We start from the raw sequence: 144,179 nt of genomic DNA on the forward strand, positions 1-144,179 counted from the left end.
ACGGCGTTCTCGAATGCAGTGTGTCAGGATCTAGAATCTTGTGTTGCGGGTTCTGAGCACAACGGCCTCCTGAGATAAGTGGTTTCCTAGGATACGGTTTCCAAGGATACGGTTGCCTTGGATACTGCATTCTAGAATGCGGTGTGTCAGGATCTAGAATCTTGTGGTGCAGGTTCTGAGCACAATGGCCTCCTGAGATAAGCGGTTTCCTAGGATACTGTTTCCAAGGATATGGTTGCCTTGGATACTGCATTCTAGAATGCGGTGTGTCAGGATCTAGAATCTTGTGTTGCGGGTTCTGAGCACAATGGCCTCCAGGGTAAGCCGTTTCCTAGGATACGGTTTCCAAGGATACGGTGCCTTGGTTACTGCATTCTAGAATGCGGTGTGTCAGGATCTAGAATCTTGTGGTGCGGGTTCTGAGCACAATGGCCTCCTGAGATAAGCGGTTCCCTGGATACGGTTTCCAAGGATACGGTTGCCTTGGATACTGCATTCTAGAATGCGGGGTGTCAGGATCTAGAATCTTGTGGTGCGGGTTCTGAGCACAATGGCCTCCTGAGATAATTGGTTTCCTAGGATACGGTTTCCAAGTATACGGTTGCCTTGGTTACTGCATTCTAGAATGCGGTGTGTCAGGATCTGGAATCTTGTGGTGCGGGTTCTGAGCACAACGGCCTCCTGAGATAAGCGGTTTCCTAGGATACGGTTTCCAAGGATACGGTGCCTTGGTTACTGCATTCTAGAATGCGGTGTGTCAGGATCTAGAATCTTGTGGTGCGGGTTCTGAGCACAACGGCCTCCTGAGATAAGCGGTTTCCTAGGATACGGTTTCCAAGGATACGGTTGCCTTGGTTACTGCATTCTAGAATGCGGTGTGTCAGGATCTAGAATCTTGTGGTGCGGGTTCTGAGCATAATGGCCTCCTGAGATAAGCGGTTTCCTAGGATACGGTTTCCAAGGATACGGTTGCCTTGGTTACTGCATTCTAGAATGCTTGTGTCAGGATCTAGAATCTTGTGGTGCGGGTTCTGAGCACAACGGCCTCCTGAGATAAGCGGTTTCCTAGGATACGGTTTCCAAGGATACGGTTGCCTTGGATACTGCATTCTAGAATGCGGTGTGTGAGGATCTAGAATCTTGTGTTGCGGGTTCTGAGCACAATGGCCTCCAGAGTAAGCCGCTTCCTAGGATACGGTTTCCAAGGATATGGTGCCTTGGTTACTGCATTCTAGAATGTGGTGTGTCAGGATCTAGAATCTTGTGGTGCGGGTTCTGAGCACAATGGCCTCCTGAGAAAATCGGTTTCCTAGGAAACGGTTTCCAAGGATACGGTTGCCTTGGATACTGCATTCTAGAATGTGGTGTGTCAGGATCTAGAATCTTGTGGTGCGGGTTCTGAGCACAATGGCCTCCTGAGATAAGCGGTTTCCTAGGATACTGTTTCCAAGGATACGGTTGCCTTGGATACTGCATTCTAGAATGCGGTGTCAGGATCTAGAATCTTGTGGTGCGGTTTCTGAGCACAATGGCCTCCTGAGATAAGCGGTTTCCTAGGATACGGTTTCCAAGGATACGGTTGCCTTGGTTACTGCATTCTAGAATGCGGTGTGGCAGGATCTAGAATCTTGTGGTGCGGGTTCTGAGCACAATGGCCTCCTGAGATAAGCGGTTTCCTAGGATACGGTTTCCAAGGATACGGTTGCCTTGGATACTGCATTCTAGAATGCAGTGTGTCAGGATCTAGAATCTTGTGGTGCGGGTTCTGAGCACAATGGCCTCCTGAGATAAGCGGTTTCCTAGGATACGGTTTCCAAGGATACGGTTGCCTTGGATACTGCAATCTAGAATGCGGTGTCAGGATCTAGAATCTTGTGGTGCGGGTTCTGAGCACAATGGCCTCCTGAGATAAGCGGTTTCCTAGGATACGGTTTCCAAGGATGCGGTTGCCATGGATACTGCATTCTAGAATGCGGTGTGTCAGGATCTGGAATCTTGTGGTTCGGGTTCTGAGCACAATGGCCTCCTGAGATAAGCGGTTTCCTAGGATAAGGTTTCCAAGGATACCGTTGCCTTGGTTACTGCATTCTAGAATGCGGTGTGTCAGGATCTGGAATCTTGTGGTTCGGGTTCTGAGCACAATGGCCTCCTGAGATAAGAGGTTTCCTAGGATAAGGTTTCCAAGGATACGGTGGCCTTGTTTACTGCATTCTAGAATGCGGTGTGTCAGGATCTGTAATCTTGTGGTTCGGGTTCTGAGCACAATGGCCTCCTGAGATAAGCGGTTTCCTAGGATACGGTTTCCAAGGATACGGTTGCCTTGGATACTGCATTCTAGAATGCGGTGTGTCAGGATCTGGAATCTTGTGGTTCCGGTTCTGAGCACAATGGCCTCCTGTGATAAGCGGTTTCCTAGGATACGGTTTCCAAGGATACGGTTGCCTTGGTTACTTCATTCTAGAATGCGGTGTGTCTGGATCTAGAATCTTGTGGTGCGGGTTCTGAGCACAATGGCCTCCTGAGATAAGCGGTTTCCTAGGATACGGTTTCCAAGGATACGGTGGCCTTGGATACTGCATTCTAGAATGCGGTGTCAGGATCTAGAATCTTGTGGTGCGGGTTCTGAGCACAATGGCCTCCTGAGATAAGCGGTTTCCTAGGATACCGTTTCCAAGGATACGGTTTCCTTGGATACTGCATTCCAGAATGCGGTGTGTCAGGATCTGGAATCTTGTGGTGCGGGTTCTGAGTCAATGGCCTCCTGAGATAAGCGGTTTCCTAGGATACGGTTTCCAAGGATACGGTTGCCATGGATACTGCATTCTAGAATTCGGTGTGTCAGGATCTAGAATCTTGTGGTGCGGGTTCTGAGCACAATGGCCTCCAGGGTAAGCCGTTTCCTAGGATACGGTTTCCAAGGATACGGTGCCTTGGTTACTGCATTCTAGAATGCGGTGTGTCAGGATCTAGAATCTTGTGGTGCGGGTTCTGAGCACAATGGCCTCCTGAGATAAGCGGTTTCCTAGGATACGGTTTCCAAGGATACGGTTGCCTTGGATACTGCATTCTAGAATGCGGTGTGTCAGGATCTAGAATCTTGTGGTGCGTGTTCTGAGCACAACGGCCTCCTGAGATATGGGGTTTCCTAGGATACGGTTTCCAAGGATACGGTTGCCTTGGTTACTGCATTCTAGAATGCGGTGTGTCAGGATCTAGAATCTTGTGGTGCGGGTTCTGAGCACAACGGCCTCCTGAGATAAGCGGTTTCCTAGGATACGGTTTCCAAGGATACGGTGGCCTTGGATACTGCATTCTAGAATGCGGTGTGTCAGGATCTTGCATCTTGTGGGACGGGTTCTGAGCTCTATGGTCTCTAGTGTAAGCGGTTTCCTAGGATAGGGTTTCCAGGATACAGTTGCCGTGGACACGGTGTTCTAGAATGTGGTGTGTCAGGATCTAGAATATTGTTGGTCGGGTTGAGAGAATAATAGTCTACAGGAATACGCGGTTTCCTAGGATACGGACTCCAAGAATACGGTTGCCTTGCATACGGCGTTCTAGAATGTGGTGTGTCAGGATCTAGAATCTTGGGAACACATTCTGAATATAATGGTCTCCAGAGATAAGTGGTTTCCTAGGATACGGTTTCCAAGGATACGGTTGCCTTGGATACGGTGTTCTAGAATATGGTGTAACAGGATCTAGAATCTTGTGGGATGGGTTCTGAGCACAATCGTCTCCAGAGTAAGCGGTTTCCTAGGATACGGTTTCCAAGGATACGGTTGCCTTCGATACTGCGTTCTAGAATGCGGTGTGTCAGGATCTAGAATCTTGTGGTGCCGGTTTTGAGCACAATGTCCTCTTGAGATAAGCGGTTTCCTAGGATACGGTTTCCAAGGATACGGTTGCCTTGGATACGGCGTTCTCGAATGCAGTGTGTCAGGATCTAGAATCTTGTGTTGCGGGTTCTGAGCACAACGGCCTCCTGAGATAAGTGGTTTCCTAGGATACGGTTTCCAAGGATACGGTTGCCTTGGATACTGCATTCTAGAATGCGGTGTGTCAGGATCTAGAATCTTGTGGTGCAGGTTCTGAGCACAATGGCCTCCTGAGATAAGCGGTTTCCTAGGATACTGTTTCCAAGGATATGGTTGCCTTGGATACTGCATTCTAGAATGCGGTGTGTCAGGATCTAGAATCTTGTGTTGCGGGTTCTGAGCACAATGGCCTCCAGGGTAAGCCGTTTCCTAGGATACGGTTTCCAAGGATACGGTGCCTTGGTTACTGCATTCTAGAACGCGGTGTGTCAGGATCTAGAATCTTGTGGTGCGGGTTCTGAGCACAATGGCCTCCTGAGATAAGCGGTTCCCTGGATACGGTTTCCAAGGATACGGTTGCCTTGGATACTGCATTCTAGAATGCGGTGTGTCAGGATCTAGAATCTTGTGGTGCGGGTTCTGAGCACAATGGCCTCCTGAGATAATTGGTTTCCTAGGATACGGTTTCCAAGGATACGGTTGCCTTGGTTACTGCATTCTAGAATGCGGTGTGTCAGGATCTGGAATCTTGTGGTGCGGGTTCTGAGCACAACGGCCTCCTGAGATAAGCGGTTTCCTAGGATACGGTTTCCAAGGATACGGTGCCTTGGTTACTGCATTCTAGAATGCGGTGTGTCAGGATCTAGAATCTTGTGGTGCGGGTTCTGAGCACAACGGCCTCCTGAGATAAGCGGTTTCCTAGGATACGGTTTCCAAGGATACGGTTGCCTTGGTTACTGCATTCTAGAATGCGGTGTGTCAGGATCTAGAATCTTGTGGTGCGGGTTCTGAGCACAATGGCCTCCTGAGATAAGCGGTTTCCTAGGATACGGTTTCCAAGGATACGGTTGCCTTGTATACGGCATTCTAAAATGCGGTGTGTCAGCATCTAGAATCTTATGGGACGGGTTCTGAGCACAATGGATTCCTGAGATAAGCGGTTACCTAGGATATTGTTTCCAAGGTAACGGTTCCCTTGGATACTGCATTCTAGAATGCGGTGTGTCAGGATCTACAATCTTGTGGTGCGGGTTCTGAGCACAATGGCCTCCTAAGATAAGCGGGTTCCTAGGATAAGATTTCCAAGGACACGGGTGCCTTGGATTGGTGCTCTAGAATGTGGTGTGTCAGTATCTAGAATCTTGTGGTGCGGGTTCTGAACACAATGGCCTCCTGAGATAATTGGTTTCCTAGGATACGTTTTCAAGATCCGGTTGCCTTTGATACGGCGTTCTGGAATGTGGTGAGTCAGGATCTAGAATCTTGTGGTGTGGGTTCTGAGCACAATGGCCTCCTGACGTAAGCGGGTTCCTAGGAAAAGGTTTCCAAGGATATGGTTGCCTTGGATACGGCGTTCTAGAATGCGGTGTGTCAGGATCTAGAATCATGGAGTGCGGGTTCTGAGAACTATGGTCTCCAGAGTAAGCGGTTTCCTAGGATACCGTTTCCAATGATACGGTTGCCTTGGATACAGCGTTCTAGAATGGGGTGTGTCAGGATCTGTAATCTTGTGGTGCGGGATGTGAGCACAAAGACTTCCGGAGTAAGCGGTTTCCTAGGATACGGTCTCCAAGGATACGGTTCCCTTGGATACTGCATTCTAGAATGCGGTGTGTCAGGATCTAGAATCTTGTGGTGCGGGTTCTGAGCACAATGGCCTCCTGAGATAATCGGTTTCCTAGGATACGGTTTCCAAGGATACGGTTGCCTTGTATACGGCATTCTAAAATGCGGTGTATCAGGATCTAGAATCGTTGGGGACGGGTTCTGAGCACAATGGCCTCCTGAGATAAGCGGTTTCCTAGGATACTGTTTCCAAGGATACGGTTCCCTTGGATACTGCATTCTAGAATGCGGTGTGTCAGGATCTACAATATTGTGGTGCGGGTTCTGAGCACAATGGCCTCCTGAGATAAGCGGTTTCCTAGGATACTGTTTCCAAGGATACGGTTCCCTTGGATACTGCATTCTAGAATGCGGTGTGTCAGGATCTACAATATTGTGGTGCGGGTTCTGAGCACAATGGCCTCCTGAGATAAGCGGTTTCCTAGGATACTGTTTCCAAGGATACGGTTCCCTTGGATACTGCATTCTAGAATGCGGTGTGTCAGGATCTACAATATTGTGGCACGGGTTCTGAGCACAATGGTCTCCAGGGATTCGCGGTTTACTAGGATTCTGTCTCCAAGTATACGGTTGCCTTGGATAGTGCGTTTTACAATGTGGTATGTCAGTATCTAGAAATTTGTGGTGCGGGTTCTGAGCACTATGGTCTCCAGAGTAAGCGGTTTCCTAGGATACGGTTTCCAAGGATACGGTTGCCTTGGATAATGCATTCTAGAATGCGGTGTGTCAGGATCTAGAATCTTGTGGTGCGGGTTCTGAGCACAATGGCCTCCTGAGATAAGCGGTTTCCTAGAATACGGTTTCCAAGGATACGGTTGACTTGGATACGGGGTTCTAGAATGTGGTGTGTCAGGATCTTGAATCTTGTGGGACGGGTTCTGAGCACTATGGTCTCCAGAGATAAGTGGTTTCCTAGGATACGGTTGGCTTGGAACTGCATTCTAGAATGTGGTGTGTCAGTATCTAGAATCTTGTGGGGCACGTTCTGAGCACAAAGGCCTCCTGAGATAAGCGGTTTCCTAGGATACGGTTTCCAAGTATACCGTTGTCTTGGTTACTGCGTTTTACAATGTGGTTTGTCAGGTTTTAGAATCTTGTGGTGCGGGTTCTGAGCACTATGGTCTCCAGAGATAAGTGGTTTCCTAGGATACGGTTTCCAAGGATACAGTTGCCTTGAATACTGAATTCTAGAAAGCGGTGTATCAGGATCTAGAGTCTTGTGGGGCGAGTTCTGAGCACAATGGCCTCCTCAGATAAGCGGTTTCCTAGGATACGGTTTCCAAGAGTAGAGATGCCTGGATACGGCGTTCTAGAATGTGGTGTGTCAGGATCTAGAATCTTGTGGTGCGGGTTCTGAGCACTATGGTCTCAAAGAGTAAGCAGTTCCCTAGGATACGGTTTCCAAGAATACGGTTGCCTTGGATACTGCATTCTAGAATGAGGTGTGTCAGGAGCTAGAATCTTGTGGTGCGGGTTCTGAGCACTATGGTCTCCAGAGTAAGCTGTTTCCTAGAATACGGTTTCCAAGGATACGGTAGCCTTGGATACTGCATTCTTAAATGCGGTGTGTAAGGATCTAGAATCTTGTGGTGCGAGTTCTGAGCACAATGGCCTCCTGAAATAAGCGGTTTCCTAGGATACGGTTTATAAGGATACGGTTTCCTTAGATACAGCATTCTAGAATGCGGTTTGTCAGGATCTAGAATCTTGTGGTGCGGGTTCTGAGCACAATGGCCTCCAGAGATAGGTGGTTTCCTAGGATAAGTTTTGCAAGTATATGGTTGCCTTGTATACTGCGTTCTAGAATGTGGTGTGTCAGTATCTAGAATCTTTTGGTTCTGGTTCTGAGCACAATGGCCTCCTGAAATAAGCGGTTTCCTAGGATACGGTTTCCAAGGATACAGTTGCCTTGGATACTGCATTCTAAAATGCGGTGTGTAAGGATCTAGAATCTTCTGGTGCGAGTTCTGAGCACAAGGCCTCCTGAGATAAGCGGTTTCCTATGATACGGTTTCCAAGGATATGGTAGCCTTGGATACGGCGTTCTAGAATGTGGTGTGTCAGTATCTAGAATCTTTTGGTTCTGGTTCTGAGCACAATGGCCTCCTGAAATAAGCGGTTTCCTAGGATACGGTTTACAAGGATACGGTTGCCTTAGATACAGCATTCTAGAATGCGGTTTGTCAGGATCTAGAATCTTGTGGTGCGGGTTCTGAGCACAATGGCCTCCAGAGATAGGTGGTTTCCTAGGATAAGGTTTGCAAGTATATGGTTGCCTTGTATACTGCGTTCTAGAATGTGGTGTGTCAGTATCTAGAGTCTTGTGGTGCGGGTTCTGAGCACAATGGCCTCCTGAGATAAGCGGTTTCCTAGTATACGGTTTCCAAGAATATGGTTGCCCTGTGTACGGCGTTCTACAATGTGGAGTGTCAGGATCTAGATTCTTGAGGTGCGGGTTCTGAGCAATATGGCCTCCTGAGATAAGCCGTTTCCTAGAATACGTTTTCCAAGGATACGGTTGCATTCGATACAGCATTCTAGAATGCGGTGTGTCAGGATCTAGAATCTAGTGGGGCGGGTTTGAGCACAATGGCCTCCAGAGATAGGCCGTTTCCTAGGATACGGTTTGTAAGTATACGGTTGCCTTGGATACTACGTTTTAGAATGTGGTGTGTCAGGATCTAGAATCTTCTGGGGCGGGTCTGAGCACATTGGCCTCCATATATAGGCGGTTTCCTAGGATACGGTTTCCAAGGATACGGTTGGCTTGCATATGGGGTTCCAGAATGTTGTGTGTCAGGATCTAGAATCTTGTGGGGCGGGTTCGAAGCACAATGGCCTCAATATATAAGCGGTATCCTAGGATACGGTTTCCAAGGATACGGTGGCCTTGGCTACGGCGTTCTAGAATGCGGTGTGTCAGGATCTAGAATCTTGTTGGACGGGTTCTGAGCACAATGGCCTCCGTATAAAAGTGGTTTCCAAGGATACTGTTTCCAAGGATACGGTTGCCTTGGATACTGCGTTTTACAATGTTCATTGTCAGAATCTAGAATCTTGTGGGGCAGGTTCTGAGCACAATGGTCTCCAGAGATAAGAGGTTTCCTAGGATACGGTTTCCAGGATACGGTTGCCGTGGACACGGCGTTCTAGAATGTGGTGTGTCAGGATCTAGAATATTGTTGGTCAGGTTCAGAGAACAATAATCTACAGGAATACGCGGTTTCCTATGATACGGACTCCAAGAATACGGTTGCCTTGCATACGGCGTTCTAGAATGTGGTGTAACAGGATCTAGAATCTTGTGGGACGGGTTCTGAGCACAATGGTCTCCAGGGATTCGCGGTTTACTAGGATTCCGTCTCCAAGTATACGGTTGCCTTGGATAGTGCGTTTTACAATGTGGTATGTCAGGATCTAGAATCTTGTGGTGCGGGTTCTGAGCACTATGGTCTCCAGAGTAAGCGGTTTCCTAGGATACGGTTTCCAAGGATACGGTTGCCTTGGATAATGCATTCTAGAATGCGGTGTGTCAGGATCTAGAATCTTGTGGTGCGTGTTCTGAGCTCAATGGCCTCCTGAGATAAGCGGTTTCCTAGGATACGGTCTACAAGGATACGGTTGCCTTGGTACGGCGTTCTAGAATGTGGTGTGTCAGGATCTAGAATCTTGTGGTTCTGTTTCTGAGCACTATGGTATCCAGAGTAAGCGGTTTCCTAGGATACGGTTTCCAAGGATACGGTTGCCTTGGATACGGCGTTCTAGAATGTGGTGTGTCAGGATCTCGAATCTTGTGGTGCGGGTTCTGAGCACAATGGTCTCCAGGGATTCGCGGTTTACTAGGATTCCGTCTCCAAGTATACGGTTGCCTTGGATAGTGCGTTTTACAATGTGGTATGTCAGGATCTAGAATCTTGTGGTGCAGGTTCTGAGCACTATGGTCTCCAGAGTAAGCGGTTTCCTAGGATACGGTTTCCAAGGATACGGTTGCCTTGGATAATGCATTCTAGAATGCGGTGTGTCAGGATCTAGAATCTTGTGGTGCGGGTTCTGAGCTCAATGGCCTCCTGAGATAAGCGGTTTCCTAGGATACGGTCTACAAGGATACGGTTGCCTTGGTACGGCGTTCTAGAATGTGGTGTGTCAGGATCTAGAATCTTGTGGTTCTGTTTCTGAGCACTATGGTCTACAGAGTAAGCGGTTTCCTAGGATACGGTTTCCAAGGGTACGGTTGCCTTGGATACTGCGTTCTAGAATGCGGTGTGTCAGGATCTAGAATCTTGTGGTGCGGGTTCTGTGCACAATGGCCTCCTGAGATAAGCGGTTTCCTAGGATACGTTTTCAAAGTATACGGTTGCATTGGATACGGCGTTCTAGAATGTGGTGTGTCAGGATCTAGAATCTTTGGTTCAGGTTCTGAGCACTATGGACTCCAGAGTAAGCGGTTTCCTAAGATACGGTTTCCAAGGGTACAGTTGCCTTGGATACTGCGTTCTAGAATGCGGTGTGTCAGGATCTAGAATCTTGTGGTGCGGGTTCTGAGCACAATGGACTCCTGAGATAAGCGGTTTCCTAGGATACGGTTTCCACGGATACGGTTGCCTTCTATACGGCATTCTAAAATGCGGTGTGTCAGGATCTAGAATCTTATGGGACGGGTTCTGAGCACAATGGATTCCTGAGATAAGCGGTTTCCTAGGATACGGTTTCCAAGGTAACGGTTCCCTTGGATACTGCATTCTAGAATGCGGTGTGTCAGGATCTACAATCTTGTGGTGCGGGTTCTGAGCACAATGGCCTCCTGAGATAAGCGGGTTCCTAGGATAAGGTTTCCAAGTACACGGGTGCCTTGGATTGGTGTTCTAGAATGTCGTGTGTCAGTATCTAGAATCTTGTGGTGCGGGTTCTGAGCACAATGGCCTCCTGAGATAATTGGTTTCCTAGGATACGTTTTCAAGATCCGGTTGCCTTGGATACGGCGTTCTGGAATGTGGTGTGTCAGGATCTAGAATTTTGTGGTGTGGGTTCTGAGCACAATGGCCTCCTGACGTAAGCGGGTTCCTAGGAAAAGGTTTCCAAGGATATGGTTGCCTTGGATACGGCGTTCTAGAATGCGGTGTGTCAGGATCTAGAATCATGGAGTGCGGGTTCTGAGAACTATGGTCTCCAGAGTAAGCGGTTTCCTAGGATACCGTTTCCAATGATACGGTTGCCTTGGATACAGCGTTCTAGAATGGGGTGTGTCAGGATCTGGAATCTTGTGGTGCGGGATGTGAGCACAATGACTTCCGGAGTAAGCGGTTTCCTAGGATACGGTTTCCAAGGATACGGTTCCCTTGGATACTGCATTCTAGAATGCGGTGTGTCAGGATCTAGAATCTTGTGGTGCGGGTTCTGAGCACAATGGTCTCCAGGGATTCGCGGTTTACTAGGATTCCGTCTCCAAGTATACGGTTGCCTTGGATAGTGCGTTTTACAATGTGGTATGTCAGGATCTAGAATCTTGTGGTGCGGGTTCTGAGCACAATGGCCTCCTGAGATAAGCGGTTTCCTAGGATACGGTCTACAAGGATACGGTTGCCTTGGTACGGCGTTCTAGAATGTGGTGTGTCAGGATCTAGAATCTTGTGGTTCTGTTTCTGAGCACTATGGTTCCAGAGTAAGCGGTTTCCTAGGATACGGTTTCCAAGGATACGGTTGCCTTGGATACTGTATTCTAGAATGTGGTGTGTCAGGATCTGGAATCTTGTGGTGCGGGTTCTGAGCACAATGGCCTCCTGAGATTCGCGGTTTGCTAGGATACGGTTTCCAAGGATACGGTTGCCTTGGATACGGCGTTCTAGAATGTGGTGTGTCAGGATCTAGAATCTTGTGGTTCTGGTTCTGAGCACTATGGTATCCAGAGTAAACGGTTTCCTAGGATACGGTTTCCAAGGATACGGTTGCCTTGGATACGGCGTTTTACAATGTGGTGTGTCAGGATCTAGAATCTTGTGGTGCGGGTTCTGAGCACTATGGTCTCCAGAGTAAGCGGTTTCCTAGGATACGGTTTCCAAGGATACGGTTGCCTTGGATAATGCGTTCTAGAATGCGGTGTGTCAGGATCTAGAATCTTGTGGTGCGGGTTCTGAGCACAATGGCCGCCTGAGATAAGCGGTTTCCTAGGATACGGTTTCCAAGAATATGGTTGCCCTGTATACAGGGTTCTAGATGTGGTGTGTCAGGATCTTGAATCTTGTGGGACGGGTTCTGAGCACTATGGTCTCCAGAGATAAGCGGTTTCCTAGGATACGGTTGGCTTGGAACTGCATTCTAGAATGTGGTGTGTCAGTATCTAGAATCTTGTGGCACGGGTTCTGAGCACAATGGTCTCCAGGGATTCGCGGTTTACTAGGATTCTGTCTCCAAGTATACGGTTGCCTTGGATAGTGCGTTTTACAATGTGGTATGTCAGTATCTAGAAACTTGTGGTGCGGGTTCTGAGCACTATGGTCTCCAGAGATAAGCGGTTTCCTAGGATACGGTTTCCAAGGATACAGTTGCCTTGAATACTGAATTCTAGAAAGCGGTGTGTCAGGATCTAGAGTCTTGTGGGGCGAGTTCAGAGCACAATGGCCTCCTCAGATAAGCGGTTTCCTAGGATACGGTTTCCAAGAATAGAGATGCCTTGGATACGGCGTTCTAGAATGTGGTGTGTCAGGATCTAGAATCTTGTGGTGCGGGTTCTGAGCACTATGGTCTCAGAGAGTAAGCAGTTTCCTAGGATACGGTTTCCAAGAATACGGTTGCCTTGGATACTGCATTCTAAAATGCGGTGTGTAAGGATCTAGAATCTTGTGGTGCGGGTTCTGAGCACTATGGTCTCCAGAGTAAGCTGTTTCCTAGAATACGGTTTCCAAGGATACGGTAGCCTTGGATACTGCATTCTAAAATGCGGTGTGTAAGGATCTAGAATCTTGTGGTGCGAGTTCTGAGCACAATGGCCTCCTGAAATAAGCGGTTTCCTAGGATACGGTTTATAAGGATACGGTTGCCTTAGATACAGCATTCTAGAATGCGGTTTGTCAGGATCTAGAATCTTGTGGTGCGGGTTCTGAGCACAATGGCCTCCAGAGATAGGTGGTTTCCTAGGATAAGTTTTGCAAGTATATGGTTGCCTTGTATACTGCGTTCTAGAATGTGGTGTGTCAGTATCTAGAGTCTTGTGGTGCGGGTTCTGAGCAAAATGGCCTCCTGAGATAAGCGGTTTCCTAGGATACGGTTTCCAAGAATATGGTTGCCCTGTATACGGCGTTCTAGAATGTGGAGTGTCAGGATCTAGATTCTTGAGGTGCGGGTTCTGAGCACTATGGCCTCCTGAGATAAGCAGTTTCCTAGAATACGTTTTCCAAGGATACGGTTGCATTCGATACAGCATTCTAGAATGCGGTGTGTCAGGATCTAGAATCTAGTGGGGCGGATTTAAGCACAATGGTCTCCAGAGATAAGAGGTTTCCTAGGATACGGTTTCCAGGATACGGTTGCCGTGGACACGGCGTTCTAGAATGTGGTGTGTCAGGATCTAGAATATTGTTGGTCTGGTTCAGAGAACAATAATCTACAGGAATACGCGGTTCCCTATGATACTGACCCCAAGAATACGGTTGCCTTGCATACGGCGTTCTAGAATGTGGTGTAACAGGATCTAGAATCTTGTGGGACGGGTTCTGAGCACAATGGTCTCCAGGGATTCACGGTTTACTAGGATTCCGTCTCCAAGTATACGGTTGCATTGGATAGTGAGTTTTACAATGTGGTATGTCAGGATCTAGAATCTTGTGGTGCGGGTTCTGAGCAGTATGGTCTCCAGAGTAAGCGGTTTCCTAGGATACGGTTTCCAAGGATACGGTTGCCTTGGATAATGCATTCTAGAATGCGGTGTGTCAGGATCTAGAATCTTGTGGTGCGGGTTGTGAGCTCAATGGCCTCCTGAGATAAGCGGTTTCCTAGGATACGGTTTCCAAGGATACGGTTGATTTGGATACGGTGTTCTAGAATGTGGTGTGTCAGGATCTTGAATCTTGTGGGACGGGTTCTGAGCACTATGGTCTCCAGAGATAAGCGGTTTCCTAGGATACGGTTGGCTTGGAACTGCATTCTAGAATGTGGTGTGTCAGTATCTAGAATCTTGTCGGGTACGTTCTGAGCACAAAGGCCTCCTGAGATAAGCGGTTTCCTAGGATACGGTTTCCAAGTATACCGTTGTCTTGGTTACTGCGTTTTACAATGTGGTTTGTCAGGTTTTAGAATCATGTGGTGCGGGTTCTGAGCACTATTGTCTCCAGAGATAAGCGGTTTCCTAGGATACGGTTTCCAAGGATACAGTTGCCTTGAATACTGAATTCTGGAAAGCAGTGTGTCAGGATCTAGAATCTTGTGGCACGGGTTCTGAGCACAATGGTCTCCAGGGATTCGCGGTTTACTAGGATTCTGTCTCCAAGTATACGGTTGCCTTGGATAGTGCGTTTTACAATGTGGTATGTCAGTATCTAGAAACTTGTGGTGCGGGTTCTGAGAGCTATGGTCTCCAGAGTAAGCGGTTTCCTAGGATACGGTTTCCAAGGATACGGTTGCCTTGGATAATGCATTCTAGAATGCGGTGTGTCAGGATCTAGAATCTTGTGGTGCGGGTTCTGAGCACAATGGCCTCCTGAGATAAGCGGTTTCCTAGGATACGGTTTCCAAGGATACGGTTGACTTGGATACGGGGTTCTAGAATGTGGTGTGTCAGGATCTTGAATCTTGTGGGACGGGGTCTGAGCACTATGGTCTCCAGAGATAAGCGGTTTCCTAGGATACGGTTGGCTTGGAACTGCATTCTAGAATGTGGTGTGTCAGTATCTAGAATCTTGTGGGGCACGTTCTGAGCACAAAGGCCTCCTGATATAAGCGGTTTCCTAGAAAACGGTTTCCAAGTATACCGTTGTCTTGGTTACTGCGTTTTACAATGTGGTTTGTCAGGTTTTAGAAACTTGTGGTGCAGGTTCTGAGCACTATGGTATCCAGAGATAAGCGGTTTCCTAGGATACGGTTTCCAAGGATACAGTTGCCTTGAATACTGTATTCTAGAAAGCGGTGTGTCAGGATCTAGAGTCTTGTGGGGCGAGTTCTGAGCACAATGGCCTCCTCAGATAAGCGGTTTCCTAGGATACGGTTTCCAAGAATAGAGATGCCTTGGATACGGGGTTCTAGAATGTGGTGTGTCAGTATCTAGAATCTTTTGGTTCTGGTTCTGAGCACAATGGCCTCCTGAAATAAGCGGTTTCCTAGGATACGGTTTCCAAGGATACGGTAGCCTTGGATACTGCATTCTAAAATGCGGTGTGTAAGGATCTAGAATCTTGTGGTGTGAGTTCTGAGCACAATGGCCTCCTGAAATAAGCGGTTTCCTAGGATACGGTTTATAAGGATACGGTTTCCTTAGATACAGCATTCTAGAATGCGGTTTTTCAGGATCTAGAATCTTGTGGTGCGGGTTCTGAGCACAATGGCCTCCAGAGATAGGTGGTTTCCTAGGATAAGTTTTGCAAGTATATGGTTGCCTTGTATACTGCGTTCTAGAATGTGGTGTGTCAGTATCTAGAGTCTTGTGGTGCGGGTTCTGAGCACAATGGCCTCCTGAGATAAGCGGTTTCCTAGGATACGGTTTCCAAGAATATGGTTGCCCTGTATACGGCGTTCTAGAATGTGGAGTGTCAGGATCTAGATTCTTGAGGTGCGGGTTCTGAGCACTATGGCCTCCTGAGATAAGCAGTTTCCTAGAATACGTTTTCCAAGGATACGGTTGCATTCGATACAGCATTCTAGAATGAGGTATGTCAGGATCTAGAATCTAGTGGGGCGGATTTGAGCACAATGGTCTCCAGAGATAAGAGGTTTCCTAGGATACGGTTTCCAGGATACGGTTGCCGTGGACACGGCGTTCTAGAATGTGGTGTGTCAGGATCTAGAATATTGTTGGTCTGGTTCAGAGAACAATAATCTACAGGAATACGCGGTTCCCTATGATACTGACTCCAAGAATACGGTTGCCTTGCATACGGCGTTCTAGAATGTGGTGTAACAGGATCTAGAATCTTGTGGGACGGGTTCTGAGCACAATGGTCTCCAGGGATTCGCGGTTTACTAGGATTCCGTCTCCAAGTATACGGTTGCCTTGGATAGTGAGTTTTACAATGTGGTATGTCAGGATCTAGAATCTTGTGGTGCGGGTTCTGAGCAGTATGGTCTCCAGAGTAAGCGGTTTCCTAGGATACGGTTTCCAAGGATACGGTTGCCTTGGATAATGCATTCTAGAATGCGGTGTGTCAGGATCTAGAATCTTGTGGTGCGGGTTGTGAGCTCAATGGCCTCCTGAGATAAGCGGTTTCCTAGGATACGGTTTCCAAGGATACGGTTGATTTGGATACGGTGTTCTAGAATGTGGTGTGTCAGGATCTTGAATCTTGTGGGACGGGTTCTGAGCACTATGGTCTCCAGAGATAAGCGGTTTCCTAGGATACGGTTGGCTTGGAACTGCATTCTAGAATGTGGTGTGTCAGTATCTAGAATCTTGTCGGGTACGTTCTGAGCACAAAGGCCTCCTGAGATAAGCGGTTTCCTAGGATACGGTTTCCAAGTATACCGTTGTCTTGGTTACTGCGTTTTACAATGTGGTTTGTCAGGTTTTAGAATCATGTGGTGCGGGTTCTGAGCACTATTGTCTCCAGAGATAAGCGGTTTCCTAGGATACGGTTTCCAAGGATACAGTTGCCTTGAATACTGAATTCTGGAAAGCGGTGTGTCAGGATCTAGAATCTTGTGGCACGGGTTCTGAGCACAATGGTCTCCAGGGATTCGCGGTTTACTAGGATTCTGTCTCCAAGTATACGGTTGCCTTGGATAGTGCGTTTTACAATGTGGTATGTCAGTATCTAGAAACTTGTGGTGCGGGTTCTGAGAGCTATGGTCTCCAGAGTAAGCGGTTTCCTAGGATACGGTTTCCAAGGATGCGGTTGCCTTGGATAATGCATTCTAGAATGCGGTGTGTCAGGATCTAGAATCTTGTGGTGCGGATTCTGAGCACAATGGCCTCCTGAGATAAGCGGTTTCCTAGGATACGGTTTCCAAGGATACGGTTGACTTGGATACGGGGTTCTAGAATGTGGTGTGTCAGGATCTTGAATCTTGTGGGACGGGTTCTGAGCACTATGGTCTCCAGAGATAAGCGGTTTCCTAGGATACGGTTGGCTTGGAACTGCATTCTAGAATGTGGTGTGTCAGTATCTAGAATCTTGTGGGGCACGTTCTGAGCACAAAGGCCTCCTGAGATAAGCGGTTTCCTAGGATACGGTTTCCAAGTATACCGTTGTCTTGGTTACTGCGTTTTACAATGTGGTTTGTCAGGTTTTAGAAACTTGTGGTGCAGGTTCTGAGCACTATGGTCTCCAGATATAAGCGGTTTCCTAGGATACGGTTTCCAAGGATACAGTTGCCTTGAATACTGAATTCTAGAAAGCGGTGTGTCAGGATCTAGAGTCTTGTGGGGCGAGTTCTGACCACAATGGCCTCCTCAGATAAGCGGTTTCCTAGGATACGATTTCCAAGAATAGAGATGCCTTGGATACGGGGTTCTAGAATGTGGTGTGTCAGTATCTAGAATCTTTTGGTTCTGGTTCTGAGCACAATGGCCTCCTGAAATAAGCGGTTTCCTAGGATACGGTTTCCAAGGATACGGTTGCCTTGGATACTGCATTCTAAAATGCGGTGTGTAAGGATCTAGAATCTTCTGGTGCGAGTTCTGAGCACAAGGCCTCCTGAGATAAGCGGTTTCCTATGATACGGTTTCCAAGGATATGGTAGCCTTGGATACGGCGTTCTAGAATGTGGTGTGTCAGTATCTAGAATCTTTTGGTTCTGGTTCTGAGCACAATGGCCTCCTGAAATAAGCGGTTTCCTAGGATACGGTTTACAAGGATACGGTTGCCTTAGATACAGCATTCTAGAATGCGGTTTGTCAGGATCTAGAATCTTGTGGTGCGGGTTCTGAGCACAATGGCCTCCAGAGATAGGTGGTTTCCTAGGATAAGGTTTGCAAGTATATGGTTGCCTTGTATACTGCGTTCTAGAATGTGGTGTGTCAGTATCTAGAGTCTTGTGGTGCGGGTTCTGAGCACAATGGCCTCCTGAGATAAGCGGTTTCCTAGTATACGGTTTCCAAGAATATGGTTGCCCTGTGTACGGCGTTCTACAATGTGGAGTGTCAGGATCTAGATTCTTGAGGTGCGGGTTCTGAGCACTATGGCCTCCTGAGATAAGCAGTTTCCTAGAATACGTTTTCCAAGGATACGGTTGCATTCGATACAGCATTCTAGAATGCGGTGTGTCAGGATCTAGAATCTAGTGGGGCGGGTTTGAGCACAATGGCCTCCAGAGATAGGCCGTTTCCTAGGATACGGTTTGTAAGTATACGGTTGCCTTGGATACTACGTTTTAGAATGTGGTGTGTCAGGATCTAGAATCTTCTGGGGCGGGTCTGAGCACATTGGCCTCCATATATAGGCGGTTTCCTAGGATACGGTTTCCAAGGATACGGTTGGCTTGCATATGGGGTTCCAGAATGTTGTGTGTCAGGATCTAGAATCTTGTGGGGCGGGTTCGAAGCACAATGGCCTCAATATATAAGCGGTATCCTAGGATACGGTTTCCAAGGATACGGTGGCCTTGGCTACGGCGTTCTAGAATGCGGTGTGTCAGGATCTAGAATAATGTTGGACGGGTTCTGAGCACAATGGCCTCCGTATAAAAGTGGTTTCCAAGGATACTGTTTCCAAGGATACGGTTGCCTTGGATACTGCGTTTTACAATGTTCATTGTCAGAATCTAGAATCTTGTGGGGCAGGTTCTGAGCACAATGGTCTCCAGAGATAAGAGGTTTCCTAGGATACGGTTTCCAGGATACGGTTGCCGTGGACACGGCGTTCTAGAATGTGGTGTGTCAGGATCTAGAATATTGTTGGTCAGGTTCAGAGAACAATAATCTACAGGAATACGCGGTTTCCTATGATACGGACTCCAAGAATACGGTTGCCTTGCATACGGCGTTCTAGAATGTGGTGTAACAGGATCTAGAATCTTGTGGGACGGGTTCTGAGCACAATGGTCTCCAGGGATTCGCGGTTTACTAGGATTCCGTCTCCAAGTATACGGTTGCCTTGGATAGTGCGTTTTACAATGTGGTATGTCAGGATCTAGAATCTTGTGGTGCGGGTTCTGAGCACTATGGTCTCCAGAGTAAGCGGTTTCCTAGGATACGGTTTCCAAGGATACGGTTGCCTTGGATAATGCATTCTAGAATGCGGTGTGTCAGGATCTAGAATCTTGTGGTGCGGGTTCTGAGCTCAATGGCCTCCTGAGATAAGCGGTTTCCTAGGATACGGTCTACAAGGATACGGTTGCCTTGGTACGGCGTTCTAGAATGTGGTGTGTCAGGATCTAGAATCTTGTGGTTCTGTTTCTGAGCACTATGGTATCCAGAGTAAGCGGTTTCCTAGGATACGGTTTCCAAGGATACGGTTGCCTTGGATACGGCGTTCTAGAATGTGGTGTGTCAGGATCTCGAATCTTGTGGTGCGGGTTCTGAGCACAATGGTCTCCAGGGATTCGCGGTTTACTAGGATTCCGTCTCCAAGTATACGGTTGCCTTGGATAGTGCGTTTTACAATGTGGTATGTCAGGATCTAGAATCTTGTGGTGCAGGTTCTGAGCACTATGGTCTCCAGAGTAAGCGGTTTCCTAGGATAGGGTTTCCAAGGATAAGGTTGCCTTGGATAATGCATTCTAGAATGCGGTGTGTCAGGATCTAGAATCTTGTGGTGCGGGTTCTGAGCTCAATGGCCTCCTGAGATAAGCGGTTTCCTAGGATACGGTCTACAAGGATACGGTTGCCTTGGTACGGCGTTCTAGAATGTGGTGTGTCAGGATCTAGAATCTTGTGGTTCTGTTTCTGAGCACTATGGTCTACAGAGTAAGCGGTTTCCTAGGATACGGTTTCCCAGGGTACGGTTGCCTTGGATACTGCGTTCTAGAATGTGGTGTGTCAGGATCTAGAATTTTGTGGTGCGGGTTCTGTGCACAATGGCCTCCTGAGATAAGCGGTTTCCTAGGATACGTTTTCAAAGTATACGGTTGCATTGGATACGGCGTTCTAGAATGTGGTGTGTCAGGATCTAGAATCTTTGGTTCAGGTTCTGAGCACTATGGACTCCAGAGTAAGCGGTTTCCTAAGATACGGTTTCCAAGGGTACAGTTGCCTTGGATACTGCGTTCTAGAATGCGGTGTGTCAGGATCTAGAATCTTGTGGTGCGGGTTCTGAGCACAATGGCCTCCTGAGATAAGCGGTTTCCTAGGATACGGTTTCCACGGATACGGTTGCCTTCTATACGGCATTCTAAAATGCGGTGTGTCAGGATCTAGAATCTTATGGGACGGGTTCTGAGCACAATGGATTCCTGAGATAAGCGGTTTCCTAGGATACGGTTTCCAAGGTAACGGTTCCCTTGGATACTGCATTCTAGAATGCGGTGTGTCAGGATCTACAATCTTGTGGTGCGGGTTCTGAGCACAATGGCCTCCTGAGATAAGCGGGTTCCTAGGATAAGGTTTCCAAGGACACGGGTGCCTTGGATTGGTGTTCTAGAATGTCGTGTGTCAGTATCTAGAATCTTGTGGTGCGGGTTCTGAGCACAATGGCCTCCTGAGATAATTGGTTTCCTAGGATACGTTTTCAAGATCCGGTTGCCTTGGATACGGCGTTCTGGAATGTGGTGTGTCAGGATCTAGAATCTTGTGGTGTGGGTTCTGAGCACAATGGCCTCCTGACGTAAGCGGGTTCCTAGGAAAAGGTTTCCAAGGATATGGTTGCCTTGGATACGGCGTTCTAGAATGCGGTGTGTCAGGATCTAGAATCATGGAGTGCCGGTTCTGAGAACTATGGTCTCCAGAGTAAGCGGTTTCCTAGGATACCGTTTCCAATGATACGGTTGCCTTGGATACAGCGTTCTAGAATGGGGTGTGTCAGGATCTGGAATCTTGTGGTGCGGGATGTGAGCACAATGACTTCCGGAGTAAGCGGTTTCCTAGGATACGGTTTCCAAGGATACGGTTCCCTTGGATACTGCATTCTAGAATGCGGTGTGTCAGGATCTAGAATCTTGTGGTGCGGGTTCTGAGCACAATGGTCTCCAGGGATTCGCGGTTTACTAGGATTCCGTCTCCAAGTATACGGTTGCCTTGGATAGTGCGTTTTACAATGTGGTATGTCAGGATCTAGAATCTTGTGGTGCGGGTTCTGAGCACAATGGCCTCCTGAGAGAAGCGGTTTCCTAGGATACGGTCTACAAGGATACAGTTGCCTTGGTACGGCGTTCTAGAATGTGGTGTGTCAGGATCTAGAATCTTGTGGTTCTGTTTCTGAGCACTATGGTTCCAGAGTAAGCGGTTTCCTAGGATACGGTTTCCAAGGATACGGTTGCCTTGGATACTGTATTCTAGAATGTGGTGTGTCAGGATCTGGAATCTTGTGGTGCGGGTTCTGAGCACAATGGCCTCCTGAGATTCGCGGTTTCCTAGGATACGGTTTCCAAGGATACGGTTGCCTTGGATACGGCGTTCTAGAATGTGGTGTGTCAGGATCTAGAATCTTGTGGTTCTGGTTCTGAGCACTATGGTATCCAGAGTAAACGGTTTCCTAGGATACGGTTTCCAAGGATACGGTTGCCTTGGATACGGCGTTTTACAATGTGGTGTGTCAGGATCTAGAATCTTGTGGTGCGGGTTCTGAGCACTATGGTCTCCAGAGTAAGCGGTTTCCTAGGATACGGTTTCCAAGGATACGGTTGCCTTGGATAATGCGTTCTAGAATGCGGTGTGTCAGGATCTAGAATCTTGTGGTGCGGGTTCTGAGCACAATGGCCTCCTGAGATAAGCGGTTTCCTAGGATACGGTTTCCAAGAATATGGTTGCCCTGTATACAGGGTTCTAGATGTGGTGTGTCAGGATCTTGAATCTTGTGGGTCGGGTTCTGAGCACTATGGTCTCCAGAGATAAGCGGTTTCCTAGGATACGGTTGGCTTGGAACTGCATTCTAGAATGTGGTGTGTCAGTATCTAGAATCTTGTGGGGCAAGTTCTGAGCACAAAGGCCTCCTGAGATAAGCGATTTCCTAGGATACGGTTTCCAAGTATACCGTTGTCTTGGTTACTGCGTTTTACAATGTGGTTTGTCAGGATTTAGAATCTTGTGGTGCGGGTTCTGAGCACTATGGTCTCCAGAGATAAGCGGTTTCCTTGATACGGTTTACAAGGATACAGTTGCCTTGAATACTGAATTCTAGAAAGCGGTGTGTCAGGATCTAGAATCTTGTGGCACGGGTTCTGAGCACAATGGTCTCCAGGGATTCGCGGTTTACTAGGATTCTGTCTCCAAGTATACGGTTGCCTTGGATAGTGCGTTTTAGAATGTGGTATGTCAGTATCTAGAAACTTGTGGTGCGGGTTCTGAGCACTATGGTCTCCAGAGTAAGCGGTTTCCTAGGATACGGTTTCCAAGGATACGGTTGCCTTGGATAATGCATTCTAGAATGCGGTGAGTCAGGATCTAGAATCTTGTGGTGCGGGTTCTGAGCACAATGGCCTCCTGAGATAAGCGGTTTCCTAGAATACGGTTTCCAAGGATACGGTTGACTTGGATACGGGGTTCTAGAATGTGGTGTGTCAGGATCTTGAATCTTGTGGGATGGGTTCTGAGCACTATGGTCTCCAGAGATAAGCGGTTTCCTAGGATACGGTTGGCTTGGAACTGCATTCTAGAATGTGGTGTGTCAGTATCTAGAATCTTGTGGCACGGGTTCTGAGCACAATGGTCTCCAGGGATTCGCGGTTTACTAGGATTCTGTCTCCAAGTATACGGTTGCCTTGGATAGTGCGTTTTACAATGTGGTATGTCAGTATCTAGAAACTTGTGGTGCGGGTTCTGAGCACTATGGTCTCCAGAGATAAGCGGTTTCCTAGGATACGGTTTCCAAGGATACAGTTGCCTTGAATACTGAATTCTAGAAAGCGGTGTGTCAGGATCTAGAGTCTTGTGGGGCGAGTTCAGAGCACAATGGCCTCCTCAGATAAGCGGTTTCCTAGGATACGATTTCCAAGAATAGAGATGCCTTGGATACGGCGTTCTAGAATGTGGTGTGTCAGGATCTAGAATCTTGTGGTGCGGGTTCTGAGCACTATGGTCTCAGAGAGTAAGCAGTTTCCTAGGATACGGTTTCCAAGAATACGGTTGCCTTGGATACTGCATTCTAAAATGCGGTGTGTAAGGATCTAGAATCTTGTGGTGCGGGTTCTGAGCACTATGGTCTCCAGAGTAAGCTGTTTCCTAGAATACGGTTTCCAAGGATACGGTAGCCTTGGATACTGCATTCTAAAATGCGGTGTGTAAGGATCTAGAATCTTGTGGTGCGAGTTCTGAGCACAATGGCCTCCTGAAATAAGCGGTTTCCTAGGATACGGTTTATAAGGATACGGTTGCCTTAGATACAGCATTCTAGAAAGCGGTTTGTCAGGATCTAGAATCTTGTGGTGCGGGTTCTGAGCACAATGGCCTCCAGAGATAGGTGGTTTCCTAGGATAAGTTTTGCAAGTATATGGTTGCCTTGTATACTGCGTTCTAGAATGTGGTGTGTCAGTATCTAGAGTCTTGTGGTGCGGGTTCTGAGCACAATGGCCTCCTGAGATAAGCGGTTTCCTAGGATACGGTTTCCAAGAATATGGTTGCCCTGTATACGGCGTTCTAGAATGTGGAGTGTCAGGATCTAGATTCTTGAGGTGCGGGTTCTGAGCACTATGGCCTCCTGAGATAAGCAGTTTCCTAGAATACGTTTTCCAAGGATACGGTTGCATTCGATACAGCATTCTAGAATGCGGTGTGTCAGGATCTAGAATCTAGTGGGGCGGATTTGAGCACAATGGTCTCCAGAGATAAGAGGTTTCCTAGGATACGGTTTCCAGGATACGGTTGCCGTGGACACGGCGTTCTAGAATGTGGTGTGTCAGGATCTAGAATATTGTTGGTCTGGTTCAGAGAACAATAATCTACAGGAATACGCGGTTCCCTATGATACTGACTCCAAGAATACGGTTGCCTTGCATACGGCGTTCTAGAATGTGGTGTAACAGGATCTAGAATCTTGTGGGACGGGTTCTGAGCACAATGGTCTCCAGGGATTCACGGTTTACTAGGATTCCGTCTCCAAGTATACGGTTGCATTGGATAGTGAGTTTTACAATGTGGTATGTCAGGATCTAGAATCTTGTGGTGCGGGTTCTGAGCAGTATGGTCTCCAGAGTAAGCGGTTTCCTAGGATACGGTTTCCAAGGATACGGTTGCCTTGGATAATGCATTCTAGAATGCGGTGTGTCAGGATCTAGAATCTTGTGGTGCGGGTTGTGAGCTCAATGGCCTCCTGAGATAAGCGGTTTCCTAGGATACGGTTTCCAAGGATACGGTTGATTTGGATACGGTGTTCTAGAATGTGGTGTGTCAGGATCTTGAATCTTGTGGGACGGGTTCTGAGCACTATGGTCTCCAGAGATAAGCGGTTTCCTAGGATACGGTTGGCTTGGAACTGCATTCTAGAATGTGGTGTGTCAGTATCTAGAATCTTGTCGGGTACGTTCTGAGCACAAAGGCCTCCTGAGATAAGCGGTTTCCTAGGATACGGTTTCCAAGTATACCGTTGTCTTGCTTACTGCGTTTTACAATGTGGTTTGTCAGGTTTTAGAATCATGTGGTGCGGGTTCTGAGCACTATGGTCTCCAGAGATAAGCGGTTTCCTAGGATACGGTTTCCAAGGATACAGTTGCCTTGAATACTGAATTCTGGAAAGCGGTGTGTCAGGATCTAGAATCTTGTGGCACGGGTTCTGAGCACAATGGTCTCCAGGGATTCGCGGTTTACTAGGATTCTGTCTCCAAGTATACGGTTGCCTTGGATAGTGCGTTTTACAATGTGGTATGTCAGTATCTAGAAACTTGTGGTGCGGGTTCTGAGAGCTATGGTCTCCAGAGTAAGCGGTTTCCTAGGATACGGTTTCCAAGGATACGGTTGCCTTGGATAATGCATTCTAGAATGCGGTGTGTCAGGATCTAGAATCTTGTGGTGCGGGTTCTGAGCACAATGGCCTCCTGAGATAAGCGGTTTCCTAGGATACGGTTTCCAAGGATACGGTTGACTTGGATACGGGGTTCTAGAATGTGGTGTGTCAGGATCTTGAATCTTGTGGGACGGGTTCTGAGCACTATGGTCTCCAGAGATAAGCGGTTTCCTAGGATACGGTTGGCTTGGAACTGCATTCTAGAATGTGGTGTGTCAGTATCTAGAATCTTGTGGGGCACGTTCTGAGCACAAAGGCCTCCTGATATAAGCGGTTTCCTAGAAAACGGTTTCCAAGTATACCGTTGTCTTGGTTACTGCGTTTTACAATGTGGTTTGTCAGGTTTTAGAAACTTGTGGTGCAGGTTCTGAGCACTATGGTCTCCAGAGATAAGCGGTTTCCTAGGATACGGTTTCCAAGGATAGAGTTGCCTTGAATACTGTATTCTAGAAAGCGGTGTGTCAGGATCTAGAGTCTTGTGGGGCGAGTTCTGAGCACAATGGCCTCCTCAGATAAGCGGTTTCCTAGGATACGGTTTCCAAGAATAGAGATGCCTTGGATACGGGGTTCTAGAATGTGGTGTGTCAGTATCTAGAATCTTTTGGTTCTGGTTCTGAGCACAATGGCCTCCTGAAATAAGCGGTTTCCTAGGATACGGTTTCCAAGGATACGGTTGCCTTGGATACTGCATTCTAAAATGCGGTGTGTAAGGATCTAGAATCTTCTGGTGCGAGTTCTGAGCACAAGGCCTCCTGAGATAAGCGGTTTCCTATGATACGGTTTCCAAGGATATGGTAGCCTTGGATACGGCGTTCTAGAATGTGGTGTGTCAGTATCTAGAATCTTTTGGTTCTGGTTCTGAGCACAATGGCCTCCTGAAATAAGTGGTTTCCTAGGATACGGTTTACAAGGATACGGTTGCCTTAGATACAGCATTCTAGAATGCGGTTTGTCAGGATCTAGAATCTTGTGGTGCGGGTTCTGAGCACAATGGCCTCCAGAGATAGGTGGTTTCCTAGGATAAGGTTTGCAAGTATATGGTTGCCTTGTATACTGCGTTCTAGAATGTGGTGTGTCAGTATCTAGAGTCTTGTGGTGCGGGTTCTGAACACAATGGCCTCCTGAGATAATCGGTTTCCTAGGATACGGTTTCCAAGAATATGGTTGCCCTGTGTACGGCGTTCTACAATGTGGAGTGTCAGGATCTAGATTCTTGAGGTGCGGGTTCTGAGCACTATGGCCTCCTGAGATAAGCAGTTTCCTAGAATACGTTTTCCAAGGATACGGTTGCATTCGATACAGCATTCTAGAATGCGGTGTGTCAGGATCTAGAATCTAGTGGGGCGGGTTTGAGCACAATGGCCTCAATATATAAGCGGTATCCTAGGATACGGTTTCCAAGGATACGGTGGCCTTGGCTACGGCGTTCTAGAATGCGGTGTGTCAGGATCTAGAATCTTGTTGGACGGGTTCTGAGCACAATGGCCTCCATATAAAAGTGGTTTCCAAGGATACTGTTTCCAAGGATACGGTTGCCTTGGATACTGCGTTTTACAATGTTCATTGTCAGAATCTAGAATCTTGTGGGGCAGGTTCTGAGCACAATGGTCTCCAGAGATAAGAGGTTTCCTAGGATACGGTTTCCAGGATACGGTTGCCGTGGACACGGCGTTCTAGAATGTGGTGTGTCAGGATCTAGAATATTGTTGGTCAGGTTCAGAGAACAATAATCTACAGGAATACGCGGTTTCCTATGATACGGACTCCAAGAATACGGTTGCCTTGCATACGGCGTTCTAGAATGTGGTGTAACAGGATCTAGAATCTTGTGGGACGGGTTCTGAGCACAATGGTCTCCAGGGATTCGCGGTTTACTAGGATTCCGTCTCCAAGTATACGGTTGCCTTGGATAGTGCGTTTTACAATGTGGTATGTCAGGATCTAGAATCTTGTGGTGCGGGTTCTGAGCACTATGGTCTCCAGAGTAAGCGGTTTCCTAGGATACGGTTTCCAAGGATACGGTTGCCTTGGATAATGCATTCTAGAATGTGGTGTGTCAGGATCTAGAATCTTGTGGTGCGGGTTCTGAGCTCAATGGCCTCCTGAGATAAGCGGTTTCCTAGGATACGGTCTACAAGGATACGGTTGCCTTGGTACGGCGTTCTAGAATGTGGTGTGTCAGGATCTAGAATCTTGTGGTTCTGTTTCTGAGCACTATGGTATCCAGAGTAAGCGGTTTCCTAGGATACGGTTTCCAAGGATACGGTTGCCTTGGTACGGCGTTCTAGAATGTGGTGTGTCAGGATCTAGAATCTTTGGTTCAGGTTCTGAGCACTATGGACTCCAGAGTAAGCGGTTTCCTAAGATACGGTTTCCAAGGGTACAGTTGCCTTGGATACTGCGTTCTAGAATGCGGTGTGTCAGGATCTAGAATCTTGTGGTGCGGGTTCTGAGCACAATGGCCTCCTGAGATAAGCGGTTTCCTAGGATACGGTTTCCAAGGATACGGTTGCCTTGTATACGGCATTCTAAAATGCGGTGTGTCAGGATCTAGAATCTTATGGGACGGGTTCTGAGCACAGTGGATTCCTGAGATAAGCGGTTTCGTAGGATACGGTTTCCAAGGTAACGGTTCCCTTGGATACTGCATTCTAGAATGCGGTGTGTCAGGATCTACAATCTTGTGGTGCGGGTTCTGAGCAGAATGGCCTCCTGAGATAAGCGGTTTCCTAGGATATGGTTTCTAAGGATACATTTGCCTCTGATACGGTGTTCTAGAATGCGGTGTGTCAGGATCTGGAATCTTGTGGTGCGGGTTCTGAGCACAATGGCCTCCTGAGATAAGCGGTTTCCTAGGATACGGTTTTCAAGTATACGGTGGCCTTGGATACTGCATTCTAGAATGCGGTGTGTCAGGATCTAGAATCTTGTGGTGCGGGTTCTGAGCACAACGGCCTCCTGAGATAAGCGGTTTCCTAGGATACGGTTTCCAAGGATACGGTTGGCTTGCATATGGGGTTCTAGAATGTTGTGTGTCAGGATCTAGAATCTTGTGGGGCGGGTTCGAAGCAAAATGGCCCCAATATATAAGCGGTATCCTAGGATACAGTTTCCAAGGATACGGTGGCCTTGGCTACGGCGTTCTAGAATGCCCGGTGTCAGGATCTAGAATCTTGTTGGACGGGTTCTGAGCACAATGGCCTCCATATAAAAGTGGTTTCCAAGGATACTGTTTCCAAGGATACGGTTGCCTTGGATACTGCGTTTTACAATGTTCATTGTCAGAATCTAGAATCTTGTGGGGCACGTTCTGAGCACAATGGTCTCCAGAGATAAGAGGTTTCCTAGGATACGGTTTCCAGGATACGGTTGCCGTGGACACGGCGTTCTAGAATGTGGTGTATCGGGATCTAGAATATTGTTGGTCAGGTTCAGAGAACAATAGTCTACAGGAATACGCGGTTTCCTATGATACGGACTCCAAGAATACGGTTGCCTTGCATACGGCGTTCTAGACTGTGGTGTAACAGGATCTAGAATCTTGTGGGCGGGTTCTGAGCACAATGGTCTCCAGGGATTCGCGGTTTACTAGGATTCCCTCTCCAAGTATACGGTTGCCTTGGATAGTGCGTTTACAATGTGGTATGTCAGGATCTAGAATCTTGTGGTTCGGGTTCTGAGCACTATGGTCTCCAGAGTAAGCGGTTTCCTAGGATACGGTTTCCAAGGATACGGTTGACTTGGATACGGGGTTCTAGAATGTGGTGTGTCAGGATCTTGAATCTTGTGGGACGGGTTCTGAGCACTATGGTCTCCAGAGATAAGCGGTTTCCTAGGATACGGTTGGCTTGGAACTGCATTCTAGAATGTGGTGTGTCAGTATTCTAGAATGTTGTGGGGCACGTTCTGAGCACAAAGGCCTCCTGAGATAAGCGGTTTTCTAGGATACGGTTTCCAAGAATAGAGATGCCTTGCATACGGCGTTCTAGAATGTGGTGTGTCAGGATCTAGAATCTTGTGGTGCGGGTCTGAGCACTATGGTCTCAGAGAGTAAGCAGTTTCCTAGGATACGGTTTCCAAGGATACGGTTGCCTTGGATACTGCATTCTAGAATGTGGTGTGTCAAGATCTAGAATCTTGTGGTGCGGGTTCTGAGCACTATGGTCTCCAGAGTAAGCGGTTTCCTAGAATACGGTTTCCAAGGATACGGTTGCCTTGGATACTGCATTCTAAAATGCGGTGTGTAAGGATCTAGAATCTTCTGGTGCGAGTTCTGAGCACAAGGCCTCCTGAGATAAGCGGTTTCCTATGATACGGTTTCGAAGGATATGTTAGCCTTGGATACGGCGTTCTAGAATGTGGTGTGTCAGGATCTAGAATCTTTTGGTTCTGGTTCTGAGCACAATGGCCTCCTGAAATAAGCGGTTTCCTAGGATACGGTTTCCAAGGATACGGTTGCCTTAGATACACCATTCTAGAATGAGGTTTGTCAGGATCTAGAATCTTGTGGTGCGGGTTCGGAGCACAATGGCCTCCAGAGATAGGTGGTTTCCTAGGATAACGTTTGCAAGTATATGGTTGCCTTGTATACTGCATTCTAGAATGTGGTGTGTCAGTATCTAGAGTCTTGTGGTGCGGGTTCTGAGCACAATGTCCTCCTGAGATAAGCGGTTTCCTAGGATACGGTTTCCAAGAATATGTTTGCCCTGTATAGGGCGTTCTAGAATGTGGAGTGTCAGGATCTAGATTCTTGAGGTGTGGGTTCTGAGCACTATGGCCTCCTGAGATAAGCAGTTTCCTAGAATACGTTTTCCAAGGATACGGTTGCATTCGATACAGCATTCTAGAATGCGGTGTGTCAGTATCTAGAATCTTTTGGGGCGGGTCTGAGCACAATGGCCTCCATATATAAGCGGTTTCCTAGGATACGGTTTCCAAGGATACGGTTGCCTTGGCTACGGCGTTCTAGAATGCGGTGTGTCAGGATCTAGAATCTTGTTGGACGGGTTCTGAGCACAATGGCCTCCATATAAAAGTGGTTTCCAAGGATACTGTTTCCAAGGATACGGTTGCCTTGGATACTGCGTTTTACAATGTTCATTGTCAGAATCTAGAATCTTGTGGGGCAGATTCTGAGCTCAATGGTCTCCAGAGATAAGAGGTTTCCTAGGATACGGTTTCCAGGATACGGTTGCAGTGGACACGGCGTTCTAGAATGTGGTGTGTCAGGATCTAGAATATTGTTGGACAGGTTCAGAGAACAATAGTCTAAGGGAATATGCGGTTTCCTAGGATACGGACTCCAAGAATACGGTTGCCTTGCATACGGCGTTCTAGAATGTGGTGTAACAGCATCTAGAATCTTGTGGGACGGGTTCTGAGCACAATGGTCTCCAGGGATTCGCGGTTTACTAGGATTCCGTCTCCAAGTATACGGTTGCCTTGGATAGTGCGTTTTACAATGTGGTATGTCAGGATCTAGAATCTTGTGGTTCTGTTTCTGAGCACTATGGTATCCAGAGTAAGCGGTTTCCTAGGATACGGTTTCCAAGGATACGGTTGCCTTGGTACGGCGTTCTAGAATGTGGTGTGTCAGGATCTAGAATCTTTGGTTCAGGTTCTGAGCACTATGGACTCCAGAGTAAGCGGTTTCCTAAGATACGGTTTCCAAGGGTACAGTTGCCTTGGATACTGCGTTCTAGAATGCGGTGTGTCAGGATCTAGAATCTTGTGGTGCGGGTTCTGAGCACAATGGCCTCCTGAGATAAGCGGTTTCCTAGGATACGGTTTCCAAGGATACGGTTGCCTTGTATACGGCATTCTAAAATGCGGTGTGTCAGGATCTAGAATCTTATGGGACGGGTTCTGAGCACAGTGGATTCCTGAGATAAGCGGTTTCGTAGGATACGGTTTCCAAGGTAACGGTTCCCTTGGATACTGCATTCTAGAATGCGGTGTGTCAGGATCTACAATCTTGTGGTGCGGGTTCTGAGCAGAATGGCCTCCTGAGATAAGCGGTTTCCTAGGATATGGTTTCTAAGGATACATTTGCCTCTGATACGGTGTTCTAGAATGCGGTGTGTCAGGATCTGGAATCTTGTGGTGCGGGTTCTGAGCACAATGGCCTCCTGAGATAAGCGGTTTCCTAGGATACGGTTTTCAAGTATACGGTGGCCTTGGATACTGCATTCTAGAATGCGGTGTGTCAGGATCTAGAATCTTGTGGTGCGGGTTCTGAGCACAACGGCCTCCTGAGATAAGCGGTTTCCTAGGATACGGTTTCCAAGGATACGGTTGGCTTGCATATGGGGTTCTAGAATGTTGTGTGTCAGGATCTAGAATCTTGTGGGGCGGGTTCGAAGCAAAATGGCCCCAATATATAAGCGGTATCCTAGGATACGGTTTCCAAGGATACGGTGGCCTTGGCTACGGCGTTCTAGAATGCCGGGTGTCAGGATCTAGAATCTTGTTGGACGGGTTCTGAGCACAATGGCCTCCATATAAAAGTGGTTTCCAAGGATACTGTTTCCAAGGATACGGTTGCCTTGGATACTGCGTTTTACAATGTTCATTGTCAGAATCTAGAATCTTGTGGGGCACGTTCTGAGCACAATGGTCTCCAGAGATAAGAGGTTTCCTAGGATACGGTTTCCAGGATACGGTTGCCGTGGACACGGCGTTCTAGAATGTGGTGTATCGGGATCTAGAATATTGTTGGTCAGGTTCAGAGAACAATAGTCTACAGGAATACGCGGTTTCCTATGATACGGACTCCAAGAATACGGTTGCCTTGCATACGGCGTTCTAGACTGTGGTGTAACAGGATCTAGAATCTTGTGGGCGGGTTCTGAGCACAATGGTCTCCAGGGATTCGCGGTTTACTAGGATTCCCTCTCCAAGTATACGGTTGCCTTGGATAGTGCGTTTACAATGTGGTATGTCAGGATCTAGAATCTTGTGGTTCGGGTTCTGAGCACTATGGTCTCCAGAGTAAGCGGTTTCCTAGGATACGGTTTCCAAGGATACGGTTGACTTGGATACGGGGTTCTAGAATGTGGTGTGTCAGGATCTTGAATCTTGTGGGACGGGTTCTGAGCACTATGGTCTCCAGAGATAAGCGGTTTCCTAGGATACGGTTGGCTTGGAACTGCATTCTAGAATGTGGTGTGTCAGTATTCTAGAATGTTGTGGGGCACGTTCTGAGCACAAAGGCCTCCTGAGATAAGCGGTTTTCTAGGATACGGTTTCCAAGAATAGAGATGCCTTGCATACGGCGTTCTAGAATGTGGTGTGTCAGGATCTAGAATCTTGTGGTGCGGGTCTGAGCACTATGGTCTCAGAGAGTAAGCAGTTTCCTAGGATACGGTTTCCAAGGATACGGTTGCCTTGGATACTGCATTCTAGAATGTGGTGTGTCAAGATCTAGAATCTTGTGGTGCGGGTTCTGAGCACTATGGTCTCCAGAGTAAGCGGTTTCCTAGAATACGGTTTCCAAGGATACGGTTGCCTTGGATACTGCATTCTAAAATGCGGTGTGTAAGGATCTAGAATCTTCTGGTGCGAGTTCTGAGCACAAGGCCTCCTGAGATAAGCGGTTTCCTATGATACGGTTTCGAAGGATATGTTAGCCTTGGATACGGCGTTCTAGAATGTGGTGTGTCAGGATCTAGAATCTTTTGGTTCTGGTTCTGAGCACAATGGCCTCCTGAAATAAGCGGTTTCCTAGGATACGGTTTCCAAGGATACGGTTGCCTTAGATACACCATTCTAGAATGAGGTTTGTCAGGATCTAGAATCTTGTGGTGCGGGTTCGGAGCACAATGGCCTCCAGAGATAGGTGGTTTCCTAGGATAACGTTTGCAAGTATATGGTTGCCTTGTATACTGCATTCTAGAATGTGGTGTGTCAGTATCTAGAGTCTTGTGGTGCGGGTTCTGAGCACAATGTCCTCCTGAGATAAGCGGTTTCCTAGGATACGGTTTCCAAGAATATGTTTGCCCTGTATAGGGCGTTCTAGAATGTGGAGTGTCAGGATCTAGATTCTTGAGGTGTGGGTTCTGAGCACTATGGCCTCCTGAGATAAGCAGTTTCCTAGAATACGTTTTCCAAGGATACGGTTGCATTCGATACAGCATTCTAGAATGCGGTGTGTCAGTATCTAGAATCTTTTGGGGCGGGTCTGAGCACAATGGCCTCCATATATAAGCGGTTTCCTAGGATACGGTTTCCAAGGATACGGTTGCCTTGGCTACGGCGTTCTAGAATGCGGTGTGTCAGGATCTAGAATCTTGTTGGACGGGTTCTGAGCACAATGGCCTCCATATAAAAGTGGTTTCCAAGGATACTGTTTCCAAGGATACGGTTGCCTTGGATACTGCGTTTTACAATGTTCATTGTCAGAATCTAGAATCTTGTGGGGCAGATTCTGAGCTCAATGGTCTCCAGAGATAAGAGGTTTCCTAGGATACGGTTTCCAGGATACGGTTGCAGTGGACACGGCGTTCTAGAATGTGGTGTGTCAGGATCTAGAATATTGTTGGACAGGTTCAGAGAACAATAGTCTAAGGGAATATGCGGTTTCCTAGGATACGGACTCCAAGAATACGGTTGCCTTGCATACGGCGTTCTAGAATGTGGTGTAACAGCATCTAGAATCTTGTGGGACGGGTTCTGAGCACAATGGTCTCCAGGGATTCGCGGTTTACTAGGATTCCGTCTCCAAGTATACGGTTGCCTTGGATAGTGCGTTTTACAATGTGGTATGTCAGGATCTAGAATCTTGTGGTGCGGGTTCTGAGCACTATGGTATCCAGAGTAAGCGGTTCCTAGGATACGGTTTCCAAGGATACGGTTGCCTTGGATACTGTATTCTAGAATGCGGTGTGTCAGGATCTGGAATCTTGTGGTGCGGGTTCTGAGCACAATGGCCTCCTGAGATAATCGGTTTCCTAGGATACGGTTTCCAAGGATACGGTTGCCTTGTATACGGCATTCTAAAATGCGGTGTATCAGGATCTAGAATCGTTGGGGACGGGTTCTGAGCACAATGGCCTCCTGAGATAAGCGGTTTCCTAGGATACTGTTTCCAAGGATACGGTTCCCTTGGATACTGCATTCTAGAATGCGGTGTGTCAGGATCTACAATATTGTGGTGCGGGTTCGGAGCACAATGGCCTCCTGAGATAAGCGGTTTCCTAGGATAAGGTTTCCAAGGACACGGGTGCCTTGGATATGGTGTTCTAGAATGTGGTGTGTCAGTATCTAGAATCTTGTGGTGCGGGTTCTGAGCACAATGGCCTCCTGAGATAAGCGGTTTCCTAGGATACGGTTTCCAAGATCCGGTTGCCTTGGATTCGGCGTTCTGGAATGTGGTGTGTCAGGATCTAGAATCTTGTGGTGTGGGTTCTGAGCACAATGGCCTCCTGACGTAAGCGGGTTCCTAGGAAAAGGTTTCCAAGGATATGGTTGCCTTGGATACGGCCTTCTAGAATGTGGTGTGTCAGGATATAGAATCATGGGGTGCGGGTTCTGAGAACTATGGTCTCCAGAGTAAGCGTTTTCCTAGGATACGGTTTCCAATGATACGGTTGCCTTGGATACAGCGTTCTAGAATGCGGTGTGTCAGGATCTGGAATCTTGTGGTGCGGGATGTGAGCACAATGGCTTCCGGAGTAAGCGGTTTCCTAGGATACGGTTTCCAAGGATACGGTTCCCTTGGATACTGCATTCTAGCATGCGGTGTGTCAGGATCTAGAATCTTGTGGTGCGGGTTCTGAGCACAATGGCCTCCTGACGTAAGCGGTTTCCTAGGATAAGGTTTCCAAGGATACGTTTGCCTTGGATACGGCGTTCTAGAATGTGGTGTGTCAGGATCTAGAATCTTGTGGTGCGGGTTCTGAGCACTATGGTCCCCAGAGTAAGCGGTTTCCCAGGATACGGTTTGCAAGGATACGGTTGCCTTGGATACTGCGTTCTAGAATGCCGTGTGTCAGGATCTAGAATCTTGTGGTGCGGGTTCTGAGCACAATGGCCTCCTGAGATAAGCGGTTTCCTAGGATACGGTTTCCAAGGATACGGTTCCCTTGGATACTGTGTTCTAGAATGCGGTGTGTCAGGATCTAGAATCTTGTGGTGCGGGTTCTGAGCACAATGGACTCCTGATATAAGCGGTTTCCTAGGATACGGTTTCCAAGGATACGGTTGCCTTGGATACTGTGTTCTAGAATGCGTAGTGTCAGGATCTGGAATCTTGTGGTGCGGGTTCTGAGCACAATATCCTCCAGAGTAAGCGGTTTCCTAGGATACGGTTTCCAAGGATTTAGTTCCCTTGGATACTGCATTCTAGAATGCGGTGTGTCATGATCTAGAATCTTGTGGTGCGGGTTCTGAGCACAATGGCCTCCTTAGATAAGCGGTTTCCTAGGATACGGTCTACAAGGATACGGTTGCCTTGGATACGGCATTGTAGAGTGTGGTGAGTCAGGATCTAGAATCTTGTGGTGCGGGTTCTGAGCACTATGGTATCCAGAGCAAGTGGTTTCCTAGGATACGGTTTCCAAGGATACGGTTACCTTGAATACTGCATTCTAGAATGCGGTGTGTCAGGATCTAGAATCTTGTGGTGCGGGTTCTGAGCACAATGGCCTCCTGACGTAAGCGGTTTCCTAGGATAAGGTTTCCAAGGATACGTTTGCCTTGGATACGGCGTTCTACAATGTGGTGTGTCAGGATCTAGAATCTTGTGGTGCGGGTTCTGAGCACTATGGTCCCCAGAGTAAGCGGTTTCCTAGGATACGGTTTCCAAGGATACGGTTCCCTTGGATACTGCATTCTAGAATGTGGTGTGTCAATATCTAGAATCTTGTGGTGCGGGTTCTGAGCACTATGGTCTCCAGAGTAAACGGTTTCCTAGAATACGGTTTCCAAGGATACGGTTGCCTTGGATACTGCATTCTAAAATGCGGTGTGTAAGGATCTAGAATCTTGTGTTGTGAGTTCTGAGCACAAGGCCTCCTGAGATAAGCGGTTTCCTATGACACGGTTTCCAAGGATACGGTAGCCTTGGATACGGCGTTCTAGAATGTGGTGTGTCAGGATCTAGAATCTTTTGGTTCTGGTTCTGAGCACAATGGCCTCCTGAAATAAGCGGTTTCCTAGGATATGGTTTACAAGGATACGGTTGCCTTAGATACAGCATTCTAGAATGCGGTTTGTCAGGATCTAGAATCTTGTGGGGCGGGTTCTGAGCACAATGGCCTCCAGAGATAGGTGGTTTCCTAGGATAACGTTTGCAAGTATATGGTTGCTTGTATACTGCGTTCTAGAATGTGGTGTGTCAGTATCTAGAGTCTTGTGGTGCGGGTTCTGAGCACAATGAACTCCTGACATAAGCGGTTACCTAGGATACGGTTTCCAAGAATATGGTTGCCCTGTATACGGCGTTCTAGAATGTGGAGTGTCAGGATCTAGATTCTTAAGGTGCGGGTTCTGAGCACTATGGCCTCCTGAGATAAGCAGTTTCCTAGAATACGTTTTCCAAGGATACGGTTGCATTCGATACAGCATTCTAGAATGCGGTGTGTCAGTATCTAGAATCTTTTGGGGCGGGTCTGAGCACAATGGCCTCCATATATAAGCGGTTTCCTAGGATACGGTTTCCAAGGATACGGTTGCCTTGGCTACGGCGTTCTAGAATGCGGTGTGTCAGGATCTAGAATCTTGTTGGACGGGTTCTGAGCACAATGGCCTCCATATAAAAGTGGTTTCCAAGGATACTGTTTCCAAGGATACGGTTGCCTTGGATACTGCGTTTTACAATGTTCATTGTCAGAATCTAGAATCTTGTGGGGCAGATTCTGAGCTCAATGGTCTCCAGAGATAAGAGGTTTCCTAGGATACGGTTTCCAGGATACGGTTGCAGTGGACACGGCGTTCTAGAATGTGGTGTGTCAGGATCTAGAATATTGTTGGACAGGTTCAGAGAACAATAGTCTAAGGGAATATGCGGTTTCCTAGGATACGGACTCCAAGAATACGGTTGCCTTGCATACGGCGTTCTAGAATGTGGTGTAACAGCATCTAGAATCTTGTGGGATGGGTTCTGAGCACAATGGTCTCCAGGGATTCGCGGTTTACTAGGATTCCGTCTCCAAGTATACGGTTGCCTTGGATAGTGCGTTTTACAATGTGGTATGTCAGGATCTAGAATCTTGTGGTGCGGGTTCTGAGCACTATGGTATCCAGAGTAAGCGGTTCCTAGGATACGGTTTCCAAGGATACGGTTGCCTTGGATACTGTATTCTAGAATGCGGTGTGTCAGGATCTGGAATCTTGTGGTGCGGGTTCTGAGCACAATGGCCTCCTGAGATAATCGGTTTCCTAGGATACGGTTTCCAAGGATACGGTTGCCTTGTATACGGCATTCTAAAATGCGGTGTATCAGGATCTAGAATCGTTGGGGACGGGTTCTGAGCACAATGGCCTCCTGAGATAAGCGGTTTCCTAGGATACTGTTTCCAAGGATACGGTTCCCTTGGATACTGCATTCTAGAATGCGGTGTGTCAGGATCTACAATATTGTGGTGCGGGTTCGGAGCACAATGGCCTCCTGAGATAAGCGGTTTCCTAGGATAAGGTTTCCAAGGACACGGGTGCCTTGGATATGGTGTTCTAGAATGTGGTGTGTCAGTATCTAGAATCTTGTGGTGCGGGTTCTGAGCACAATGGCCTCCTGAGATAAGCGGTTTCCTAGGATACGGTTTCCAAGATCCGGTTGCCTTGGATTCGGCGTTCTGGAATGTGGTGTGTCAGGATCTAGAATCTTGTGGTGTGGGTTCTGAGCACAATGGCCTCCTGACGTAAGCGGGTTCCTAGGAAAAGGTTTCCAAGGATATGGTTGCCTTGGATACGGCCTTCTAGAATGTGGTGTGTCAGGATATAGAATCATGGGGTGCGGGTTCTGAGAACTATGGTCTCCAGAGTAAGCGTTTTCCTAGGATACGGTTTCCAATGATACGGTTGCCTTGGATACAGCGTTCTAGAATGCGGTGTGTCAGGATCTGGAATCTTGTGGTGCGGGATGTGAGCACAATGGCTTCCGGAGTAAGCGGTTTCCTAGGATACGGTTTCCAAGGATACGGTTCCCTTGGATACTGCATTCTAGCATGCGGTGTGTCAGGATCTAGAATCTTGTGGTGCGGGTTCTGAGCACAATGGCCTCCTGACGTAAGCGGTTTCCTAGGATAAGGTTTCCAAGGATACGTTTGCCTTGGATACGGCGTTCTAGAATGTGGTGTGTCAGGATCTAGAATCTTGTGGTGCGGGTTCTGAGCACTATGGTCCCCAGAGTAAGCGGTTTCCCAGGATACGGTTTGCAAGGATACGGTTGCCTTGGATACTGCGTTCTAGAATGCCGTGTGTCAGGATCTAGAATCTTGTGGTGCGGGTTCTGAGCACAATGGCCTCCTGAGATAAGCGGTTTCCTAGGATACGGTTTCCAAGGATACGGTTCCCTTGGATACTGTGTTCTAGAATGCGGTGTGTCAGGATCTAGAATCTTGTGGTGCGGGTTCTGAGCACAATGGACTCCTGATATAAGCGGTTTCCTAGGATACGGTTTCCAAGGATACGGTTGCCTTGGATACTGTGTTCTAGAATGCGTAGTGTCAGGATCTGGAATCTTGTGGTGCGGGTTCTGAGCACAATGGCCTCCTTAGATAAGCGGTTTCCTAGGATACGGTCTACAAGGATACGGTTGCCTTGGATACGGCATTGTAGAGTGTGGTGAGTCAGGATCTAGAATCTTGTGGTGCGGGTTCTGAGCACTATGGTATCCAGAGCAAGTGGTTTCCTAGGATACGGTTTCCAAGGATACGGTTACCTTGAATACTGCATTCTAGAATGCGGTGTGTCAGGATCTAGAATCTTGTGGTGCGGGTTCTGAGCACAATGGCCTCCTGACGTAAGCGGTTTCCTAGGATAAGGTTTCCAAGGATACGTTTGCCTTGGATACGGCGTTCTACAATGTGGTGTGTCAGGATCTAGAATCTTGTGGTGCGGGTTCTGAGCACTATGGTCCCCAGAGTAAGCGGTTTCCTAGGATACGGTTTCCAAGGATACGGTTCCCTTGGATACTGCATTCTAGAATGTGGTGTGTCAATATCTAGAATCTTGTGGTGCGGGTTCTGAGCACTATGGTCTCCAGAGTAAACGGTTTCCTAGAATACGGTTTCCAAGGATACGGTTGCCTTGGATACTGCATTCTAAAATGCGGTGTGTAAGGATCTAGAATCTTGTGTTGTGAGTTCTGAGCACAAGGCCTCCTGAGATAAGCGGTTTCCTATGACACGGTTTCCAAGGATACGGTAGCCTTGGATACGGCGTTCTAGAATGTGGTGTGTCAGGATCTAGAATCTTTTGGTTCTGGTTCTGAGCACAATGGCCTCCTGAAATAAGCGGTTTCCTAGGATATGGTTTACAAGGATACGGTTGCCTTAGATACAGCATTCTAGAATGCGGTTTGTCAGGATCTAGAATCTTGTGGGGCGGGTTCTGAGCACAATGGCCTCCAGAGATAGGTGGTTTCCTAGGATAACGTTTGCAAGTATATGGTTGCTTGTATACTGCGTTCTAGAATGTGGTGTGTCAGTATCTAGAGTCTTGTGGTGCGGGTTCTGAGCACAATGAACTCCTGACATAAGCGGTTACCTAGGATACGGTTTCCAAGAATATGGTTGCCCTGTATACGGCGTTCTAGAATGTGGAGTGTCAGGATCTAGATTCTTAAGGTGCGGGTTCTGAGCACTATGGCCTCCTGAGATAAGCAGTTTCCTAGAATACGTTTTCCAAGGATACGGTTGCATTCGATACAGCATTCTAGAATGCGGTGTGTCAGGATCTAGAATCTAGTGGGGCGGGTTTGAGCACAATGGCCTCCAGAGATAGGCCGTTTCCTAGGATACGGTTTGTAAGTATACGGTTGCCTTGGATACTACTTTTTAGAATGTGGTGTGTCAGGATCTAGTATCTTCTGGGGCGGGTCTGAGCACAATGGCCTCCATATATAAGCGGTTTCCTAGGATACGGTTTCCAAGGATACGGTTGGCTTGCATATGGGGTTCTAGAATGTTGTGTGTCAGGATCTAGAATCTTGTGGGGCGGGTTCGAAGCACAATGGCCTCCATATATAAGCGGTTTCCTAGGATACGGTTTCCAAGGATACGGTTGCCTTGGCTACGGCGTTCTAGAATGCGGTGTGTCAGGATCTAGAATCTTGTTGGACGGGTTCTGAGCACAATGGCCTCCATATAAAAGTGGTTTCCAAGGATACTGTTTCCAAGGATACGGTTGCCTTGGATACTGCGTTTTACAATGTTCATTGTCAGAATCTAGAATCTTGTGGGGCAGATTCTGAGCTCAATGGTCTCCAGAGATAAGAGGTTTCCTAGGATACGGTTTCCAGGATACGGTTGCAGTGGACACGGCATTCTAGAATGTGGTGTGTCAGGATCTAGAATATTGTTGGTCAGGTTCAGAGAACAATATTCTACAGGAATATGCGGTTTCCTAGGATACGGACTCCAAGAATACGGTTGCCTTGCATACGGCGTTCTAGAATGTGGTGTAACAGGATCTAGAATCTTGTGGGACGGGTTCTGAGCACAATGGTCTCCAGGGATTCGCGGTTTACTAGGATTCCGTCTCCAAGTATACGGTTGCCTTGGATAGTGCGTTTTACAATGTGGTATGTCAGGATCTAGAATCTTGTGGTGCGGGTTCTGAGCACAATGGCCTCCTGAGATAAGCGGTTTCCTAGGATACGGTCTACAAGGATACGGTTGCCTTGGTACGGCGTTCAAGAATGTGGTGTGTCAGGATCTAGAATCTTGTGGTTCTGTTTCTGAGCACTATAGTATCCAGAGTAAGCGGTTTCCTAGGATACGGTTTCCAAGGATACGGTTGCCTTGGATACTGTATTCTAGAATGTGGTGTGTCAGGATCTGGAATCTTGTGGTGCGGGTTCTGAGCACAATGGCCTCCTGAGATTCGCGGTTTCCTAGGATACGGTTTCCAAGGATACGGTTGCCTTGGATACGGCGTTCTAGAATGTGGTGTGTCAGGATCTAGAATCTTGTGGTTCTGGTTCTGAGCACTATGGTATCCAGAGTAAACGGTTTCCTAGGATACGGTTTCCAAGGATACGGTTGCCTTGGATACGGCGTTTTACAATGTGGTGTGTCAGGATCTAGAATCTTGTGGTGCGGGTTCTGAGCACTATGGTCTCCAGAGTAAGCGGTTTCCTAGGTACGGTTTCCAAGGATACGGTTGCCTTGGATAATGCGTTCTAGAATGCGGTGTGTCAGGATCTAGAATCTTGTGGTGCGGGTTCTGAGCACAATGGCCTCCTGAGATAAGCGGTTTCCTAGGATACGGTTTCCAAGAATATGGTTGCCCTGTATACAGGGTTCTAGAATGTGGTGTGTCAGGATCTTGAATCTTGTGGGACGGGTTCTGAGCACTATGGTCTCCAGAGATAAGCGGTTTCCTAGGATACGGTTGGCTTGGAACTGCATTCTAGAATGTGGTGTGTCAGTATCTAGAATCTTGTGGGGCACGTTCTGAGCACAAAGGCCTCCTGAGATAAGCGGTTTCCTAGGATACGGTTTCCAAGTATACCGTTGTCTTGGTTACTGCGTTTTACAATGTGGTTTGTCAGGTTTTAGAATCTTGTGGTGCGGGTTCTGAGCACTATGTTCTCCAGAGATAAGCGGTTTCCTAGGATACGGTTTCCAAGGATACAGTTGCCTTGAATACTGAATTCTAGAAAGCGGTGTGTCAGGATCTAGAATCTTGTGGCACGGGTTCTGAGCACAATGGTCTCCTGGGATTCGCGGTTTACTAGGATTCTGTCTCCAAGTATACGGTTGCCTTGGATAGTGCGTTTTACAATGTCGTATGTCAGTATCTAGAAACTTGTGGTGCGGGTTCTGAGCACTATGGTCTCCAGAGTAAGCGGTTTCCTAGGATACGGTTTCCAAGGATACGGTTGCCTTGGATAATGCATTCTAGAATGCGGTGTGTCAGGATCTAGAATCTTGTGGTGCGGGTTCTGAGCACAATGGCCTCCTGAAGTAAGCGGTTTCCTAGAATACGGTTTCCAAGGATACGGTTGACTTGGATACGGGGTTCTAGAATGTGGTGTGTCAGGATCTTGAATCTTGTGGGACGGGTTCTGAGCACTATGGTCTCCAGAGATAAGCGGTTTCCTAGGATACGGTTGGCTTGGAACTGCATTCTAGAATGTGGTGTGTCAGTATCTAGAATCTTGTGGGGCACGTTCTAAGCACAAAGTCCTCCTGAGATAAGCGGTTTCCTAGGATACGGTTTCCAAGTATACCGTTGTCTTGGTTACTGCGTTTTACAATGTGGTTTGTCAGGTTTTAGAATCTTGTGGTGCGGGTTCTGAGCACTATGGTCTCCAGAGATAAGCGGTTTCCTAGGATACGGTTTCCAAGGATACAGTTGCCTTGAATACTGAATTCTAGAAAGCGGTGTGTCAGGATCTAGAGTCTTGTGGGGCGAGTTCTGAGCACAATGGCCTCCTCAGATAAGCGGTTTCCTAGGATACGGTTTCCAAGAATAGAGATGCCTTGGATACGGCGTTCTAGAATGTGGTGTGTCAGGATCTAGAATCTTGTGGTGCGGGTTCTGAGCACTATGGTCTCAGAGAGAAAGCAGTTTCCTAGGATACGGTTTCCAAGAATACGGTTGCCTTGGATACTGCATTCTAGAATGAGGTGTGTCAGGAGCTAGAATCTTGTGGTGCGGGTTCTGAGCACTATGGTCTCCAGAGTAAGCTGTTTCCTAGAATACGGTTTCCAAGGATACGGTAGCCTTGGATACTGCATTCTAAAATGCGGTGTGTAAGGATCTAGAATCTTGTGGTGCGGGTTCTGAGCACAATGGCCTCCAGAGATAGGTGGTTTCCTAGGATAAGTTTTGCAAGTATATGGTTGCCTTGTATACTGCGTTCTAGAATGTGGTGTGTCAGTATCTAGAGTCTTGTGGTGCGGGTTCTGAGCACAATGGCCTCCTGAGATAAGCGGTTTCCTAGGATACAGTTTCCAAGAATATGGTTGCCCTGTATACGGCGTTCTAGAATGTGGAGTGTCAGGATCTAGATTCTTGAGGTGCGGGTTCTGAGCACTATGGCCTCCTGAGATAAGCAGTTTCCTAGAATACGTTTTCCAAGGATACGGTTGCATTCGATACAGCATTCTAGAATGCGGTGTGTCAGGATCTAGAATCTAGTGGCGCGGATTTGAGCACAATGATCTCCAGAGATAAGAGGTTTCCTAGGATACGGTTTCCAGGATACGGTTGCCGTGGACACGGCGTTCTAGAATGTGGTGTGTCAGGAACTAGAATATTGTTGGTCTGGTTCAGAGAACAATAATCTACAGGAATACGCGGTTCCCTATGATACTGACTCCATGAATACGGTTGCCTTGCATACGGCGTTCTAGAATGTGGTGTAACAGGATATAGAATCTTGTGGGACGGGTTCTGAGCACAATGGTCTCCAGGGATTCGCGGTTTACTAGGATTCCGTCTCCAAGTATACGGTTGCCTTGGATAGTGAGTTTTACAATGTGGTATGTCAGGATCTAGAATCTTGTGGTGCGGGTTCTGAGCAGTAGGTCTCCAGAGTAAGCGGTTTCCTAGGATACGGTTTCCAAGGATACGGTTGCCTTGGATAATGAATTCTAGAATGCGGTGTGTCAGGATCTAGAATCTTGTGGTGCGGGTTGTGAGCTCAATGGCCTCCTGAGATAAGCGGTTTCCTAGGATACGGTTTCCAAGGATACGGTTGATTTGGATACGGTGTTCTAGAATGTGGTGTGTCAGGATCTTGAATCTTGTGGGACGGGTTCTGAGCACTATGGTCTCCAGAGATAAGCGGTTTCCTAGGATACGGTTGGCTTGGAACTGCATTCTAGAATGTGGTGTGTCAGTATCTAGAATCTTTTCGGGTACGTTCTGAGCACAAAGGCCTCCTGAGATAAGCGGTTTCCTAGGATACGGTTTCCAAGTATACCGTTGTCTTGGTTACTGCGTTTTACAATGTGGTTTGTCAGGTTTTGGAATCTTGTGGTGCGGGTTCTGAGCACTATGGTCTCCAGAGATAAGCGGTTTCCTAGGATACGGTTTCCAAGGATACAGTTGCCTTGAATACTGAATTCTAGAACGCGGTGTGTCAGGATCTAGAATCTTGTGGCACGGGTTCTGAGCACAATAGTCTCCAGGGATTCGCGGTTTACTAGGATTCAGTCTCCAAGTATACGGTTGCCTTGGATAGTGCGTTTACAATGTGGTATGTCAGGATCTAGAATCTTATGGTTCGGGTTCTGAGCACTATGGTCTCCAGAGTAAGCGGTTTCCTAGGATACGGTTTCCAAGGATACGGTTGACTTGGATACGGGGTTCCAGAATGTGGTGTGTCAGGATCTTGAATCTTGTGGGACGGGTTCTGAGCACTATGGTCTCCAGAGATAAGCGGTTTCCTAGGATACGGTTGGCTTGGAACTGCATTCTAGAATGTGGTGTGTCAGTATTCTAGAATGTTGTGGGGCACGTTCTGAGCACAAAGGCCTCCTGAGATAAGCGGTTTCCTAGGATACGGTTTCCAAGTATACCGTTGTCTTGGTTACTGCGTTTTACAATGTGGTTTGTCAGGTTTTGGAATCTTGTGGTGCGGGTTCTGAGCACTATGGTCTCCAGAGATAAGCGGTTTCCTAGGATACGGTTTCCAAGGATACAGTTGCCTTGAATACTGAATTCTAGAAAGCGGTGTGTCAGGATCTAGAATCTTGTGGCACGGGTTCTGAGCTCAATAGTCTCCAGGGATTCGCGGTTTACTAGGATTCAGTCTCCAAGTATACGGTTGCCTTGGATAGTGCGTTTTACAATGTGGTATGTCAGGATCTAGAATCTTGTGGTGCGGGTTCTGAGCACTATGGTCTCCAGAGTAAGCGGTTTCCTAGGATACGGTTTCCAAGGATACGGTTTCCTTGGATAATGCCTTCTAGAATGCGGTGTGTCAGGATCTAGAATCTTGTGGTGCGGGTTCTGAGCACAATGGCCTCCTGAGATAAGCGGTTTCCTAGGATACGGTTTCCAAGGATACGGTTGCCTTGGATACGGGGTTCTAGAATGTGCTGTGTCAGGATCTTGAATCTTGTGGGATGGGTTCTGAGCACTATGGTCTCCAGAGATAAGCGGTTTCCTAGGATACGGTTTCCAAGGATACAGTTGCCTTGAATACTGAAATCTAGAAAGCGGTGTATCAGGATCTAGAGTCTTGTGGGGCGAGTTCTGAGCACAATGGCCTCCTCAGATAAGCGGTTTTCTAGGATACGGTTTCCAAGAATAGAGATGCCTTGCATACGGCGTTCTAGAATGTGGTGTGTCAGGATCTAGAATCTTGTGGTGCGGGTTCTGAGCACTATGGTCCCCAGAGTAAGCGGTTTCCTAGGATACGGTTTCCAAGGATACGGTTCCCTTGGATACTGCATTCTAGAATGTGGTGTGTCAATATCTAGAATCTTGTGGTGCGGGTTCTGAGCACTATGGTCTCCAGAGTAAACGGTTTCCTAGAATACGGTTTCCAAGGATACGGTTGCCTTGGATACTGCATTCTAAAATGCGGTGTGTAAGGATCTAGAATCTTGTGTTGCGAGTTCTGAGCACAAGGCCTCCTGAGATAAGCGGTTTCCTATGACACGGTTTCCAAGGATACGGTAGCCTTGGATACGGCGTTCTAGAATGTGGTGTGTCAGGATCTAGAATCTTTTGGGTCTGGTTCTGAGCACAATGGCCTCCTGAAATAAGCGGTTTCCTAGGATATGGTTTACAAGGATACGGTTGCCTTAGATACAGCATTCTAGAATGCGGTTTGTCAGGATCTAGAATCTTGTGGGGCGGGTTCTGAGCACAATGGCCTCCAGAGATAGGTGGTTTCCTAGGATAACGTTTGCAAGTATATGGTTGCTTGTATACTGCGTTCTAGAATGTGGTGTGTCAGTATCTAGAGTCTTGTGGTGCGGGTTCGGAGCACAATGAACTCCTGACATAAGCGGTTACCTAGGATACGGTTTCCAAGAATATGGTTGCCCTGTATACGGCGTTCTAGAATGTGGAGTGTCAGGATCTAGATTCTTGAGGTGCGGGTTCTGAGCACTATGGCCTCCTGAGATAAGCAGTTTCCTAGAATACGTTTTCCAAGGATACGGTTGCATTCGATACAGCATTCTAGAATGCGGTGTGTCAGGATCTAGAATCTAGTGGGGCGGGTTTGAGCACAATGGCCTCCAGAGATAGGCCGTTTCCTAGGATACGGTTTGTAAGTATACGGTTGCCTTGGATACTACTTTTTAGAATGTGGTGTGTCAGGATCTAGTATCTTCTGGGGCGGGTCTGAGCACAATGGCCTCCATATATAAGCGGTTTCCTAGGATACGGTTTCCAAGGATACGGTTGGCTTGCATATGGGGTTTTAGAATGTTGTGTGTCAGGATCTAGAATCTTGTGGGGCGGGTTCGAAGCACAATGGCCTCCATATATAAGCGGTTTCCTAGGATACGGTTTCCAAGGATACGGTTGCCTTGGCTACGGCGTTCTAGAATGCGGTGTGTCAGGATCTAGAATCTTGTTGGACGGGTTCTGAGCACAATGGCCTCCATATAAAAGTGGTTTCCAAGGATACTGTTTCCAAGGATACGGTTGCCTTGGATACTGCGTTTTACAATGTTCATTGTCAGAATCTAGAATCTTGTGGGGCAGATTCTGAGCTCAATGGTCTCCAGAGATAAGAGGTTTCCTAGGATACGGTTTCCAGGATACGGTTGCAGTGGACACGGCATTCTAGAATGTGGTGTGTCAGGATCTAGAATATTGTTGGTCAGGTTCAGAGAACAATATTCTACAGGAATATGCGGTTTCCTAGGATACGGACTCCAAGAATACGGTTGCCTTGCATACGGCGTTCTAGAATGTGGTGTAACAGGATCTAGAATCTTGTGGGACGGGTTCTGAGCACAATGGTCTCCAGGGATTCGCGGTTTACTAGGATTCCGTCTCCAAGTATACGGTTGCCTTGGATAGTGCGTTTTACAATGTGGTATGTCAGGATCTAGAATCTTGTGGTGCGGGTTCTGAGCACAATGGCCTCCTGAGATAAGCGGTTTCCTAGGATACGGTCTACAACGATACGGTTGCCTTGGTACGGCGTTCAAGAATGTGGTGTGTCAGGATCTAGAATCTTGTGGTTCTGTTTCTGAGCACTATAGTATCCAGAGTAAGCGGTTTCCTAGGATACGGTTTCCAAGGATACGGTTGCCTTGGATACTGTATTCTAGAATGTGGTGTGTCAGGATCTGGAATCTTGTGGTGCGGGTTCTGAGCACAATGGCCTCCTGAGATTCGCGGTTTCCTAGGATACGGTTTCCAAGGATACGGTTGCCTTGGATACGGCGTTCTAGAATGTGGTGTGTCAGGATCTAGAATCTTGTGGTTCTGGTTCTGAGCACTATGGTATCCAGAGTAAACGGTTTCCTAGGATACGGTTTCCAAGGATACGGTTGCCTTGGATACGGCGTTTTACAATGTGGTGTGTCAGGATCTAGAATCTTGTGGTGCGGGTTCTGAGCACTATGGTCTCCAGAGTAAGCGGTTTCCTAGGTACGGTTTCCAAGGATACGGTTGCCTTGGATAATGCGTTCTAGAATGCGGTGTGTCAGGATCTAGAATCTTGTGGTGCGGGTTCTGAGCACAATGGCCTCCTGAGATAAGCGGTTTCCTAGGATACGGTTTCCAAGAATATGGTTGCCCTGTATACAGGGTTCTAGAATGTGGTGTGTCAGGATCTTGAATCTTGTGGGACGGGTTCTGAGCACTATGGTCTCCAGAGATAAGCGGTTTCCTAGGATACGGTTGGCTTGGAACTGCATTCTAGAATGTGGTGTGTCAGTATCTAGAATCTTGTGGGGCACGTTCTGAGCACAAAGGCCTCCTGAGATAAGCGGTTTCCTAGGATACGGTTTCCAAGTATACCGTTGTCTTGGTTACTGCGTTTTACAATGTGGTTTGTCAGGTTTTAGAATCTTGTGGTGTGGGTTCTGAGCACTATGTTCTCCAGAGATAAGCGGTTTCCTAGGATACGGTTTCCAAGGATACAGTTGCCTTGAATACTGAATTCTAGAAAGCGGTGTGTCAGGATCTAGAATCTTGTGGCACGGGTTCTGAGCACAATGGTCTCCAGGGATTCGCGGTTTACTAGGATTCTGTCTCCAAGTATACGGTTGCCTTGGATAGTGCGTTTTACAATGTCGTATGTCAGTATCTAGAAACTTGTGGTGCGGGTTCTGAGCACTATGGTCTCCAGAGTAAGCGGTTTCCTAGGATACGGTTTCCAAGGATACGGTTGCCTTGGATAATGCATTCTAGAATGCGGTGTGTCAGGATCTAGAATCTTGTGGTGCGGGTTCTGAGCACAATGGCCTCCTGAGATAAGCGGTTTCCTAGAATACGGTTTCCAAGGATACGGTTGACTTGGATACGGGGTTCTAGAATGTGGTGTGTCAGGATCTTGAATCTTGTGGGACGGGTTCTGAGCACTATGGTCTCCAGAGATAAGCGGTTTCCTAGGATACGGTTGGCTTGGAACTGCATTCTAGAATGTGGCGTGTCAGTATCTAGAATCTTGTGGGGCACGTTCTAAGCACAAAGACCTCCTGAGATAAGCGGTTTCCTAGGATACGGTTTCCAAGTATACCGTTGTCTTGGTTACTGCGTTTTACAATGTGGTTTGTCAGGTTTTAGAATCTTGTGGTGCGGGTTCTGAGCACTATGGTCTCCAGAGATAAGCGGTTTCCTAGGATACGGTTTCCAAGGATACAGTTGCCTTGAATACTGAATTCTAGAAAGCGGTGTGTCAGGATCTAGAGTCTTGTGGGGCGAGTTCTGAGCACAATGGCCTCCTCAGATAAGCGGTTTCCTAGGATACGGTTTCCAAGAATAGAGATGCCTTGGATACGGCGTTCTAGAATGTGGTGTGTCAGGATCTAGAATCTTGTGGTGCGGGTTCTGAGCACTATGGTCTCAGAGAGTAAGCAGTTTCCTAGGATACGGTTTCCAAGAATACGGTTGCCTTGGATACTGCATTCTAGAATGAGGTGTGTCAGGAGCTAGAATCTTGTGGTGCGGGTTCTGAGCACTATGGTCTCCAGAGTAAGCGGTTTCCTAGAATACGGTTTCCAAGGATACGGTAGCCTTGGATACTGCATTCTAAAATGCGGTGTGTAAGGATCTGGAATCTTGTGGTGCGAGTTCTGAGCACAATGGCCTCCTGAAATAAGCGGTTTCCTAGGATACGGTTTACAAGGATACGGTTGCCTTAGATACAGCATTCTAGAATGCGGTTTGTCAGGATCTAGAATCTTGTGGGGCACGTTCTAAGCACAAAGTCCTCCTGAGATAAGCGGTTTCCTAGGATACGGTTTCCAAGTATACCGTTGTCTTGGTTACTGCGTTTTACAATGTGGTTTGTCAGGTTTTAGAATCTTGTGGTGCGGGTTCTGAGCACTATGGTCTCCAGAGATAAGCGGTTTCCTAGGATACGGTTTCCAAGGATACAGTTGCCTTGAATACTGAATTCTAGAAAGCGGTGTGTCAGGATCTAGAGTCTTGTGGGGCGAGTTCTGAGCACAATGGCCTCCTCAGATAAGCGGTTTCCTAGGATACGGTTTCCAAGAATAGAGATGCCTTGGATACGGCGTTCTAGAATGTGGTGTGTCAGGATCTAGAATCTTGTGGTGCGGGTTCTGAGCACTATGGTCTCAGAGAGAAAGCAGTTTCCTAGGATACGGTTTCCAAGAATACGGTTGCCTTGGATACTGCATTCTAGAATGAGGTGTGTCAGGAGCTAGAATCTTGTGGTGCGGGTTCTGAGCACTATGGTCTCCAGAGTAAGCTGTTTCCTAGAATACGGTTTCCAAGGATACGGTAGCCTTGGATACTGCATTCTAAAATGCGGTGTGTAAGGATCTAGAATCTTGTGGTGCGGGTTCTGAGCACAATGGCCTCCAGAGATAGGTGGTTTCCTAGGATAAGTTTTGCAAGTATATGGTTGCCTTGTATACTGCGTTCTAGAATGTGGTGTGTCAGTATCTAGAGTCTTGTGGTGCGGGTTCTGAGCACAATGGCCTCCTGAGATAAGCGGTTTCCTAGGATACATTTTCCAAGAATATGGTTGCCCTGTATACAGCGTTCTAGAATGTGGAGTGTCAGGATCTAGATTCTTGAGGTGCGGGTTCTGAGCACTATGGCCTCCTGAGATAAGCAGTTTCCTAGAATACGTTTTCCAAGGATACGGTTGCATTCGATACAGCATTCTAGAATGCGGTGTGTCAGGATCTAGAATCTAGTGGCGCGGATTTGAGCACAATGGTCTCCAGAGATAAGAGGTTTCCTAGGATACGGTTTCCAGGATACGGTTGCCGTGGACACGGCGTTCTAGAATGTGGTGTGTCAGGAACTAGAATATTGTTGGTCTGGTTCAGAGAACAATAATCTACAGGAATACGCGGTTCCCTATGATACTGACTCCAAGAATACGGTTGCCTTGCATACGGCGTTCTAGAATGTGGTGTAACAGGATATAGAATCTTGTGGGACGGGTTCTGAGCACAATGGTCTCCAGGGATTCGGGGTTTACTAGGATTCCGTCTCCAAGTATACGGTTGCCTTGGATAGTGAGTTTTACAATGTGGTATGTCAGGATCTAGAATCTTGTGGTGCGGGTTCTGAGCAGTATGGTCTCCAGAGTAAGCGGTTTCCTAGGATACGGTTTCCAAGGATACGGTTGCCTTGGATAATGCATTCTAGAATGCGGTGTGTCAGGATCTAGAATCTTGTGGTGCGGGTTCTGAGCACAATGGCCTCCTGAGATAAGCGGTTTCCTAGAATACGGTTTCCAAGGATACGGTTGACTTGGATACGGGGTTCTAGAATGTGGTGTGTCAGGATCTTGAATCTTGTGGGACGGGTTCTGAGCACTATGGTCTCCAGAGATAAGCGGTTTCCTAGGATACGGTTGGCTTGGAACTGCATTCTAGAATGTGGCGTGTCAGTATCTAGAATCTTGTGGGTCACGTTCTAAGCACAAAGACCTCCTGAGATAAGCGGTTTCCTAGGATACGGTTTCCAAGTATACCGTTGTCTTGGTTACTGCGTTTTACAATGTGGTTTGTCAGGTTTTAGAATCTTGTGGTGCGGGTTCTGAGCACTATGGTCTCCAGAGATAAGCGGTTTCCTAGGATACGGTTTCCAAGGATACAGTTGCCTTGAATACTGAATTCTAGAAAGCGGTGTGTCAGGATCTAGAGTCTTGTGGGGCGAGTTCTGAGCACAATGGCCTCCTCAGATAAGCGGTTTCCTAGGATACGGTTTCCAAGAATAGAGATGCCTTGGATACGGCGTTCTAGAATGTGGTGTGTCAGGATCTAGAATCTTGTGGTGCGGGTTCTGAGCACTATGGTCTCAGAGAGTAAGCAGTTTCCTAGGATACGGTTTCCAAGAATACGGTTGCCTTGGATACTGCATTCTAGAATGAGGTGTGTCAGGAGCTAGAATCTTGTGGTGCGGGTTCTGAGCACTATGGTCTCCAGAGTAAGCGGTTTCCTAGAATACGGTTTCCAAGGATACGGTAGCCTTGGATACTGCATTCTAAAATGCGGTGTGTAAGGATCTGGAATCTTGTGGTGCGAGTTCTGAGCACAATGGCCTCCTGAAATAAGCGGTTTCCTAGGATACGGTTTACAAGGATACGGTTGCCTTAGATACAGCATTCTAGAATGCGGTTTGTCAGGATCTAGAATCTTGTGGGGCACGTTCTAAGCACAAAGTCCTCCTGAGATAAGCGGTTTCCTAGGATACGGTTTCCAAGTATACCGTTGTCTTGGTTACTGCGTTTTACAATGTGGTTTGTCAGGTTTTAGAATCTTGTGGTGCGGGTTCTGAGCACTATGGTCTCCAGAGATAAGCGGTTTCCTAGAATACGTTTTCCAAGGATACAGTTGCCTTGAATACTGAATTCTAGAAAGCGGTGTGTCAGGATCTAGAGTCTTGTGGGGCGAGGTCTGAGCACAATGGCCTCCTCAGATAAGCGGTTTCCTAGGATACGGTTTCCAAGAATAGAGATGCCTTGGATACGGCGTTCTAGAATGTGGTGTGTCAGGATCTAGAATCTTGTGGTGCGGGTTCTGAGCACTATGGTCTCAGAGAGAAAGCAGTTTCCTAGGATACGGTTTCCAAGAATACGGTTGCCTTGGATACTGCATTCTAGAATGAGGTGTGTCAGGAGCTAGAATCTTGTGGTGCGGGTTCTGAGCACTATGGTCTCCAGAGTAAGCTGTTTCCTAGAATACGGTTTCCAAGGATACGGTAGCCTTGGATACTGCATTCTAAAATGCGGTGTGTAAGGATCTAGAATCTTATGGTGCGGGTTCTGTGCACAATGGCCTCCAGAGATAGGTGGTTTCCTAGGATAAGTTTTGCAAGTATATGGTTGCCTTGTATACTGCGTTCTAGAATGTGGTGTGTCAGTATCTAGAGTCTTGTGGTGCGAGTTCTGAGCACAATGGCCTCCTGAGATAAGCGGTTTCCTAGGATACAGTTTCCAAGAATATGGTTGCCCTGTATACAGCGTTCTAGAATGTGGAGTGTCAGGATCTAGATTCTTGAGGTGCGGGTTCTGAGCACTATGGCCTCCTGAGATAAGCAGTTTCCTAGAATACGTTTTCCAAGGATACGGTTGCATTCGATACAGCATTCTAGAATGCGGTGTGTCAGGATCTAGAATCTAGTGGCGCGGATTTGAGCACAATGGTCTCCAGAGATAAGAGGTTTCCTAGGATACGGTTTCCAGGATACGGTTGCCGTGGACACGGCGTTCTAGAATGTGGTGTGTCAGGAACTAGAATATTGTTGGTCTGGTTCAGAGAACAATAATCTACAGGAATACGCGGTTCCCTATGATACTGACTCCAAGAATACGGTTGCCTTGCATACGGCGTTCTAGAATGTGGTGTAACAGGATATAGAATCTTGTGGGACGGGTTCTGAGCACAATGGTCTCCAGGGATTCGGGGTTTACTAGGATTCCGTCTCCAAGTATACGGTTGCCTTCGATAGTGAGTTTTACAATGTGGTATGTCAGGATCTAGAATCTTGTGGTGCGGGTTCTGAGCAGTATGGTCTCCAGAGTAAGCGGTTTCCTAGGATACGGTTTCCAAGGATACGGTTGCCTTGGATAATGCATTCTAGAATGCGGTGTGTCAGGATCTAGAATCTTGTGGTGCGGGTTCTGAGCACAATGGCCTCCTGAGATAAGCGGTTTCCTAGAATACGGTTTCCAAGGATACGGTTGACTTGGATACGGGGTTCTAGAATGTGGTGTGTCAGGATCTTGAATCTTGTGGGACGGGTTCTGAGCACTATGGTCTCCAGAGATAAGCGGTTTCCTAGGATACGGTTGGCTTGGAACTGCATTCTAGAATGTGGCGTGTCAGTATCTAGAATCTTGTGGGTCACGTTCTAAGCACAAAGACCTCCTGAGATAAGCGGTTTCCTAGGATACGGTTTCCAAGTATACCGTTGTCTTGGTTACTGCGTTTTACAATGTGGTTTGTCAGGTTTTAGAATCTTGTGGTGCGGGTTCTGAGCACTATGGTCTCCAGAGATAAGCGGTTTCCTAGGATACGGTTTCCAAGGATACAGTTGCCTTGAATACTGAATTCTAGAAAGCGGTGTGTCAGGATCTAGAGTCTTGTGGGGCGAGTTCTGAGCACAATGGCCTCCTCAGATAAGCGGTTTCCTAGGATACGGTTTCCAAGAATAGAGATGCCTTGGATACGGCGTTCTAGAATGTGGTGTGTCAGGATCTAGAATCTTGTGGTGCGGGTTCTGAGCACTATGGTCTCAGAGAGTAAGCAGTTTCCTAGGATACGGTTTCCAAGAATACGGTTGCCTTGGATACTGCATTCTAGAATGAGGTGTGTCAGGAGCTAGAATCTTGTGGTGCGGGTTCTGAGCACTATGGTCTCCAGAGTAAGCGGTTTCCTAGAATACGGTTTCCAAGGATACGGTAGCCTTGGATACTGCATTCTAAAATGCGGTGTGTAAGGATCTGGAATCTTGTGGTGCGAGTTCTGAGCACAATGGCCTCCTGAAATAAGCGGTTTCCTAGGATACGGTTTACAAGGATACGGTTGCCTTAGATACAGCATTCTAGAATGCGGTTTGTCAGGATCTAGAATCTTGTGGGGCACGTTCTAAGCACAAAGTCCTCCTGAGATAAGCGGTTTCCTAGGATACGGTTTCCAAGTATACCGTTGTCTTGGTTACTGCGTTTTACAATGTGGTTTGTCAGGTTTTAGAATCTTGTGGTGCGGGTTCTGAGCACTATGGTCTCCAGAGATAAGCGGTTTCCTAGAATACGTTTTCCAAGGATACAGTTGCCTTGAATACTGAATTCTAGAAAGCGGTGTGTCAGGATCTAGAGTCTTGTGGGGCGAGGTCTGAGCACAATGGCCTCCTCAGATAAGCGGTTTCCTAGGATACGGTTTCCAAGAATAGAGATGCCTTGGATACGGCGTTCTAGAATGTGGTGTGTCAGGATCTAGAATCTTGTGGTGCGGGTTCTGAGCACTATGGTCTCAGAGAGAAAGCAGTTTCCTAGGATACGGTTTCCAAGAATACGGTTGCCTTGGATACTGCATTCTAGAATGAGGTGTGTCAGGAGCTAGAATCTTGTGGTGCGGGTTCTGAGCACTATGGTCTCCAGAGTAAGCTGTTTCCTAGAATACGGTTTCCAAGGATACGGTAGCCTTGGATACTGCATTCTAAAATGCGGTGTGTAAGGATCTAGAATCTTGTGGTGCGGGTTCTGTGCACAATGGCCTCCAGAGATAGGTGGTTTCCTAGGATAAGTTTTGCAAGTATATGGTTGCCTTGTATACTGCGTTCTAGAATGTGGTGTGTCAGTATCTAGAGTCTTGTGGTGCGAGTTCTGAGCACAATGGCCTCCTGAGATAAGCGGTTTCCTAGGATACAGTTTCCAAGAATATGGTTGCCCTGTATACAGCGTTCTAGAATGTGGAGTGTCAGGATCTAGATTCTTGAGGTGCGGGTTCTGAGCACTATGGCCTCCTGAGATAAGCAGTTTCCTAGAATACGTTTTCCAAGGATACGGTTGCATTCGATACAGCATTCTAGAATGCGGTGTGTCAGGATCTAGAATCTAGTGGCGCGGATTTGAGCACAATGGTCTCCAGAGATAAGAGGTTTCCTAGGATACGGTTTCCAGGATACGGTTGCCGTGGACACGGCGTTCTAGAATGTGGTGTGTCAGGAACTAGAATATTGTTGGTCTGGTTCAGAGAACAATAATCTACAGGAATACGCGGTTCCCTATGATACTGACTCCAAGAATACGGTTGCCTTGCATACGGCGTTCTAGAATGTGGTGTAACAGGATATAGAATCTTGTGGGACGGGTTCTGAGCACAATGGTCTCCAGGGATTCGGGGTTTACTAGGATTCCGTCTCCAAGTATACGGTTGCCTTCGATAGTGAGTTTTACAATGTGGTATGTCAGGATCTAGAATCTTGTGGTGCGGGTTCTGAGCAGTATGGTCTCCAGAGTAAGCGGTTTCCTAGGATACGGTTTCCAAGGATACGGTTGCCTTGGATAATGAATTCTAGAATGCGGTGTGTCAGGATCTAGAATCTTGTGGTGCGGGTTGTGAGCTCAATGGCCTCCTGAGATAAGCGGTTTCCTAGGATACGGTTTCCAAGGATACGGTTGATTTGGATACGGTGTTCTAGAATGTGGTGTGTCAGGATCTTGAATCTTGTGGGACGGGTTCTGAGCACTATGGTCTCCAGAGATAAGCGGTTTCCTAGGATACGGTTGGCTTGGAACTGCATTCTAGAATGTGGTGTGTCAGTATCTAGAATCTTGTCGGGTACGTTCTGAGCACAAAGGCCTCCTGAGATAAGCGGTTTCCTAGGATACGGTTTCCAAATATACCGTTGTCTTGGTTACTGCGTTTTACAATGTGGTTTGTCAGGTTTTAGAATCATGTGGTGCGGGTTCTGAGCACTATGGTCTCCAGAGATAAGCGGTTTCCTAGGATACGGTTTCCAAGGATACAGTTGCCTTGAATACTGAATTCTGGAAAGCGGTGTGTCAGGATCTAGAATCTTGTGGCACGGGTTCTGAGCACAATGGTCTCCAGGGATTCGCGGTTTACTAGGATTCTGTCTCCAAGTATACGGTTGCCTTGGATAGTGCGTTTTACAATGTGGTATGTCAGTATCTAGAAACTTGTGGTGCGGGTTCTGAGAGCTATGGTCTCCAGAGTAAGCGGTTTCCTAGGATACGGTTTCCAAGGATACGGTTGCCTTGGATAATGCATTCTAGAATGCGGTGTATCAGGATCTAGAATCTTGTGGTGCGGGTTCTGAGCACAATGGCCTCCTGAGATAAGCGGTTTCCTAGGATACGGTTTCCAAGGATACGGTTGACTTGGATACGGGGTTCTAGAATGTGGTGTGTCAGGATCTTGAATCTTGTGGGACGGGTTCTGAGCACTATGGTCTCCAGAGATAAGCGGTTTCCTAGGATACGGTTGGCTTGGAACTGCATTCTAGAATGTGGTGTGTCAGTATCTAGAATCTTGTGGGGCACGTTCTGAGCACAAAGGCCTCCTGAGATAAGCGGTTTCCTAGGATACGGTTTCCAAGTATACCGTTGTCTTGGTACTGCGTTTTACAATGTGGTTTGTCAGGTTTTAGAAACTTGTGGTGCAGGTTCTGAGCACTATGGTCTCCAGAGATAAGCGGTTTCCTAGGATACGGTTTCCAAGGATACAGTTGCCTTGAATACTGAATTCTAGAAAGCGGTGTGTCAGGATCTAGAGTCTTGTGGGGCGAGTTCTGAGCACAATGGCCTCCTCAGATAAGCGATTTCCTAGGATACGGTTTCCAAGAATAGAGATGCCTTGGATACGGGGTTCTAGAATGTGGTGTGTCAGTATCTAGAATCTTTTGGTTCTGGTTCTGAGCACAATGGCCTCCTGAAATAAGCGGTTTCCTAGGATACGGTTTCCAAGGATACGGTGGCCTTGGGTACTGCATTCTAAAATGCGGTGTGTAAGGATCTAGAATCTTCTGGTGCGAGTTCTGAGCACAAGGCCTCCTGAGATAAGCGGTTTCCTATGATACGGTTTCCAAGGATATGGTAGCCTTGGATACGGCGTTCTAGAATGTGGTGTGTCAGTATCTAGAATCTTTTGGTTCTGGTTCTGAGCACAATGGCCTCCTGAAATAAGCGGTTTCCTAGGATACGGTTTACAAGGATACGGTTGCCTTAGATACAGCATTCTAGAATGCGGTTTGTCAGGATCTAGAATCTTGTGGTGCGGGTTCTGAGCACAATGGCCTCCAGAGATAGGTGGTTTCCTAGGATAAGGTTTGCAAGTATATGGTTGCCTTGTATACTGCGTTCTAGAATGTGGTGTGTCAGTATCTAGAGTCTTGTGGTGCGGGTTCTGAGCACAATGGCCTCCTGAGATAAGCGGTTTCCTAGGATACGGTTTCCAAGAATATGGTTGCCCTGTGTACGGCGTTCTACAATGTGGAGTGTCAGGATCTAGATTCTTGCGGTGCGGGTTCTGAGCACTATGGCCTCCTGAGATAAGCAGTTTCCAAGAATACGTTTTCCAAGGATACGGTTGCATTCGATACAGCATTCTAGAATGCGGTGTGTCAGGATCTAGAATCTAGTGGGGCGGGTTTGAGAACAATGGCCTCCAGAGATAGGCCGTTTCCTAGGATACGGTTTGTAAGTATACGGTTGCCTTGGATACTACGTTTTAGAATGTGGTGTGTCAGGATCTAGAATCTTCTGGGCCGGGTCTGAGCACATTGGCCTCCATATATAAGCGGTTTCCTAGGATACGGTTTCCAAGGATACGGTTGGCTTGCATATGGGGTTCTAGAATGTTGTGTGTCAGGATCTAGAATCTTGTGGGGCGGGTTCGAAGCACAATGGCCTCAATATATAAGCGGTATCCTAGGATACGGTTTCCAAGGATACGGTGGCCTTGGCTACGGCGTTCTAGAATGCGGTGTGTCAGGATCTAGAATCTTGTTGGACGGGTTCTGAGCACAATGGCCTCCGTATAAAAGTGGTTTCCAAGGATACTGTTTCCAAGGATACGGTTGCCTTGGATACTGCGTTTTACAATGTTCATTGTCAGAATCTAGAATCTTGTGGGGCAGGTTCTGAGCACAATGGTCTCCAGAGATAAGAGGTTTCCTAGGATACGGTTTCCAGTATACGGTTGCCGTGGACACGGCGTTCTAGAATGTGGTGTGTCAGGATCTATAATATTGTTGGTCAGGTTCAGAGAACAATAATCTACAGGAATACGCGGTTTCCTATGATACGGACTCCAAGAATACGGTTGCCTTGCATACGGCGTTCTAGAATGTGGTGTAACAGGATCTAGAATCTTGTGGGACGGGTTCTGAGCACAATGGTCTCCAGGGATTCGCGGTTTACTAGGATTCCGTCTCCGAGTATACGGTTGCCTTGGATAGTGCGTTTTACAATGTGGTATGTCAGGATCTAGAATCTTGTGGTGCGGGTTCTGAGCACTATGGTCTCCAGAGTAAGCGGTTTCCTAGGATACGGTTTCCAAGGATACGGTTGCCTTGGATAATGCATTCTAGAATGCGGTGTGTCAGGATCTAGAATCTTGTGGTGCGGGTTCTGAGCTCAATGGCCTCCTGAGATAAGCGGTTTCCTAGGATACGGTCTACAAGGATACGGTTGCCTTGGTACGGCGTTCTAGAATGTGGTGTGTCAGGATCTAGAATCTTGTGGTTCTGTTTCTGAGCACTATGGTATCCAGAGTAAGCGGTTTCCTAGGATACGTTTTCAAAGGATACGGTTGCATTGGATACGGCGTTCTAGAATGTGGTGTGTCAGGATCTAGAATCTTTGGTTCAGGTTCTGAGCACTATGGACTCCAGAGTAAGCGGTTTCCTAAGATACGGTTTCCAAGGGTACAGTTGCCTTGGATACTGCGTTCTAGAATGCGGTGTGTCAGGATCTAGAATCTTGTGGTGCGGGTTCTGAGCACAATGGCCTCCTGAGATAATTGGTTTCCTAGGATACGTTTTCAAGATCCGGTTGCCTTGGATACGGCGTTCTGGAATGTGGTGTGTCAGGATCTAGAATCTTGTGGTGTGGGTTCTGAGCACAATGGCCTCCTGACGTAAGCGGGTTCCTAGGAAAAGGTTTCCAAGGATATGGTTGCCTTGGATACGGCGTTCTAGAATGCGGTGTGTCAGGATCTAGAATCATGGAGTGCGGGTTCTGAGAACTATGGTCTCCAGAGTAAGCGGTTTCCTAGGATACCGTTTCCAATGATACCGTTGCCTTGGATACAGCGTTCTAGAATGGGGTGTGTCAGGATCTCTAATCTTGTGGTGCGGGATGTGAGCAAAAAGACTTCCGGAGTAAGCGGTTTCCTAGGATACGGTCTCCAAGGATACGGTTCCCTTGGATACTGCATTCTAGAATGCGGTGTGTCAGGATCTAGAATCTTGTGGTGCAGGTTCTGAGCACAATGGCCTCCTGAGATAATCGGTTTCCTAGGATACGGTTTCCAAGGATACGGTTGCCTTGTATACGGCATTCTAAAATGCGGTGTATCAGGATCTAGAATCGTTGGGGACGGGTTCTGAGCACAATGGCCTCCTGAGATAAGCGGTTTCCTAGGATACTGTTTCCAAGGATACGGTTCCCTTGGATACTGCATTCTAGAATGCGGTGTGTCAGGATCTACAATATTGTGGTGCGGGTTCTGAGCACAATGGCCTCCTGAGATAAGCGGTTTCCTAGGATACTGTTTCCAAGGATACGGTTCCCTTGGATACTGCATTCTAGAATGCGGTGTGTCAGGATCTACAATATTGTGGTGCGGGTTCTGAGCACAATGGCCTCCTGAGATAAGCGGTTTCCTAGGATAAGGTTTCCAAGGACACGGGTGCCTTGGATATGGTGTTCTAGAATGTGGTGTGTCAGTATCTAGAATCTTGTGGTGCGGGTTCTGAGCACAATGGCCTCCTGATATAAGCGGTTTCCTAGGATACTGTTTCCAAGATCCGGTTGCCTTGGATTCGGCGTTCTGGAATGTGGTGTGTCAGGATCTAGAATCTTGTGGTGTGGGTTCTGAGCACAATGGCCTCCTGACGTAAGCGGGTTCCTAGGAAAAGGTTTCCAAGGATATGGTTGCCTTGGATACGGCCTTCTAGAATGTGGTGTGTCAGGATATAGAATCATGGGGTGCGGGTTCTGAGAACTATGGTCTCCAGAGTAAGCGTTTTCCTAGGATACAGTTTCCAATGATACGGTTGCCTTGGATACAGCGTTCTAGAATGCGGTGTGTCAGGATCTGGAATCTTGTGGTGCGGGAAGTGAGCACAATGGCTTCCGGAGTAAGCGGTTTCCTAGGATACGGTTTCCAAGGATACGGTTCCCTTGGATACTGCATTCTAGCATGCGGTGTGTCAGGATCTAGAATCTTGTGGTGCGGGTTCTGAGCACAATGGCCTCCTGACGTAAGCGGTTTCCTAGGATAAGGTTTCCAAGGATACGTTTGCCTTGGATACGGCGTTCTAGAATGTGGTGTGTCAGGATCTAGAATCTTGTGGTGCGGGTTCTGAGCACTATGGTCCCCAGAGTAAGCGGTTTCCCAGGATACGGTTTGCAAGGATACGGTTGCCTTGGATACTGCGTTCTAGAATGCCGTGTGTCAGGATCTAGAATCTTGTGGTGCGGGTTCTGAGCACAATGGCCTCCTGAGATAAGCGGTTTCCTAGGATACGGTTTCCAAGGATACGGTTCCCTTGGATACTGTGTTCTAGAATGCGGTGTGTCAGGATCTAGAATCTTGTGGTGCGGGTTCTGAGCACAATGGACTCCTGATATAAGCGGTTTCCTAGGATACGGTTTCCAAGGATACGGTTGCCTTGGATACTGTGTTCTAGAATGCGTAGTGTCAGGATCTGGAATCTTGTGGTGCGGGTTCTGAGCACAATATCCTCCAGAGTAAGCGGTTTCCTAGGATACGGTTTCCAAGGATTTAGTTCCCTTGGATACTGCATTCTAGAATGCGGTGTGTCATGATCTAGAATCTTGTGGTGCGGGTTCTGAGCACAATGGCCTCCTTAGATAAGCGGTTTCCTAGGATACGGTCTACAAGGATACGGTTGCCTTGGATACGGCATTGTAGAATGTGGTGAGTCAGGATCTAGAATCTTGTGGTGCGGGTTCTGAGCACTATGGTATCCAGAGTAAGTGGTTTCCTAGGATACGGTTTCCAAGGATACGGTTACCATGAATACTGCATTCTAGAATGCGGTGTGTCAGGATCTAGAATCTTGTGGTGCGGGTTCTGAGCACAATGGCCTCCTGACGTAAGCGGTTTCCTAGGATAAGGTTTCCAAGGATACGTTTGCCTTGGATACGGCGTTCTACAATGTGGTGTGTCAGGATCTAGAATCTTGTGGTGCGGGTTCTGAGCACTATGGTCCCCAGAGTAAGCGGTTTCCTAGGATACGGTTTCCAAGGATACGGTTCCCTTGGATACTGCATTCTAGAATGTGGTGTGTCAATATCTAGAATCTTGTGGTGCAGGTTCTGAGCACTATGGTCTCCAGAGTAAACGGTTTCCTAGAATACGGTTTCCAAGGATAAGGTTGCCTTGGATACTGCATTCTAAAATGCGGTGTGTAAGGATCTAGAATCTTGTGTTGCGAGTTCTGAGCACAAGGCCTCCTGAGATAAGCGGTTTCCTATGACACGGTTTCCAAGGATACGGTAGCCTTGGATACGGCGTTCTAGAATGTGGTGTGTCAGGATCTAGAATCTTTTGGTTCTGGTTCTGAGCACAATGGCCTCCTGAAATAAGCGGTTTCCTATGACACGGTTTCCAAGGATACGGTAGCCTTGGATACGGCGTTCTAGAATGCGGTTTGTCAGGATCTAGAATCTTGTGGGGCGGGTTCTGAGCACAATGGCCTCCAGAGATAGGTGGTTTCCTAGGATAACGTTTGCAAGTATATGGTTGCTTGTATACTGCGTTCTAGAATGTGGTGTGTCAGTATCTAGAGTCTTGTGGTGCGGGTTCTGAGCACAATGTCCTCCTGACATAAGCGGTTACCTAGGATACGGTTTCCAAGAATATGGTTGCCCTGTATACGGCGTTCTAGAATGTGGAGTGTCAGGATCTAGATTCTTGAGGTGCGGGTTCTGAGCACTATGGCCTCCTGAGATAAGCAGTTTCCTAGAATACGTTTTCCAAGGATACGGTTGCATTCGATACAGCATTCTAGAATGCGGTGTGTCAGGATCTAGAATCTAGTGGGGCGGGTATGAGCACAATGGCCTCCAGAGATAGGCCGTTTCCTAGGATACGGTTTGTAAGTATACGGTTGCCTTGGATACTACTTTTTAGAATGTGGTGTGTCAGGATCTAGTATCTTCTGGGGCGGGTCTGAGCACAATGGCCTCCATATATAAGCGGTTTCCTAGGATACGGTTTCCAAGGATACGGTTGGCTTGCATATGGGGTTCTAGAATGTTGTGTGTCAGGATCTAGAATCTTGTGGGGCGGGTTCGAAGCACAATGGCCTCAATATATAAGCGGTTTCCTAGGATACGGTTTCCAAGGATACGGTTGCCTTGGCTACGGCGTTCTAGAATGCGGTGTGTCAGGATCTAGAATCTTGTTGGACGGGTTCTGAGCACAATGGCCTCCATATAAAAGTGGTTTCCAAGGATACTGTTTCCAAGGATACGGTTGCCTTGGATACTGCGTTTTACAATGTTCATTGTCAGAATCTAGAATCTTGTGGGGCAGATTCTGAGCTCAATGGTCTCCAGAGATAAGAGGTTTCCTAGGATACGGTTTCCAGGATACGGTTGCAGTGGACACGGCATTCTAGAATGTGGTGTGTCAGGATCTAGAATATTGTTGGTCAGGTTCAGAGAACAATATTCTACAGGAATATGCGGTTTCCTAGGATACGGACTCCAAGAATACGGTTGCCTTGCATACGGCGTTCTAGAATGTGGTGTAACAGGATCTAGAATCTTGTGGGACGGGTTCTGAGCACAATGGTCTCCAGGGATTCGCGGTTTACTAGGATTCCGTCTCCAAGTATACGGTTGCCTTGATAGTGCGTTTTACAATGTGGTATGTCAGGATCTAGAATCTTGTGGTGCGGGTTCTGAGCACAATGGCCTCCTGAGATAAGCGGTTTCCTAGGATACGGTCTACAAGGATACGGTTGCCTTGGTACGGCGTTCAAGAATGTGGTGTGTCAGGATCTAGAATCTTGTGGTTCTGTTTCTGAGCACTATAGTATCCAGAGTAAGCGGTTTCCTAGGATACGGTTTCCAAGGATACGGTTGCCTTGGATACTGTATTCTAGAATGTGGTGTGTCAGGATCTGGAATCTTGTGGTGCGGGTTCTGAGCACAATGGCCTCCTGAGATTCGCGGTTTCCTAGGATACGGTTTCCAAGAATACGGTTGCCTTGGATACGGCGTTCTAGAATGTGGTATGTCAGGATCTAGAATCTTGTGGTTCTGGTTCTGAGCACTATGGTATCCAGAGTAAACGGTTTCCTAGGATACGGTTTCCAAGGATACGGTTGCCTTGGATACGGCGTTTTACAATGTGGTGTGTCAGGATCTAGAATCTTGTGGTGCGGGTTCTGAGCACTATGGTCTCCAGAGTAAGCGGTTTCCTAGGTACCGTTTCCAAGGATACGGTTGCCTTGGATAATGCGTTCTAGAATGCGGTGTGTCAGGATCTAGAATCTTGTGGTGCGGGTTCTGAGCACAATGGCCTCCTGAGATAAGCGGTTTCCTAGGATACGGTTTCCAAGAATATGGTTGCCCTGTATACAGGGTTCTAGAATGTGGTGTGTCAGGATCTTGAATCTTGTGGGACGGGTTCTGAGCACTATGGTCTCCAGAGATAAGCGGTTTCCTAGGATACGGTTGGCTTGGAACTGCATTCTAGAATGTGGTGTGTCAGTATCTAGAATCTTGTGGGGCACGTTCTGAGCACAAAGGCCTCCTGAGATAAGCGGTTTCCTAGGATACGGTTTCCAAGTATACCGTTGTCTTGGTTACTGCGTTTTACAATGTGGTTTGTCAGGATTTAGAATCTTGTGGTGCGGGTTCTGAGCACTATGTTCTCCAGAGATAAGCGGTTTCCTAGGATACGGTTTCCAAGGATACAGTTGCCTTGAATACTGAATTCTAGAAAGCGGTGTGTCAGGATCTAGAATCTTGTGGCACGGGTTCTGAGCACAATGGTCTCCAGGGATTCGCGGTTTACTAGGATTCTGTCTCCAAGTATACGGTTGCCTTGGATAGTGCGTTTTACAATGTGGTATGTCAGTATCTAGAAACTTGTGGTGCGGGTTCTGAGCACTATGGTCTCCAGAGTAAGCGGTTTCCTAGGATACGGTTTCCAAGGATACGGTTGCCTTGGATAATGCATTCTAGAATGCGGTGTGTCAGGATCTAGAATCTTGTGGTGCGAGTTCTGAGCACAATGGCCTCCTGAGATAAGCGGTTTCCTAGAATACGGTTTCCAAGGATACGGTTGACTTGGATACGGGGTTCTAGAATGTGGTGTGTCAGGATCTTGAATCTTGTGGGACGGGTTCTGAGCACTATGGTCTCCAGAGATAAGTGGTTTCCTAGGATACGGTTGGCTTGGAACTGCATTCTAGAATGTGGTGTGTCAGTATCTAGAATCTTGTGGGGCACGTTATGAGCACAAAGGCCTCCTGAGATAAGCGGTTTCCTAGGATACGGTTTCCAAGGATACGGTTGCCTTGGTTACTGCATTCTAGAATGCGGTGTGTCAGGATCTAGAATCTTGTGGTGCGGGTTCTGAGCACAACGGCCTCCTGAGATAAGCGGTTTCCTAGGATACGGTTTCCAAGTATACGGTTGCCTTGGTTACTGCATTCTAGAATGCGGTGTGTCAGTATCTAGAATCTCGTGGTGCCTGTTCTGAGCACAACGGCCTCCTGAGATAAGCGGTTTCCTAGGATACGTTTTCCAAGGATACGGTTGCCTTGGATACTGCATTCTAGAATGCGGTGTGTCAGGATCTAGAATCTTGTGGTGCGGGTTCTGAGCACAACGGCCTCCTGAGATAAGCGGTTTCCTAGGATACGGTTTCCAAGGATACGGTTGCCTTGGATACTGCATTCTAGAATGCGGTGTGTCAGGATCTAGAATCTTGTGTTGCGGGTTCTGAGCACAAGGGCCTCCTGAGATAAGCGGTTTGTTAGGATACGGTTTCCAAGGATACGGTTGCCTTGGATACTGCATTCTAGAATGCGGTGTGTCAGGATCTAGAATCTTGTGGTGCGGGTTCTGAGCACAATGGACTCCTGATATAAGCGGTTTCCTAGGATACGGTTTCCAAGGATACGGTTGCCTTGGATACTGTGTTCTAGAATGCGTAGTGTCAGGATCTGGAATCTTGTGGTGCGGGTTCTGAGCACAATATCCTCCAGAGTAAGCGGTTTCCTAGGATACGGTTTCCAAGGATTTAGTTCCCTTGGATACTGCATTCTAGAATGCGGTGTGTCATGATCTAGAATCTTGTGGTGCGGGTTCTGAGCACAATGGCCTCCTTAGATAAGCGGTTTCCTAGGATACGGTCTACAAGGATACGGTTGCCTTGGATACGGCATTGTAGAATGTGGTGAGTCAGGATCTAGAATCTTGTGGTGCGGGTTCTGAGCACTATGGTATCCAGAGTAAGTGGTTTCCTAGGATACGGTTTCCAAGGATACGGTTACCATGAATACTGCATTCTAGAATGCGGTGTGTCAGGATCTAGAATCTTGTGGTGCGGGTTCTGAGCACAATGGCCTCCTGACGTAAGCGGTTTCCTAGGATAAGGTTTCCAAGGATACGTTTGCCTTGGATACGGCGTTCTACAATGTGGTGTGTCAGGATCTAGAATCTTGTGGTGCGGGTTCTGAGCACTATGGTCCCCAGAGTAAGCGGTTTCCTAGGATACGGTTTCCAAGGATACGGTTCCCTTGGATACTGCATTCTAGAATGTGGTGTGTCAATATCTAGAATCTTGTGGTGCGGGTTCTGAGCACTATGGTCTCCAGAGTAAACGGTTTCCTAGAATACGGTTTCCAAGGATAAGGTTGCCTTGGATACTGCATTCTAAAATGCGGTGTGTAAGGATCTAGAATCTTGTGTTGCGAGTTCTGAGCACAAGGCCTCCTGAGATAAGCGGTTTCCTATGACACGGTTTCCAAGGATACGGTAGCCTTGGATACGGCGTTCTAGAATGTGGTGTGTCAGGATCTAGAATCTTTTGGTTCTGGTTCTGAGCACAATGGCCTCCTGAAATAAGCGGTTTCCTAGGATATGGTTTACAAGGATACGGTTGCCTTAGATACAGCATTCTAGAATGCGGTTTGTCAGGATCTAGAATCTTGTGGGGCGGGTTCTGAGCACAATGGCCTCCAGAGATAGGTGGTTTCCTAGGATAACGTTTGCAAGTATATGGTTGCTTGTATACTGCGTTCTAGAATGTGGTGTGTCAGTATCTAGAGTCTTGTGGTGCGGGTTCTGAGCACAATGTCCTCCTGACATAAGCGGTTACCTAGGATACGGTTTCCAAGAATATGGTTGCCCTGTATACGGCGTTCTAGAATGTGGAGTGTCAGGATCTAGATTCTTGAGGTGCGGGTTCTGAGCACTATGGCCTCCTGAGATAAGCAGTTTCCTAGAATACGTTTTCCAAGGATACGGTTGCATTCGATACAGCATTCTAGAATGCGGTGTGTCAGGATCTAGAATCTAGTGGGGCGGGTATGAGCACAATGGCCTCCAGAGATAGGCCGTTTCCTAGGATACGGTTTGTAAGTATACGGTTGCCTTGGATACTACTTTTTAGAATGTGGTGTGTCAGGATCTAGTATCTTCTGGGGCGGGTCTGAGCACAATGGCCTCCATATATAAGCGGTTTCCTAGGATACGGTTTCCAAGGATACGGTTGGCTTGCATATGGGGTTCTAGAATGTTGTGTGTCAGGATCTAGAATCTTGTGGGGCGGGTTCGAAGCACAATGGCCTCAATATATAAGCGGTTTCCTAGGATACGGTTTCCAAGGATACGGTTGCCTTGGCTACGGCGTTCTAGAATGCGGTGTGTCAGGATCTAGAATCTTGTTGGACGGGTTCTGAGCACAATGGCCTCCATATAAAAGTGATTTCCAAGGATACTGTTTCCAAGGATACGGTTGCCTTGGATACTGCGTTTTACAATGTTCATTGTCAGAATCTAGAATCTTGTGGGGCAGATTCTGAGCTCAATGGTCTCCAGAGATAAGAGGTTTCCTAGGATACGGTTTCCAGGATACGGTTGCAGTGGACACGGCATTCTAGAATGTGGTGTGTCAGGATCTAGAATATTGTTGGTCAGGTTCAGAGAACAATATTCTACAGGAATATGCGGTTTCCTAGGATACGGACTCCAAGAATACGGTTGCCTTGCATACGGCGTTCTAGAATGTGGTGTAACAGGATCTAGAATCTTGTGGGACGGGTTCTGAGCACAATGGTCTCCAGGGATTCGCGGTTTACTAGGATTCCGTCTCCAAGTATACGGTTGCCTTGATAGTGCGTTTTACAATGTGGTATGTCAGGATCTAGAATCTTGTGGTGCGGGTTCTGAGCACAATGGCCTCCTGAGATAAGCGGTTTCCTAGGATACGGTCTACAAGGATACGGTTGCCTTGGTACGGCGTTCAAGAACGTGGTGTGTCAGGATCTAGAATCTTGTGGTTCTGTTTCTGAGCACTATAGTATCCAGAGTAAGCGGTTTCCTAGGATACGGTTTCCAAGGATACGGTTGCCTTGGATACTGTATTCTAGAATGTGGTGTGTCAGGATCTGGAATCTTGTGGTGCGGGTTCTGAGCACAATGGCCTCCAGAGATTCGCGGTTTCCTAGGATACGGTTTCCAAGAATACGGTTGCCTTGGATACGGCGTTCTAGAATGTGGTATGTCAGGATCTAGAATCTTGTGGTTCTGGTTCTGAGCACTATGGTATCCAGAGTAAACGGTTTCCTAGGATACGGTTTCCAAGGATACGGTTGCCTTGGATACAGCGTTTTACAATGTGGTGTGTCAGGATCTAGAATCTTGTGGTGCGGGTTCTGAGCACTATGGTCTCCAGAGTAAGCGGTTTCCTAGGTACGGTTTCCAAGGATACGGTTGCCTTGGATAATGCGTTCTAGAATGCGGTGTGTCAGGATCTAGAATCTTGTGGTGCGGGTTCTGAGCACAATGGCCTCCTGAGATAAGCGGTTTCCTAGGATACGGTTTCCAAGAATATGGTTGCCCTGTATACAGGGTTCTAGAATGTGGTGTGTCAGGATCTTGAATCTTGTGGGACGGGTTCTGAGCACTATGGTCTCCAGAGATAAGCGGTTTCCTAGGATACGGTTGGCTTGGAACTGCATTCTAGAATGTGGTGTGTCAGTATCTAGAATCTTGTGGGGCACGTTCTGAGCACAAAGGCCTCCTGAGATAAGCGGTTTCCTAGGATACGGTTTCCAAGTATACCGTTGTCTTGGTTACTGCGTTTTACAATGTGGTTTGTCAGGATTTAGAATCTTGTGGTGCGGGTTCTGACCACTATGTTCTCCAGAGATAAGCTGTTTCCTAGGATACGGTTTCCAAGGATACAGTTGCCTTGAATACTGAATTCTAGAAAGCGGTGTGTCAGGATCTAGAATCTTGTGGCACGGGTTCTGAGCACAATGGTCTCCAGGGATTCGCGGTTTACTAGGATTCTGTCTCCAAGTATACGGTTGCCTTGGATAGTGCGTTTTACAGTGTGGTATGTCAGTATCTAGAAACTTGTGGTGCGGGTTCTGCGCACTATGGTCTCCAGAGTAAGCGGTTTCCTAGGATACGGTTTCCAAGGATACGGTTGCCTTGGATAATGCATTCTAGAATGCGGTGTGTCAGGATCTAGAATCTTGTGGTGCGGGTTCTGAGCACAATGGCCTCCTGAGATAAGCGGTTTCCTAGAATACGGTTTCCAAGGATACGGTTGACTTGGATACGGGGTTCTAGAATGTGGTGTGTCAGGATCTTGAATCTTGTGGGACGGGTTCTGAGCACTATGGTCTCCAGAGATAAGTGGTTTCCTAGGATACGGTTGGCTTGGAACTGCATTCTAGAATGTGGTGTGTCAGTATCTAGAATCTTGTGGGGCACGTTATGAGCACAAAGGCCTCCTGAGATAAGCGGTTTCCTAGGATACGGTTTCCAAGGATACGGTTGCCTTGGTTACTGCATTCTAGAATGCGGTGTGTCAGGATCTAGAATCTTGTGGTGCGGGTTCTGAGCACAACGGCCTCCTGAGATAAGCGGTTTCCTAGGATACGGTTTCCAAGTATACGGTTGCCTTGGTTACTGCATTCTAGAATGCGGTGTGTCAGTATCTAGAATCTCGTGGTGCCGGTTCTGAGCACAACGGCCTCCTGAGATGAGCGGTTTCCTAGGATACGGTTTCCAAGGATACGGTTGCCTTGGATACTGCATTCTAGAATGCGGTGTGTCAGGATCTAGAATCTTGTGGTGCGGGTTCTGAGCACAACGGCCTCCTGAGATAAGCGGTTTCCGAGGATACGGTTTCCAAGAATACGGTTGCCTTGGTTACTGCATTCTAGAATGCGGTGTGTCAGGATCTAGAATCTTGTGGTGCGGGTTCTGAGCACAACGGCCTCCTGAGATAAGCGGTTTCCTAGGATACGGTTTCTAAGGATACGGTTGTCTTGGATCCCGCATTCTAGAATGCGGTGTGTCAGGATCTTGCATCTTGTGGGACGGGTTCTGAGCACTATGGTCTCTAGAGTAAGCGGTTTCCTAGGATAGGGTTTCCAGGATACAGTTGCCGTGGACACGGTGTTCTAGAATGTGGTGTGTCAGGATCTAGAATATTGTTGGTCGGGTTGAGAGAATAATAGTCTACAGGAATACGTGGTTTCCTAGGATACGGACTCCAAGAATACGGTTGCCTTGCATACGGCGTTCTAGAATGTGGTGTGTCAGGATCTAGAATCTTGGGAACAGATTCTGAAAATAATGGTCTCCAGAGATAAGTGGTTTCCTAGGATACGGTTTCCAAGGATACGGTTGACTTGGATACGGTGTTCTAGAATATGGTGTAACAGGATTTAGAATCTTGTGGGACGGGTTCTGAGCACAATCGTCTCCAGAGTAAGCGGTTTCCTAGGATACGGTTTCCAAGGATACGGTTGCCTTCGATACTGCGTTCTAGAATGCGGTGTGTCAGTATCTAGAATCTTGTGGTGCCAGTTTTGAGCACAATGGCCTCTTGAGATAAGCGGTTTCCTAGGATACGGTTTCCAACGATACGGTTGCCTTGGATAAGGCGTTCTCGAATGAGGTGTGTCAGGATCTAGATTCTTGTGGTGCGGGTTCTGAGCACAACGGCCTCCTGAGATAAGCGGTTTCCTAGGATACGGTTTCCATGGATACGGTTGCCTTGGATACTGCATTCTGGAATACGGTGTGTCAGGATCTAGAATCTTGTGTTGCGGGTTCTGAGCACAACGGCCTCCTGAGTTAAGCTGTTTCCTAGGATACGGTTTCCAAGGATACGGTTGCCTTGGATACTGCATTCTAGAATGCGGTGTGTCAGGATCTAGAATCTTGTGGTGCGGGTTCTGGCACAATGGCCTCCTGAGATAAGCGGTTTCCTAGGATACGGTTTCCAAGGATATGGTTGCCTTGGATACTGCATTCAAGAATGCGGTGTGTCAGGATCTAGAATCTTGTGTTGCGGGTTCTGAGCACAATGGCCTCCAGGGTAAGCCGTTTCCTAGGATACGGTTTCCAAGGATACGGTGCCTTGGTTACTGCATTCTAGAATGCGGTGTGTCAGGATCTAGAATCTTGTGTTGCGGGTTCTGAGCACAATGGCCTCCTGAGATAAGCGGTTTCCTAGGATACGGTTTCCAAGGATACGGTTGCCTTGGTTACTGCATTCTAGAATGCGGTGTGTCAGGATCTTGCATCTTGTGGGACGGGTTCTGAGCACTATGGTCTCTAGAGTAAGCGGTTTCCTAGGATAGGGTTTCCAGGATACAGTTGCCGTGGACACGGTGTTCTAGAATGTGGTGTGTCAGGATCTAGAATATTGTTGGTCGGGTTGAGAGAATAATAGTCTACAGGAATACGCGGTTTCCTAGGATACGGACTCCAAGAATACGGTTGCCTTGCATACGGCGTTCTAGAATGTGGTGTGTCAGGATCTAGAATCTTGGGAACAGATTCTGAAAATAATGGTCTCCAGAGATAAGTGGTTTCCTAGGATACGGTTTCCAAGGATACGGTTGACTTGGATACGGTGTTCTAGAATATGGTGTAACAGGATTTAGAATCTTGTGGGACGGGTTCTGAGCACAATCGTCTCCAGAGTAAGCGGTTTCCTAGGATACGGTTTCCAAGGATACGGTTGCCTTCGATACTGCGTTCTAGAATGCGGTGTGTCAGTATCTAGAATCTTGTGGTGCCGGTTTTGAGCACAATGGCCTCTTGAGATAAGCGGTTTCCTAGGATACGGTTTCCAACGATACGGTTGCCTTGGATAAGGCGTTCTCGAATGTGGTGTGTCAGGATCTAGATTCTTGTGGTGCGGGTTCTGAGCACAACGGCCTCCTGAGATAAGCGGTTTCCTAGGATACGGTTTCCAAGGATACGGTGCCTTGGTTACTGCATTCTAGAATGCGGTGTGTCAGGATCTAGAATCTTGTGTTGCGGGTTCTGAGCACAATGGCCTCCTGAGATAAGCGGTTTCCTAGGATACGGTTTCCAAGGATACGGTTGCCTTGGTTACTGCATTCTAGAATGCGGTGTGTCAGGATCTAGAATCTTGTGGTGCGGGTTCTGAGCACAACGGCCTCCTGAGATAAGCAGTTTCCTAGGATACGGTTTCCAAGGATATGGTTGCCTTGGATACTGCATTCTAGAATGCGGTGTGTCAGGATCTAGAATCTTGTGTTGCGGGTTCTGAGCACAATGGCCTCCAGGGTAAGCCGTTTCCTAGGATACGGTTTCCAAGGATACGGTGCCTTGGTTACTGCATTCTAGAATGCGGTGTGTCAGGATCTAGAATCTTGTGTTGCGGGTTCTGAGCACAATGGCCTCCTGAGATAAGCGGTTTCCTAGGATACGGTTTCCAAGGATACGGTTGCCTTGGTTACTGCATTCTAGAATGCGGTGTGTCAGGATCTAGAATCTTGTGGTGCGGGTTCTGAGCACAACGGCCTCCTGAGATAAGCGGTTTCCTAGGATAAGGTTTCCAAGGATACGGTTGCCTTGGTTACTGCATTCTAGAATGCGGTGTGTCAGGATCTAGAATCTTGTGGTGCGGGTTCTGAGCACAACGGCCTCCTGAGATAAGCGGTTTCCGAGGATACGTTTTCCAAGAATATGGTTGCCTTGGTTACTGCATTCTAGAATGCGGTGTGTCAGGATCTAGAATCTTGTGGTGCGGGTTCTGAGCACAACGGCCTCCTGAGATAAGCGGTTTCCTAGGATACGGTTTCTAAGGATACGGTTGTCTTGGATCCTGCATTCTAGAATGCGGTGTGTCAGGATCTTGCATCTTGTGGGACGGGTTCTGAGCACTATGGTCTCTAGAGTAAGCGGTTTCCTAGGATAGGGTTTCCAGGATACAGTTGCCGTGGACACGGTGTTCTAGAATGTGGTGTGTCAGGATCTAGAATATTGTTGGTCGGGTTGAGAGAATAAGAGTCTACAGGAATACGCGGTTTCCTAGGATACGGACTCCAAGAATACGGTTGCCTTGCATACGGCGTTCTAGAATGTGGTGTGTCAGGATCTAGAATCTTGGGAACATATTCTGAAAATAATGGTCTCCAGAGATAAGTGGTTTCCTAGGATACGGTTTCCAAGGATACGGTTGACTTGGATACGGTGTTCTAGAATATGGTGTAACAGGATTTAGAATCTTGTGGGACGGGTTCTGAGCACAATCGTCTCCAGAGTAAGCGGTTTCCTAGGATACGGTTTCCAAGGATACGGTTGCCTTGGTTACTGCATTCTAGAATGCGGTGTGTCAGGATCTAGAATCTTGTGGTGCGGGTTCTGAGCACAACGGCCTCCTGAGATAAGCGGTTTCCTAGGATACGGTTTCCAAGGATACGGTTGCCTTGGATACTGCATTCGAGAATGCGGTGTGTCAGGATCTAGAATCTTGTGGTGCGGGTTCTGAGCACAATGGCCTCCAGAGTAAGCCGCTTCCTAGGATACGGTTTCAAAGGATACGGTGCCTTGGTTACTGCATTCTAGAATGTGGTGTGTCAGGATCTAGAATCTTGTGGTGCGGGTTCTGAGAACAACGGCCTCCTGAGATAAGCGGTTTCCTAGGATACGGTTTCCAAGGATACGATTGCCTTGGTTACTGCATTCTAGAATGCGGTGTGTCAGGATCTAAAATCTCGTGGTGCCGGTTCTGAGCACAACGGCCTCCTGAGATAAGCGGTTTCCTAGGATACGGTTTCCAAGGATACGGTTGCCTTGGATACTGCATTCTAGAATGCGGTGTGTCAGGATCTAGAATCTTGTGGTGCGGGTTCTGAGCACAATGGCCTCCTGAGATAAGCGGTTCCTATGATACGGTTTCCAAGCATACGGTTGCCTTGGATACGGCGTTCTAGAATGTGGTGTGTGAGGATCTAGAATCTTGTGGTGCGGGTTCTGAGTACAATGGCCTCCTGAGATAAGCGGTTCCTATGATACGGTTTCCAAGGATACGGTTGCCTTGGATACGGCGTTCTGGAATGTGGTGTGTCAGGATCTAGAATCTTGTGGGGCACGTTCTGAGCACAATGGCCTCCAGAGAAAAGCAGTTTCCTAGGATACGGCTTCAAAGTATACCGTTGCCTTGGATACTGCTTTTTAGAATGTGGTCTGTCAGGATTTAGAATCTTGTGGTGCGGGTTCTGAACACTATGGTCTGGAGAGATAAGTGGTTTCCTAGGATACGGTTTCCAAGGATACGGTTGCCTTGGATACTGCATTCTAGAATGCGGTGTGTCAGGATCTAGAATCTTGTGGGTCGGGTTCTGAGCACAATGGCCTCCAGAGATAGGCGGTTTCCTAGGATACGGTTTGCAAGTATACGGTTGCCTTGGATACTGCGTTTTAGAATGTGGTTTGTCAGGATCTAGAATCTGTGGTGCGGGTTCTGAGCACTATGGTCTCCAGATATAAGGGGTTTCCTAGGATACGGTTTCCAAGGATAAGGTTTCCTTGGATACTGCGTTCTAGAATGTGGTGTGTCAGGATCTAGAATCTTGTTGGGCTGGTTCTGAGCACATGGCGTCCAGATATAAGCGGTTTCCTAGGATACGGTTTCCAAGGATACGGTTTCCTTGGATACTGGGTACTATAATGTGTTGTGTCAGGATCTAGAATATGGTGCTGCGGGTTCTGAGCACAATGGACTCCAGATATAAGCGGTTTCCTAGGATACGGTTTCCAAGGATACGGTTGCCTCTTATTCTGCATTCTAGAATGTGGTGTGTCAGAATCTAGATCTTGAGAGATGGGTTCTAAGCACAATGGTCTACAGATATAAGCGGGCTCCTAGGATTCGGTTTCCAAGGATACGGTTGCCTTGGATACTGCATTCTAGAAAGTGGTGTGTCAGGGTCTAGAATCTTGTGGGACAGTATCTGAGCAGAATGGTCTCCAGGGATACGCGGTTTACTAGGATACGGTTTCCAAGGATACGGTTGCCTTGGATACTGCATTCTAGAATGCGGTGTGTCAGGATCTAGAATCTTGTGGTGCGGGTTCTGAGTACATCGGCCTCCTGAGATAAGCGGTTTCCTAGGATACGGTTTCCAAGGATACGGTTGCCTTGGTTACTGCATTCTAGAATGCTGTGTGTCAGGATCTAGAATCTTGAGGTGCGGGTTCTGAGCACAACGGCCTCCTGAGATAAGCGGTTTCCTAGGATACGGTTTCCAAGGATACGGTTGCCTTGGATACTGCATTCTAGAATGCGGTGTGTCAGGATCTAGAATCTTGTGGTGCGGGTTCTGAGCACAATGGCCTCCTGAGATAAGCGGTTTCCTAGGATACGGTTTCCAAGGATACGGTTGCCTTGGTTACTGCATTCTAGAATGCGGTGTGTCAGGATCTAGAATCTTGTGGTTCGGGTTCTGAGCACAACGGCCTCCTGAGATAAGCGGTTTCCTAGGATACGGTTTCCAAGGATACGGTTGCCTTGGATACTGCATTCTGGAATGCGGTGTGTCAGGATCTAGAATCTTGTGTTGCGGGTTCTGAGCACAACGGCCTCCTGAGATAAGCGGTTTCCTAGGATACGGTTTCCAAGGATACGGTGGCCTTGGATACTGCATTCTAGAATGCGGTGTGTCAGGATCTAGAATCTTGTGGTGCGGGTTCTGAGCACAATGGCCTCCTGAGATAAGCGGTTCCCTGGATACGGTTTCCAAGGATACGGTTGCCTTGGATACTGCATTCTAGAATGCGGTGTGTCAGGATCTAGAATCTTGTGGTGCGGGTTCTGAGCACAATGGCCTCCTGAGATAAGCGGTTTCCTAGGATACGGTTTCTAAGGATACGGTTGCCTTGGTTACTGCATTCTAGAATGCGGTGTGTCAGGATCTAGAATCTTGTGGTGCCGGTTCTGAGCACAACGGCCTCCTGAGATAAGCGGTTTCCTAGGATACGGTTTCCAAGGATATGGATGCCTTGGATACTGCATTCTAGAATGCGGTGTGTCAGGATCTAGAATCTTGTGTTGCGGGTTCTGAGCACAATGGCCTCCAGGTTAAGCCGTTTCCTAGGATACGGTGTCCAAGGATACGGTGCCTTTGTTACTGCATTCTAGAATGCGGTGTGTCAGGATTAGAATCTTGTGGTGCGGGTTCTGAGCACAATGGCCTCCTGAGATAAGCGGTTTCCTAGGATACGGTTTCTAAGGATACGGTTGTCTTGGATCCTGCATTCTAGAATGCGGTGTGTCAGGATCTTGCATCTTGTGGGACGGGTTCTGAGCACTATGGTCTCTAGAGTAAGCGGTTTCCTAGGATAGGGTTTCCAGGATACAGTTGCCGTGGACACGGTGTTCTAGAATGTGGTGTGTCAGGATCTAGAATATTGTTGGTCGGGTTGAGAGAATAATAGTCTACAGGAATACGCGGTTTCCTAGGATACGGACTCCAAGAATACGGTTGCCTTGCATACGGCGTTCTAGAATGTGGTGTGTCAGGATCTAGAATCTTGGGAACATATTCTGAAAATAATGGTCTCCAGAGATAAGTGGTTTCCTAGGATACGGTTTCCAAGGATACGGTTGACTTGGATACGGTGTTCTAGAATATGGTGTAACAAGATTTAGAATCTTGTGGGACGGGTTCTGAGCACAATCGTCTCCAGAGTAAGCGGTTTCCTAGGATACGGTTTCCAAGGATACGGTTGCCTTGGTTACTGCATTCTAGAATGCGGTGTGTCAGGATCTAGAATCTTGTGGTGCGGGTTCTGAGCACAACGGCCTCCTGAGATAAGCGGTTTCCTAGGATACGGTTTCCAAGGATACGGTTGCCTTGGATACTGCATTCGAGAATGCGGTGTGTCAGGATCTAGAATCTTTTGGTGCGGGTTCTGAGCACAATGGCCTCCAGAGTAAGCCGCTTCCTAGGATACGGTTTCAAAGGATACGGTGCCTTGGTTACTGCATTCTAGAATGTGGTGTGTCAGGATCTAGAATCTTGTGGTGCGGGTTCTGAGAACAACGGCCTCCTGAGATAAGCGGTTTCCTAGGATACGGTTTCCAAGGATACGATTGCCTTGGTTACTGCATTCTAGAATGCGGTGTGTCAGGATCTAAAATCTCGTGGTGCCGGTTCTGAGCACAACGGCCTCCTGAGATAAGCGGTTTCCTAGGATACGGTTTCCAAGGATACGGTTGCCTTGGATACTGCATTCTAGAATGCGGTGTGTCAGGATCTAGAATCTTGTGGTGCGGGTTCTGAGCACAATGGCCTCCTGAGATAAGCGGTTCCTATGATACGGTTTCCAAGCATACGGTTGCCTTGGATACGGCGTTCTAGAATGTGGTGTGTGAGGATCTAGAATCTTGTGGTGCGGGTTCTGAGTACAATGGCCTCCTGAGATAAGCGGTTCCTATGATACGGTTTCCAAGGATACGGTTGCCTTGGATACGGCGTTCTGGAATGTGGTGTGTCAGGATCTAGAATCTTGTGGGGCACGTTCTGAGCACAATGGCCTCCAGAGAAAAGCAGTTTCCTAGGATACGGCTTCAAAGTATACCGTTGCCTTGGATACTGCTTTTTAGAATGTGGTCTGTCAGGATTTAGAATCTTGTGGTGCGGGTTCTGAACACTATGGTCTGGAGAGATAAGTGGTTTCCTAGGATACGGTTTCCAAGGATACGGTTGCCTTGGATACTGCATTCTAGAATGCGGTGTGTCAGGATCTAGAATCTTGTGGGTCGGGTTCTGAGCACAATGGCCTCCAGAGATAGGCGGTTTCCTAGGATACGGTTTGCAAGTATACGGTTGCCTTGGATACTGCGTTTTAGAATGTGGTTTGTCAGGATCTAGAATCTGTGGTGCGGGTTCTGAGCACTATGGTCTCCAGATATAAGGGGTTTCCTAGGATACGGTTTCCAAGGATAAGGTTTCCTTGGATACTGCGTTCTAGAATGTGGTGTGTCAGGATCTAGAATCTTGTTGGGCTGGTTCTGAGCACATGGCGTCCAGATATAAGCGGTTTCCTAGGATACGGTTTCCAAGGATACGGTTTCCTTGGATACTGGGTACTATAATGTGTTGTGTCAGGATCTAGAATATGGTGCTGCGGGTTCTGAGCACAATGGACTCCAGATATAAGCGGTTTCCTAGGATACGGTTTCCAAGGATACGGTTGCCTCTTATTCTGCATTCTAGAATGTGGTGTGTCAGAATCTAGATCTTGAGAGATGGGTTCTAAGCACAATGGTCTACAGATATAAGCGGGCTCCTAGGATTCGGTTTCCAAGGATACGGTTGCCTTGGATACTGCATTCTAGAAAGTGGTGTGTCAGGGTCTAGAATCTTGTGGGACAGTATCTGAGCAGAATGGTCTCCAGGGATACGCGGTTTACTAGGATACGGTTTCCAAGGATACGGTTGCCTTGGATACTGCATTCTAGAATGCGGTGTGTCAGGATCTAGAATCTTGTGGTGCGGGTTCTGAGTACATCGGCCTCCTGAGATAAGCGGTTTCCTAGGATACGGTTTCCAAGGATACGGTTGCCTTGGTTACTGCATTCTAGAATGCTGTATGTCAGGATCTAGAATCTTGAGGTGCGGGTTCTGAGCACAACGGCCTCCTGAGATAAGCGGTTTCCTAGGATACGGTTTCCAAGGATACGGTTGCCTTGGATACTGCATTCTAGAATGCGGTGTGTCAGGATCTAGAATCTTGTGGTGCGGGTTCTGAGCACAATGGCCTCCTGAGATAAGCGGTTTCCTAGGATACGGTTTCCAAGGATACGGTTGCCTTGGTTACTGCATTCTAGAATGCGGTGTGTCAGGATCTAGAATCTTGTGGTTCGGGTTCTGAGCACAACGGCCTCCTGAGATAAGCGGTTTCCTAGGATACGGTTTCCAAGGATACGGTTGCCTTGGATACTGCATTCTGGAATGCGGTGTGTCAGGATCTAGAATCTTGTGTTGCGGGTTCTGAGCACAACGGCCTCCTGAGATAAGCGGTTTCCTAGGATACGGTTTCCAAGGATACGGTGGCCTTGGATACTGCATTCTAGAATGCGGTGTGTCAGGATCTAGAATCTTGTGGTGCGGGTTCTGAGCACAATGGCCTCCTGAGATAAGCGGTTCCCTGGATACGGTTTCCAAGGATACGGTTGCCTTGGATACTGCATTCTAGAATGCGGTGTGTCAGGATCTAGAATCTTGTGGTGCGGGTTCTGAGCACAATGGCCTCCTGAGATAAGCGGTTTCCTAGGATACGGTTTCTAAGGATACGGTTGCCTTGGTTACTGCATTCTAGAATGCGGTGTGTCAGGATCTAGAATCTTGTGGTGCCGGTTCTGAGCACAACGGCCTCCTGAGATAAGCGGTTTCCTAGGATACGGTTTCCAAGGATATGGATGCCTTGGATACTGCATTCTAGAATGCGGTGTGTCAGGATCTAGAATCTTGTGTTGCGGGTTCTGAGCACAATGGCCTCCAGGTTAAGCCGTTTCCTAGGATACGGTGTCCAAGGATACGGTGCCTTGGTTACTGCATTCTAGAATGCGGTGTGTCAGGATCTAGAATCTTGTGGTGCGGGTTCTGAGCACAATGGCCTCCTGAGATAAGCGGTTTCCTAGGATACGGTTTCTAAGGATACGGTTGCCTTGGTTACTGCATTCTAGAATGCGGTGTGTCAGGATCTAGAATCTTGTGGTGCCGGTTCTGAGCACAATGGCCTCCTGAGATAAGCGGTTTCCTAGGATACGGTTTCCAAGGATATGGATGCCTTGGATACTGCATTCTAGAATGCGGTGTGTCAGGATCTAGAATCTTGTGTTGCGGGTTCTGAGCACAATGGCCTCCAGGTTAAGCCGTTTCCTAGGATACGGTTTCCAAGGATACGGTGCCTTGGTTACTGCATTCTAGAATGCGGTGTGTCAGGATCTAGAATCTTGTGGTGCGGGGTCTGAGCACAATGGCCTCCTGAGATAAGCGGTTCCCTGGATACGGTTTCCAAGGATACGGTTGCCTTGGATACTGCATTCTAGAATGCGGTGTGTCAGGATCTAGAATCTTGTGGTGCGGGTTCTGAGCACAATGGCCTCCTGAGATAAGCGGTTTCCTAGGATACGGTTTCTAAGGATACGGTTGCCTTGGTTACTGCATTCTAGAATGCGGTGTGTCAGGATCTAGAATCTTGTGGTGCCGGTTCTGAGCACAACGGCCTCCTGAGATAAGCGGTTTCCTAGGATACGGTTTCCGAGGATACGGTTGCCTTGGATACTGCATTCTAGAATGCGGTGTGTCAGGATCTAGAATCTTGTGTTGCGGGTTCTGAGCACAATGGCCTCCAGAGTAAGCCGCTTCCTAGGATACGTTTTCCAAGGATACGGTGCCTTGGTTACTGCATTCTAGAATGTGGTGTGTCAGGATCTAGAATCTTGTGGTGCGAGTTCTGAGCACAACTGCCTCCTGAGATAAGCGGTTTCCAAGGATACGGTTTACAGGATACGGTTGCCTTGGTTACTGCATTCGAGAATGCGGTGTGTCAGGATCTAGAATCTTGTGGTGCGGGTTCTGAGCACAACGGCCTCCTGAGATAAGCTGTTTCCTAGGATATGGTTTCCAAGGATACGGTTGCCTTGGTTACTGCATTCTAGAATGCGGTGTGTCAGGATCTAGAAACTTGCGGTGCGGGTTCTGAGCAAACGGCCTCCTGAGATAAGCCGTTTCCTAGGATACGGTTTCCAAGGATACGGTTGCCTTGGATACTGCATTCTAGAATGCGGTGTGTCAGGATCTAGAATCTTGTGCGGGTTCTGAGCACAACGGCCTCCTGAGATAAGCGGTTTCCTAGGATACGGTTTCCAAGGATACGGTTGCCTTGGATACTGCATTCTAGAATGCGGTGTGTCAGGATCTAGAATCTTGTGGTGCGGGTTCTGAGCACAATGGCCTCCTGAGATAAGCGGTTTCCTAGCATACGGTTTCCAAGGATACGGTTGCCTTGGATACTGCATTCTAGAATGCGGTGTGTCAGGATCTAGAATCTTGTGGTGCGGGTTCTGAGCACAATGGCCTCCTGAGATAAGCGGTTCCCTCGATACGGTTTCCAAGGATACGGTTGCCTTGGATACTGCATTCTAGAATGCGGTGTGTCAGGATCTAGAATCTTGTGGTGCGGGTTCTGAGCACAAGGGCCTCCTCAGATAAGGGGTTTCCTAGGATACGGTTTCCAAGGATACGGTTGCCTTGGTTACTGCATTCTAGAATGCGGTGTGTCAGGATCTAGAATCTTGTGGTGCGGGTTCTGAGCACAACGGCCTCCTGAGATAAGCGGTTTCCTAGGATACGGTTTCCAAGGGTACGGTTGCCTTGGTTACTGCATTCTAGAATGCGGTGTGTCAGGATCTAGAATCTCGTGGTGCCGGTTATGAACACAACGGCCTCCTGAGATAAGCGGTTTCCTAGGATACGGTTTCCAAGGATACGGTTGCCTTGCATACGGCGTTCTAGAATGTGGTGTGTCAGGATCTAGAATCTTGGGAACATATTCTGAAAATAATGGTCTCCAGAGATAAGTGGTTTCCTAGGATACGGTTTCCAAGGATACGGTTGACTTGGATACGGTGTTCTAGAATATGGTGTAACAGGATTTAGAATCTTGTGGGACGGGTTCTGAGCACAATCGTCTCCAGAGTAAGCGGTTTCCTAGGATACGGTTTCCAAGGATACGGTTGCCTTGGTTACTGCATTCTAGAATGCGGTGTGTCAGGATCTAGAATCTTGTGGTGCGGGTTCTGAGCACAACGGCCTCCTGAGATAAGCGGTTTCCTAGGATACGGTTTCCAAGGATACGGTTGCCTTGGATACTGCATTCTAGAATGCGGTGTGTCAGGATCTAGAATCTTGTGGTGCGGGTTCTGAGCACAATGGCCTCCAGAGTAAGCCGCTTCCTAGGATACGTTTTCCAAGGATACGGTGCCTTGGTTACTGCATTCTAGAATGTGGTGTGTCAGGATCTAGAATCTTGTGGTGCGGGTTCTGAGAACAACGGCCTCCTGAGATAAGCGGTTTCCTAGGATACGGTTTCCAAGGATACGATTGCCTTGGTTACTGCATTCTAGAATGCGGTGTGTCAGGATCTAAAATCTCGTGGTGCCGGTTCTGAGCACAATGGCCTCCTGAGATAAGCGGTTCCTATGATACGGTTTCCAAGCATACGGTTGCCTTGGATACGGCGTTCTAGAATGTGGTGTGTGAGGATCTAGAATCTTGTGGTGCGGGTTCTGAGTACAATGGCCTCCTGAGATAAGCGGTTCCTATGATACGGTTTCCAAGGATACGGTTGCCTTGGATACGGCGTTCTGGAATGTGGTGTGTCAGGATCTAGAATCTTGTGGGGCACGTTCTGAGCACAATGGCCTCCAGAGAAAAGCAGTTTCCTAGGATACGGCTTCAAAGTATACCGTTGCCTTGGATACTGCTTTTTAGAATGTGGTCTGTCAGGATTTAGAATCTTGTGGTGCGGGTTCTGAACACTATGGTCTGGAGAGATAAGTGGTTTCCTAGGATACGGTTTCCAAGGATACGGTTGCCTTGGATACTGCATTCTAGAATGCGGTGTGTCAGGATCTAGAATCTTGTGGGTCGGGTTCTGAGCACAATGGCCTCCAGAGATAGGCGGTTTCCTAGGATACGGTTTGCAAGTATACGGTTGCCTTGGATACTGCGTTTTAGAATGTGGTTTGTCAGGATCTAGAATCTGTGGTGCGGGTTCTGAGCACTATGGTCTCCAGATATAAGGGGTTTCCTAGGATACGGTTTCCAAGGATAAGGTTTCCTTGGATACTGCGTTCTAGAATGTGGTGTGTCAGGATCTAGAATCTTGTTGGGCTGGTTCTGAGCACATGGCGTCCAGATATAAGCGGTTTCCTAGGATACGGTTTCCAAGGATACGGTTTCCTTGGATACTGGGTACTATAATGTGTTGTGTCAGGATCTAGAATATGGTGCTGCGGGTTCTGAGCACAATGGACTCCAGATATAAGCGGTTTCCTAGGATACGGTTTCCAAGGATACGGTTGCCTCTTATTCTGCATTCTAGAATGTGGTGTGTCAGAATCTAGATCTTGAGAGATGGGTTCTAAGCACAATGGTCTACAGATATAAGCGGGCTCCTAGGATTCGGTTTCCAAGGATACGGTTGCCTTGGATACTGCATTCTAGAAAGTGGTGTGTCAGGGTCTAGAATCTTGTGGGACAGTATCTGAGCAGAATGGTCTCCAGGGATACGCGGTTTACTAGGATACGGTTTCCAAGGATACGGTTGCCTTGGATACTGCATTCTAGAATGCGGTGTGTCAGGATCTAGAATCTTGTGGTGCGGGTTCTGAGTACATCGGCCTCCTGAGATAAGCGGTTTCCTAGGATACGGTTTCCAAGGATACGGTTGCCTTGGTTACTGCATTCTAGAATGCTGTGTGTCAGGATCTAGAATCTTGAGGTGCGGGTTCTGAGCACAACGGCCTCCTGAGATAAGCGGTTTCCTAGGATACGGTTTCCAAGGATACGGTTGCCTTGGATACTGCATTCTAGAATGCGGTGTGTCAGGATCTAGAATCTTGTGGTGCGGGTTCTGAGCACAATGGCCTCCTGAGATAAGCGGTTTCCTAGGATACGGTTTCCAAGGATACGGTTGCCTTGGTTACTGCATTCTAGAATGCGGTGTGTCAGGATCTAGAATCTTGTGGTTCGGGTTCTGAGCACAACGGCCTCCTGAGATAAGCGGTTTCCTAGGATACGGTTTCCAAGGATACGGTTGCCTTGGATACTGCATTCTGGAATGCGGTGTGTCAGGATCTAGAATCTTGTGTTGCGGGTTCTGAGCACAACGGCCTCCTGAGATAAGCGGTTTCCTAGGATACGGTTTCCAAGGATACGGTGGCCTTGGATACTGCATTCTAGAATGCGGTGTGTCAGGATCTAGAATCTTGTGGTGCGGGTTCTGAGCACAATGGCCTCCTGAGATAAGCGGTTCCCTGGATACGGTTTCCAAGGATACGGTTGCCTTGGATACTGCATTCTAGAATGCGGTGTGTCAGGATCTAGAATCTTGTGGTGCGGGTTCTGAGCACAATGGCCTCCTGAGATAAGCGGTTTCCTAGGATACGGTTTCTAAGGATACGGTTGCCTTGGTTACTGCATTCTAGAATGCGGTGTGTCAGGATCTAGAATCTTGTGGTGCCGGTTCTGAGCACAACGGCCTCCTGAGATAAGCGGTTTCCTAGGATACGGTTTCCAAGGATATGGATGCCTTGGATACTGCATTCTAGAATGCGGTGTGTCAGGATCTAGAATCTTGTGTTGCGGGTTCTGAGCACAATGGCCTCCAGGTTAAGCCGTTTCCTAGGATACGGTGTCCAAGGATACGGTGCCTTGGTTACTGCATTCTAGAATGCGGTGTGTCAGGATCTAGAATCTTGTGGTGCGGGTTCTGAGCACAATGGCCTCCTGAGATAAGCGGTTTCCTAGGATACGGTTTCTAAGGATACGGTTGCCTTGGTTACTGCATTCTAGAATGCGGTGTGTCAGGATCTAGAATCTTGTGGTGCCGGTTCTGAGCACAATGGCCTCCTGAGATAAGCGGTTTCCTAGGATACGGTTTCCAAGGATACGGTTGCCTTGGTTACTGCATTCTAGAATGCGGTGTGTCAGGATCTAGAATCTTGTGGTGCGGGTTCTGAGCACAACGGCCTCCTGAGATAAGCGGTTTCCGAGGATACGGTTTCCAAGAATATGGTTGCCTTGGTTACTGCATTCTAGAATGCGGTGTGTCAGGATCTAGAATCTTGTGGTGCGGGTTCTGAGCACAACGGCCTCCTGAGATAAGCGGTTTCCTAGGATACGGTTTCTAAGGATACGGTTGTCTTGGATCCTGCATTCTAGAATGCGGTGTGTCAGGATCTTGCATCTTGTGGGACGGGTTCTGAGCACTATGGTCTCTAGAGTAAGCGGTTTCCTAGGATAGGGTTTCCAGGATACAGTTGCCGTGGACACGGTGTTCTAGAATGTGGTGTGTCAGGATCTAGAATATTGTTGGTCGGGTTGAGAGAATAAGAGTCTACAGGAATACGCGGTTTCCTAGGATACGGACTCCAAGAATACGGTTGCCTTGCATACGGCGTTCTAGAATGTGGTGTGTCAGGATCTAGAATCTTGGGAACATATTCTGAAAATAATGGTCTCCAGAGATAAGTGGTTTCCTAGGATACGGTTTCCAAGGATACGGTTGACTTGGATACGGTGTTCTAGAATATGGTGTAACAGGATTTAGAATCTTGTGGGACGGGTTCTGAGCACAATCGTCTCCAGAGTAAGCGGTTTCCTAGGATACGGTTTCCAAGGATACGGTTGCCTTGGTTACTGCATTCTAGAATGCGGTGTGTCAGGATCTAGAATCTTGTGGTGCGGGTTCTGAGCACAACGGCCTCCTGAGATAAGCGGTTTCCTAGGATACGGTTTCCAAGGATACGGTTGCCTTGGATACTGCATTCGAGAATGCGGTGTGTCAGGATCTAGAATCTTGTGGTGCGGGTTCTGAGCACAATGGCCTCCAGAGTAAGCCGCTTCCTAGGATACGGTTTCAAAGGATACGGTGCCTTGGTTACTGCATTCTAGAATGTGGTGTGTCAGGATCTAGAATCTTGTGGTGCGGGTTCTGAGAACAACGGCCTCCTGAGATAAGCGGTTTCCTAGGATACGGTTTCCAAGGATACGATTGCCTTGGTTACTGCATTCTAGAATGCGGTGTGTCAGGATCTAAAATCTCGTGGTGCCGGTTCTGAGCACAACGGCCTCCTGAGATAAGCGGTTTCCTAGGATACGGTTTCCAAGGATACGGTTGCCTTGGATACTGCATTCTAGAATGCGGTGTGTCAGGATCTAGAATCTTGTGGTGCGGGTTCTGAGCACAATGGCCTCCTGAGATAAGCGGTTTCCTATGATACGGTTTCCAAGCATACGGTTGCCTTGGATACGGCGTTCTAGAATGTGGTGTGTGAGGATCTAGAATCTTGTGGTGCGGGTTCTGAGTACAATGGCCTCCTGAGATAAGCGGTTCCTATGATACGGTTTCCAAGGATACGGTTGCCTTGGATACGGCGTTCTGGAATGTGGTGTGTCAGGATCTAGAATCTTGTGGGGCACGTTCTGAGCACAATGGCCTCCAGAGAAAAGCAGTTTCCTAGGATACGGCTTCAAAGTATACCGTTGCCTTGGATACTGCTTTTTAGAATGTGGTCTGTCAGGATTTAGAATCTTGTGGTGCGGGTTCTGAACACTATGGTCTGGAGAGATAAGTGGTTTCCTAGGATACGGTTTCCAAGGATACGGTTGCCTTGGATACTGCATTCTAGAATGCGGTGTGTCAGGATCTAGAATCTTGTGGGTCGGGTTCTGAGCACAATGGCCTCCAGAGATAGGCGGTTTCCTAGGATACGGTTTGCAAGTATACGGTTGCCTTGGATACTGCGTTTTAGAATGTGGTTTGTCAGGATCTAGAATCTGTGGTGCGGGTTCTGAGCACTATGGTCTCCAGATATAAGGGGTTTCCTAGGATACGGTTTCCAAGGATAAGGTTTCCTTGGATACTGCGTTCTAGAATGTGGTGTGTCAGGATCTAGAATCTTGTTGGGCTGGTTCTGAGCACATGGCGTCCAGATATAAGCGGTTTCCTAGGATACGGTTTCCAAGGATACGGTTTCCTTGGATACTGGGTACTATAATGTGTTGTGTCAGGATCTAGAATATGGTGCTGCGGGTTCTGAGCACAATGGACTCCAGATATAAGCGGTTTCCTAGGATACGGTTTCCAAGGATACGGTTGCCTCTTATTCTGCATTCTAGAATGTGGTGTGTCAGAATCTAGATCTTGAGAGATGGGTTCTAAGCACAATGGTCTACAGATATAAGCGGGCTCCTAGGATTCGGTTTCCAAGGATACGGTTGCCTTGGATACTGCATTCTAGAAAGTGGTGTGTCAGGGTCTAGAATCTTGTGGGACAGTATCTGAGCAGAATGGTCTCCAGGGATACGCGGTTTACTAGGATACGGTTTCCAAGGATACGGTTGCCTTGGATACTGCATTCTAGAATGCGGTGTGTCAGGATCTAGAATCTTGTGGTGCGGGTTCTGAGTACATCGGCCTCCTGAGATAAGCGGTTTCCTAGGATACGGTTTCCAAGGATACGGTTGCCTTGGTTACTGCATTCTAGAATGCTGTGTGTCAGGATCTAGAATCTTGAGGTGCGGGTTCTGAGCACAATGGCCTCCTGAGATAAGCGGTTTCCTAGGATACGGTTTCTAAGGATACGGTGGCCTTGGATACTGCATTCTAGAATGCGGTGTGTCAGGATCTAGAATCTTGTGGTGCGGGTTCTGAGCACAATGGCCTCCTGAGATAAGCGGTTCCCTGGATACGGTTTCCAAGGATACGGTTGCCTTGGATACTGCATTCTAGAATGCGGTGTGTCAGGATCTAGAATCTTGTGGTGCGGGTTCTGAGCACAATGGCCTCCTGAGATAAGCGGTTTCCTAGGATACGGTTTCTAAGGATACGGTTGCCTTGGTTACTGCATTCTAGAATGCGGTGTGTCAGGATCTAGAATCTTGTGGTGCCGGTTCTGAGCACAACGGCCTCCTGAGATAAGCGGTTTCCTAGGATACGGTTTCCAAGGATATGGATGCCTTGGATACTGCATTCTAGAATGCGGTGTGTCAGGATCTAGAATCTTGTGTTGCGGGTTCTGAGCACAATGGCCTCCAGGTTAAGCCGTTTCCTAGGATACGGTGTCCAAGGATACGGTGCCTTGGTTACTGCATTCTAGAATGCGGTGTTTCAGGATCTAGAATCTTGTGGTGCGGGTTCTGAGCACAATGGCCTCCTGAGATAAGCGGTTTCCTAGGATACGGTTTCTAAGGATACGGTTGCCTTGGTTACTGCATTCTAGAATGCGGTGTGTCAGGATCTAGAATCTTGTGGTGCCGGTTCTGAGCACAATGGCCTCCTGAGATAAGCGGTTTCCTAGGATACGGTTTCCAAGGATACGGTTGCCTTGGTTACTGCATTCTAGAATGCGGTGTGTCAGGATCTAGAATCTTGTGGTGCGGGTTCTGAGCACAACGGCCTCCTGAGATAAGCGGTTTCCGAGGATACGGTTTCCAAGAATATGGTTGCCTTGGTTACTGCATTCTAGAATGCGGTGTGTCAGGATCTAGAATCTTGTGGTGCGGGTTCTGAGCACAACGGCCTCCTGAGATAAGCGGTTTCCTAGGATACGGTTTCTAAGGATACGGTTGTCTTGGATCCTGCATTCTAGAATGCGGTGTGTCAGGATCTTGCATCTTGTGGGACGGGTTCTGAGCACTATGGTCTCTAGAGTAAGCGGTTTCCTAGGATAGGGTTTCCAGGATACAGTTGCCGTGGACACGGTGTTCTAGAATGTGGTGTGTCAGGATCTAGAATATTGTTGGTCGGGTTGAGAGAATAAGAGTCTACAGGAATACGCGGTTTCCTAGGATACGGACTCCAAGAATACGGTTGCCTTGCATACGGCGTTCTAGAATGTGGTGTGTCAGGATCTAGAATCTTGGGAACATATTCTGAAAATAATGGTCTCCAGAGATAAGTGGTTTCCTAGGATACGGTTTCCAAGGATACGGTTGACTTGGATACGGTGTTCTAGAATATGGTGTAACAGGATTTAGAATCTTGTGGGACGGGTTCTGAGCACAATCGTCTCCAGAGTAAGCGGTTTCCTAGGATACGGTTTCCAAGGATACGGTTGCCTTGGTTACTGCATTCTAGAATGCGGTGTGTCAGGATCTAGAATCTTGTGGTGCGGGTTCTGAGCACAACGGCCTCCTGAGATAAGCGGTTTCCTAGGATACGGTTTCCAAGGATACGGTTGCCTTGGATACTGCATTCGAGAATGCGGTGTGTCAGGATCTAGAATCTTGTGGTGCGGGTTCTGAGCACAATGGCCTCCAGAGTAAGCCGCTTCCTAGGATACGGTTTCAAAGGATACGGTGCCTTGGTTACTGCATTCTAGAATGTGGTGTGTCAGGATCTAGAATCTTGTGGTGCGGGTTCTGAGAACAACGGCCTCCTGAGATAAGCGGTTTCCTAGGATACGGTTTCCAAGGATACGATTGCCTTGGTTACTGCATTCTAGAATGCGGTGTGTCAGGATCTAAAATCTCGTGGTGCCGGTTCTGAGCACAACGGCCTCCTGAGATAAGCGGTTTCCTAGGATACGGTTTCCAAGGATACGGTTGCCTTGGATACTGCATTCTAGAATGCGGTGTGTCAGGATCTAGAATCTTGTGGTGCGGGTTCTGAGCACAATGGCCTCCTGAGATAAGCGGTTTCCTATGATACGGTTTCCAAGCATACGGTTGCCTTGGATACGGCGTTCTAGAATGTGGTGTGTGAGGATCTAGAATCTTGTGGTGCGGGTTCTGAGTACAATGGCCTCCTGAGATAAGCGGTTCCTATGATACGGTTTCCAAGGATACGGTTGCCTTGGATACGGCGTTCTGGAATGTGGTGTGTCAGGATCTAGAATCTTGTGGGGCACGTTCTGAGCACAATGGCCTCCAGAGAAAAGCAGTTTCCTAGGATACGGCTTCAAAGTATACCGTTGCCTTGGATACTGCTTTTTAGAATGTGGTCTGTCAGGATTTAGAATCTTGTGGTGCGGGTTCTGAACACTATGGTCTGGAGAGATAAGTGGTTTCCTAGGATACGGTTTCCAAGGATACGGTTGCCTTGGATACTGCATTCTAGAATGCGGTGTGTCAGGATCTAGAATCTTGTGGGTCGGGTTCTGAGCACAATGGCCTCCAGAGATAGGCGGTTTCCTAGGATACGGTTTGCAAGTATACGGTTGCCTTGGATACTGCGTTTTAGAATGTGGTTTGTCAGGATCTAGAATCTGTGGTGCGGGTTCTGAGCACTATGGTCTCCAGATATAAGGGGTTTCCTAGGATACGGTTTCCAAGGATAAGGTTTCCTTGGATACTGCGTTCTAGAATGTGGTGTGTCAGGATCTAGAATCTTGTTGGGCTGGTTCTGAGCACATGGCGTCCAGATATAAGCGGTTTCCTAGGATACGGTTTCCAAGGATACGGTTTCCTTGGATACTGGGTACTATAATGTGTTGTGTCAGGATCTAGAATATGGTGCTGCGGGTTCTGAGCACAATGGACTCCAGATATAAGCGGTTTCCTAGGATACGGTTTCCAAGGATACGGTTGCCTCTTATTCTGCATTCTAGAATGTGGTGTGTCAGAATCTAGATCTTGAGAGATGGGTTCTAAGCACAATGGTCTACAGATATAAGCGGGCTCCTAGGATTCGGTTTCCAAGGATACGGTTGCCTTGGATACTGCATTCTAGAAAGTGGTGTGTCAGGGTCTAGAATCTTGTGGGACAGTATCTGAGCAGAATGGTCTCCAGGGATACGCGGTTTACTAGGATACGGTTTCCAAGGATACGGTTGCCTTGGATACTGCATTCTAGAATGCGGTGTGTCAGGATCTAGAATCTTGTGGTGCGGGTTCTGAGTACATCGGCCTCCTGAGATAAGCGGTTTCCTAGGATACGGTTTCCAAGGATACGGTTGCCTTGGTTACTGCATTCTAGAATGCTGTGTGTCAGGATCTAGAATCTTGAGGTGCGGGTTCTGAGCACAATGGCCTCCTGAGATAAGCGGTTTCCTAGGATACGGTTTCTAAGGATACGGTGGCCTTGGATACTGCATTCTAGAATGCTGTGTGTCAGGATCTAGAATCTTGAGGTGCGGGTTCTGAGCACAATGGCCTCCAGAGTAAGCCGCTTCCTAGGATAATGTTTCCAAGGATACGGTGCCTTGGTTACTGCATTCTAGAATGTGGTGTGTCAGGATCTAGAATCTCGTGGTGCGAGTTCTGAGCACAACAGCCTCCTGAGATAAGCGGTTTCCTAGGATACGTTTTCCAAGGATACGGTTGCCTTGGATACTGCATTCTAGAATGCGGTGTGTCAGGATCCAGAATCTTGTGTTGCCGGTTCTGAGCACAATGGCCTCCAGAGTAAGCCGCTTCCTAGGATACTGTTTCCAAGGATACGGTGCCTTGGTTACTGCATTCTAGAATGTGGTGTGTCAGGATCTAGAATCTCGTGGTGCGGGTTCTGAGCACAACGGCCTCCTGAGATAAGCGGTTTCCTAGGATACGGTTTCCAAGGATACGGTGGCCTTGGATACTGCATTCTAGAATGCGGTGTGTCAGGATCTTGCATCTTGTGGGACGGGTTCTGAGCTCTATGGTCTCTAGAGTAAGCGGTTTCCTAGGATAGGGTTTCCAGGATACAGTTGCCGTGGACACGGTGTTCTAGAATGTGGTGTGTCAGGATCTAGAATATTGTTGGTCGGGTTGAGAGAATAATAGTCTACAGGAATACGCGGTTTGCTAGGATACGGACTCCAAGAATACGGTTGCCTTGCATACGGCGTTCTAGAATGTGGTGTGTCAGGATCTAGAATCTTGGGAACAGATTCTGAAAATAATGGTCTCCAGAGATAAGTGGTTTCCTAGGATACGGTTTCCAAGGATACGGTTGCCTTGGATACGGTGTTCTAGAATATGGTGTAACAGGATCTAGAATCTTGTGGGACGGGTTCTGAGCACAATCGTCTCCAGAGTAAGCGGTTTCCTAGGATACGGTTTCCAAGGATACGGTTGCCTTCGATACTGCGTTCTAGAATGCGGTGTGTCAGGATCTAGAATCTTGTGGTGCCGGTTTTGAGCACAATGTCCTCTTGAGATAAGCGGTTTCCTAGGATACGGTTTCCAAGGATACGGTTGCCTTGGATACGGCGTTCTCCGAATGCGGTGTGTCAGGATCTAGAATCTTGTGTTGCGGGTTCTGAGCACAACGGCCTCCTGAGATAAGTGGTTTCCTAGGATACGGTTTCCAAGGATATGGTTGCCTGGATACTGCATTCTAGAATGCGGTGTGTCAGGATCTAGAATCTTGTGGTGCGGGTTCTGAGCACAATGGCCTCCTGAGATAAGCGGTTTCCTAGGATACTGTTTCCAAGGATATGGTTGCCTTGGATACTGCATTCTAGAATGCGGTGTGTCAGGATCTAGAATCTTGTGTTGCGGGTTCTGAGCACAATGGCCTCCAGGGTAAGCCGTTTCCTAGGATACGGTTTCCAAGGATACGGTGCCTTGGTTACTGCATTCTAGAATGCGGTGTGTCAGGATCTAGAATCTTGTGGTGCGGGTTCTGAGCACAATGGCCTCCTGAGATAAGCGGTTCCCTGGATACGGTTTCCAAGGATACGGTTGCCTTGGATACTGCATTCTAGAATGCGGGGTGTCAGGATCTAGAATCTTGTGGTGCGGGTTCTGAGCACAATGGCCTCCTGAGATAATTGGTTTCCTAGGATACGGTTTCCAAGTATACGGTTGCCTTGGTTACTGCATTCTAGAATGCGGTGTGTCAGGATCTGGAATCTTGTGGTGCGGGTTCTGAGCACAACGGCCTCCTGAGATAAGCGGTTTCCTAGGATACAGTTTCCAAGGATACGGTGCCTTGGTTACTGCATTCTAGAATGCGGTGTGTCAGGATCTAGAATCTTGTGGTGCGGGTTCTGAGCACAACGGCCTCCTGAGATAAGCGGTTTCCTAGGATACGGTTTCCAAGGATACGGTTGCCTTGGTTACTGCATTCTAGAATGCGGTGTGTCAGGATCTAGAATCTTGTGGTGCGGGTTCTGAGCATAATGGCCTCCTGAGATAAGCGGTTTCCTAGGATACGGTTTCCAAGGATACGGTTGCCTTGGTTACTGCATTCTAGAATGCTTGTGTCAGGATCTAGAATCTTGTGGTGCGGGTTCTGAGCACAACGGCCTCCTGAGATAAGCGGTTTCCTAGGATACGGTTTCCAAGGATACGGTTGCCTTGGATACTGCATTCTAGAATGCGGTGTGTGAGGATCTAGAATCTTGTGTTGCGGGTTCTGAGCACAATGGCCTCCAGAGTAAGCCGCTTCCTAGGATACGGTTTCCAAGGATATGGTGCCTTGGTTACTGCATTCTAGAATGTGGTGTGTCAGGATCTAGAATCTTGTGGTGCGGGTTCTGAGCACAATGGCCTCCTGAGAAAATCGGTTTCCTAGGAAACGGTTTCCAAGGATACGGTTGCCTTGGATACTGCATTCTAGAATGTGGTGTGTCAGGATCTAGAATCTTGTGGTGCGGGTTCTGAGCACAATGGCCTCCTGAGATAAGCGGTTTCCTAGGATACTGTTTCCAAGGATACGGTTGCCTTGGATACTGCATTCTAGAATGCGGTGTCAGGATCTAGAATCTTGTGGTGCGGTTTCTGAGCACAATGGCCTCCTGAGATAAGCGGTTTCCTAGGATACGGTTTCCAAGGATACGGTTGCCTTGGTTACTGCATTCTAGAATGCGGTGTGGCAGGATCTAGAATCTTGTGGTGCGGGTTCTGAGCACAATGGCCTCCTGAGATAAGCGGTTTCCTAGGATACGGTTTCCAAGGATACGGTTGCCTTGGATACTGCATTCTAGAATGCAGTGTGTCAGGATCTAGAATCTTGTGGTGCGGGTTCTGAGCACAATGGCCTCCTGAGATAAGCGGTTTCCTAGGATACGGTTTCCAAGGATACGGTTGCCTTGGATACTGCAATCTAGAATGCGGTGTCAGGATCTAGAATCTTGTGGTGCGGGTTCTGAGCACAATGGCCTCCTGAGATAAGCGGTTTCCTAGGATACGGTTTCCAAGGATGCGGTTGCCATGGATACTGCATTCTAGAATGCGGTGTGTCAGGATCTGGAATCTTGTGGTTCGGGTTCTGAGCACAATGGCCTCCTGAGATAAGCGGTTTCCTAGGATAAGGTTTCCAAGGATACCGTTGCCTTGGTTACTGCATTCTAGAATGCGGTGTGTCAGGATCTGGAATCTTGTGGTTCGGGTTCTGAGCACAATGGCCTCCTGAGATAAGAGGTTTCCTAGGATAAGGTTTCCAAGGATACGGTGGCCTTGTTTACTGCATTCTAGAATGCGGTGTGTCAGGATCTGTAATCTTGTGGTTCGGGTTCTGAGCACAATGGCCTCCTGAGATAAGCGGTTTCCTAGGATACGGTTTCCAAGGATACGGTTGCCTTGGATACTGCATTCTAGAATGCGGTGTGTCAGGATCTGGAATCTTGTGGTTCCGGTTCTGAGCACAATGGCCTCCTGTGATAAGCGGTTTCCTAGGATACGGTTTCCAAGGATACGGTTGCCTTGGTTACTTCATTCTAGAATGCGGTGTGTCTGGATCTAGAATCTTGTGGTGCGGGTTCTGAGCACAATGGCCTCCTGAGATAAGCGGTTTCCTAGGATACGGTTTCCAAGGATACGGTGGCCTTGGATACTGCATTCTAGAATGCGGTGTCAGGATCTAGAATCTTGTGGTGCGGGTTCTGAGCACAATGGCCTCCTGAGATAAGCGGTTTCCTAGGATACCGTTTCCAAGGATACGGTTTCCTTGGATACTGCATTCCAGAATGCGGTGTGTCAGGATCTGGAATCTTGTGGTGCGGGTTCTGAGTCAATGGCCTCCTGAGATAAGCGGTTTCCTAGGATACGGTTTCCAAGGATACGGTTGCCATGGATACTGCATTCTAGAATTCGGTGTGTCAGGATCTAGAATCTTGTGGTGCGGGTTCTGAGCACAATGGCCTCCAGGGTAAGCCGTTTCCTAGGATACGGTTTCCAAGGATACGGTGCCTTGGTTACTGCATTCTAGAATGCGGTGTGTCAGGATCTAGAATCTTGTGGTGCGGGTTCTGAGCACAATGGCCTCCTGAGATAAGCGGTTTCCTAGGATACGGTTTCCAAGGATACGGTTGCCTTGGATACTGCATTCTAGAATGCGGTGTGTCAGGATCTAGAATCTTGTGGTGCGTGTTCTGAGCACAACGGCCTCCTGAGATATGGGGTTTCCTAGGATACGGTTTCCAAGGATACGGTTGCCTTGGTTACTGCATTCTAGAATGCGGTGTGTCAGGATCTAGAATCTTGTGGTGCGGGTTCTGAGCACAACGGCCTCCTGAGATAAGCGGTTTCCTAGGATACGGTTTCCAAGGATACGGTGGCCTTGGATACTGCATTCTAGAATGCGGTGTGTCAGGATCTTGCATCTTGTGGGACGGGTTCTGAGCTCTATGGTCTCTAGTGTAAGCGGTTTCCTAGGATAGGGTTTCCAGGATACAGTTGCCGTGGACACGGTGTTCTAGAATGTGGTGTGTCAGGATCTAGAATATTGTTGGTCGGGTTGAGAGAATAATAGTCTACAGGAATACGCGGTTTCCTAGGATACGGACTCCAAGAATACGGTTGCCTTGCATACGGCGTTCTAGAATGTGGTGTGTCAGGATCTAGAATCTTGGGAACACATTCTGAATATAATGGTCTCCAGAGATAAGTGGTTTCCTAGGATACGGTTTCCAAGGATACGGTTGCCTTGGATACGGTGTTCTAGAATATGGTGTAACAGGATCTAGAATCTTGTGGGATGGGTTCTGAGCACAATCGTCTCCAGAGTAAGCGGTTTCCTAGGATACGGTTTCCAAGGATACGGTTGCCTTCGATACTGCGTTCTAGAATGCGGTGTGTCAGGATCTAGAATCTTGTGGTGCCGGTTTTGAGCACAATGTCCTCTTGAGATAAGCGGTTTCCTAGGATACGGTTTCCAAGGATACGGTTGCCTTGGATACGGCGTTCTCGAATGCAGTGTGTCAGGATCTAGAATCTTGTGTTGCGGGTTCTGAGCACAACGGCCTCCTGAGATAAGTGGTTTCCTAGGATACGGTTTCCAAGGATACGGTTGCCTTGGATACTGCATTCTAGAATGCGGTGTGTCAGGATCTAGAATCTTGTGGTGCAGGTTCTGAGCACAATGGCCTCCTGAGATAAGCGGTTTCCTAGGATACTGTTTCCAAGGATATGGTTGCCTTGGATACTGCATTCTAGAATGCGGTGTGTCAGGATCTAGAATCTTGTGTTGCGGGTTCTGAGCACAATGGCCTCCAGGGTAAGCCGTTTCCTAGGATACGGTTTCCAAGGATACGGTGCCTTGGTTACTGCATTCTAGAACGCGGTGTGTCAGGATCTAGAATCTTGTGGTGCGGGTTCTGAGCACAATGGCCTCCTGAGATAAGCGGTTCCCTGGATACGGTTTCCAAGGATACGGTTGCCTTGGATACTGCATTCTAGAATGCGGTGTGTCAGGATCTAGAATCTTGTGGTGCGGGTTCTGAGCACAATGGCCTCCTGAGATAATTGGTTTCCTAGGATACGGTTTCCAAGGATACGGTTGCCTTGGTTACTGCATTCTAGAATGCGGTGTGTCAGGATCTGGAATCTTGTGGTGCGGGTTCTGAGCACAACGGCCTCCTGAGATAAGCGGTTTCCTAGGATACGGTTTCCAAGGATACGGTGCCTTGGTTACTGCATTCTAGAATGCGGTGTGTCAGGATCTAGAATCTTGTGGTGCGGGTTCTGAGCACAACGGCCTCCTGAGATAAGCGGTTTCCTAGGATACGGTTTCCAAGGATACGGTTGCCTTGGTTACTGCATTCTAGAATGCGGTGTGTCAGGATCTAGAATCTTGTGGTGCGGGTTCTGAGCACAATGGCCTCCTGAGATAAGCGGTTTCCTAGGATACGGTTTCCAAGGATACGGTTGCCTTGTATACGGCATTCTAAAATGCGGTGTGTCAGCATCTAGAATCTTATGGGACGGGTTCTGAGCACAATGGATTCCTGAGATAAGCGGTTACCTAGGATATTGTTTCCAAGGTAACGGTTCCCTTGGATACTGCATTCTAGAATGCGGTGTGTCAGGATCTACAATCTTGTGGTGCGGGTTCTGAGCACAATGGCCTCCTAAGATAAGCGGGTTCCTAGGATAAGATTTCCAAGGACACGGGTGCCTTGGATTGGTGCTCTAGAATGTGGTGTGTCAGTATCTAGAATCTTGTGGTGCGGGTTCTGAACACAATGGCCTCCTGAGATAATTGGTTTCCTAGGATACGTTTTCAAGATCCGGTTGCCTTTGATACGGCGTTCTGGAATGTGGTGAGTCAGGATCTAGAATCTTGTGGTGTGGGTTCTGAGCACAATGGCCTCCTGACGTAAGCGGGTTCCTAGGAAAAGGTTTCCAAGGATATGGTTGCCTTGGATACGGCGTTCTAGAATGCGGTGTGTCAGGATCTAGAATCATGGAGTGCGGGTTCTGAGAACTATGGTCTCCAGAGTAAGCGGTTTCCTAGGATACCGTTTCCATGATACGGTTGCCTTGGATACAGCGTTCTAGAATGGGGTGTGTCAGGATCTGTAATCTTGTGGTGCGGGATGTGAGCACAAAGACTTCCGGAGTAAGCGGTTTCCTAGGATACGGTCTCCAAGGATACGGTTCCCTTGGATACTGCATTCTAGAATGCGGTGTGTCAGGATCTAGAATCTTGTGGTGCGGGTTCTGAGCACAATGGCCTCCTGAGATAATCGGTTTCCTAGGATACGGTTTCCAAGGATACGGTTGCCTTGTATACGGCATTCTAAAATGCGGTGTATCAGGATCTAGAATCGTTGGGGACGGGTTCTGAGCACAATGGCCTCCTGAGATAAGCGGTTTCCTAGGATACTGTTTCCAAGGATACGGTTCCCTTGGATACTGCATTCTAGAATGCGGTGTGTCAGGATCTACAATATTGTGGTGCGGGTTCTGAGCACAATGGCCTCCTGAGATAAGCGGTTTCCTAGGATACTGTTTCCAAGGATACGGTTCCCTTGGATACTGCATTCTAGAATGCGGTGTGTCAGGATCTACAATATTGTGGTGCGGGTTCTGAGCACAATGGCCTCCTGAGATAAGCGGTTTCCTAGGATACTGTTTCCAAGGATACGGTTCCCTTGGATACTGCATTCTAGAATGCGGTCTGTCAGGATCTACAATATTGTGGCACGGGTTCTGAGCACAATGGTCTCCAGGGATTCGCGGTTTACTAGGATTCTGTCTCCAAGTATACGGTTGCCTTGGATAGTGCGTTTTACAATGTGGTATGTCAGTATCTAGAAATTTGTGGTGCGGGTTCTGAGCACTATGGTCTCCAGAGTAAGCGGTTTCCTAGGATACGGTTTCCAAGGATACGGTTGCCTTGGATAATGCATTCTAGAATGCGGTGTGTCAGGATCTAGAATCTTGTGGTGCGGGTTCTGAGCACAATGGCCTCCTGAGATAAGCGGTTTCCTAGAATACGGTTTCCAAGGATACGGTTGACTTGGATACGGGGTTCTAGAATGTGGTGTGTCAGGATCTTGAATCTTGTGGGACGGGTTCTGAGCACTATGGTCTCCAGAGATAAGTGGTTTCCTAGGATACGGTTGGCTTGGAACTGCATTCTAGAATGTGGTGTGTCAGTATCTAGAATCTTGTGGGGCACGTTCTGAGCACAAAGGCCTCCTGAGATAAGCGGTTTCCTAGGATACGGTTTCCAAGTATACCGTTGTCTTGGTTACTGCGTTTTACAATGTGGTTTGTCAGGTTTTAGAATCTTGTGGTGCGGGTTCTGAGCACTATGGTCTCCAGAGATAAGTGGTTTCCTAGGATACGGTTTCCAAGGATACAGTTGCCTTGAATACTGAATTCTAGAAAGCGGTGTATCAGGATCTAGAGTCTTGTGGGGCGAGTTCTGAGCACAATGGCCTCCTCAGATAAGCGGTTTCCTAGGATACGGTTTCCAAGAGTAGAGATGCCTGGATACGGCGTTCTAGAATGTGGTGTGTCAGGATCTAGAATCTTGTGGTGCGGGTTCTGAGCACTATGGTCTCAAAGAGTAAGCAGTTCCCTAGGATACGGTTTCCAAGAATACGGTTGCCTTGGATACTGCATTCTAGAATGAGGTGTGTCAGGAGCTAGAATCTTGTGGTGCGGGTTCTGAGCACTATGGTCTCCAGAGTAAGCTGTTTCCTAGAATACGGTTTCCAAGGATACGGTAGCCTTGGATACTGCATTCTTAAATGCGGTGTGTAAGGATCTAGAATCTTGTGGTGCGAGTTCTGAGCACAATGGCCTCCTGAAATAAGCGGTTTCCTAGGATACGGTTTATAAGGATACGGTTTCCTTAGATACAGCATTCTAGAATGCGGTTTGTCAGGATCTAGAATCTTGTGGTGCGGGTTCTGAGCACAATGGCCTCCAGAGATAGGTGGTTTCCTAGGATAAGTTTTGCAAGTATATGGTTGCCTTGTATACTGCGTTCTAGAATGTGGTGTGTCAGTATCTAGAATCTTTTGGTTCTGGTTCTGAGCACAATGGCCTCCTGAAATAAGCGGTTTCCTAGGATACGGTTTCCAAGGATACAGTTGCCTTGGATACTGCATTCTAAAATGCGGTGTGTAAGGATCTAGAATCTTCTGGTGCGAGTTCTGAGCACAAGGCCTCCTGAGATAAGCGGTTTCCTATGATACGGTTTCCAAGGATATGGTAGCCTTGGATACGGCGTTCTAGAATGTGGTGTGTCAGTATCTAGAATCTTTTGGTTCTGGTTCTGAGCACAATGGCCTCCTGAAATAAGCGGTTTCCTAGGATACGGTTTACAAGGATACGGTTGCCTTAGATACAGCATTCTAGAATGCGGTTTGTCAGGATCTAGAATCTTGTGGTGCGGGTTCTGAGCACAATGGCCTCCAGAGATAGGTGGTTTCCTAGGATAAGGTTTGCAAGTATATGGTTGCCTTGTATACTGCGTTCTAGAATGTGGTGTGTCAGTATCTAGAGTCTTGTGGTGCGGGTTCTGAGCACAATGGCCTCCTGAGATAAGCGGTTTCCTAGTATACGGTTTCCAAGAATATGGTTGCCCTGTGTACGGCGTTCTACAATGTGGAGTGTCAGGATCTAGATTCTTGAGGTGCGGGTTCTGAGCAATATGGCCTCCTGAGATAAGCCGTTTCCTAGAATACGTTTTCCAAGGATACGGTTGCATTCGATACAGCATTCTAGAATGCGGTGTGTCAGGATCTAGAATCTAGTGGGGCGGGTTTGAGCACAATGGCCTCCAGAGATAGGCCGTTTCCTAGGATACGGTTTGTAAGTATACGGTTGCCTTGGATACTACGTTTTAGAATGTGGTGTGTCAGGATCTAGAATCTTCTGGGGCGGGTCTGAGCACATTGGCCTCCATATATAGGCGGTTTCCTAGGATACGGTTTCCAAGGATACGGTTGGCTTGCATATGGGGTTCCAGAATGTTGTGTGTCAGGATCTAGAATCTTGTGGGGCGGGTTCGAAGCACAATGGCCTCAATATATAAGCGGTATCCTAGGATACGGTTTCCAAGGATACGGTGGCCTTGGCTACGGCGTTCTAGAATGTGGTGTGTCAGGATCTCGAATCTTGTGGTGCGGGTTCTGAGCACAATGGTCTCCAGGGATTCGCGGTTTACTAGGATACGGTCTACAAGGATACGGTTGCCTTGGTACGGCGTTCTAGAATGTGGTGTGTCAGGATCTAGAATCTTGTGGTTCTGTTTCTGAGCACTATGGTATCCAGAGTAAGCGGTTTCCTAGGATACGGTTTCCAAGGATACGGTTGCCTTGGATACGGCGTTCTAGAATGTGGTGTGTCAGGATCTCGAATCTTGTGGTGCGGGTTCTGAGCACAATGGTCTCCAGGGATTCGCGGTTTACTAGGATTCCGTCTCCAAGTATACGGTTGCCTTGGATAGTGCGTTTTACAATGTGGTATGTCAGGATCTAGAATCTTGTGGTGCAGGTTCTGAGCACTATGGTCTCCAGAGTAAGCGGTTTCCTAGGATACGGTTTCCAAGGATACGGTTGCCTTGGATAATGCATTCTAGAATGCGGTGTGTCAGGATCTAGAATCTTGTGGTGCGGGTTCTGAGCTCAATGGCCTCCTGAGATAAGCGGTTTCCTAGGATACGGTCTACAAGGATACGGTTGCCTTGGTACGGCGTTCTAGAATGTGGTGTGTCAGGATCTAGAATCTTGTGGTTCTGTTTCTGAGCACTATGGTCTACAGAGTAAGCGGTTTCCTAGGATACGGTTTCCAAGGGTACGGTTGCCTTGGATACTGCGTTCTAGAATGCGGTGTGTCAGGATCTAGAATCTTGTGGTGCGGGTTCTGTGCACAATGGCCTCCTGAGATAAGCGGTTTCCTAGGATACGTTTTCAAAGTATACGGTTGCATTGGATACGGCGTTCTAGAATGTGGTGTGTCAGGATCTAGAATCTTTGGTTCAGGTTCTGAGCACTATGGACTCCAGAGTAAGCGGTTTCCTAAGATACGGTTTCCAAGGGTACAGTTGCCTTGGATACTGCGTTCTAGAATGCGGTGTGTCAGGATCTAGAATCTTGTGGTGCGGGTTCTGAGCACAATGGACTCCTGAGATAAGCGGTTTCCTAGGATACGGTTTCCACGGATACGGTTGCCTTCTATACGGCATTCTAAAATGCGGTGTGTCAGGATCTAGAATCTTATGGGACGGGTTCTGAGCACAATGGATTCCTGAGATAAGCGGTTTCCTAGGATACGGTTTCCAAGGTAACGGTTCCCTTGGATACTGCATTCTAGAATGCGGTGTGTCAGGATCTACAATCTTGTGGTGCGGGTTCTGAGCACAATGGCCTCCTGAGATAAGCGGGTTCCTAGGATAAGGTTTCCAAGTACACGGGTGCCTTGGATTGGTGTTCTAGAATGTCGTGTGTCAGTATCTAGAATCTTGTGGTGCGGGTTCTGAGCACAATGGCCTCCTGAGATAATTGGTTTCCTAGGATACGTTTTCAAGATCCGGTTGCCTTGGATACGGCGTTCTGGAATGTGGTGTGTCAGGATCTAGAATTTTGTGGTGTGGGTTCTGAGCACAATGGCCTCCTGACGTAAGCGGGTTCCTAGGAAAAGGTTTCCAAGGATATGGTTGCCTTGGATACGGCGTTCTAGAATGCGGTGTGTCAGGATCTAGAATCATGGAGTGCGGGTTCTGAGAACTATGGTCTCCAGAGTAAGCGGTTTCCTAGGATACCGTTTCCAATGATACGGTTGCCTTGGATACAGCGTTCTAGAATGGGGTGTGTCAGGATCTGGAATCTTGTGGTGCGGGATGTGAGCACAATGACTTCCGGAGTAAGCGGTTTCCTAGGATACGGTTTCCAAGGATACGGTTCCCTTGGATACTGCATTCTAGAATGCGGTGTGTCAGGATCTAGAATCTTGTGGTGCGGGTTCTGAGCACAATGGTCTCCAGGGATTCGCGGTTTACTAGGATTCCGTCTCCAAGTATACGGTTGCCTTGGATAGTGCGTTTTACAATGTGGTATGTCAGGATCTAGAATCTTGTGGTGCGGGTTCTGAGCACAATGGCCTCCTGAGATAAGCGGTTTCCTAGGATACGGTCTACAAGGATACGGTTGCCTTGGTACGGCGTTCTAGAATGTGGTGTGTCAGGATCTAGAATCTTGTGGTTCTGTTTCTGAGCACTATGGTTCCAGAGTAAGCGGTTTCCTAGGATACGGTTTCCAAGGATACGGTTGCCTTGGATACTGTATTCTAGAATGTGGTGTGTCAGGATCTGGAATCTTGTGGTGCGGGTTCTGAGCACAATGGCCTCCTGAGATTCGCGGTTTGCTAGGATACGGTTTCCAAGGATACGGTTGCCTTGGATACGGCGTTCTAGAATGTGGTGTGTCAGGATCTAGAATCTTGTGGTTCTGGTTCTGAGCACTATGGTATCCAGAGTAAACGGTTTCCTAGGATACGGTTTCCAAGGATACGGTTGCCTTGGATACGGCGTTTTACAATGTGGTGTGTCAGGATCTAGAATCTTGTGGTGCGGGTTCTGAGCACTATGGTCTCCAGAGTAAGCGGTTTCCTAGGATACGGTTTCCAAGGATACGGTTGCCTTGGATAATGCGTTCTAGAATGCGGTGTGTCAGGATCTAGAATCTTGTGGTGCGGGTTCTGAGCACAATGGCCGCCTGAGATAAGCGGTTTCCTAGGATACGGTTTCCAAGAATATGGTTGCCCTGTATACAGGGTTCTAGATGTGGTGTGTCAGGATCTTGAATCTTGTGGGACGGGTTCTGAGCACTATGGTCTCCAGAGATAAGCGGTTTCCTAGGATACGGTTGGCTTGGAACTGCATTCTAGAATGTGGTGTGTCAGTATCTAGAATCTTGTGGCACGGGTTCTGAGCACAATGGTCTCCAGGGATTCGCGGTTTACTAGGATTCTGTCTCCAAGTATACGGTTGCCTTGGATAGTGCGTTTTACAATGTGGTATGTCAGTATCTAGAAACTTGTGGTGCGGGTTCTGAGCACTATGGTCTCCAGAGATAAGCGGTTTCCTAGGATACGGTTTCCAAGGATACAGTTGCCTTGAATACTGAATTCTAGAAAGCGGTGTGTCAGGATCTAGAGTCTTGTGGGGCGAGTTCAGAGCACAATGGCCTCCTCAGATAAGCGGTTTCCTAGGATACGGTTTCCAAGAATAGAGATGCCTTGGATACGGCGTTCTAGAATGTGGTGTGTCAGGATCTAGAATCTTGTGGTGCGGGTTCTGAGCACTATGGTCTCAGAGAGTAAGCAGTTTCCTAGGATACGGTTTCCAAGAATACGGTTGCCTTGGATACTGCATTCTAAAATGCGGTGTGTAAGGATCTAGAATCTTGTGGTGCGGGTTCTGAGCACTATGGTCTCCAGAGTAAGCTGTTTCCTAGAATACGGTTTCCAAGGATACGGTAGCCTTGGATACTGCATTCTAAAATGCGGTGTGTAAGGATCTAGAATCTTGTGGTGCGAGTTCTGAGCACAATGGCCTCCTGAAATAAGCGGTTTCCTAGGATACGGTTTATAAGGATACGGTTGCCTTAGATACAGCATTCTAGAATGCGGTTTGTCAGGATCTAGAATCTTGTGGTGCGGGTTCTGAGCACAATGGCCTCCAGAGATAGGTGGTTTCCTAGGATAAGTTTTGCAAGTATATGGTTGCCTTGTATACTGCGTTCTAGAATGTGGTGTGTCAGTATCTAGAGTCTTGTGGTGCGGGTTCTGAGCAAAATGGCCTCCTGAGATAAGCGGTTTCCTAGGATACGGTTTCCAAGAATATGGTTGCCCTGTATACGGCGTTCTAGAATGTGGAGTGTCAGGATCTAGATTCTTGAGGTGCGGGTTCTGAGCACTATGGCCTCCTGAGATAAGCAGTTTCCTAGAATACGTTTTCCAAGGATACGGTTGCATTCGATACAGCATTCTAGAATGCGGTGTGTCAGGATCTAGAATCTAGTGGGGCGGATTTAAGCACAATGGTCTCCAGAGATAAGAGGTTTCCTAGGATACGGTTTCCAGGATACGGTTGCCGTGGACACGGCGTTCTAGAATGTGGTGTGTCAGGATCTAGAATATTGTTGGTCTGGTTCAGAGAACAATAATCTACAGGAATACGCGGTTCCCTATGATACTGACCCCAAGAATACGGTTGCCTTGCATACGGCGTTCTAGAATGTGGTGTAACAGGATCTAGAATCTTGTGGGACGGGTTCTGAGCACAATGGTCTCCAGGGATTCACGGTTTACTAGGATTCCGTCTCCAAGTATACGGTTGCATTGGATAGTGAGTTTTACAATGTGGTATGTCAGGATCTAGAATCTTGTGGTGCGGGTTCTGAGCAGTATGGTCTCCAGAGTAAGCGGTTTCCTAGGATACGGTTTCCAAGGATACGGTTGCCTTGGATAATGCATTCTAGAATGCGGTGTGTCAGGATCTAGAATCTTGTGGTGCGGGTTGTGAGCTCAATGGCCTCCTGAGATAAGCGGTTTCCTAGGATACGGTTTCCAAGGATACGGTTGATTTGGATACGGTGTTCTAGAATGTGGTGTGTCAGGATCTTGAATCTTGTGGGACGGGTTCTGAGCACTATGGTCTCCAGAGATAAGCGGTTTCCTAGGATACGGTTGGCTTGGAACTGCATTCTAGAATGTGGTGTGTCAGTATCTAGAATCTTGTCGGGTACGTTCTGAGCACAAAGGCCTCCTGAGATAAGCGGTTTCCTAGGATACGGTTTCCAAGTATACCGTTGTCTTGGTTACTGCGTTTTACAATGTGGTTTGTCAGGTTTTAGAATCATGTGGTGCGGGTTCTGAGCACTATTGTCTCCAGAGATAAGCGGTTTCCTAGGATACGGTTTCCAAGGATACAGTTGCCTTGAATACTGAATTCTGGAAAGCAGTGTGTCAGGATCTAGAATCTTGTGGCACGGGTTCTGAGCACAATGGTCTCCAGGGATTCGCGGTTTACTAGGATTCTGTCTCCAAGTATACGGTTGCCTTGGATAGTGCGTTTTACAATGTGGTATGTCAGTATCTAGAAACTTGTGGTGCGGGTTCTGAGAGCTATGGTCTCCAGAGTAAGCGGTTTCCTAGGATACGGTTTCCAAGGATACGGTTGCCTTGGATAATGCATTCTAGAATGCGGTGTGTCAGGATCTAGAATCTTGTGGTGCGGGTTCTGAGCACAATGGCCTCCTGAGATAAGCGGTTTCCTAGGATACGGTTTCCAAGGATACGGTTGACTTGGATACGGGGTTCTAGAATGTGGTGTGTCAGGATCTTGAATCTTGTGGGACGGGGTCTGAGCACTATGGTCTCCAGAGATAAGCGGTTTCCTAGGATACGGTTGGCTTGGAACTGCATTCTAGAATGTGGTGTGTCAGTATCTAGAATCTTGTGGGGCACGTTCTGAGCACAAAGGCCTCCTGATATAAGCGGTTTCCTAGAAAACGGTTTCCAAGTATACCGTTGTCTTGGTTACTGCGTTTTACAATGTGGTTTGTCAGGTTTTAGAAACTTGTGGTGCAGGTTCTGAGCACTATGGTATCCAGAGATAAGCGGTTTCCTAGGATACGGTTTCCAAGGATACAGTTGCCTTGAATACTGTATTCTAGAAAGCGGTGTGTCAGGATCTAGAGTCTTGTGGGGCGAGTTCTGAGCACAATGGCCTCCTCAGATAAGCGGTTTCCTAGGATACGGTTTCCAAGAATAGAGATGCCTTGGATACGGGGTTCTAGAATGTGGTGTGTCAGTATCTAGAATCTTTTGGTTCTGGTTCTGAGCACAATGGCCTCCTGAAATAAGCGGTTTCCTAGGATACGGTTTCCAAGGATACGGTAGCCTTGGATACTGCATTCTAAAATGCGGTGTGTAAGGATCTAGAATCTTGTGGTGTGAGTTCTGAGCACAATGGCCTCCTGAAATAAGCGGTTTCCTAGGATACGGTTTATAAGGATACGGTTTCCTTAGATACAGCATTCTAGAATGCGGTTTTTCAGGATCTAGAATCTTGTGGTGCGGGTTCTGAGCACAATGGCCTCCAGAGATAGGTGGTTTCCTAGGATAAGTTTTGCAAGTATATGGTTGCCTTGTATACTGCGTTCTAGAATGTGGTGTGTCAGTATCTAGAGTCTTGTGGTGCGGGTTCTGAGCACAATGGCCTCCTGAGATAAGCGGTTTCCTAGGATACGGTTTCCAAGAATATGGTTGCCCTGTATACGGCGTTCTAGAATGTGGAGTGTCAGGATCTAGATTCTTGAGGTGCGGGTTCTGAGCACTATGGCCTCCTGAGATAAGCAGTTTCCTAGAATACGTTTTCCAAGGATACGGTTGCATTCGATACAGCATTCTAGAATGAGGTATGTCAGGATCTAGAATCTAGTGGGGCGGATTTGAGCACAATGGTCTCCAGAGATAAGAGGTTTCCTAGGATACGGTTTCCAGGATACGGTTGCCGTGGACACGGCGTTCTAGAATGTGGTGTGTCAGGATCTAGAATATTGTTGGTCTGGTTCAGAGAACAATAATCTACAGGAATACGCGGTTCCCTATGATACTGACTCCAAGAATACGGTTGCCTTGCATACGGCGTTCTAGAATGTGGTGTAACAGGATCTAGAATCTTGTGGGACGGGTTCTGAGCACAATGGTCTCCAGGGATTCGCGGTTTACTAGGATTCCGTCTCCAAGTATACGGTTGCCTTGGATAGTGAGTTTTACAATGTGGTATGTCAGGATCTAGAATCTTGTGGTGCGGGTTCTGAGCAGTATGGTCTCCAGAGTAAGCGGTTTCCTAGGATACGGTTTCCAAGGATACGGTTGCCTTGGATAATGCATTCTAGAATGCGGTGTGTCAGGATCTAGAATCTTGTGGTGCGGGTTGTGAGCTCAATGGCCTCCTGAGATAAGCGGTTTCCTAGGATACGGTTTCCAAGGATACGGTTGATTTGGATACGGTGTTCTAGAATGTGGTGTGTCAGGATCTTGAATCTTGTGGGACGGGTTCTGAGCACTATGGTCTCCAGAGATAAGCGGTTTCCTAGGATACGGTTGGCTTGGAACTGCATTCTAGAATGTGGTGTGTCAGTATCTAGAATCTTGTCGGGTACGTTCTGAGCACAAAGGCCTCCTGAGATAAGCGGTTTCCTAGGATACGGTTTCCAAGTATACCGTTGTCTTGGTTACTGCGTTTTACAATGTGGTTTGTCAGGTTTTAGAATCATGTGGTGCGGGTTCTGAGCACTATTGTCTCCAGAGATAAGCGGTTTCCTAGGATACGGTTTCCAAGGATACAGTTGCCTTGAATACTGAATTCTGGAAAGCGGTGTGTCAGGATCTAGAATCTTGTGGCACGGGTTCTGAGCACAATGGTCTCCAGGGATTCGCGGTTTACTAGGATTCTGTCTCCAAGTATACGGTTGCCTTGGATAGTGCGTTTTACAATGTGGTATGTCAGTATCTAGAAACTTGTGGTGCGGGTTCTGAGAGCTATGGTCTCCAGAGTAAGCGGTTTCCTAGGATACGGTTTCCAAGGATGCGGTTGCCTTGGATAATGCATTCTAGAATGCGGTGTGTCAGGATCTAGAATCTTGTGGTGCGGGTTCTGAGCACAATGGCCTCCTGAGATAAGCGGTTTCCTAGGATACGGTTTCCAAGGATACGGTTGACTTGGATACGGGGTTCTAGAATGTGGTGTGTCAGGATCTTGAATCTTGTGGGACGGGTTCTGAGCACTATGGTCTCCAGAGATAAGCGGTTTCCTAGGATACGGTTGGCTTGGAACTGCATTCTAGAATGTGGTGTGTCAGTATCTAGAATCTTGTGGGGCACGTTCTGAGCACAAAGGCCTCCTGAGATAAGCGGTTTCCTAGGATACGGTTTCCAAGTATACCGTTGTCTTGGTTACTGCGTTTTACAATGTGGTTTGTCAGGTTTTAGAAACTTGTGGTGCAGGTTCTGAGCACTATGGTCTCCAGATATAAGCGGTTTCCTAGGATACGGTTTCCAAGGATACAGTTGCCTTGAATACTGAATTCTAGAAAGCGGTGTGTCAGGATCTAGAGTCTTGTGGGGCGAGTTCTGACCACAATGGCCTCCTCAGATAAGCGGTTTCCTAGGATACGATTTCCAAGAATAGAGATGCCTTGGATACGGGGTTCTAGAATGTGGTGTGTCAGTATCTAGAATCTTTTGGTTCTGGTTCTGAGCACAATGGCCTCCTGAAATAAGCGGTTTCCTAGGATACGGTTTCCAAGGATACGGTTGCCTTGGATACTGCATTCTAAAATGCGGTGTGTAAGGATCTAGAATCTTCTGGTGCGAGTTCTGAGCACAAGGCCTCCTGAGATAAGCGGTTTCCTATGATACGGTTTCCAAGGATATGGTAGCCTTGGATACGGCGTTCTAGAATGTGGTGTGTCAGTATCTAGAATCTTTTGGTTCTGGTTCTGAGCACAATGGCCTCCTGAAATAAGCGGTTTCCTAGGATACGGTTTACAAGGATACGGTTGCCTTAGATACAGCATTCTAGAATGCGGTTTGTCAGGATCTAGAATCTTGTGGTGCGGGTTCTGAGCACAATGGCCTCCAGAGATAGGTGGTTTCCTAGGATAAGGTTTGCAAGTATATGGTTGCCTTGTATACTGCGTTCTAGAATGTGGTGTGTCAGTATCTAGAGTCTTGTGGTGCGGGTTCTGAGCACAATGGCCTCCTGAGATAAGCGGTTTCCTAGTATACGGTTTCCAAGAATATGGTTGCCCTGTGTACGGCGTTCTACAATGTGGAGTGTCAGGATCTAGATTCTTGAGGTGCGGGTTCTGAGCACTATGGCCTCCTGAGATAAGCAGTTTCCTAGAATACGTTTTCCAAGGATACGGTTGCATTCGATACAGCATTCTAGAATGCGGTGTGTCAGGATCTAGAATCTAGTGGGGCGGGTTTGAGCACAATGGCCTCCAGAGATAGGCCGTTTCCTAGGATACGGTTTGTAAGTATACGGTTGCCTTGGATACTACGTTTTAGAATGTGGTGTGTCAGGATCTAGAATCTTCTGGGGCGGGTCTGAGCACATTGGCCTCCATATATAGGCGGTTTCCTAGGATACGGTTTCCAAGGATACGGTTGGCTTGCATATGGGGTTCCAGAATGTTGTGTGTCAGGATCTAGAATCTTGTGGGGCGGGTTCGAAGCACAATGGCCTCAATATATAAGCGGTATCCTAGGATACGGTTTCCAAGGATACGGTGGCCTTGGCTACGGCGTTCTAGAATGCGGTGTGTCAGGATCTAGAATAATGTTGGACGGGTTCTGAGCACAATGGCCTCCGTATAAAAGTGGTTTCCAAGGATACTGTTTCCAAGGATACGGTTGCCTTGGATACTGCGTTTTACAATGTTCATTGTCAGAATCTAGAATCTTGTGGGGCAGGTTCTGAGCACAATGGTCTCCAGAGATAAGAGGTTTCCTAGGATACGGTTTCCAGGATACGGTTGCCGTGGACACGGCGTTCTAGAATGTGGTGTGTCAGGATCTAGAATATTGTTGGTCAGGTTCAGAGAACAATAATCTACAGGAATACGCGGTTTCCTATGATACGGACTCCAAGAATACGGTTGCCTTGCATACGGCGTTCTAGAATGTGGTGTAACAGGATCTAGAATCTTGTGGGACGGGTTCTGAGCACAATGGTCTCCAGGGATTCGCGGTTTACTAGGATTCCGTCTCCAAGTATACGGTTGCCTTGGATAGTGCGTTTTACAATGTGGTATGTCAGGATCTAGAATCTTGTGGTGCGGGTTCTGAGCACTATGGTCTCCAGAGTAAGCGGTTTCCTAGGATACGGTTTCCAAGGATACGGTTGCCTTGGATAATGCATTCTAGAATGCGGTGTGTCAGGATCTAGAATCTTGTGGTGCGGGTTCTGAGCTCAATGGCCTCCTGAGATAAGCGGTTTCCTAGGATACGGTCTACAAGGATACGGTTGCCTTGGTACGGCGTTCTAGAATGTGGTGTGTCAGGATCTAGAATCTTGTGGTTCTGTTTCTGAGCACTATGGTATCCAGAGTAAGCGGTTTCCTAGGATACGGTTTCCAAGGATACGGTTGCCTTGGATACGGCGTTCTAGAATGTGGTGTGTCAGGATCTCGAATCTTGTGGTGCGGGTTCTGAGCACAATGGTCTCCAGGGATTCGCGGTTTACTAGGATTCCGTCTCCAAGTATACGGTTGCCTTGGATAGTGCGTTTTACAATGTGGTATGTCAGGATCTAGAATCTTGTGGTGCAGGTTCTGAGCACTATGGTCTCCAGAGTAAGCGGTTTCCTAGGATAGGGTTTCCAAGGATAAGGTTGCCTTGGATAATGCATTCTAGAATGCGGTGTGTCAGGATCTAGAATCTTGTGGTGCGGGTTCTGAGCTCAATGGCCTCCTGAGATAAGCGGTTTCCTAGGATACGGTCTACAAGGATACGGTTGCCTTGGTACGGCGTTCTAGAATGTGGTGTGTCAGGATCTAGAATCTTGTGGTTCTGTTTCTGAGCACTATGGTCTACAGAGTAAGCGGTTTCCTAGGATACGGTTTCCCAGGGTACGGTTGCCTTGGATACTGCGTTCTAGAATGTGGTGTGTCAGGATCTAGAATTTTGTGGTGCGGGTTCTGTGCACAATGGCCTCCTGAGATAAGCGGTTTCCTAGGATACGTTTTCAAAGTATACGGTTGCATTGGATACGGCGTTCTAGAATGTGGTGTGTCAGGATCTAGAATCTTTGGTTCAGGTTCTGAGCACTATGGACTCCAGAGTAAGCGGTTTCCTAAGATACGGTTTCCAAGGGTACAGTTGCCTTGGATACTGCGTTCTAGAATGCGGTGTGTCAGGATCTAGAATCTTGTGGTGCGGGTTCTGAGCACAATGGCCTCCTGAGATAAGCGGTTTCCTAGGATACGGTTTCCACGGATACGGTTGCCTTCTATACGGCATTCTAAAATGCGGTGTGTCAGGATCTAGAATCTTATGGGACGGGTTCTGAGCACAATGGATTCCTGAGATAAGCGGTTTCCTAGGATACGGTTTCCAAGGTAACGGTTCCCTTGGATACTGCATTCTAGAATGCGGTGTGTCAGGATCTACAATCTTGTGGTGCGGGTTCTGAGCACAATGGCCTCCTGAGATAAGCGGGTTCCTAGGATAAGGTTTCCAAGGACACGGGTGCCTTGGATTGGTGTTCTAGAATGTCGTGTGTCAGTATCTAGAATCTTGTGGTGCGGGTTCTGAGCACAATGGCCTCCTGAGATAATTGGTTTCCTAGGATACGTTTTCAAGATCCGGTTGCCTTGGATACGGCGTTCTGGAATGTGGTGTGTCAGGATCTAGAATCTTGTGGTGTGGGTTCTGAGCACAATGGCCTCCTGACGTAAGCGGGTTCCTAGGAAAAGGTTTCCAAGGATATGGTTGCCTTGGATACGGCGTTCTAGAATGCGGTGTGTCAGGATCTAGAATCATGGAGTGCCGGTTCTGAGAACTATGGTCTCCAGAGTAAGCGGTTTCCTAGGATACCGTTTCCAATGATACGGTTGCCTTGGATACAGCGTTCTAGAATGGGGTGTGTCAGGATCTGGAATCTTGTGGTGCGGGATGTGAGCACAATGACTTCCGGAGTAAGCGGTTTCCTAGGATACGGTTTCCAAGGATACGGTTCCCTTGGATACTGCATTCTAGAATGCGGTGTGTCAGGATCTAGAATCTTGTGGTGCGGGTTCTGAGCACAATGGTCTCCAGGGATTCGCGGTTTACTAGGATTCCGTCTCCAAGTATACGGTTGCCTTGGATAGTGCGTTTTACAATGTGGTATGTCAGGATCTAGAATCTTGTGGTGCGGGTTCTGAGCACAATGGCCTCCTGAGAGAAGCGGTTTCCTAGGATACGGTCTACAAGGATACGGTTGCCTTGGTACGGCGTTCTAGAATGTGGTGTGTCAGGATCTAGAATCTTGTGGTTCTGTTTCTGAGCACTATGGTTCCAGAGTAAGCGGTTTCCTAGGATACGGTTTCCAAGGATACGGTTGCCTTGGATACTGTATTCTAGAATGTGGTGTGTCAGGATCTGGAATCTTGTGGTGCGGGTTCTGAGCACAATGGCCTCCTGAGATTCGCGGTTTCCTAGGATACGGTTTCCAAGGATACGGTTGCCTTGGATACGGCGTTCTAGAATGTGGTGTGTCAGGATCTAGAATCTTGTGGTTCTGGTTCTGAGCACTATGGTATCCAGAGTAAACGGTTTCCTAGGATACGGTTTCCAAGGATACGGTTGCCTTGGATACGGCGTTTTACAATGTGGTGTGTCAGGATCTAGAATCTTGTGGTGCGGGTTCTGAGCACTATGGTCTCCAGAGTAAGCGGTTTCCTAGGATACGGTTTCCAAGGATACGGTTGCCTTGGATAATGCGTTCTAGAATGCGGTGTGTCAGGATCTAGAATCTTGTGGTGCGGGTTCTGAGCACAATGGCCTCCTGAGATAAGCGGTTTCCTAGGATACGGTTTCCAAGAATATGGTTGCCCTGTATACAGGGTTCTAGATGTGGTGTGTCAGGATCTTGAATCTTGTGGGACGGGTTCTGAGCACTATGGTCTCCAGAGATAAGCGGTTTCCTAGGATACGGTTGGCTTGGAACTGCATTCTAGAATGTGGTGTGTCAGTATCTAGAATCTTGTGGGGCAAGTTCTGAGCACAAAGGCCTCCTGAGATAAGCGATTTCCTAGGATACGGTTTCCAAGTATACCGTTGTCTTGGTTACTGCGTTTTACAATGTGGTTTGTCAGGATTTAGAATCTTGTGGTGCGGGTTCTGAGCACTATGGTCTCCAGAGATAAGCGGTTTCCTTGATACGGTTTACAAGGATACAGTTGCCTTGAATACTGAATTCTAGAAAGCGGTGTGTCAGGATCTAGAATCTTGTGGCACGGGTTCTGAGCACAATGGTCTCCAGGGATTCGCGGTTTACTAGGATTCTGTCTCCAAGTATACGGTTGCCTTGGATAGTGCGTTTTAGAATGTGGTATGTCAGTATCTAGAAACTTGTGGTGCGGGTTCTGAGCACTATGGTCTCCAGAGTAAGCGGTTTCCTAGGATACGGTTTCCAAGGATACGGTTGCCTTGGATAATGCATTCTAGAATGCGGTGAGTCAGGATCTAGAATCTTGTGGTGCGGGTTCTGAGCACAATGGCCTCCTGAGATAAGCGGTTTCCTAGGATACGGTTTACAAGGATACGGTTGCCTTAGATACAGCATTCTAGAATGCGGTTTGTCAGGATCTAGAATCTTGTGGTGCGGGTTCTGAGCACAATGGCCTCCAGAGATAGGTGGTTTCCTAGGATAAGGTTTGCAAGTATATGGTTGCCTTGTATACTGCGTTCTAGAATGTGGTGTGTCAGTATCTAGAGTCTTGTGGTGCGGGTTCTGAGCACAATGGCCTCCTGAGATAAGCGGTTTCCTAGTATACGGTTTCCAAGAATATGGTTGCCCTGTGTACGGCGTTCTACAATGTGGAGTGTCAGGATCTAGATTCTTGAGGTGCGGGTTCTGAGCACTATGGCCTCCTGAGATAAGCAGTTTCCTAGAATACGTTTTCCAAGGATACGGTTGCATTCGATACAGCATTCTAGAATGCGGTGTGTCAGGATCTAGAATCTAGTGGGGCGGGTTTGAGCACAATGGCCTCCAGAGATAGGCCGTTTCCTAGGATACGGTTTGTAAGTATACGGTTGCCTTGGATACTACGTTTTAGAATGTGGTGTGTCAGGATCTAGAATCTTCTGGGGCGGGTCTGAGCACATTGGCCTCCATATATAGGCGGTTTCCTAGGATACGGTTTCCAAGGATACGGTTGGCTTGCATATGGGGTTCCAGAATGTTGTGTGTCAGGATCTAGAATCTTGTGGGGCGGGTTCGAAGCACAATGGCCTCAATATATAAGCGGTATCCTAGGATACGGTTTCCAAGGATACGGTGGCCTTGGCTACGGCGTTCTAGAATGCGGTGTGTCAGGATCTAGAATAATGTTGGACGGGTTCTGAGCACAATGGCCTCCGTATAAAAGTGGTTTCCAAGGATACTGTTTCCAAGGATACGGTTGCCTTGGATACTGCGTTTTACAATGTTCATTGTCAGAATCTAGAATCTTGTGGGGCAGGTTCTGAGCACAATGGTCTCCAGAGATAAGAGGTTTCCTAGGATACGGTTTCCAGGATACGGTTGCCGTGGACACGGCGTTCTAGAATGTGGTGTGTCAGGATCTAGAATATTGTTGGTCAGGTTCAGAGAACAATAATCTACAGGAATACGCGGTTTCCTATGATACGGACTCCAAGAATACGGTTGCCTTGCATACGGCGTTCTAGAATGTGGTGTAACAGGATCTAGAATCTTGTGGGACGGGTTCTGAGCACAATGGTCTCCAGGGATTCGCGGTTTACTAGGATTCCGTCTCCAAGTATACGGTTGCCTTGGATAGTGCGTTTTACAATGTGGTATGTCAGGATCTAGAATCTTGTGGTGCGGGTTCTGAGCACTATGGTCTCCAGAGTAAGCGGTTTCCTAGGATACGGTTTCCAAGGATACGGTTGCCTTGGATAATGCATTCTAGAATGCGGTGTGTCAGGATCTAGAATCTTGTGGTGCGGGTTCTGAGCTCAATGGCCTCCTGAGATAAGCGGTTTCCTAGGATACGGTCTACAAGGATACGGTTGCCTTGGTACGGCGTTCTAGAATGTGGTGTGTCAGGATCTAGAATCTTGTGGTTCTGTTTCTGAGCACTATGGTATCCAGAGTAAGCGGTTTCCTAGGATACGGTTTCCAAGGATACGGTTGCCTTGGATACGGCGTTCTAGAATGTGGTGTGTCAGGATCTCGAATCTTGTGGTGCGGGTTCTGAGCACAATGGTCTCCAGGGATTCGCGGTTTACTAGGATTCCGTCTCCAAGTATACGGTTGCCTTGGATAGTGCGTTTTACAATGTGGTATGTCAGGATCTAGAATCTTGTGGTGCAGGTTCTGAGCACTATGGTCTCCAGAGTAAGCGGTTTCCTAGGATAGGGTTTCCAAGGATAAGGTTGCCTTGGATAATGCATTCTAGAATGCGGTGTGTCAGGATCTAGAATCTTGTGGTGCGGGTTCTGAGCTCAATGGCCTCCTGAGATAAGCGGTTTCCTAGGATACGGTCTACAAGGATACGGTTGCCTTGGTACGGCGTTCTAGAATGTGGTGTGTCAGGATCTAGAATCTTGTGGTTCTGTTTCTGAGCACTATGGTCTACAGAGTAAGCGGTTTCCTAGGATACGGTTTCCCAGGGTACGGTTGCCTTGGATACTGCGTTCTAGAATGTGGTGTGTCAGGATCTAGAATTTTGTGGTGCGGGTTCTGTGCACAATGGCCTCCTGAGATAAGCGGTTTCCTAGGATACGTTTTCAAAGTATACGGTTGCATTGGATACGGCGTTCTAGAATGTGGTGTGTCAGGATCTAGAATCTTTGGTTCAGGTTCTGAGCACTATGGACTCCAGAGTAAGCGGTTTCCTAAGATACGGTTTCCAAGGGTACAGTTGCCTTGGATACTGCGTTCTAGAATGCGGTGTGTCAGGATCTAGAATCTTGTGGTGCGGGTTCTGAGCACAATGGCCTCCTGAGATAAGCGGTTTCCTAGGATACGGTTTCCACGGATACGGTTGCCTTCTATACGGCATTCTAAAATGCGGTGTGTCAGGATCTAGAATCTTATGGGACGGGTTCTGAGCACAATGGATTCCTGAGATAAGCGGTTTCCTATTATACGGTTTCCAAGGTAACGGTTCACTTGGATACTGCATTCTAGAATGCGGTGTGTCAGGATCTACAATCTTGTGGTGCGGGTTCTGAGCACAATGGCCTCCTGAGATAAGCGGGTTCCTAGGATAAGGTTTCCAAGGACACGGGTGCCTTGGATTGGTGTTCTAGAATGTCGTGTGTCAGTATCTAGAATCTTGTGGTGCGGGTTCTGAGCACAATGGCCTCCTGAGATAATTGGTTTCCTAGGATACGTTTTCAAGATCCGGTTGCCTTGGATACGGCGTTCTGGAATGTGGTGTGTCAGGATCTAGAATCTTGTGGTGTGGGTTCTGAGCACAATGGCCTCCTGACGTAAGCGGGTTCCTAGGAAAAGGTTTCCAAGGATATGGTTGCCTTGGATACGGCGTTCTAGAATGCGGTGTGTCAGGATCTAGAATCATGGAGTGCCGGTTCTGAGAACTATGGTCTCCAGAGTAAGCGGTTTCCTAGGATACCGTTTCCAATGATACGGTTGCCTTGGATACAGCGTTCTAGAATGGGGTGTGTCAGGATCTGGAATCTTGTGGTGCGGGATGTGAGCACAATGACTTCCGGAGTAAGCGGTTTCCTAGGATACGGTTTCCAAGGATACGGTTCCCTTGGATACTGCATTCTAGAATGCGGTGTGTCAGGATCTAGAATCTTGTGGTGCGGGTTCTGAGCACAATGGTCTCCAGGGATTCGCGGTTTACTAGGATTCCGTCTCCAAGTATACGGTTGCCTTGGATAGTGCGTTTTACAATGTGGTATGTCAGGATCTAGAATCTTGTGGTGCGGGTTCTGAGCACAATGGCCTCCTGAGAGAAGCGGTTTCCTAGGATACGGTCTACAAGGATACGGTTGCCTTGGTACGGCGTTCTAGAATGTGGTGTGTCAGGATCTAGAATCTTGTGGTTCTGTTTCTGAGCACTATGGTTCCAGAGTAAGCGGTTTCCTAGGATACGGTTTCCAAGGATACGGTTGCCTTGGATACTGTATTCTAGAATGTGGTGTGTCAGGATCTGGAATCTTGTGGTGCGGGTTCTGAGCACAATGGCCTCCTGAGATTCGCGGTTTCCTAGGATACGGTTTCCAAGGATACGGTTGCCTTGGATACGGCGTTCTAGAATGTGGTGTGTCAGGATCTAGAATCTTGTGGTTCTGGTTCTGAGCACTATGGTATCCAGAGTAAACGGTTTCCTAGGATACGGTTTCCAAGGATACGGTTGCCTTGGATACGGCGTTTTACAATGTGGTGTGTCAGGATCTAGAATCTTGTGGTGCGGGTTCTGAGCACTATGGTCTCCAGAGTAAGCGGTTTCCTAGGATACGGTTTCCAAGGATACGGTTGCCTTGGATAATGCGTTCTAGAATGCGGTGTGTCAGGATCTAGAATCTTGTGGTGCGGGTTCTGAGCACAATGGCCTCCTGAGATAAGCGGTTTCCTAGGATACGGTTTCCAAGAATATGGTTGCCCTGTATACAGGGTTCTAGATGTGGTGTGTCAGGATCTTGAATCTTGTGGGACGGGTTCTGAGCACTATGGTCTCCAGAGATAAGCGGTTTCCTAGGATACGGTTGGCTTGGAACTGCATTCTAGAATGTGGTGTGTCAGTATCTAGAATCTTGTGGGGCAAGTTCTGAGCACAAAGGCCTCCTGAGATAAGCGATTTCCTAGGATACGGTTTCCAAGTATACCGTTGTCTTGGTTACTGCGTTTTACAATGTGGTTTGTCAGGATTTAGAATCTTGTGGTGCGGGTTCTGAGCACTATGGTCTCCAGAGATAAGCGGTTTCCTTGATACGGTTTACAAGGATACAGTTGCCTTGAATACTGAATTCTAGAAAGCGGTGTGTCAGGATCTAGAATCTTGTGGCACGGGTTCTGAGCACAATGGTCTCCAGGGATTCGCGGTTTACTAGGATTCTGTCTCCAAGTATACGGTTGCCTTGGATAGTGCGTTTTAGAATGTGGTATGTCAGTATCTAGAAACTTGTGGTGCGGGTTCTGAGCACTATGGTCTCCAGAGTAAGCGGTTTCCTAGGATACGGTTTCCAAGGATACGGTTGCCTTGGATAATGCATTCTAGAATGCGGTGAGTCAGGATCTAGAATCTTGTGGTGCGGGTTCTGAGCACAATGGCCTCCTGAGATAAGCGGTTTCCTAGAATACGGTTTCCAAGGATACGGTTGACTTGGATACGGGGTTCTAGAATGTGGTGTGTCAGGATCTTGAATCTTGTGGGATGGGTTCTGAGCACTATGGTCTCCAGAGATAAGCGGTTTCCTAGGATACGGTTGGCTTGGAACTGCATTCTAGAATGTGGTGTGTCAGTATCTAGAATCTTGTGGCACGGGTTCTGAGCACAATGGTCTCCAGGGATTCGCGGTTTACTAGGATTCTGTCTCCAAGTATACGGTTGCCTTGGATAGTGCGTTTTACAATGTGGTATGTCAGTATCTAGAAACTTGTGGTGCGGGTTCTGAGCACTATGGTCTCCAGAGATAAGCGGTTTCCTAGGATACGGTTTCCAAGGATACAGTTGCCTTGAATACTGAATTCTAGAAAGCGGTGTGTCAGGATCTAGAGTCTTGTGGGGCGAGTTCAGAGCACAATGGCCTCCTCAGATAAGCGGTTTCCTAGGATACGATTTCCAAGAATAGAGATGCCTTGGATACGGCGTTCTAGAATGTGGTGTGTCAGGATCTAGAATCTTGTGGTGCGGGTTCTGAGCACTATGGTCTCAGAGAGTAAGCAGTTTCCTAGGATACGGTTTCCAAGAATACGGTTGCCTTGGATACTGCATTCTAAAATGCGGTGTGTAAGGATCTAGAATCTTGTGGTGCGGGTTCTGAGCACTATGGTCTCCAGAGTAAGCTGTTTCCTAGAATACGGTTTCCAAGGATACGGTAGCCTTGGATACTGCATTCTAAAATGCGGTGTGTAAGGATCTAGAATCTTGTGGTGCGAGTTCTGAGCACAATGGCCTCCTGAAATAAGCGGTTTCCTAGGATACGGTTTATAAGGATACGGTTGCCTTAGATACAGCATTCTAGAAAGCGGTTTGTCAGGATCTAGAATCTTGTGGTGCGGGTTCTGAGCACAATGGCCTCCAGAGATAGGTGGTTTCCTAGGATAAGTTTTGCAAGTATATGGTTGCCTTGTATACTGCGTTCTAGAATGTGGTGTGTCAGTATCTAGAGTCTTGTGGTGCGGGTTCTGAGCACAATGGCCTCCTGAGATAAGCGGTTTCCTAGGATACGGTTTCCAAGAATATGGTTGCCCTGTATACGGCGTTCTAGAATGTGGAGTGTCAGGATCTAGATTCTTGAGGTGCGGGTTCTGAGCACTATGGCCTCCTGAGATAAGCAGTTTCCTAGAATACGTTTTCCAAGGATACGGTTGCATTCGATACAGCATTCTAGAATGCGGTGTGTCAGGATCTAGAATCTAGTGGGGCGGATTTGAGCACAATGGTCTCCAGAGATAAGAGGTTTCCTAGGATACGGTTTCCAGGATACGGTTGCCGTGGACACGGCGTTCTAGAATGTGGTGTGTCAGGATCTAGAATATTGTTGGTCTGGTTCAGAGAACAATAATCTACAGGAATACGCGGTTCCCTATGATACTGACTCCAAGAATACGGTTGCCTTGCATACGGCGTTCTAGAATGTGGTGTAACAGGATCTAGAATCTTGTGGGACGGGTTCTGAGCACAATGGTCTCCAGGGATTCACGGTTTACTAGGATTCCGTCTCCAAGTATACGGTTGCATTGGATAGTGAGTTTTACAATGTGGTATGTCAGGATCTAGAATCTTGTGGTGCGGGTTCTGAGCAGTATGGTCTCCAGAGTAAGCGGTTTCCTAGGATACGGTTTCCAAGGATACGGTTGCCTTGGATAATGCATTCTAGAATGCGGTGTGTCAGGATCTAGAATCTTGTGGTGCGGGTTGTGAGCTCAATGGCCTCCTGAGATAAGCGGTTTCCTAGGATACGGTTTCCAAGGATACGGTTGATTTGGATACGGTGTTCTAGAATGTGGTGTGTCAGGATCTTGAATCTTGTGGGACGGGTTCTGAGCACTATGGTCTCCAGAGATAAGCGGTTTCCTAGGATACGGTTGGCTTGGAACTGCATTCTAGAATGTGGTGTGTCAGTATCTAGAATCTTGTCGGGTACGTTCTGAGCACAAAGGCCTCCTGAGATAAGCGGTTTCCTAGGATACGGTTTCCAAGTATACCGTTGTCTTGGTTACTGCGTTTTACAATGTGGTTTGTCAGGTTTTAGAATCATGTGGTGCGGGTTCTGAGCACTATGGTCTCCAGAGATAAGCGGTTTCCTAGGATACGGTTTCCAAGGATACAGTTGCCTTGAATACTGAATTCTGGAAAGCGGTGTGTCAGGATCTAGAATCTTGTGGCACGGGTTCTGAGCACAATGGTCTCCAGGGATTCGCGGTTTACTAGGATTCTGTCTCCAAGTATACGGTTGCCTTGGATAGTGCGTTTTACAATGTGGTATGTCAGTATCTAGAAACTTGTGGTGCGGGTTCTGAGAGCTATGGTCTCCAGAGTAAGCGGTTTCCTAGGATACGGTTTCCAAGGATACGGTTGCCTTGGATAATGCATTCTAGAATGCGGTGTGTCAGGATCTAGAATCTTGTGGTGCGAATTCTGAGCACAATGGCCTCCTGAGATAAGCGGTTTCCTAGGATACGGTTTCCAAGGATACGGTTGACTTGGATACGGGGTTCTAGAATGTGGTGTGTCAGGATCTTGAATCTTGTGGGACGGGTTCTGAGCACTATGGTCTCCAGAGATAAGCGGTTTCCTAGGATACGGTTGGCTTGGAACTGCATTCTAGAATGTGGTGTGTCAGTATCTAGAATCTTGTGGGGCACGTTCTGAGCACAAAGGCCTCCTGATATAAGCGGTTTCCTAGAAAACGGTTTCCAAGTATACCGTTGTCTTGGTTACTGCGTTTTACAATGTGGTTTGTCAGGTTTTAGAAACTTGTGGTGCAGGTTCTGAGCACTATGGTCTCCAGAGATAAGCGGTTTCCTAGGATACGGTTTCCAAGGATAGAGTTGCCTTGAATACTGTATTCTAGAAAGCGGTGTGTCAGGATCTAGAGTCTTGTGGGGCGAGTTCTGAGCACAATGGCCTCCTCAGATAAGCGGTTTCCTAGGATACGGTTTCCAAGAATAGAGATGCCTTGGATACGGGGTTCTAGAATGTGGTGTGTCAGTATCTAGAATCTTTTGGTTCTGGTTCTGAGCACAATGGCCTCCTGAAATAAGCGGTTTCCTAGGATACGGTTTCCAAGGATACGGTTGCCTTGGATACTGCATTCTAAAATGCGGTGTGTAAGGATCTAGAATCTTCTGGTGCGAGTTCTGAGCACAAGGCCTCCTGAGATAAGCGGTTTCCTATGATACGGTTTCCAAGGATATGGTAGCCTTGGATACGGCGTTCTAGAATGTGGTGTGTCAGTATCTAGAATCTTTTGGTTCTGGTTCTGAGCACAATGGCCTCCTGAAATAAGTGGTTTCCTAGGATACGGTTTACAAGGATACGGTTGCCTTAGATACAGCATTCTAGAATGCGGTTTGTCAGGATCTAGAATCTTGTGGTGCGGGTTCTGAGCACAATGGCCTCCAGAGATAGGTGGTTTCCTAGGATAAGGTTTGCAAGTATATGGTTGCCTTGTATACTGCGTTCTAGAATGTGGTGTGTCAGTATCTAGAGTCTTGTGGTGCGGGTTCTGAACACAATGGCCTCCTGAGATAATCGGTTTCCTAGGATACGGTTTCCAAGAATATGGTTGCCCTGTGTACGGCGTTCTACAATGTGGAGTGTCAGGATCTAGATTCTTGAGGTGCGGGTTCTGAGCACTATGGCCTCCTGAGATAAGCAGTTTCCTAGAATACGTTTTCCAAGGATACGGTTGCATTCGATACAGCATTCTAGAATGCGGTGTGTCAGGATCTAGAATCTAGTGGGGCGGGTTTGAGCACAATGGCCTCAATATATAAGCGGTATCCTAGGATACGGTTTCCAAGGATACGGTGGCCTTGGCTACGGCGTTCTAGAATGCGGTGTGTCAGGATCTAGAATCTTGTTGGACGGGTTCTGAGCACAATGGCCTCCATATAAAAGTGGTTTCCAAGGATACTGTTTCCAAGGATACGGTTGCCTTGGATACTGCGTTTTACAATGTTCATTGTCAGAATCTAGAATCTTGTGGGGCAGGTTCTGAGCACAATGGTCTCCAGAGATAAGAGGTTTCCTAGGATACGGTTTCCAGGATACGGTTGCCGTGGACACGGCGTTCTAGAATGTGGTGTGTCAGGATCTAGAATATTGTTGGTCAGGTTCAGAGAACAATAATCTACAGGAATACGCGGTTTCCTATGATACGGACTCCAAGAATACGGTTGCCTTGCATACGGCGTTCTAGAATGTGGTGTAACAGGATCTAGAATCTTGTGGGACGGGTTCTGAGCACAATGGTCTCCAGGGATTCGCGGTTTACTAGGATTCCGTCTCCAAGTATACGGTTGCCTTGGATAGTGCGTTTTACAATGTGGTATGTCAGGATCTAGAATCTTGTGGTGCGGGTTCTGAGCACTATGGTCTCCAGAGTAAGCGGTTTCCTAGGATACGGTTTCCAAGGATACGGTTGCCTTGGATAATGCATTCTAGAATGTGGTGTGTCAGGATCTAGAATCTTGTGGTGCGGGTTCTGAGCTCAATGGCCTCCTGAGATAAGCGGTTTCCTAGGATACGGTCTACAAGGATACGGTTGCCTTGGTACGGCGTTCTAGAATGTGGTGTGTCAGGATCTAGAATCTTGTGGTTCTGTTTCTGAGCACTATGGTATCCAGAGTAAGCGGTTTCCTAGGATACGGTTTCCAAGGATACGGTTGCCTTGGTACGGCGTTCTAGAATGTGGTGTGTCAGGATCTAGAATCTTTGGTTCAGGTTCTGAGCACTATGGACTCCAGAGTAAGCGGTTTCCTAAGATACGGTTTCCAAGGGTACAGTTGCCTTGGATACTGCGTTCTAGAATGCGGTGTGTCAGGATCTAGAATCTTGTGGTGCGGGTTCTGAGCACAATGGCCTCCTGAGATAAGCGGTTTCCTAGGATACGGTTTCCAAGGATACGGTTGCCTTGTATACGGCATTCTAAAATGCGGTGTGTCAGGATCTAGAATCTTATGGGACGGGTTCTGAGCACAGTGGATTCCTGAGATAAGCGGTTTCGTAGGATACGGTTTCCAAGGTAACGGTTCCCTTGGATACTGCATTCTAGAATGCGGTGTGTCAGGATCTACAATCTTGTGGTGCGGGTTCTGAGCAGAATGGCCTCCTGAGATAAGCGGTTTCCTAGGATATGGTTTCTAAGGATACATTTGCCTCTGATACGGTGTTCTAGAATGCGGTGTGTCAGGATCTGGAATCTTGTGGTGCGGGTTCTGAGCACAATGGCCTCCTGAGATAAGCGGTTTCCTAGGATACGGTTTTCAAGTATACGGTGGCCTTGGATACTGCATTCTAGAATGCGGTGTGTCAGGATCTAGAATCTTGTGGTGCGGGTTCTGAGCACAACGGCCTCCTGAGATAAGCGGTTTCCTAGGATACGGTTTCCAAGGATACGGTTGGCTTGCATATGGGGTTCTAGAATGTTGTGTGTCAGGATCTAGAATCTTGTGGGGCGGGTTCGAAGCAAAATGGCCCCAATATATAAGCGGTATCCTAGGATACGGTTTCCAAGGATACGGTGGCCTTGGCTACGGCGTTCTAGAATGCCGGGTGTCAGGATCTAGAATCTTGTTGGACGGGTTCTGAGCACAATGGCCTCCATATAAAAGTGGTTTCCAAGGATACTGTTTCCAAGGATACGGTTGCCTTGGATACTGCGTTTTACAATGTTCATTGTCAGAATCTAGAATCTTGTGGGGCACGTTCTGAGCACAATGGTCTCCAGAGATAAGAGGTTTCCTAGGATACGGTTTCCAGGATACGGTTGCCGTGGACACGGCGTTCTAGAATGTGGTGTATCGGGATCTAGAATATTGTTGGTCAGGTTCAGAGAACAATAGTCTACAGGAATACGCGGTTTCCTATGATACGGACTCCAAGAATACGGTTGCCTTGCATACGGCGTTCTAGACTGTGGTGTAACAGGATCTAGAATCTTGTGGGCGGGTTCTGAGCACAATGGTCTCCAGGGATTCGCGGTTTACTAGGATTCCCTCTCCAAGTATACGGTTGCCTTGGATAGTGCGTTTACAATGTGGTATGTCAGGATCTAGAATCTTGTGGTTCGGGTTCTGAGCACTATGGTCTCCAGAGTAAGCGGTTTCCTAGGATACGGTTTCCAAGGATACGGTTGACTTGGATACGGGGTTCTAGAATGTGGTGTGTCAGGATCTTGAATCTTGTGGGACGGGTTCTGAGCACTATGGTCTCCAGAGATAAGCGGTTTCCTAGGATACGGTTGGCTTGGAACTGCATTCTAGAATGTGGTGTGTCAGTATTCTAGAATGTTGTGGGGCACGTTCTGAGCACAAAGGCCTCCTGAGATAAGCGGTTTTCTAGGATACGGTTTCCAAGAATAGAGATGCCTTGCATACGGCGTTCTAGAATGTGGTGTGTCAGGATCTAGAATCTTGTGGTGCGGGTCTGAGCACTATGGTCTCAGAGAGTAAGCAGTTTCCTAGGATACGGTTTCCAAGGATACGGTTGCCTTGGATACTGCATTCTAGAATGTGGTGTGTCAAGATCTAGAATCTTGTGGTGCGGGTTCTGAGCACTATGGTCTCCAGAGTAAGCGGTTTCCTAGAATACGGTTTCCAAGGATACGGTTGCCTTGGATACTGCATTCTAAAATGCGGTGTGTAAGGATCTAGAATCTTCTGGTGCGAGTTCTGAGCACAAGGCCTCCTGAGATAAGCGGTTTCCTATGATACGGTTTCGAAGGATATGTTAGCCTTGGATACGGCGTTCTAGAATGTGGTGTGTCAGGATCTAGAATCTTTTGGTTCTGGTTCTGAGCACAATGGCCTCCTGAAATAAGCGGTTTCCTAGGATACGGTTTCCAAGGATACGGTTGCCTTAGATACACCATTCTAGAATGAGGTTTGTCAGGATCTAGAATCTTGTGGTGCGGGTTCGGAGCACAATGGCCTCCAGAGATAGGTGGTTTCCTAGGATAACGTTTGCAAGTATATGGTTGCCTTGTATACTGCATTCTAGAATGTGGTGTGTCAGTATCTAGAGTCTTGTGGTGCGGGTTCTGAGCACAATGTCCTCCTGAGATAAGCGGTTTCCTAGGATACGGTTTCCAAGAATATGTTTGCCCTGTATAGGGCGTTCTAGAATGTGGAGTGTCAGGATCTAGATTCTTGAGGTGTGGGTTCTGAGCACTATGGCCTCCTGAGATAAGCAGTTTCCTAGAATACGTTTTCCAAGGATACGGTTGCATTCGATACAGCATTCTAGAATGCGGTGTGTCAGTATCTAGAATCTTTTGGGGCGGGTCTGAGCACAATGGCCTCCATATATAAGCGGTTTCCTAGGATACGGTTTCCAAGGATACGGTTGCCTTGGCTACGGCGTTCTAGAATGCGGTGTGTCAGGATCTAGAATCTTGTTGGACGGGTTCTGAGCACAATGGCCTCCATATAAAAGTGGTTTCCAAGGATACTGTTTCCAAGGATACGGTTGCCTTGGATACTGCGTTTTACAATGTTCATTGTCAGAATCTAGAATCTTGTGGGGCAGATTCTGAGCTCAATGGTCTCCAGAGATAAGAGGTTTCCTAGGATACGGTTTCCAGGATACGGTTGCAGTGGACACGGCGTTCTAGAATGTGGTGTGTCAGGATCTAGAATATTGTTGGACAGGTTCAGAGAACAATAGTCTAAGGGAATATGCGGTTTCCTAGGATACGGACTCCAAGAATACGGTTGCCTTGCATACGGCGTTCTAGAATGTGGTGTAACAGCATCTAGAATCTTGTGGGACGGGTTCTGAGCACAATGGTCTCCAGGGATTCGCGGTTTACTAGGATTCCGTCTCCAAGTATACGGTTGCCTTGGATAGTGCGTTTTACAATGTGGTATGTCAGGATCTAGAATCTTGTGGTGCGGGTTCTGAGCACTATGGTATCCAGAGTAAGCGGTTCCTAGGATACGGTTTCCAAGGATACGGTTGCCTTGGATACTGTATTCTAGAATGCGGTGTGTCAGGATCTGGAATCTTGTGGTGCGGGTTCTGAGCACAATGGCCTCCTGAGATAATCGGTTTCCTAGGATACGGTTTCCAAGGATACGGTTGCCTTGTATACGGCATTCTAAAATGCGGTGTATCAGGATCTAGAATCGTTGGGGACGGGTTCTGAGCACAATGGCCTCCTGAGATAAGCGGTTTCCTAGGATACTGTTTCCAAGGATACGGTTCCCTTGGATACTGCATTCTAGAATGCGGTGTGTCAGGATCTACAATATTGTGGTGCGGGTTCGGAGCACAATGGCCTCCTGAGATAAGCGGTTTCCTAGGATAAGGTTTCCAAGGACACGGGTGCCTTGGATATGGTGTTCTAGAATGTGGTGTGTCAGTATCTAGAATCTTGTGGTGCGGGTTCTGAGCACAATGGCCTCCTGAGATAAGCGGTTTCCTAGGATACGGTTTCCAAGATCCGGTTGCCTTGGATTCGGCGTTCTGGAATGTGGTGTGTCAGGATCTAGAATCTTGTGGTGTGGGTTCTGAGCACAATGGCCTCCTGACGTAAGCGGGTTCCTAGGAAAAGGTTTCCAAGGATATGGTTGCCTTGGATACGGCCTTCTAGAATGTGGTGTGTCAGGATATAGAATCATGGGGTGCGGGTTCTGAGAACTATGGTCTCCAGAGTAAGCGTTTTCCTAGGATACGGTTTCCAATGATACGGTTGCCTTGGATACAGCGTTCTAGAATGCGGTGTGTCAGGATCTGGAATCTTGTGGTGCGGGATGTGAGCACAATGGCTTCCGGAGTAAGCGGTTTCCTAGGATACGGTTTCCAAGGATACGGTTCCCTTGGATACTGCATTCTAGCATGCGGTGTGTCAGGATCTAGAATCTTGTGGTGCGGGTTCTGAGCACAATGGCCTCCTGACGTAAGCGGTTTCCTAGGATAAGGTTTCCAAGGATACGTTTGCCTTGGATACGGCGTTCTAGAATGTGGTGTGTCAGGATCTAGAATCTTGTGGTGCGGGTTCTGAGCACTATGGTCCCCAGAGTAAGCGGTTTCCCAGGATACGGTTTGCAAGGATACGGTTGCCTTGGATACTGCGTTCTAGAATGCCGTGTGTCAGGATCTAGAATCTTGTGGTGCGGGTTCTGACACAATGGCCTCCTGAGATAAGCGGTTTCCTAGGATACGGTTTCCAAGGATACGGTTCCCTTGGATACTGTGTTCTAGAATGCGGTGTGTCAGGATCTAGAATCTTGTGGTGCGGGTTCTGAGCACAATGGACTCCTGATATAAGCGGTTTCCTAGGATACGGTTTCCAAGGATACGGTTGCCTTGGATACTGTGTTCTAGAATGCGTAGTGTCAGGATCTGGAATCTTGTGGTGCGGGTTCTGAGCACAATATCCTCCAGAGTAAGCGGTTTCCTAGGATACGGTTTCCAAGGATTTAGTTCCCTTGGATACTGCATTCTAGAATGCGGTGTGTCATGATCTAGAATCTTGTGGTGCGGGTTCTGAGCACAATGGCCTCCTTAGATAAGCGGTTTCCTAGGATACGGTCTACAAGGATACGGTTGCCTTGGATACGGCATTGTAGAGTGTGGTGAGTCAGGATCTAGAATCTTGTGGTGCGGGTTCTGAGCACTATGGTATCCAGAGCAAGTGGTTTCCTAGGATACGGTTTCCAAGGATACGGTTACCTTGAATACTGCATTCTAGAATGCGGTGTGTCAGGATCTAGAATCTTGTGGTGCGGGTTCTGAGCACAATGGCCTCCTGACGTAAGCGGTTTCCTAGGATAAGGTTTCCAAGGATACGTTTGCCTTGGATACGGCGTTCTACAATGTGGTGTGTCAGGATCTAGAATCTTGTGGTGCGGGTTCTGAGCACTATGGTCCCCAGAGTAAGCGGTTTCCTAGGATACGGTTTCCAAGGATACGGTTCCCTTGGATACTGCATTCTAGAATGTGGTGTGTCAATATCTAGAATCTTGTGGTGCGGGTTCTGAGCACTATGGTCTCCAGAGTAAACGGTTTCCTAGAATACGGTTTCCAAGGATACGGTTGCCTTGGATACTGCATTCTAAAATGCGGTGTGTAAGGATCTAGAATCTTGTGTTGTGAGTTCTGAGCACAAGGCCTCCTGAGATAAGCGGTTTCCTATGACACGGTTTCCAAGGATACGGTAGCCTTGGATACGGCGTTCTAGAATGTGGTGTGTCAGGATCTAGAATCTTTTGGTTCTGGTTCTGAGCACAATGGCCTCCTGAAATAAGCGGTTTCCTAGGATATGGTTTACAAGGATACGGTTGCCTTAGATACAGCATTCTAGAATGCGGTTTGTCAGGATCTAGAATCTTGTGGGGCGGGTTCTGAGCACAATGGCCTCCAGAGATAGGTGGTTTCCTAGGATAACGTTTGCAAGTATATGGTTGCTTGTATACTGCGTTCTAGAATGTGGTGTGTCAGTATCTAGAGTCTTGTGGTGCGGGTTCTGAGCACAATGAACTCCTGACATAAGCGGTTACCTAGGATACGGTTTCCAAGAATATGGTTGCCCTGTATACGGCGTTCTAGAATGTGGAGTGTCAGGATCTAGATTCTTAAGGTGCGGGTTCTGAGCACTATGGCCTCCTGAGATAAGCAGTTTCCTAGAATACGTTTTCCAAGGATACGGTTGCATTCGATACAGCATTCTAGAATGCGGTGTGTCAGTATCTAGAATCTTTTGGGGCGGGTCTGAGCACAATGGCCTCCATATATAAGCGGTTTCCTAGGATACGGTTTCCAAGGATACGGTTGCCTTGGCTACGGCGTTCTAGAATGCGGTGTGTCAGGATCTAGAATCTTGTTGGACGGGTTCTGAGCACAATGGCCTCCATATAAAAGTGGTTTCCAAGGATACTGTTTCCAAGGATACGGTTGCCTTGGATACTGCGTTTTACAATGTTCATTGTCAGAATCTAGAATCTTGTGGGGCAGATTCTGAGCTCAATGGTCTCCAGAGATAAGAGGTTTCCTAGGATACGGTTTCCAGGATACGGTTGCAGTGGACACGGCGTTCTAGAATGTGGTGTGTCAGGATCTAGAATATTGTTGGACAGGTTCAGAGAACAATAGTCTAAGGGAATATGCGGTTTCCTAGGATACGGACTCCAAGAATACGGTTGCCTTGCATACGGCGTTCTAGAATGTGGTGTAACAGCATCTAGAATCTTGTGGGACGGGTTCTGAGCACAATGGTCTCCAGGGATTCGCGGTTTACTAGGATTCCGTCTCCAAGTATACGGTTGCCTTGGATAGTGCGTTTTACAATGTGGTATGTCAGGATCTAGAATCTTGTGGTGCGGGTTCTGAGCACTATGGTATCCAGAGTAAGCGGTTCCTAGGATACGGTTTCCAAGGATACGGTTGCCTTGGATACTGTATTCTAGAATGCGGTGTGTCAGGATCTGGAATCTTGTGGTGCGGGTTCTGAGCACAATGGCCTCCTGAGATAATCGGTTTCCTAGGATACGGTTTCCAAGGATACGGTTGCCTTGTATACGGCATTCTAAAATGCGGTGTATCAGGATCTAGAATCGTTGGGGACGGGTTCTGAGCACAATGGCCTCCTGAGATAAGCGGTTTCCTAGGATACTGTTTCCAAGGATACGGTTCCCTTGGATACTGCATTCTAGAATGCGGTGTGTCAGGATCTACAATATTGTGGTGCGGGTTCGGAGCACAATGGCCTCCTGAGATAAGCGGTTTCCTAGGATAAGGTTTCCAAGGACACGGGTGCCTTGGATATGGTGTTCTAGAATGTGGTGTGTCAGTATCTAGAATCTTGTGGTGCGGGTTCTGAGCACAATGGCCTCCTGAGATAAGCGGTTTCCTAGGATACGGTTTCCAAGATCCGGTTGCCTTGGATTCGGCGTTCTGGAATGTGGTGTGTCAGGATCTAGAATCTTGTGGTGTGGGTTCTGAGCACAATGGCCTCCTGACGTAAGCGGGTTCCTAGGAAAAGGTTTCCAAGGATATGGTTGCCTTGGATACGGCCTTCTAGAATGTGGTGTGTCAGGATATAGAATCATGGGGTGCGGGTTCTGAGAACTATGGTCTCCAGAGTAAGCGTTTTCCTAGGATACGGTTTCCAATGATACGGTTGCCTTGGATACAGCGTTCTAGAATGCGGTGTGTCAGGATCTGGAATCTTGTGGTGCGGGATGTGAGCACAATGGCTTCCGGAGTAAGCGGTTTCCTAGGATACGGTTTCCAAGGATACGGTTCCCTTGGATACTGCATTCTAGCATGCGGTGTGTCAGGATCTAGAATCTTGTGGTGCGGGTTCTGAGCACAATGGCCTCCTGACGTAAGCGGTTTCCTAGGATAAGGTTTCCAAGGATACGTTTGCCTTGGATACGGCGTTCTAGAATGTGGTGTGTCAGGATCTAGAATCTTGTGGTGCGGGTTCTGAGCACTATGGTCCCCAGAGTAAGCGGTTTCCCAGGATACGGTTTGCAAGGATACGGTTGCCTTGGATACTGCGTTCTAGAATGCCGTGTGTCAGGATCTAGAATCTTGTGGTGCGGGTTCTGAGCACAATGGCCTCCTGAGATAAGCGGTTTCCTAGGATACGGTTTCCAAGGATACGGTTCCCTTGGATACTGTGTTCTAGAATGCGGTGTGTCAGGATCTAGAATCTTGTGGTGCGGGTTCTGAGCACAATGGACTCCTGATATAAGCGGTTTCCTAGGATACGGTTTCCAAGGATACGGTTGCCTTGGATACTGTGTTCTAGAATGCGTAGTGTCAGGATCTGGAATCTTGTGGTGCGGGTTCTGAGCACAATGGCCTCCTTAGATAAGCGGTTTCCTAGGATACGGTCTACAAGGATACGGTTGCCTTGGATACGGCATTGTAGAGTGTGGTGAGTCAGGATCTAGAATCTTGTGGTGCGGGTTCTGAGCACTATGGTATCCAGAGCAAGTGGTTTCCTAGGATACGGTTTCCAAGGATACGGTTACCTTGAATACTGCATTCTAGAATGCGGTGTGTCAGGATCTAGAATCTTGTGGTGCGGGTTCTGAGCACAATGGCCTCCTGACGTAAGCGGTTTCCTAGGATAAGGTTTCCAAGGATACGTTTGCCTTGGATACGGCGTTCTACAATGTGGTGTGTCAGGATCTAGAATCTTGTGGTGCGGGTTCTGAGCACTATGGTCCCCAGAGTAAGCGGTTTCCTAGGATACGGTTTCCAAGGATACGGTTCCCTTGGATACTGCATTCTAGAATGTGGTGTGTCAATATCTAGAATCTTGTGGTGCGGGTTCTGAGCACTATGGTCTCCAGAGTAAACGGTTTCCTAGAATACGGTTTCCAAGGATACGGTTGCCTTGGATACTGCATTCTAAAATGCGGTGTGTAAGGATCTAGAATCTTGTGTTGTGAGTTCTGAGCACAAGGCCTCCTGAGATAAGCGGTTTCCTATGACACGGTTTCCAAGGATACGGTAGCCTTGGATACGGCGTTCTAGAATGTGGTGTGTCAGGATCTAGAATCTTTTGGTTCTGGTTCTGAGCACAATGGCCTCCTGAAATAAGCGGTTTCCTAGGATATGGTTTACAAGGATACGGTTGCCTTAGATACAGCATTCTAGAATGCGGTTTGTCAGGATCTAGAATCTTGTGGGGCGGGTTCTGAGCACAATGGCCTCCAGAGATAGGTGGTTTCCTAGGATAACGTTTGCAAGTATATGGTTGCTTGTATACTGCGTTCTAGAATGTGGTGTGTCAGTATCTAGAGTCTTGTGGTGCGGGTTCTGAGCACAATGAACTCCTGACATAAGCGGTTACCTAGGATACGGTTTCCAAGAATATGGTTGCCCTGTATACGGCGTTCTAGAATGTGGAGTGTCAGGATCTAGATTCTTAAGGTGCGGGTTCTGAGCACTATGGCCTCCTGAGATAAGCAGTTTCCTAGAATACGTTTTCCAAGGATACGGTTGCATTCGATACAGCATTCTAGAATGCGGTGTGTCAGGATCTAGAATCTAGTGGGGCGGGTTTGAGCACAATGGCCTCCAGAGATAGGCCGTTTCCTAGGATACGGTTTGTAAGTATACGGTTGCCTTGGATACTACTTTTTAGAATGTGGTGTGTCAGGATCTAGTATCTTCTGGGGCGGGTCTGAGCACAATGGCCTCCATATATAAGCGGTTTCCTAGGATACGGTTTCCAAGGATACGGTTGGCTTGCATATGGGGTTCTAGAATGTTGTGTGTCAGGATCTAGAATCTTGTGGGGCGGGTTCGAAGCACAATGGCCTCCATATATAAGCGGTTTCCTAGGATACGGTTTCCAAGGATACGGTTGCCTTGGCTACGGCGTTCTAGAATGCGGTGTGTCAGGATCTAGAATCTTGTTGGACGGGTTCTGAGCACAATGGCCTCCATATAAAAGTGGTTTCCAAGGATACTGTTTCCAAGGATACGGTTGCCTTGGATACTGCGTTTTACAATGTTCATTGTCAGAATCTAGAATCTTGTGGGGCAGATTCTGAGCTCAATGGTCTCCAGAGATAAGAGGTTTCCTAGGATACGGTTTCCAGGATACGGTTGCAGTGGACACGGCATTCTAGAATGTGGTGTGTCAGGATCTAGAATATTGTTGGTCAGGTTCAGAGAACAATATTCTACAGGAATATGCGGTTTCCTAGGATACGGACTCCAAGAATACGGTTGCCTTGCATACGGCGTTCTAGAATGTGGTGTAACAGGATCTAGAATCTTGTGGGACGGGTTCTGAGCACAATGGTCTCCAGGGATTCGCGGTTTACTAGGATTCCGTCTCCAAGTATACGGTTGCCTTGGATAGTGCGTTTTACAATGTGGTATGTCAGGATCTAGAATCTTGTGGTGCGGGTTCTGAGCACAATGGCCTCCTGAGATAAGCGGTTTCCTAGGATACGGTCTACAAGGATACGGTTGCCTTGGTACGGCGTTCAAGAATGTGGTGTGTCAGGATCTAGAATCTTGTGGTTCTGTTTCTGAGCACTATAGTATCCAGAGTAAGCGGTTTCCTAGGATACGGTTTCCAAGGATACGGTTGCCTTGGATACTGTATTCTAGAATGTGGTGTGTCAGGATCTGGAATCTTGTGGTGCGGGTTCTGAGCACAATGGCCTCCTGAGATTCGCGGTTTCCTAGGATACGGTTTCCAAGGATACGGTTGCCTTGGATACGGCGTTCTAGAATGTGGTGTGTCAGGATCTAGAATCTTGTGGTTCTGGTTCTGAGCACTATGGTATCCAGAGTAAACGGTTTCCTAGGATACGGTTTCCAAGGATACGGTTGCCTTGGATACGGCGTTTTACAATGTGGTGTGTCAGGATCTAGAATCTTGTGGTGCGGGTTCTGAGCACTATGGTCTCCAGAGTAAGCGGTTTCCTAGGTACGGTTTCCAAGGATACGGTTGCCTTGGATAATGCGTTCTAGAATGCGGTGTGTCAGGATCTAGAATCTTGTGGTGCGGGTTCTGAGCACAATGGCCTCCTGAGATAAGCGGTTTCCTAGGATACGGTTTCCAAGAATATGGTTGCCCTGTATACAGGGTTCTAGAATGTGGTGTGTCAGGATCTTGAATCTTGTGGGACGGGTTCTGAGCACTATGGTCTCCAGAGATAAGCGGTTTCCTAGGATACGGTTGGCTTGGAACTGCATTCTAGAATGTGGTGTGTCAGTATCTAGAATCTTGTGGGGCACGTTCTGAGCACAAAGGCCTCCTGAGATAAGCGGTTTCCTAGGATACGGTTTCCAAGTATACCGTTGTCTTGGTTACTGCGTTTTACAATGTGGTTTGTCAGGTTTTAGAATCTTGTGGTGCGGGTTCTGAGCACTATGTTCTCCAGAGATAAGCGGTTTCCTAGGATACGGTTTCCAAGGATACAGTTGCCTTGAATACTGAATTCTAGAAAGCGGTGTGTCAGGATCTAGAATCTTGTGGCACGGGTTCTGAGCACAATGGTCTCCTGGGATTCGCGGTTTACTAGGATTCTGTCTCCAAGTATACGGTTGCCTTGGATAGTGCGTTTTACAATGTCGTATGTCAGTATCTAGAAACTTGTGGTGCGGGTTCTGAGCACTATGGTCTCCAGAGTAAGCGGTTTCCTAGGATACGGTTTCCAAGGATACGGTTGCCTTGGATAATGCATTCTAGAATGCGGTGTGTCAGGATCTAGAATCTTGTGGTGCGGGTTCTGAGCACAATGGCCTCCTGAAGTAAGCGGTTTCCTAGAATACGGTTTCCAAGGATACGGTTGACTTGGATACGGGGTTCTAGAATGTGGTGTGTCAGGATCTTGAATCTTGTGGGACGGGTTCTGAGCACTATGGTCTCCAGAGATAAGCGGTTTCCTAGGATACGGTTGGCTTGGAACTGCATTCTAGAATGTGGTGTGTCAGTATCTAGAATCTTGTGGGGCACGTTCTAAGCACAAAGTCCTCCTGAGATAAGCGGTTTCCTAGGATACGGTTTCCAAGTATACCGTTGTCTTGGTTACTGCGTTTTACAATGTGGTTTGTCAGGTTTTAGAATCTTGTGGTGCGGGTTCTGAGCACTATGGTCTCCAGAGATAAGCGGTTTCCTAGGATACGGTTTCCAAGGATACAGTTGCCTTGAATACTGAATTCTAGAAAGCGGTGTGTCAGGATCTAGAGTCTTGTGGGGCGAGTTCTGAGCACAATGGCCTCCTCAGATAAGCGGTTTCCTAGGATACGGTTTCCAAGAATAGAGATGCCTTGGATACGGCGTTCTAGAATGTGGTGTGTCAGGATCTAGAATCTTGTGGTGCGGGTTCTGAGCACTATGGTCTCAGAGAGAAAGCAGTTTCCTAGGATACGGTTTCCAAGAATACGGTTGCCTTGGATACTGCATTCTAGAATGAGGTGTGTCAGGAGCTAGAATCTTGTGGTGCGGGTTCTGAGCACTATGGTCTCCAGAGTAAGCTGTTTCCTAGAATACGGTTTCCAAGGATACGGTAGCCTTGGATACTGCATTCTAAAATGCGGTGTGTAAGGATCTAGAATCTTGTGGTGCGGGTTCTGAGCACAATGGCCTCCAGAGATAGGTGGTTTCCTAGGATAAGTTTTGCAAGTATATGGTTGCCTTGTATACTGCGTTCTAGAATGTGGTGTGTCAGTATCTAGAGTCTTGTGGTGCGGGTTCTGAGCACAATGGCCTCCTGAGATAAGCGGTTTCCTAGGATACAGTTTCCAAGAATATGGTTGCCCTGTATACGGCGTTCTAGAATGTGGAGTGTCAGGATCTAGATTCTTGAGGTGCGGGTTCTGAGCACTATGGCCTCCTGAGATAAGCAGTTTCCTAGAATACGTTTTCCAAGGATACGGTTGCATTCGATACAGCATTCTAGAATGCGGTGTGTCAGGATCTAGAATCTAGTGGCGCGGATTTGAGCACAATGGTCTCCAGAGATAAGAGGTTTCCTAGGATACGGTTTCCAGGATACGGTTGCCGTGGACACGGCGTTCTAGAATGTGGTGTGTCAGGAACTAGAATATTGTTGGTCTGGTTCAGAGAACAATAATCTACAGGAATACGCGGTTCCCTATGATACTGACTCCATGAATACGGTTGCCTTGCATACGGCGTTCTAGAATGTGGTGTAACAGGATATAGAATCTTGTGGGACGGGTTCTGAGCACAATGGTCTCCAGGGATTCGCGGTTTACTAGGATTCCGTCTCCAAGTATACGGTTGCCTTGGATAGTGAGTTTTACAATGTGGTATGTCAGGATCTAGAATCTTGTGGTGCGGGTTCTGAGCAGTAGGTCTCCAGAGTAAGCGGTTTCCTAGGATACGGTTTCCAAGGATACGGTTGCCTTGGATAATGAATTCTAGAATGCGGTGTGTCAGGATCTAGAATCTTGTGGTGCGGGTTGTGAGCTCAATGGCCTCCTGAGATAAGCGGTTTCCTAGGATACGGTTTCCAAGGATACGGTTGATTTGGATACGGTGTTCTAGAATGTGGTGTGTCAGGATCTTGAATCTTGTGGGACGGGTTCTGAGCACTATGGTCTCCAGAGATAAGCGGTTTCCTAGGATACGGTTGGCTTGGAACTGCATTCTAGAATGTGGTGTGTCAGTATCTAGAATCTTTTCGGGTACGTTCTGAGCACAAAGGCCTCCTGAGATAAGCGGTTTCCTAGGATACGGTTTCCAAGTATACCGTTGTCTTGGTTACTGCGTTTTACAATGTGGTTTGTCAGGTTTTGGAATCTTGTGGTGCGGGTTCTGAGCACTATGGTCTCCAGAGATAAGCGGTTTCCTAGGATACGGTTTCCAAGGATACAGTTGCCTTGAATACTGAATTCTAGAACGCGGTGTGTCAGGATCTAGAATCTTGTGGCACGGGTTCTGAGCACAATAGTCTCCAGGGATTCGCGGTTTACTAGGATTCAGTCTCCAAGTATACGGTTGCCTTGGATAGTGCGTTTACAATGTGGTATGTCAGGATCTAGAATCTTATGGTTCGGGTTCTGAGCACTATGGTCTCCAGAGTAAGCGGTTTCCTAGGATACGGTTTCCAAGGATACGGTTGACTTGGATACGGGGTTCCAGAATGTGGTGTGTCAGGATCTTGAATCTTGTGGGACGGGTTCTGAGCACTATGGTCTCCAGAGATAAGCGGTTTCCTAGGATACGGTTGGCTTGGAACTGCATTCTAGAATGTGGTGTGTCAGTATTCTAGAATGTTGTGGGGCACGTTCTGAGCACAAAGGCCTCCTGAGATAAGCGGTTTCCTAGGATACGGTTTCCAAGTATACCGTTGTCTTGGTTACTGCGTTTTACAATGTGGTTTGTCAGGTTTTGGAATCTTGTGGTGCGGGTTCTGAGCACTATGGTCTCCAGAGATAAGCGGTTTCCTAGGATACGGTTTCCAAGGATACAGTTGCCTTGAATACTGAATTCTAGAAAGCGGTGTGTCAGGATCTAGAATCTTGTGGCACGGGTTCTGAGCTCAATAGTCTCCAGGGATTCGCGGTTTACTAGGATTCAGTCTCCAAGTATACGGTTGCCTTGGATAGTGCGTTTTACAATGTGGTATGTCAGGATCTAGAATCTTGTGGTGCGGGTTCTGAGCACTATGGTCTCCAGAGTAAGCGGTTTCCTAGGATACGGTTTCCAAGGATACGGTTTCCTTGGATAATGCCTTCTAGAATGCGGTGTGTCAGGATCTAGAATCTTGTGGTGCGGGTTCTGAGCACAATGGCCTCCTGAGATAAGCGGTTTCCTAGGATACGGTTTCCAAGGATACGGTTGCCTTGGATACGGGGTTCTAGAATGTGCTGTGTCAGGATCTTGAATCTTGTGGGATGGGTTCTGAGCACTATGGTCTCCAGAGATAAGCGGTTTCCTAGGATACGGTTTCCAAGGATACAGTTGCCTTGAATACTGAAATCTAGAAAGCGGTGTATCAGGATCTAGAGTCTTGTGGGGCGAGTTCTGAGCACAATGGCCTCCTCAGATAAGCGGTTTTCTAGGATACGGTTTCCAAGAATAGAGATGCCTTGCATACGGCGTTCTAGAATGTGGTGTGTCAGGATCTAGAATCTTGTGGTGCGGGTTCTGAGCACTATGGTCCCCAGAGTAAGCGGTTTCCTAGGATACGGTTTCCAAGGATACGGTTCCCTTGGATACTGCATTCTAGAATGTGGTGTGTCAATATCTAGAATCTTGTGGTGCGGGTTCTGAGCACTATGGTCTCCAGAGTAAACGGTTTCCTAGAATACGGTTTCCAAGGATACGGTTGCCTTGGATACTGCATTCTAAAATGCGGTGTGTAAGGATCTAGAATCTTGTGTTGCGAGTTCTGAGCACAAGGCCTCCTGAGATAAGCGGTTTCCTATGACACGGTTTCCAAGGATACGGTAGCCTTGGATACGGCGTTCTAGAATGTGGTGTGTCAGGATCTAGAATCTTTTGGGTCTGGTTCTGAGCACAATGGCCTCCTGAAATAAGCGGTTTCCTAGGATATGGTTTACAAGGATACGGTTGCCTTAGATACAGCATTCTAGAATGCGGTTTGTCAGGATCTAGAATCTTGTGGGGCGGGTTCTGAGCACAATGGCCTCCAGAGATAGGTGGTTTCCTAGGATAACGTTTGCAAGTATATGGTTGCTTGTATACTGCGTTCTAGAATGTGGTGTGTCAGTATCTAGAGTCTTGTGGTGCGGGTTCGGAGCACAATGAACTCCTGACATAAGCGGTTACCTAGGATACGGTTTCCAAGAATATGGTTGCCCTGTATACGGCGTTCTAGAATGTGGAGTGTCAGGATCTAGATTCTTGAGGTGCGGGTTCTGAGCACTATGGCCTCCTGAGATAAGCAGTTTCCTAGAATACGTTTTCCAAGGATACGGTTGCATTCGATACAGCATTCTAGAATGCGGTGTGTCAGGATCTAGAATCTAGTGGGGCGGGTTTGAGCACAATGGCCTCCAGAGATAGGCCGTTTCCTAGGATACGGTTTGTAAGTATACGGTTGCCTTGGATACTACTTTTTAGAATGTGGTGTGTCAGGATCTAGTATCTTCTGGGGCGGGTCTGAGCACAATGGCCTCCATATATAAGCGGTTTCCTAGGATACGGTTTCCAAGGATACGGTTGGCTTGCATATGGGGTTTTAGAATGTTGTGTGTCAGGATCTAGAATCTTGTGGGGCGGGTTCGAAGCACAATGGCCTCCATATATAAGCGGTTTCCTAGGATACGGTTTCCAAGGATACGGTTGCCTTGGCTACGGCGTTCTAGAATGCGGTGTGTCAGGATCTAGAATCTTGTTGGACGGGTTCTGAGCACAATGGCCTCCATATAAAAGTGGTTTCCAAGGATACTGTTTCCAAGGATACGGTTGCCTTGGATACTGCGTTTTACAATGTTCATTGTCAGAATCTAGAATCTTGTGGGGCAGATTCTGAGCTCAATGGTCTCCAGAGATAAGAGGTTTCCTAGGATACGGTTTCCAGGATACGGTTGCAGTGGACACGGCATTCTAGAATGTGGTGTGTCAGGATCTAGAATATTGTTGGTCAGGTTCAGAGAACAATATTCTACAGGAATATGCGGTTTCCTAGGATACGGACTCCAAGAATACGGTTGCCTTGCATACGGCGTTCTAGAATGTGGTGTAACAGGATCTAGAATCTTGTGGGACGGGTTCTGAGCACAATGGTCTCCAGGGATTCGCGGTTTACTAGGATTCCGTCTCCAAGTATACGGTTGCCTTGGATAGTGCGTTTTACAATGTGGTATGTCAGGATCTAGAATCTTGTGGTGCGGGTTCTGAGCACAATGGCCTCCTGAGATAAGCGGTTTCCTAGGATACGGTCTACAACGATACGGTTGCCTTGGTACGGCGTTCAAGAATGTGGTGTGTCAGGATCTAGAATCTTGTGGTTCTGTTTCTGAGCACTATAGTATCCAGAGTAAGCGGTTTCCTAGGATACGGTTTCCAAGGATACGGTTGCCTTGGATACTGTATTCTAGAATGTGGTGTGTCAGGATCTGGAATCTTGTGGTGCGGGTTCTGAGCACAATGGCCTCCTGAGATTCGCGGTTTCCTAGGATACGGTTTCCAAGGATACGGTTGCCTTGGATACGGCGTTCTAGAATGTGGTGTGTCAGGATCTAGAATCTTGTGGTTCTGGTTCTGAGCACTATGGTATCCAGAGTAAACGGTTTCCTAGGATACGGTTTCCAAGGATACGGTTGCCTTGGATACGGCGTTTTACAATGTGGTGTGTCAGGATCTAGAATCTTGTGGTGCGGGTTCTGAGCACTATGGTCTCCAGAGTAAGCGGTTTCCTAGGTACGGTTTCCAAGGATACGGTTGCCTTGGATAATGCGTTCTAGAATGCGGTGTGTCAGGATCTAGAATCTTGTGGTGCGGGTTCTGAGCACAATGGCCTCCTGAGATAAGCGGTTTCCTAGGATACGGTTTCCAAGAATATGGTTGCCCTGTATACAGGGTTCTAGAATGTGGTGTGTCAGGATCTTGAATCTTGTGGGACGGGTTCTGAGCACTATGGTCTCCAGAGATAAGCGGTTTCCTAGGATACGGTTGGCTTGGAACTGCATTCTAGAATGTGGTGTGTCAGTATCTAGAATCTTGTGGGGCACGTTCTGAGCACAAAGGCCTCCTGAGATAAGCGGTTTCCTAGGATACGGTTTCCAAGTATACCGTTGTCTTGGTTACTGCGTTTTACAATGTGGTTTGTCAGGTTTTAGAATCTTGTGGTGTGGGTTCTGAGCACTATGTTCTCCAGAGATAAGCGGTTTCCTAGGATACGGTTTCCAAGGATACAGTTGCCTTGAATACTGAATTCTAGAAAGCGGTGTGTCAGGATCTAGAATCTTGTGGCACGGGTTCTGAGCACAATGGTCTCCAGGGATTCGCGGTTTACTAGGATTCTGTCTCCAAGTATACGGTTGCCTTGGATAGTGCGTTTTACAATGTCGTATGTCAGTATCTAGAAACTTGTGGTGCGGGTTCTGAGCACTATGGTCTCCAGAGTAAGCGGTTTCCTAGGATACGGTTTCCAAGGATACGGTTGCCTTGGATAATGCATTCTAGAATGCGGTGTGTCAGGATCTAGAATCTTGTGGTGCGGGTTCTGAGCACAATGGCCTCCTGAGATAAGCGGTTTCCTAGAATACGGTTTCCAAGGATACGGTTGACTTGGATACGGGGTTCTAGAATGTGGTGTGTCAGGATCTTGAATCTTGTGGGACGGGTTCTGAGCACTATGGTCTCCAGAGATAAGCGGTTTCCTAGGATACGGTTGGCTTGGAACTGCATTCTAGAATGTGGCGTGTCAGTATCTAGAATCTTGTGGGGCACGTTCTAAGCACAAAGACCTCCTGAGATAAGCGGTTTCCTAGGATACGGTTTCCAAGTATACCGTTGTCTTGGTTACTGCGTTTTACAATGTGGTTTGTCAGGTTTTAGAATCTTGTGGTGCGGGTTCTGAGCACTATGGTCTCCAGAGATAAGCGGTTTCCTAGGATACGGTTTCCAAGGATACAGTTGCCTTGAATACTGAATTCTAGAAAGCGGTGTGTCAGGATCTAGAGTCTTGTGGGGCGAGTTCTGAGCACAATGGCCTCCTCAGATAAGCGGTTTCCTAGGATACGGTTTCCAAGAATAGAGATGCCTTGGATACGGCGTTCTAGAATGTGGTGTGTCAGGATCTAGAATCTTGTGGTGCGGGTTCTGAGCACTATGGTCTCAGAGAGTAAGCAGTTTCCTAGGATACGGTTTCCAAGAATACGGTTGCCTTGGATACTGCATTCTAGAATGAGGTGTGTCAGGAGCTAGAATCTTGTGGTGCGGGTTCTGAGCACTATGGTCTCCAGAGTAAGCGGTTTCCTAGAATACGGTTTCCAAGGATACGGTAGCCTTGGATACTGCATTCTAAAATGCGGTGTGTAAGGATCTGGAATCTTGTGGTGCGAGTTCTGAGCACAATGGCCTCCTGAAATAAGCGGTTTCCTAGGATACGGTTTACAAGGATACGGTTGCCTTAGATACAGCATTCTAGAATGCGGTTTGTCAGGATCTAGAATCTTGTGGGGCACGTTCTAAGCACAAAGTCCTCCTGAGATAAGCGGTTTCCTAGGATACGGTTTCCAAGTATACCGTTGTCTTGGTTACTGCGTTTTACAATGTGGTTTGTCAGGTTTTAGAATCTTGTGGTGCGGGTTCTGAGCACTATGGTCTCCAGAGATAAGCGGTTTCCTAGGATACGGTTTCCAAGGATACAGTTGCCTTGAATACTGAATTCTAGAAAGCGGTGTGTCAGGATCTAGAGTCTTGTGGGGCGAGTTCTGAGCACAATGGCCTCCTCAGATAAGCGGTTTCCTAGGATACGGTTTCCAAGAATAGAGATGCCTTGGATACGGCGTTCTAGAATGTGGTGTGTCAGGATCTAGAATCTTGTGGTGCGGGTTCTGAGCACTATGGTCTCAGAGAGAAAGCAGTTTCCTAGGATACGGTTTCCAAGAATACGGTTGCCTTGGATACTGCATTCTAGAATGAGGTGTGTCAGGAGCTAGAATCTTGTGGTGCGGGTTCTGAGCACTATGGTCTCCAGAGTAAGCTGTTTCCTAGAATACGGTTTCCAAGGATACGGTAGCCTTGGATACTGCATTCTAAAATGCGGTGTGTAAGGATCTAGAATCTTGTGGTGCGGGTTCTGAGCACAATGGCCTCCAGAGATAGGTGGTTTCCTAGGATAAGTTTTGCAAGTATATGGTTGCCTTGTATACTGCGTTCTAGAATGTGGTGTGTCAGTATCTAGAGTCTTGTGGTGCGGGTTCTGAGCACAATGGCCTCCTGAGATAAGCGGTTTCCTAGGATACATTTTCCAAGAATATGGTTGCCCTGTATACAGCGTTCTAGAATGTGGAGTGTCAGGATCTAGATTCTTGAGGTGCGGGTTCTGAGCACTATGGCCTCCTGAGATAAGCAGTTTCCTAGAATACGTTTTCCAAGGATACGGTTGCATTCGATACAGCATTCTAGAATGCGGTGTGTCAGGATCTAGAATCTAGTGGCGCGGATTTGAGCACAATGGTCTCCAGAGATAAGAGGTTTCCTAGGATACGGTTTCCAGGATACGGTTGCCGTGGACACGGCGTTCTAGAATGTGGTGTGTCAGGAACTAGAATATTGTTGGTCTGGTTCAGAGAACAATAATCTACAGGAATACGCGGTTCCCTATGATACTGACTCCAAGAATACGGTTGCCTTGCATACGGCGTTCTAGAATGTGGTGTAACAGGATATAGAATCTTGTGGGACGGGTTCTGAGCACAATGGTCTCCAGGGATTCGGGGTTTACTAGGATTCCGTCTCCAAGTATACGGTTGCCTTGGATAGTGAGTTTTACAATGTGGTATGTCAGGATCTAGAATCTTGTGGTGCGGGTTCTGAGCAGTATGGTCTCCAGAGTAAGCGGTTTCCTAGGATACGGTTTCCAAGGATACGGTTGCCTTGGATAATGCATTCTAGAATGCGGTGTGTCAGGATCTAGAATCTTGTGGTGCGGGTTCTGAGCACAATGGCCTCCTGAGATAAGCGGTTTCCTAGAATACGGTTTCCAAGGATACGGTTGACTTGGATACGGGGTTCTAGAATGTGGTGTGTCAGGATCTTGAATCTTGTGGGACGGGTTCTGAGCACTATGGTCTCCAGAGATAAGCGGTTTCCTAGGATACGGTTGGCTTGGAACTGCATTCTAGAATGTGGCGTGTCAGTATCTAGAATCTTGTGGGTCACGTTCTAAGCACAAAGACCTCCTGAGATAAGCGGTTTCCTAGGATACGGTTTCCAAGTATACCGTTGTCTTGGTTACTGCGTTTTACAATGTGGTTTGTCAGGTTTTAGAATCTTGTGGTGCGGGTTCTGAGCACTATGGTCTCCAGAGATAAGCGGTTTCCTAGGATACGGTTTCCAAGGATACAGTTGCCTTGAATACTGAATTCTAGAAAGCGGTGTGTCAGGATCTAGAGTCTTGTGGGGCGAGTTCTGAGCACAATGGCCTCCTCAGATAAGCGGTTTCCTAGGATACGGTTTCCAAGAATAGAGATGCCTTGGATACGGCGTTCTAGAATGTGGTGTGTCAGGATCTAGAATCTTGTGGTGC

Source organism: Desmodus rotundus, unplaced genomic scaffold (genome assembly GCF_022682495.2).
Source record: "Desmodus rotundus isolate HL8 unplaced genomic scaffold, HLdesRot8A.1 manual_scaffold_15, whole genome shotgun sequence".
Classification (NCBI taxonomy): domain Eukaryota; kingdom Metazoa; phylum Chordata; class Mammalia; order Chiroptera; family Phyllostomidae; genus Desmodus; species Desmodus rotundus.